We start from the raw sequence: 143,291 nt of genomic DNA, 5'->3' as shown, positions 1-143,291 counted from the left end.
TCACATTACCTGCCTCCTGTTCATAGAGTTATAGCTTATGGTAAACTAAGATGCATCTACTGGTATTTTCAGATCTTCACTAACGCTGACAAGGCTCATGCGGCTCAAGTTCTCAACAGGCTGGGCTTGGAAGACTGTTTTGAAGGCATCATATGCTTTGAAACTCTTAACCCTCATCACCTTGAACCAGTTGATTGCATGACATCAGATGACCAAATGGTCCTCATAGAACGGACACCAGAGGGCAAAGCCAATTCACCAATTCTCTGCAAACCCTCTGTGGAAGCAATTGAAGCTGCTATTCGTATTGCAAATGTTGACCCAAAAAAAACTGTAAGATTGGATGCTTGGTTAAACTTGGAAGATCCCATTTTCACTTATTTTCTCGGTCAAGCCTTACTTTACATATTCTTTTGCTTCAAACATTATGGGGATTATTATTATTTTTTTTTTCGCAGATTTTCTTTGATGACAGTGCTCGAAACATAGCAAGTGGGAAGGCAGCAGGACTTCATACAGTCATTGTAAGAGCTCTACAACTACAAAACAAAAACAAACAAAAAAACTAATAGAAATAACTGAACCATCAGAGGAAGGAAACTTGTAGCTCATCATAAATAACTACAAGTTTTAAGCATGACTTGCTGATTGTCTTCACTACCATCAACAAACAAACAAGTTATTTGAACTTTAATTTTGTGAGGTTTTGATACAAGTGGGAAACTTATGGCAGGTGGGAAGTTCAGTACTAGTGCCTGGTGCAGATCATGCATTGAGTAGCATCCATAACATCAAAGAAGCAATACCTGAGATCTGGGAAGGGGAAGGGGGGCAACAACTAGAGCACTTTATAAAGTCAACTGCTGTTGACACAGTGATCCTTGCATAGGTCTTCTACCGACTGTGTCACAGTTTCAGTCACCTTGGAATGCAATCGTCAGTCAATGAAGTTTAGCAGTAATTTGGCAAAAAAAATTGAATTAAGGATCCTTACAACCAACTTATTATACATCTTATAAAACAATAGAGTTCAACTGATACCATATAATTCGTGTAATTGACTCCATGTAGTTCTTTTCTAAAAACATAGTGATAAGTGTGTCTCTGTTTTTAGTCCAAAAGAATACATGTCATGTTTGATGTACCTTCATCTCTAGCTTATATATTCCCATTTGAACTTTTCTCAGCGGAAATGAACAATCTTTCAGATGCATGACTGGTATATTTCATTTCACAGTCAAAATAAGATACATAGTTAAGAACAACTCTGGAATAGACAAACCGGAAAACTGCATTCCACAGTTATACTTTTTGACGAGTAAGAAGGCATTCAGTCCAAAAGCAACTCTCCACAGTTAACAATTCTGCATGGCAAACGAGGGACATCTGACCTGCTTGTCTCTTGGGATTCAAGTTTCCGCAGAACATCCATTCCCTCAATCACATGTCCGAACACCACATGGCGATTGTCCAACCATGGAGTCTACATGATGCACATCCAAAACATTAATTGACAAAGTTCTGAAACAGAACATAACTAACTCAGCTAAACAGGGTACATTTCAGTTAGACTTATTTTCTATGCCTGGAATGAACACAGTGATATAATACTAAAAAACTAATGTTTTTTTCCAATCATTCTAATGTCCTACTTTGACTGGATGTGTAATGATGTAAAAACCAAAAATTGATCCATAAATAAAAGTAAACCTTGAAAACCATTTGTCTCTGTGTGTGTGTGTGTGTGTGTGTGTGTGTGTGTGTGTGTGTGCATATCTCAGTTCTTCTTTCAACTGTTGATGGATCTCATAGATGTTGTATGGGCTTGTTTAAAGATTGATTTGAAATGTTCTGTATGGTTGTTTAGACGAAAACAAAATCAAATCTTCTCAAGAAGATTGCAACCAAACAAAGCAGTTGCACCTATTCAAAAAAAGTCAGTCCTGCCCATAAAGTATAGGAAATATAGAATAAAGCATACTGAGAATTCAAACAAGTCAGAGAAAAGTATTTAGTTAAATATGTGATATACAGAAAAAAAGAATTGCGAAGTTGCAGCAGCCATCTTACCTTCACTGTGCAGATGAAAAACTGGCTCCCATTAGTACCAGGGCCTGCATTAGCCATGCTCAGTACACCAGGGCCAACATGCTTCACTGCAAATAAGTGTTTTTTAATGTTAGTACTGTAAGGGCTTTCATCTAACAATCAAATGCCTCTCAAATGGAAGGATCTCAACTCCAAGTAAAAGTTCTCATTCAAATTGAAAATAGTAATATAAGCTCTATTCTATTTTTCTATGCTCTGTAACAAGAACATACATGCAAAGCTCTCATCTGCAAATGTGGAACCATAGATACTAATTCCCCCTGTTCCCTGCAGCCAGTAAAAACAATTAAATTTGGATAAATTTAGTAACCCATGAGCATCCTATCCTATCTTATTTATTAGAGAGAGAGAGAGAGATCACATCTCCTTCAGTGAAGTCCCCTCCTTGGATCATAAAATCTTTAATGATGCGGTGGAAAGAGCATCCTTTATAACCATATCCTTTCTCTCCTACAAGAACAATAATCAATATTAATACAAAGCAAAGAAGTAGAATAAGAGCTGAGCAGCAATTGGAAAGGGAAGAGAAAAGAAAGAAAGGTTTGCCTGTGCACAAGGCGCGAAAGTTTTCGACAGTTTTAGGAACAACGTCACCAAAGAGGCCCAGTACAAGCCGACCAACAGCTTCACCGCCAATTTCTGTGTCAAAGAAGCACTTGGTTGTTACTTTGGCTTGCAGCTGCTCTACATCCTAAAATCACACAACCACGGGAGAAAATTAACTCTCAGAAACTATTATTTCCATTCGGATTTTGCAAGTAATGCCCGTTTCTATAAGTTGTTTATTTCCTATTTACTGAAACCCTCTAAGCCATCTCAATGCTCGGTGCATTGTTGAAGGAGTGGAGAAGGAGAAGCACTCACATTTGACATAGAGTTGGTGCACATCATTGTTTGATGTTTGACAGAGAATCTGGATGCATAGGGAGGCCTGCGTAGAGTGACCTGCAACCTTGTAGCAGTAGCAGTGGATGTCACATATGGCATGGAACATTGGCTATAACCACCCTGGAACTTGGAAGTGCCCACACATAAAAAATAATTACATTTAGGACAAATTTAAATGAGCAAAGATAGGTAAGGCAGGCCTACTCTCAAAGTCTCAAGCTCAAATCAAATATTTGGGCCGTGGAATTCACCTGGAAATGACGGAAAGGAAGAGAAAGAGTGCTTCTCTGGGTGTGAAAGATTTGCACTGAGACAGCAGATGCAGAGGCCATAGTCATTGTCTTTCGGTTTTGTTCCTTGTGGATAGGAAACTAGGAAAGTCTTTCTACTGTCAACCTGAGCCTGGTAAAGTGGCAGTTGATATCGATTTCTGATATCTCATCTGTCAATTCATTCTTCAAATCCTCCGCCTACACAACCCAGGTACAAAGAAAAGAAAGAAAGAATTTGGTAAATGGGCTGAATTAACCTCGCAAGAAGAGTTTTGAGTGGAGGATACTGGGTTTGGACCCTAAACCCTAAAGTAGACACTGGGCCTCTACCAACCCAAGTCAATGAAGCCCGTACACGTACATATACAATACAATACAATACAATACAAGCACAGAGAGAGAGAGAGAGAGAGGAGTAAACAAAAAACCAAAAACAGAGAAAGAAGATGCGAGTGAGTCAGATAACTGATGATGACTCATTCAGGAGGAGGAGAAAGCATTGGGTAGTCAGATAAGAATGGCTGTGTGTCAGTGAGTGAATGAATGAAAATGCAAAGCGCTAATATTGTCCCTAATTACACTTTGGTCCCTATCCCTTCTCCCACTGCTTCAGCTGCTGCAACTGCGAAGCCCTCTTTCTTACTGCTACTAACAGTAACAAAAGCAAACCCGCCTTCAAAAACCCCAAACCTTGCTGCGAGTGTTTTCTCGTCATCTTTTATAAAACCAAACCATTCCACCGTCTCCCATTCCAGTTGCAGACGTCATGCGCAGTGCTCATCTTCAAACAAGTTCGATTCGGCCTTCTTGTCTCAGGATGACGAGGATGATGATGATGACCAAGCTGTATCGGAGGATGGTAATGGTGACGTAAGCATAAATATGGATGCTGCGGCGGATGATATTGATATTGATATTGATGTAGAGATAGAGAAGACGGGAAACAACTGTCGGAGGATCCGATCGGAAATTGGGATAGGAGCCCCACTCAACACTGTCTGGAATCTCTTGACTGATTATGAGAGATTGGCCGACTTCATTCCGGGACTTGCCGTCTGTAGATTGCTCCATAAGACAGACAACTATGCTCGACTTTTTCAGGTTTGCTCCTTAATTTGCGTTGCGTGCGTCTGTGTCTGTCTTTTTTTCTTGTAATATTTCATGGGGTAGGCTCTCATATTTCACATTTGAAATTTCTAACAGATTGGGCAGCAAAACTTGGCATTTGGGCTGAAATTCAATGCTAAAGGAGTCGTAGATTGTTATGAGACTCCGCTTGAGACCCTTCCTAATTTGGGTCACAAGCGTGATATCGAATTTAACATGGTTGAAGGTGATTTTGAAATCTTTCAAGGAAAATGGTCTCTTCAACAGGTAAATTTCTCTTCTAAACTCTGTCTGTCTAGTGTACTCTATGGTGCAAACAATACAATAGCTTAGACGGAGGTAAATGAGGCCTACACTTTTAAAAGCTTACAGGGTCAAAATGAATGATTGTTGATGCAGCTGAATAGGGAAATATCATGTGACGACTCTTTGATAGAGCAGCAAATGCACACAACTCTTTCCTACTTGGTTGATGTAAAGCCAAAGCTATGGTTGCCCATTCGGCTTGTTGAGGGTAGACTTTGCAAGGAGATAAAAATCAACCTTGCATGCATCCGAGAAGAAGCACTGAAACTAACTCACAGTAACACTATGCACCACACTCGTTAAGTATTGCTATATATGCGCCCTGTTGTTATATTCATTCATCATTACATATTTATTGGAAAGTGATTTGTTGTAATCTTTCTCCAATTGGGTTCCTTGCGCATCTAAAGGAAACCAAGAATTGTATACAACTGTGAATAAGCGTGTACAATCCAATACAAATATATACAGCAGTCTAACCGCATCAAAACCAATGTTAACGAAACTCCAACTTCCTATATGCTACTAACCAATCCACTGTGGCTATGTGTTTGAATTAATATTATTATGCACACTGGTTAAGATATCTGGAACAATTGCATGTTTTCTGTTTCAAGGCGTTGCCATTATCATCGTATTCGAGCTCTTCACGGGCTCATTCGAAGACATAGACCTGCTGTTTACTTAAATGGAAACTAAAATGAGAAACAACAGGATTGATGGTGTGTTTCCCATCTTTACACTCTTCTTTCTAGTTTTGATCCATTGCTTTTTCTTTCTTAACTTTTCCTCGTAATGTTTTGTCCTCCATTCCTTCTAGATATATTAATGGTTTAAAAAAACCATTCTAGGTTGGTCGACCAATTAAACACCAAGCTTTGTCTCTGTCCAAACTTCAAACGCTCAAAAAAGGGACTCCGCCAACTTATTTTGGCTGTTGGTGTTGGGTTCAATGTCCCTACTTAAGTGGATGCTCACTTGGATTCAATGAACTTACTTAATGCATGTGGTGTTCTTTCCACATAGTACATTCATCTGTTGTATGTAAATGGAGAGTTGGATGCATTCTTTGTATGTGCATAGGTTCATTGGAGGTAATGAAAGAGTTTAGTTTCCACAAGGTTTCATGCATTTATTGGGGTGCATTGGTTCGTGATGTGGGTGGATTGTACAATGCATCTATGGCCTTCTCCTTGGCTATATAAAGGGAGGTTTGTTCTGAAATCAAGTGAGTCATTAAGGCATTAACTCAAGTATGAGTGTGATTCACTAGGGAGTTGGATCTGTATCAAGAGTCTGTATAACTCTTTGGAGAATCAAGAGAGTGAATTTCTCTTGGGTGAGAGTGATGTTCACAGGTTTGAGAGATGGTGTACAAGGGGCTTGGGTTTGGGTGCAAAACTCTTGAGCGGTTTATTTCTTGTACTTGTATTTCTCTCATATAGTGAAGGTGGTAACACTCTGTGGGCGTAGGCAAGTTATGTTACCGAACCATGTTAAATTCTTAGTGTGCTCTCTTATTTCACTTGTCGTCATTTTAGCACAATTCATTTATTTTATCTTTCCGTCAGTTTCATTGTGACGAAAGGGATCGCAGTTTCGTCATGGCAGGGGAGCATTACTCTTTCTCATAAGAGAGTGAAGGATGTCCTTGTTCAACTGGGCTTGACTAGAGTGTTGAAGGGTAAGGATGCAAAGCCCGTGAGGATGACGGATGATGAGTGGGAAGACTTGCAGTTGAGGTGTGTCTGTACAATTCGACATTCTATTGCAAGTAATCTTATCAACAACTTTTTTTCTTTTTTTTTGTGTCGAAGAAAGATGATGATTTCATTACAAAAGAAAGCTCCAAAAGGGAGACCAGTACAATCAGTAATAAAATATCCCATGCAAACAGAAACGCATGAAGCAAAGATACCATGCCACAAACTAAACTGATCAAGAGGAAAAGAATATGACAGACAGTCCAAATGCAAGGACGTCTAAAATGATATCTAGACCAGTCGCAACCCACTTAGAATAGGTAAGGGCAGGGAAGGCCGTCCTTACTTAGAATGTGCACAAGAGAGGTGGGGGGTGTCTCTCAACCCAAACTTCCGTACTCCTCCTCGATAGTGCCAGCAACGCAAGATTTTCCGCCGCTTGATTGCCAATCCCATTAGTCCAATTTCATGAACACTCCTCAAATCCCCTTTGTTCCTCACGGATGAGGGTAAGGACGAGATAAAGGTTCCATCTCCCTTTGCCAATATTCCCTTTGACAAATTTAATTAGCTCCAAAGAGTCAGACTCAAAGCATATCTTGCAAATTTGCAACCCTCTAAAAAAGCAACTGACCGCGTCCAACGCAATCTCCGCATGGAAAGTTACAAATTTTGCCCCCATAAAACTCCCCTCAGAGTTGCGGATAATAATGCCAGCCCCCGCACGACAAGAGCCCTGATGCCAAGCAGCGTCGACATTGATTTTGGCAAGAGAAGTGGGAGGAGCAATCCACCTAGCTATTGGAGTTTGATGGTTATTCCCCAAAGTGGGATGAGTAATTTTATGCTTCAATAATAACCGCTCGTTCACTTGGTCCGAGATAGACTTGAGAGCCCTTTGTGGATGGGGGTTGTTGTTGTCAAAGACCGCCCTATTCCTTGTCTTCCATGTAGTCCAGCACGTGAGTGCAATATGATCCAGAACACGGTTTCTCTCCTCCTTGGTGTTAAGGCCCATAGTAACACAATCTCGCAGCCACTGATGCAAAGTGGAGATGATGAAGATTTTGCACCGAGATTGTTGGAGAAGTTGGAAAGGCATTTCTTTGTAAGAACTTAACCACGAAGCTGAATTTAAAGCGAAGTTTATACAAGCTGAAGATGGAGGGTGCGAATCTCATGAAGCTGCATGCGCATTGTCAACATTAGTGAAGACCTGAAAACATTAGTATTAAAAAAAAAGCATTATTATGACCACTGGCAGATCTACAGAGGCGCAAGGAGGTGCAGCTGCACCTCCCCTCGCCGGAACCTTCCTTGGGAATGCCAGAATTTGCCCCTTTGCTAGTGACCACCAATTGTTCGACTAAATGCCTCAAAGACGTTGTTTTGTTTGGTGCTGAGTGAGACCCTGCATATTTACCTTAGATTTTTGGGCTCGATCTCACGAGCATGTAGGAGAAAACGGTTCATCAATCGGAGCTCCACAACCAAAGTTATGAATTTTCGAAGTTTTTCTACAATATGTGAAGTTCAGTTGCAAAGCCACAGTTCGAGGAAGAAGAAGACTCCGCGTCAGCGCTTCTCATTTTGATTTTTTTTAAATGGTCCAATAGCAAGCTGAAATATGTCTATTTCTAATTGGCCTAACTTAAAAAATTCATTAAAAACTCATATGTGTTCCAAAAAATTCACCAAAAATTACCCTGAACTTTTAATCACATGCACTTTTATCTCATGACATCCAAATCACATGTGCTTTTGGTTAGATTAATTGGTATTGACTTTCGTTAGATTAATTATGTAATTGTCATGAATTTTGTTCATATTTGATATGAATTTTGGTAAACTAATTGTGTCACTGACAAGGATTTTGTTCATATTAATTGATATTCCATATAGACTATAATCAATTAGTTATAAACGTAAAACTCTTATTGTTTAAATTATGAATGATGTTCGTTTGGTTTAAATTCTAAGGGCATGTAGTTGTCTAAATTATTTTTTGAATTTTTAGCCTTTTTTTAAGACACTACACAAATGTTAGCACTTGAACCCAGAACCTTACTTGAGTCCTTTGCAAATTTTTAGCCTTTTAAATATTGCACCTCCCCTGAAAAATTCCTGGATCCTCCACTGATTATAACTATGCACGAAGGTACCAAAATTTAAACAAATTTAATGAAATTTCATATTATGTTGCATATGGTATGACCGTACGATATTCAAATTAATGTCGTAAGAAATCACAAGCACCAAGTTGGCGCTTTTACCAAGATTTAGTGGGCTAGTGCGAGATGACTCAACGACTTGATGATTACGTGTCATCGAGGTATTAACCAGTTAGTCCCGAAAAAAAAAAAAAAAAAACGGTATTAACCAGTTTGTCCCAAAAAAATAAAGGTATTAACCAAATTCTTTTCCTATTAATTTTCCAGTGAAACAAACACACTTCAATTGGCGCGTACCTCACCCTAGGGGTGTTTTCGGTGCGGTAACCGCACCGAAACAAAGAAACCGTTTACCGGTCGACTACCTGCGGTTTAGCCAAAATCCAAATCAACGTTGCACCGCACAAAGACGGTTACCGGAGCTGCCGGTTACCGTGGGTAGCTGCGGTATCGGTCGGTTACCAAACCTGGAATAACAAACCTGCAAAAAAAAAAAGTAGAGAAAGAGAGAGAAATAACCTTGATTCATCACAAACACAAAGAAGGAGGGAGAGAGAAATTTAAAAAATAAAACCAAACTTAGTTATTAATCTAAGAACCAGAGAGGAAATAGAGAAAGGAAGGGGGGAGATAGAGATGAGTTAAAGAGAGAGGGGAAGAAGAAGATAAGGAAGAAGGCTCGTGGTTTTTTGTTTTCTTGGGCAGTGAACGGTGAAAGGAAACCTTGGCATTTATTAACAACCATTTAAAATATTAAAAAATCCCATGACAATCAAAAGTTGTTAATATTTAGAATTTAAAATTAATTACATCAACCCCATTTGCCCATTTCCCCACTAGAATATTAAAATATTGTATAGAATATCAAGGGAGGGAGAAGAAAATGTAACGGCAAAGAGAAACATTTCTCTCTCCTTTTTATTTTTACCTTCTTCTTCACTTTTCTTTCCTGCTATCTTTTCTCTCTGTTTCTCATTTTCTTTTTGTTCTGCGTTTCTCTCTTTTCTTTCTTTTTTTCTTTTTCTTCCTCTTTCGTTGCTTCTCTCTTCTCTCTATTTCTCTTCTTCTCCTCTTTTTGGCCTGGCTTGGTGGGGTTTTTGGCCTCCTGTTTCTCAGATTCAAAGGGAAGATGAGGAAAGGAGGAAATTCAGAGACGACTAGGGTTCGAATTTGAAGGGAATGAAATGAAATGAGGGAGAGTCGATCTCAACCTCTAGTTTCTTCGGCCAGGTGTATTAAAAATATATTTTAATATATATATGTATATATATATATCGGTCGGTTGCGGTTGCCGACGGCTTTGGTATCCTGCAACCGCATCCGCATCTGCCGTATTTCGGCTCGGTCGTCCAACCGCAACCGGTCATTGACCAGAAAAGTCAACGGTTTGCCGACCGGAAATATCGATCGGAAATCTCCGGTTTCCGGTATTTGCGGTCCAACCGCACAGCACTACCTCACCCTACCCAGAGCTCATTTTAGAGGAGCATTTTTGCTCGCCACTTTAACAAAATGTGTATCCTCACCACTCTTTAAAAAACTTGACACATGTCCATGGTATAACTATGGTTAGTTATTTAGTTTTAAATCTTTTAAATTATTCAAAACCAAAAAATTAAATAAAAGAAAAACTAAAAATAACATTTTAAAAAAATCTATCTACTTCTCTCTCACCTTTCCCAACCCAACCCCACCCTACCCCAGACTGCATATTCTCTACAACCACCCTTTCAGCAACCCCAGCCACCATTGGCCGGTGTCGCCGCCGTTGTGGCTATTATGCAACAAGTCGTCTATGATTTCTCTGTCCCCAAAAACCCTAACCCTAGTATCGTCGTCAGCCGTTGTGACTTCATGTTCATCGTCATTCGTCTCCGTTTCAACTTCTGATATAGAATCTCATTTATATTTAAGCCGTTGAAGTGCTTGGAATTTGTAAAGTCTCCTCTTATCACTGCTTCTCCTACTCATTTCTCACTGGAGGGTGGGATTTTCCCAGAACTTGCTTTCATTGAGATCTTATTTTCAAGAGTCTCAACTTTAACTAATTAGTTTGAACTTAAGAGTAGTACTAGTGTATTATTGTTGGGGATTTGAGGTGGTGTCTTACAAAAACACTTATGATAGGTTTAAGAAAGATTCATCGTGCCAGACGCGTTGTGGTGGCTGCAGAGAATAGGGAGTCTGGGGTGGGGTTGGGTCGGGAAATGAGAGAGAAGGAGTATCTTTTTTAAATGTTATTTTTTGTTTTTATTTTTTTTAATCTTTTGGTTTTGAATACTTTAAAAGATTTAAAAGTAAATAATTAACCATAGTTATACCATGGACAAGTGTTAAGTTTTTAAAATGATGATGAGGGTACACTTTGTGTTAAAGTGGTGAGCAAAAATGCTTCCCCATTTTAGCCCTTAAAACTTCTCTTGATTTAACAGCGGTTATTCAACTTTCAGCTGATTTTCCAACTTTGAGTGTTATATTTTAAGTATATATAAAGACCATCTCCAACGAAGGATTGAAATGTCGATAATAGCAATGAAATATCGAGAATATTATAGTTTTTGGGCAAAAAGATATTTTGGAACATATCCATGTACTTATCATATAAATATTGATAATATTGTGGAAATTTTGGAGAAATTTCGGCGCCGATAATATCCTTCAATTATCATTAAGATTTGGTCAATATATCGTGATAATATCGAGATATGGACATGGAATAGAAAAAAAATAATGAAGAGGCTTTTACACGCGAGTACCTGGGGATTCGAACCCTTGCCACTTCAATTCTTCATCCAATGCCTTATCCACAACACTACTGATGTCTTTGTTATACGTAAAACCAACATTTTCCTTACTCTTCATATCCTATGCCTTTTGGGATGGAATCGGGCGACTCATGTAAATCATTATAAATAAATAATTATGTTGTGTTTAATCTTTTTTTAAATTAATTATTACATATTTTTTACACTCACAGTATTTATGAGCTCGCTATATAATCCACTTAAATCAATCAAACTCACAATGCAATGCATTTCCTTCCAATTTGTTATGATAAAATAATAGATAATTGACTAAATAAACATCATATGAAGTTTCAATTAAAAATTTCAAGTTTTCTTACAATTTATGTGATTTTTATTTAATTTTTATCAATATCAATAATTTCCCGATAGAACCATATTTCTGAAGAAAAATGCTAGGCTTACCATATTTTTATACCACATTGTGTACCACCTCTCTAATAAACCCCTCTATTAGAGAGGTGGTACACAATGTGGTATAAAAGAGTAATGTTATTTAGACACACAACATTGATCACCTTAGTTGATCATCTTATGTGGCAACTGATGTTTCATGCAATGTCAATTAATTAATGTTGCCATGAGGCTACTTACTAGGGTTTTTTAATTTGTTTTTTAATTGACATTGCGACATTCATTAATTGACTTGGCATGACACATCAATTGCCACATAAGATTGTCAGCTAAGGTGGTCTAAATAGCATTACTCGGTATAAAAATGTGGTAAACCTAACATTACCCATTTCTGAAACCCTCATATTTTAGACCTTGTCTCCAACAACCTCTCACCTACTTCCTCCTCAGCTTCGCCTCAATTTCAAACCCTTTTCTAAATCTCTCTCTTGAGGCTCACAATGAGCGTGACATTGCAGTCGTTCTCACTCTTAAACCCTAACCCTAGTTGTGGCTTGAAGAAGCCGGCTCCGCTGGCCTTGTGTTCATCACCTTCGTCTTCTCTGCGGTTCGATCAATTGACTGGAGCTCGCGGTTTTGGAGCCCTTCCAAAAGGGCTTGGCGGTGCTTCTCTTTCACTGCACCGACGGAGCTTGTGGACTCGACCAATTGTCGTTGTCGCTGCTTCACAAGAGGAATCGATAAATTGAATTTGTGAGTTTTCTTTTGTTTTATGATAGGAATAAGAGTGGTTATTGCATTTGTATAGTGTTTTCATTTGTTTGGGCTGTGGTGGGAGATTGAGGTTAATGTATGTATTTGATTGCGGAATGCTGGTGCTTATGTGGGATTATATAAGTTTTGAATTTTGGCACTTGGAAAACAATTATAATTATGGTGAATATTCTCCGAAATTTGAGTGTGGGAAATTATTTATCATTTATTCTGCTCTTTAAACTGGATGTTTGATCATAGCGTGCCGTTATCATGAAGATTTACATGTTACTCAGTTCTTTTTGAGTTTATCAAAGGCAAATTCTTTATGACCAATTAGATTTTATAGGAAGAGAGTTATATGCATGGTCTGGGGTTGATTTTATCATGACATTGATTTGAATTTTCTTTCTTAGAAGCATCCAGAGATTGGGGTGGAGAATGAAAAGGTTAATGCCTAATTGTAATGTGAAGAATCAGAAGAAGCTTGGAAACAGACTCTAGCGGCTTTCAAAGAATAAGCCTTAAAGATGCAAAGCATCTCGCAGGAAGCATATGCGTTATACTCTAGGAAGGCATTAGTTATTTTGAAAGAAACTTCACAGCAGTTAAAGATATAGGCTTATAAGGCAAGGATTGATTTGAGTGAGATGGTGAAAGATATCAGTGAAGACGGTAAAGAATATATCTCCACAGCTGCAAAGAATTCCCCCGAGCCAGTGAAGGAAATTGTTGAAACAATTAACTCATCAGCTGATGATCTGAATGATGTTTCGAAAGTCCTCGACTTTCATGTTGGGATACCTTATGGTATGTGTAGCCTATTTAATAACCGTGATGCCTATTGTTTTTTCAATAATTAGCTCATGTCCTTGATTCTTTAATAATAATTAGCTCATAAAAAACTATATGACCTCTCTGTTTCAATTAATTTGTACCCCAGTAACATCCTCAAACAAAAACTTTGTGTCCCAGGCCCAATCATCTCCCAGCTGGTGCCGACAAAGATAAGATAAGAGATTAATTGAGGTACGCTCATGCATGCATTGCGTCGTTTAGCTTTACCATGCTGTTGATATATAATAATAATTCAGATTCAAAAACCATGCTTGCTCCATAGTACATGCATTAATTAATTCCATAGAGATAAAAAATGGCTATACCTTAATTCCATAGACTTGAGCAATTAATTCAGAATACGACCACAGAGAATATAGTTTTTTATTTGATATTCTCACCAACTCAGATATGGCGAGCATCATCTCGCACATTCTTCAAATTGGTGGGTGTATATAGACAGTCTCCAGCCCTAACCAATTATTTTGTGCACTTGGTTATAGTCATTCTACTTTACATTAATTTCAAGGTAATCTTTATCTAATATTATGTTGCAGTGCACAAGTACGTTTACGTAGCTAGTTTCTTCGTTTCCTAGCATATATATACAAAGAATTAATTGAAATTATTTTATTGGCATTTTTGCGGTTTCTCTTACGGACTTGCATTGCTTTCATTATACATACTGAAAACAATGACTCTAATTAATTTGCTGATCATTCTTTGGTGCTTCATAATCGGGCAGATAAAGGTCATAAAATATCTGTAAATTAGAAGCTTTGTGCTTCATAATTTGAACCTATATATATCTCTTGAATTTCTTGATTTCTCATTGATCGTTGACTTATTCAACATTCTCTTCTTCTGTGGCCTTATACATCGGTATAGAAGAACAAGGTGTTGTTTGAATATATTATATATGGCTATATATATTTTGATAAATCTGCCAGAGTTTAACTGAGTTATGAGTTTGTTGGAAGTGTTCTTAATTTCCAATATCATTCATATACGCATGTTTGTTGAGATTTTTTTTTGGTCTTATTAAGTAAGAGGGCTAGGATTTCTAAAATTCACTATTCTAAACTTTGTTTCCTTTTATTATTATTTTTCTTTTGTGGATGAAAAAACTTTGTTTCCTTAACTAGCTTTGTGGAACCTTGTTTCAGGTATATTCTTGAAGATGGATGCTGTTGGGAGGTCCGGTGGAGCCAAATCTGACCACTTGCTTTTGGTAAGATACAATGATGCAACTTTAAAAAGGCACTCACTCTCTCTTTTTGTAAACCCTTATGCCAGCCAAGTGTAATGTTTTGATTAACCATATGAAAAATTATAAGCTTTTCTTTAATTTTTTTATTATTTAAATTTTATTGAATTAAAATTTTGACTTTGAATTTTGTAGATTTCTGGATTTAAGTACTAAAAGCATCTCTTCTTTCAGACTTTCACTTGACCAACTATTCACTGTTCTGTTTGGTGGCTTCCCAACATGTCTTACAGATTTGGATGATACTCTTACCCCCTGAGTTCAGGTCTCAACTTGGCATGCCACAAGAACATTGAAGGTATGGCCATAAACTACTATGCTATTGGTTAGGTGATAATATTGTATTTAATTACAAATAACCATTAATAAATTACGAATGAGGTTGGGCAATTTTCATTGTAGAGTTCATGCTTCAGCACTTGCAAATAGAAGAAAGTGAGGTACTGAGGATGTGCTTGGAACTGTACAGGGAATATAGGACAACCATGGCCGGTCTAAAGGTAAAACAGAGCGCTGTCCAATTGACCTTGGAGTTTGTTTTCGATCAATCTTATCTTAGTATCCTACTTCAATATTTATATATATCTGGCTGGAACTTTGATAGTTTCCATCTCTTCATCCAGGCTCTTGGTTGCGAATTTGACAAGGATGAGTTTCCTGCATATGTCCACGGAAGGCTACCCTACTATTCATTGAAGCGCGATCTGGTGTTAAGGAACCTTTTGTTATCGATGCCCCAAAGAAAAATAGGACGTCAATACTAGTTAAAATTGTTCACATGACGTGCCTCCTGTTCATTGTCATAGGTTATGGTACACTAAGGGCTCGTTTGGCCAGAATCACTTATGGGGAAAATCACCTCTCATGTACTTTTCCATATAATCACTTAAGTGATTTTGGGCATAAGCACCTTCTATGTACTTCTCTATAAAATCACTTAAAACCACGTGAAGTGATTCTCCATAGAAGTGATTCTAAGGAGAAGTGATTCTCCATAGAAGCATTCTTTGGCCCATTCAGAATCACTCTCAATCAAGCCCTAAGATGCTTCTATTGTTTTTTCAAATCTTCACTAAAGTTGACATGGTGCATGCAGCTCAAGTTCTCAACAGGCTAGGCTTGGAAAACTGGTTTGAAGGCATCATGTGCTTTGAAACTCTTAACCCTTATCACCTTGAACCAATTGATTTCATGATGGCATCAGATGACCAAGTGGTCATCATAGAACGTACACCAGAGGCTAAAGCCAAGTCACCAATTCTCTACAAACCCTCTTTCGAAGCAATTGCAGTTGTTATTTTTATTGCAAATTTTGATCCATAAAAAACTGTAAGATTGGATGCCTCGCTAAACTTGGAAGATCCCCATTTTTACTTCTTTTCTTGTTCAAGCCTTTACCTATTCTTTTGCTTCAAACATTAGGGAGATTATATGATGGTGATTATTTTTTTCCTGCAGATTTTCTTTGATGAAAGTGCTAGGAAAATAGTAAGTGGGAAGGTGGTAGGACGTCATACAGTCATTGTAAGAGCTCTACAACTGAAAAAAAACTAATAGAAATAACTGAACCATCAGAGGAAGGAAACTTGTAGCTCATCGTGTGTAAAGTAAAGCTTGATTGAGAAAAGAAGGAAAAATGGGGATCTTCCAACTTTCGCGAAGCATCCAATCTTACTGTTTTTTCTGGATCAACATTTGCAATAAGAATAGCGGCTTCAATTGCTTCCACAGAGGGTTTGCAGAGATGGCTTTAGCCTCTGGTGTCTGTTCTATGAGTTTTGGTCATCTGATTCTATCATGCAATCAACTGGTTCAAGGTAATGAGGGTTAAGAGTTTCAAAGCATATGATGCCTTCAAAACAGTCTTCTAAGCCCAACCTATTGAGAACTTTGAGACGCATGCACCTTGTCAGTGGTAGTGAAGATTTGAAAACAGTATTAGAAAAAAAAAACATTATTATGATCATGCACGAAGGTATATTAAATATACATAGAATGTACAACAAATAATGTACCTACATGTATAATAATGTACACAAATTTAAACTAATATCTATTGAAATTTCATATCTTTTGAGGATGATTATGTTGTATATGGTATGATATTCAACTTAATGCGTAAGAAATCACATACCAATAGAACTGTCATTGCCGCCATGGAGACAGGGACAACAACTAAAATTGCAGCCACCCAAAAAAAAAAAAAAACCATAACAAAATGAAAAGAAAAAAAACCAACCAAAAAGCCCTCGATCCAAGCATATTTGGGCAAAATAGGGAATGGGAGAAATGGGGAGGGATGGAAAGAGAGAGAGGACAAGGAAAGAGGCTTGGTTTAAGCATTTTTGCTTTTATTTGCCTTGTAATGTTGCAGACCTAAGAGCTCATAAATTTGAAGAGAGAGAAATGGACGCCAAATGACCCCTATAATTAATGATGCTTTATTTTAATGAAATTTGAAAATTTATCTAATGTTGACATTTTTTTTTTTGTAATTACAAAAGACCTCCCAAACTATAGGGTCATTTACGAGTTCATACCAATTTTTGGGAGACATTTACAATTACATACTCAAAGTAGCAGAAAACCTACAATTTACCAACTCATTAACTGCCTATGTGTACAATTTTTAAAGATTATTTTCGGCATCTCACTGCAGGGGTGTGTTTTGAGAAGTTTCCCACCCAGTACATTACACGTGTCGATGAATTATTGAAAACCCAACCCGAATTCGCTAACAAATCCCCAAATCGAAATAGCCTAGCAAAACCAGTTACATTAATTCAGGGTATGAACTAGTAAATGACCTTATGGTTTGGGAGGTCTTTTGTAGTTAATCCCATCTTTTTAAAAAAATAATAAACAAGCATTTATGCTGAATTAAAAAAGAATTAAAGTATTTATGACTCCCTAGAATGTAAAATTTTTGTTGAAATTTTATAGAAAGTTTAGTTGTGTAGTTAATTTAGATAAATTTCAACTAAAGATAAATAAATTATAACAAAAAAAACTAGGAGCATAAATGTAGATGTTTTAATGAGATAGTTGACTTAGTTCACAAAAGATAACATTTTTTTTTATACAAGCGAAAACGATATTCTATATTAATCTAATCTAAACTACATGAAGAGCGATTCGAAATCATGTGTAGAGTGGGGAGCTATCCACTCTAGCCAACTTGACTAAGTCCATGTTTAGACAAAAGATAACATTTTATAACAAAAGATGAAGTTCAGAAGTATTGAGTGGGCATTAGTGTAATCCAGTAATATTAATTTGAAAAACTTGGTGAAAATGAGGTCAAAGAATTGAAGGGTGTCCCGTGTCCCCACCCATCCAAAAGTCCAAATTCATTGATGAGCATGATGATGGGCCAAGTCACTAGCAGTGTTTATTTATTGACCCCAACAGCACCATTCCAATACACCAAGTCACAAACACCGCCAATCAATCATTCATAACAAAATCGTTTTAAAATAAAGAAAGGGGCCAAACCTCCATTTCCATGTAACAGTCCACGCTTTTCAACGTGAAATTAATTCATTTTTATTTTAACTTTTTGCCCTTTTTCCTTTTATATTTTTAGGAGTTGTTTTTTACCCTCCGAAACCATTTGAAAACCCCAAGAAAAAGAGCCTCCTTGATGAACTAAACTTTGATTCTTCATCATCAAACCGAATCCCAATTTATTTATTTTGAAAAATCTACCTTTTTTGTTGTTGTTAAATTTAGTTTTCAACAAACATTTTCTCTGCCCCAATTTCACTCATTTTGTTGCTCTGTAGACTATATGTGTGTCTCCCTCTCTCTCTCTCCACATCCATTTGCCGGAACACATTCGATCCCTCGATAGAATATCTCTGACTTTGATTTTCCTTTCTTGATTCTCAGCAATCTCTTACTCATAGAAGAAGAAAAAGGCTTAGCTTTTGAAATTTGAACAGCTAGTTGCATATGCGAGTACGATTCAATCAGTCTGAGCTCTGCTCCGTATTTGGATATGGATTATTCCAAATGGGTTTATGTCTGCGTTTGTATACGATGTATTCCTTTCACTGTCCTCGGCGCTGCTAGATCTGTCTGCCTTTGTGCTCGATCCACTGCTTTATTGATGCTTTAACAAGCTCTTCACGAGGTCAGATCATGGAATTTCACACTCTCTACTTGTTACTTTCTCCTCTAACTCACTCACTCACTCACTCTAGTTCTCATTTACTCACTGTGAATTGAAAGTGATGCACTGACCAAAAAGGGGTGGAGTTTATTTTAGTTTTAATTTAATGGACTAAAATGAATTTTAGAAGAGAAAATATTATATGGGCATGGGTGCTTTGGGCTTGGATATTTAATGATTGATGATGCATCATGCATATGGACAGTGACCAGAATACTGTTAAGTTTAAGAAAAGATTATATTCTGATGCTGCAAAGTTACAGTTACAGAGGTGTCAATTCTAAGTAATGGGTAACGGCACCTCTCGTGTTGTGGGATGTTTCGTCCCCTTTAATGGGAAGAGCGGAGTGGATTTAGAGTTTCTGGAGCCACTAGACGAAGGATTAGGCCATTCCTTCTGTTATGTTAGACCATCCATTTTCGAATCTCCTGCCATTACCCCTACAAACTCTGAGAGGTTTACGCTTGATTCCAGCACTCTTGATTCTGAAACTTTAAGTGGCTCCTTTAGACATGACTCCCTAGATGATCCCTCAGCTTTACACAAACCAACTAAGTTATTCCCAGAAACAACATTCAAGACAATCTCAGGGGCTTCTGTCAGTGCTAATGTGTCCACGGCTCGCACTGGCAACCAGACTGCCCTCTTTGCTACTGATGTCCAAGAGCCTGCCGCATCATTTGAGAGCACCTCCTCATTTTCTGCAATTCCATTGCAGCCTGCTCCTCATGGCTCTGGTCCTTTGAATGGCTTTATGTCCGGGCCTCTTGAGAGAGGTTTCGCTTCCGGTCCTTTGGAAAGGGGTAGTGGTTTCATGTCTGGGCCAATCGAGAAGGGTGCAATGTCTGGTCCTATTGATTCTACTGACAAATCTACCTTCTCTGCACCGCTTGCACGCGGTCGTGGAAGACCAGGCTTCCAGCGTCTCATGAGGAGTGTTAGCGGGCCGATGAAAAACACCCTCTCTTGGACCTTCTCAAAACATTCTGTGGGTTCTGGTTGGATGCAACGGTTCTTCTTACACCCAGTGACTCAACTTGCCTGGAATCCTAAGGAGCCAAAGTATCGGCCAGAGACTTCACGAAACTATCTTGAAGGAGGACCGTCTGAAGGGGAGTCTAGAAATACTCACAACTTGCAATGGGCTCACGGAAAGGCTGGTGAAGATAGGGTTCATGTTGTGCTTTCCGAAGAACAAGGGTGGTTGTTCATTGGGATATACGATGGATTTAGTGGGCCAGATGCACCAGATTTTCTGATGAGCAAGCTCTATAGAGCTATTGACAAAGAACTCGAGGGGTTGCTTTGGTATTATGAAGATAAATCTCCAAATGATCCATTAAAGCCTGAACCTCTTAAAACTGGAAATTCCAAGGCTGGTTCAGTGTCCAGCAAGGAAGTTCTTTCAAATCTTGCTTCAAGCCAAGAAATTTCTAGTAGTTTAATAGAACCATGCAATCCAGGAATTGTCAAGGGTCTGTCATCTAGGTCTGAAATAGTTGAGGAAAACAATGAAGTTAGGATGAGTATTGAACAGCATTTACCTAATTCAGAACAAGACAGCATCTCGGGCACTGCTTCTGTTTCAGTTCCAGCTGGAAATTTAACTGGTCAAGGCAGAAAAAGCATGCGGCTTTATGAGCTGCTTCAGATGGAACCTTGGGATGGAAAAGATTATGTGTCACCGTTAGAGCTTGATAAGCATAGAAATGGTACATGGGATTGCCAGCCAGGTCTAGATGCTTTGGATACGCAAGATGAAAATTCAAAGTATAGCTTTTTGAATACAAAGGGAGATGGCTCTGGCCATCGTGGTGAAGACCCCACTACTTCAGGAGGAGGTGGAGGTGGAGGTGCTGGTGTTGAATCCAGTCATCAAGATGGCATAGATGTTCTTTCTGTTTCAGGACAGAGGCAGGGTGCGAGAAAGAGTTCAATGAGCTCAAAGATTAGGAAAATGTACAGAAAGCAGAAGTCGTTGCGTAAGAAACTATTTCCTTGGAGTTATGATTGGCACAGAGAAGAGGCTTGCGTCGATGATAAAATGGGAGAGCCTTTGGGACCTATTAGGAGATGCAAATCAGGAATTGTTGATCATGCAGCAGTTTTAAGAGCAATGTCTCGAGCACTTGAATGGACTGAAGAGGCTTATATGGAAATGGTGGAAAAGGCTCTTGACAAAAACGCAGAACTTGCTTTGATGGGATCATGTGTTTTAGTGATGTTAATGAAGGATCAAGATGTGTATGTCATGAACCTTGGTGATAGCCGTGTAGTTTTGGCACAAGAAAGACCAAATGATCGCCATCCTAATCCAAATCTTGGAAAGGATGATGTGTGGCATAGGAATAAATCCAGAGAGTCGTTAGTCCGTATGGAGCTGGACAGGATATCAGAGGAGTCTCCGGTACATAATCAGAATGGTCAAGTTAACAAGATTAATAAAAACAGAGAGATATCCATATGCAGATTAAAGATGAGGGCAGTTCAGCTTTCCACTGATCACAGCACAAGTGTTGAGGAGGTGTGTTTTTCATTTTTTGAGTTATTTGATCTGGTTATTCTTTCGTCTTGTTATCAAGGTTTACTTCGTATTGGTTAGATGTTATTCATTCTTTCAGTCATTCATCATTAGCTGAACATAATCATAAACAATGCTTTGCATATTTGCTCATGTATGCAAGCATGTGCATGTGCACCTGCATCTGAATCTCCCACCTACAGTGGTTTACTCTGCAATGCATGTGTTTTTGTTGGGTGTGTGCATTTTCTGTGTGCTCCAATAATTAAGAAAATCAAACCCAACCTTATAGTGAAAACCCAACTAGAAAGCCTAGCCTTGCTGCAGGTCTCTTGATTGTATGCCTATCATTCTTTTGATTTAAGTATGTATTTCATACTTAAGCTGCACTGATTATGGACTTTTAGAAAACTAACTAGTACTTTTCATTAATTGTTATGCACTTAAATCAGGATAGTACAAGAGAAGGTAATTGGATATTGTCAGCATGCAATTGAAGAATAATCTTGTATTCTTGACTTCTGCAGGAAGTTTTCAGGATAAAGGCAGAACATCCTGATGACAACCAAGCCATATTAAATGATCGAGTAAAGGGGCAATTAAAGGTTACCAGAGCATTTGGTGCTGGGTTTTTGAAGAAGGTCAGTTCAGCTGGTAACTTTTACCTACAAAAGATCATCTTAAAAAAATACTCAAGTTTGCATAATTTTTTTTTTCTTGTATCACTAAACTTTGTATGAATTTATTTGTTTTTTAAAATTATATAGGCATGAAAACGGGTACAGATCCACCTTTTACAAATGTGTATGTGTTTCTGTATCATACAAGTTTTCTTTCATAAACAGACTTCTAGTATACAATTGCAGAATCTTGATTAGATGCCAAAGAATAAAAAATGAAATGCAAAATGTGGAAACGCAATGTATAATTTTTACAAAAGAGGGAAAATCCTGAATGTACTTTTAACAATTTGAGCAATTACAATGTATCAGGCTGGAATGTCATAAATGTCTGCTGTGAGCATTTTGTTTCTACTGTTCTTTAAAGTACATCTTATTCTAATCAAATTCTTTATTTCTGTGGTACATATCCATGCAAGTGCGTGCGCACACACCCACACACACAGAGAGCACACCTTGTCTCTCTCATGGAAAGTTTTGTCCCAAAATCTATTAAATAGTAGCTGTTTTCTGGTGGATGAAGTTACATTGAAATAACAAAGAATTGATAAGTAGAAGTGACTATGAAGAAAATAGAAAAAGACAATTTTTTTCCTATATATTATATTATATGATTGACTGTTATTTTATTTATTTATTCCTTTCATGATTTGGTTTTATCATCCTTCAATGTGCTAAGACTCTTGGACATAATTTTCTTTTTGTTTCCAGTGGTAGTTGCTGAAATCATTTCATGCATTGGAGGCATAACTGTTGGACCAATATAGAATGTTTACATGCAGATTTTATGGCATGAACTAGTAGAAGTAAATGAACTTAAGATAGAACATCCCTTAACAATAATGGAAATGCATTTATGGCGTGTTTACTTGGAATGGGTATTAGTTTATTGCAATTGCAAGTAAAATAAAATAGTGTACTCAAATAAATTGCTGTAAAAAAGGAGTGAAGAATCAAGAAACTTGGTGAAATTTTTGGCTTTTCAAAGTGAACGGGAGAACCCCTATTATTTTGCTGAAGATAAAAAATTTCTAGCAACTTTTTGGAGAAATTGCAGACATGAGCTATTTTGACCATCATTCGCTTGTAAAATATAAATTTCCCGAAATTGTTCAAATTTCAAGCAAAATCTCCACCAATTTCGGAGAAATTTCCCTTTTTTTCAAGAATTAAAAAAAATACTGAAAAAGAAGAAGTAGAAAGAGAAGGTCCTTGTCTTTTGGGAAGCTGTCCCTTATTGACATGCTATTGTAACCAGTGTTGTGAAAAGCGTTTTTGAGGCGTGCCTCAATGCACACGTCATGGCGAGGCATCATCCGGTCTCCTCAAAGCACAGCTTGTTTAGAAGATTTCATGTTTGGCATACATGATGGAGGCTAGGCAGTGCGAGGTGCACACAATCTGCAACTGAGGTGGCCTGAGGTTGCCGTTCTGAGTATATGGCCTGGGATGCTTTTAATGAAACAATGTGTTTTGCTAAAGGCTCATTTACTTGAATTGAGATGGTGTCATTTTGTTCATGAAGGTTGGGTCTTGGACAAAAGGGATGTTGTTTGTCATTTAAACCCTTTTAATCCCCACCCAATAGGACTTAGCCCCAAATCAGACTTGCGGAAGCTTAAATGTCCTCCCAAAAGACCTGAACCAGCTTGCCAAATTCCTATCTCCAGTTTAAGCCTCCTGCATCCCTCAGTCTCTTTCTCTTTGGCACTATGAATAAGACTAGATGAGCTTGAATATTGTATGTCTAATTAAATATTTTATGTATGGACATTAATTGTGATGCTGGAATGGGAACTAAAACTTATTGATTATTATATACATTTTAATTTAAATAACTTATGCTTGAGAGGCTTATGCCTCACCTTGCAGGACCAGCAATGCCTCGTTTCTATGTTTTTCCTTTTACAATATTGATTGCAACATCCTCAAACTTCACTCTTGTGAGCTCTCCCTATATATGTTTATATAATATATTATAGAAGTGCAAGTGCAAAATATCTGCTAGTCTCCAAAACAAATTCAGAATTCAGAAGGAAAATTGAAATGTATGCATTGTGCTCAAGGGGTTCTTAAAATTAGACCCAATATTGTCTACGTTTGTAATGAGCCCTATTTTGTGCATTGCCTATGTGATTGCCTTTTACCCTATAATAGGTTTACACTGGACCTTAAGAGATGATTCCTTCCATGCATTTCCTAGGGCACTCAGCATTGCTTGAATTATTGCTTTATCTACCTTAAACTTGTCGAAATAAGTGTATGCAAATTATATATTTTCTATATTGATATAAATGCTTAGGTATGACTGATTAAAACATTGTCTATAACGTATGTTGGTTGCAGCCAACATGTAATGAAGCTCTGCTAGAGATGTTTCGAGTTGATTATGTGGGAATTGCACCTTACGTTAGCTGCATTCCTTTTGTTCTTCACCATCGACTTTCGTCAAGTGACCGATTTTTGGTACTGTCCTCTGATGGACTCTACCAATACTTCAGCAATGAAGAGGTGGTTGCCCATGTCACATGGTTCATGGAAAATGTCCCGGAAGGTGATCCTGCACAATATCTCATTGCAGAGCTTCTCTTCCGTGCTGCGAAAAAGAATGGTTAGTCCTTTAAATTTATTTTCACTGATGACTAGGGTCTCAATGGAAACTTACATGGGATGACTCTTATCCCAAAGAAGATATGAACAGAAAAACAGAAAGAAAAAAAAAGTAGAGAGCAAGATGATATGTAATGCGAGTGGCACATGGATTGCTTGGAAATACATTCATTTGTAACTCCTTCCTTGCCTTCTTGCCGCATATGGTGGTTGGCTACTTGGCTGCTGCAGTGATATAGTTTTTACAGTTTTTTGGGTAAGGTCAAATGTAGAGCAACTCAAAATGCTTTTTGGCTGCTTCTGTGAGAATGTGGAGGTGAAAATGTCCCACATTGAAAAGTTAGAAAACCTTGCAAGGGCTTATAAGGTGTTGGTCTACTCCCCCCATTGCCAATTGGTTTTAGGATGGAACCTCAACTTCCTTCATGGTATCAGAGCGGGTTTCCCACGTGTGAAAGCCAAACTGCCACACGTGCTCCACGTCACCCAAAATATGTTGTCCATGTGTTAGGCTTGAAAATTTGCTACATGTTGTCGTCTGTTGTTGAATTCAGTCATATCATGCAGATCATGAGTTAAACTTCACAACTGGAAATTAATATTACTGTGCTATCCAAAAATTTTGTGCACATTTTTCGCTTGGTCCTTTTTCAATCTAAGCTTAGTTAATTTGCTTTTGATTTGCCTAATTCTGGAAGAATTATGTTAGTATTGTACATAATTATATTTATTATAGCTTCCCGTTGATTGTTGCAGGAATGGATTTTTATGAATTGCTTGATATTCCTCAAGGAGATCGACGGAAATACCATGATGATGTTTCTGTTATGGTAGTTTCACTGGAGGGAAGAATTTGGAGATCATCTGGATAAGTATCTCACTGGCAATTTTTTAGTTACCATTTCAAACATTTGTATATTGCTCAACATTGTAACAATTTTTGGGCAAAGTATTAAGTCATTTTGGAAAGAATCAGAGTCTTGATGTATTCTGTTATAGAAGCTTTTCTTTCTTTTCTTCTTTCATCTCTGTTAAATATTGGTGTGCAGAAGTCCGAATGAATTATCCTGCTGCGAAAGTCTTTTGGTTGCATCAGGAAATATGTTTATTGTTTTCTTAGGAAGTGGTTAATTTGTCTAGTCACCTCCGCACCCATGCGTGCGATGTCATCCTGGAAATTATAAATATCAAGTGAGATTCTAAGTTGTAAAGTGAATAAATAATTGAAAGTAATAAAAATAAAGTTAGAAACTTGGACAATAAACAAACACGAATTAGAGTGAGAGCAAGAGTGGTATGGTAGGAGAGCCATCCCTCTCAATTCCGAGTCCACCTCCCACCCCCCTTGGACTGGAAGCTCTTTCAGATTTGGTGAAACATTCTCTCTTTCAGATTTGAAGTCTCTTCTATACCTGACTAAACCTACTCTGCCTTGCTAGCTATCTTATCACGTTACAATCTCTCACCTAACCTAACCCCAACGGGGCACGGCCATCTGAGCTCATGGCTCCTCATTTGCTGGATTTGAAATGGCTTTCTTTGTATTTAAGTTAAAAACCTACCATATGTAGTTCTTGCTTAAATTGTACAGCAATCGCCCTCATCTTAATTTCTACCAGATCAACCAAACTTTGAATAATCCTTAGCTCTCTTCCTCCATTATAAAATATATTTAGCATGAGGCTATATATATATATATATATATATACTTTAATGAATTTGTTTCACAAGTGATATTTATCGTTGTGTTCTTGGATCAATTAAGCAATGGCTGCCAACTTTGTTGTATATCTAGCCATCTTCACATTCACTGCTGCGTTCTCCGGTGCACTTGCATCAGACCCGGACTTGCTTCAAGATGTCTGCGTGGCTCTACCATCTTCTTCAGGTATGAATCGTACATACTCTATTCTATGTATACACTAGCTATAATTAATATTCTTTGGAAACATTCGTAATTACTTGCTACGGCCGGCGTACGTACACCCCTCCCTCACACACAATCACAAGTGACAGGACTGAAACATAAACATATATATATATATATATATATATATATATATATATATATATATATATATATTAATGTTGTGTTGATTGATGATGGATGTAATTAATGTAATTATATATTTTGCATGCATGATTGTACGTACGTAGGGGGGGTAAAAGTGAACGGGTTTGCATGCAAGGATGATGCAAATGTGACTGCAGCTGATTTCTTCTTCGACGGCCTTGCGAAGCCAGGGCTGATCAACAACTCAGTGGGCTCTATCGTAACTGCAGCCAATGTGGAAAAGGTTCCAGGCCTCAACACACTGGGCGTGTCCCTGTCGCGCATCGACTACGCACCTGGTGGACTTAACCCACCTCACACCCACTCGCGTGCCACTGAGATGGTATTTGTGCTGGACGGCGAATTGGATGTGGGATTCATCACTACAGCCAACAAGCTGGTTTCCAAGACCATCAACAAAGGCGAGATCTTTGTGTTTCCGAGGGGTCTCGTTCACTTCCAGAAGAACAACGGGGACAAGGCCGCTGCTGTAATTGCTGCCTTCAACAGCCAATTGCCTGGTACTCAATCCATCCCTGCAGCATTGTTCACGGCAACACCTCCTGTTCCTGACGAGGTCTTGACCAAAGCCTTCCAGCTTGGTACCAAGGAGATTGACAAGATCAAATCCAAGCTTGCTCCAAAGAATTAATTAAAAATACAATATTTTATTTTTATATATAGTTAATTCTTCACTCCACGCTGCCACCGATTTCCATTCATTTTTCTATTTTTCTTTCCTCCTCCCTCTATCATTGCTTCAAATTCAAACTTTTAATTTCGGTCGATGTCCCGATATGTCTGTTGGGAATTTGATTTTTGATCAACTTTACTTTAGAATTAATGTATGAGTGCTACTGAATGAACCCTAAAATTAACTGAGTACACTCTACTACCAAAGCATTTATTGAATTACTAATTTACCCTAATACAAAATAACCAAAAAGGATAAATTGAATTATGAAACAAATGTAGTTTTAATAAGTGCACCCTACTCACTATATTCAACTTTAATCCATGTTTGGATTAATCACAGAGCTGGAACTTTTTTGGTGAACCTCATGGTTCGCGTTTTGGTTTATGATGGGCTCCCTAGCCCTCCTTTGTAATCTGTCCTTTCTTGGGTTTATTTCTTTCACAGCACTATGTTTTGTTTTGTGTGAAATTTTCTCAGGTTTTGTCTGGGGTGGAGTCTCTCCCCTCGGTCTGTTTTGTATTTCCTCTTTTTTGGAGGTTGAATGAAGGAAGTATTATCGAAAAAAAAAAATGGGGCTTTAATATGAATATGGAAAATAAAATAGTCAACTTTGATCAAAGTATTGAATAATTGAATACCCAAAGGCGTAAGTTTCGGGATGAGCCCACATTAGATTCTACTTTTCGAATGACTGAAAAAAAATAATCACAAAATAGGCTACATGAATACGGGATAAATCAAATAGTAGAGAACAAATCTAGGTTCCTTCATTATTATTTACAATGTGTAAAAATTTAGGTTTTTAATTTGGCAAAAAGTCATTTATGGTCCGTCACTACAACAAACACATGCCTTTTTAATGACACAATTTTAATGATGAGTCTAAAATACGCGTCATTAAGTTATGTCATCCATGATGCGTTTTATATGAGTGTCATTGAATATAGTTTATGACACACATACCATGACACTCGGATTAACATGTCATTAAAAATATCTTCACCGGGGTAGATGTCACAGATGCTATTTTACCTTTAGAGGACGCATGTGACCATTTAAGGTTTTATAGTTTAACGGTGCATTATAAACGTCATTGAATTTTGGAAATTCGACCCTTGTATTAGTTTTCCACTTTGGTCCTTATAGTTTCAATTTTGGCAATTTGACTCTTATAGTTTGATATCCTTACAATTTTAGGACACATTGCTTATTTTGTCCAAAACCGTATAAAATTATTCCCAAAATAATCGGCCACATCAGTGACATGTTCATATTCATTCACAAAATTGGAAGGAAATTTGGACTTGTTCTTGACTTGCAAGGATGTCAAACTACATGGGGCAAATTGTTATCATTGAAACTACTGGGACCAAAGTGAAAAATCCAAAAAACTATAGGGACCAAAAGTGATGTTGTTTTGTTTTCTAATAATGTATTAGAATCCCTTTATAAAAAATGTTATTGAAGAGGATCCAAGTTAGCGCCTAATAATGTGTTTTGCCTTCGCATGTGTCCCGCATTGAAAGAAACAATACGTGAATCTCTCCACCAAGTTAAATATTTATGGCTATTTACATTTTCTGCCCTTTATAAATGACTTATTTATACTGATACCCATTTTCAAATTGTCTCATAAAATCACTTTTGTTAACACTTCATCCAAAAATGGTTGACATTATAAAACATTATCAAAATGACAAATTTACACTCGTGGTTAATTACAAAGACACCCGTTGATATTTATCATGTTTTCACACAACCCATTGAGTTTTATTATTTATTCACATAATTTTAGAAATCATAGTAATAAGGTTTTGAGATAATTTCATATAACTCCTCAATTGACATTCCTTGGACCCTGCTAGGCTAATTGAGGTTGTTGCAGGGTTACGAGCCATGTGACATATGTTTGATCCAAACTTCTAGTCGATAGAACTATGAATTCATAGTTTATAGGAAAAAGGGAACAAGAGGAATTTTAAGACAATTAGAGAAACAAAAGGAAGAAACTAAGGAACTACTCTAAGTTTTGCTTTGAGAATTGCTTGATTCATTTCAATGAATAACTTGTGTATTTGTACAAGGTTTGGTTGCTAAAATTAACTAAAATAAAATAGTAAATTATTTTAAGCCATAAAGAATGAATTACCTAAAATCTCACCCATTTAAAACCATTAACTTTTTATGGTTTACAACAATTCATTATGAACCATTAGTTTTTATGGTTTTAAATAATTTAATAATATAATATAATTAATTATAATTATATTATATTACGTTTATTTTTGTTCGTAGATCCTCTTGGATCATGGCTCCCCCATTTAAGATGTTTGAGTTCTTGGTCAAGCTAAATTGTGAGATGAGGAAACTCTGTTATTGCCTTGTCTTGAATATACCACTTCAACTTGCTAGGAAGTTGACTTTTTCTACAAATACGGAAATACTCATACTTTCCATGTTGGGTCTCACTAACCTTCTGTTCCAAGATACAATCTTTCTACAAAGGATCTTCTCGTTCAATCTTTAAGTCATCAACTGATGGAAGGCGTGTGTCTTCGTCGGGATCATCGTCAAGTAGAGATGGCTCAAAAAGTTTAAGATTCTCGACATTGATGACCGAGTACATATGCATGTATGGTGATAATTGAAGTCGAAAGGCATTATCACCAATTTGTTTGATGATCTTGAAACGTCCATAACAAATAGGCTTTAGTTTCTTGCCTTCACCGGTTAGCCGCTTCTTTCCAAGGTGTAACCATACTAGGTCACCTTCTTTGAAATTACATGGCACACGATGCTTATCATGGCGAGCTTTATATCGTTGCTGAGAACGTTTCAGTTGTGCCTCCACTTTAGTATGAATCTTTCTGACTCGTTCGAGAAATTTCTGTTAGAAATATGCCCTTAAAGCCAACTAATTATGTAATGGTTAGAGTTAATGACATCTTTTATAAAAGACATATTATGTTATCAATGGGCAAGAAATGTTGTTTTATACATTAAATCATCCTATATTATCTTTCAATATGTAGAACAACCATAGTCCAAGGAATACACGAGTGGATATGAGAGCTATGTAATGAGATTGCATACATGGAGACTTCTCATCATCCTTAAATCCTGAATATGTTCTTGGTCATAGGAATATTCATTGGGCGTCAATATTCCGCAAAGACCAGTACACACAGTATCGTCTTTATATGTAGGAAATGACAAGGTCTCAAGTCATTAAGTGTGGAGACACATCGATATGTGTGTAGGTGCTTGTAGAAGAACAAGTACACTGAACGCGATCCTACACATGAGTTACAACATGGAAGTCTTTACTGACATGTCAAGCTGGAACTCATAAATTGCAATGGTGCAAACTAATCCTTAGACCTGAGGCATCATAGATGTTTTGTGGCTATGTTGTTAATCTTTGAGGGAACTATACGGTCATGTTGAATTAGGCATAGCTTAAAGGTGCTCATTAGGATTCTCAATAGAGTCATGGAAGCAAATGAATGCACAAAAAGGAATCTCTACTCTCAGTAAAGGAGAGAGAATACTCCAAGATATGATTGTTCAAATCTCTGCGCAGAGTAGTGGATAAAACTTGAAAGAAGAAGTCTTCAAATCTTACAAGGATAATCATATAAAAGGAATGATTCACATTATGATATTGACAATCGGATTCCATGATCTAATAATGTGAATAAGGAGTATTGACATAAGAGAATGATTCAATTGCACGGTCATTCCAATTTGAATAGGTTCTTTCACAACGTCTCATTGAGCTCAGATAACCGTGACTTGCTTCTAGGCGACAACCATGGTTTGTGGATGTCCTAAAAGGTTTCAATTAACCTTTATTAATAGGAAGAATTAAATTGTGAAATTTAATTCGTATATCATCTTTAAGGAGTTAAGTCAACCCACTACCTTGCTAAAGGGAACCTACGGATCTGCACACCCAAAGAATGTGATTAGAGGTACAAATGAGGAGACACAAGTCAATGGTTGATAATCAAATGTCAAAGTCAACGGTAAAAATTCAACATATTGACCGGAGCAATTGACCAAAGTCAAATAGTTTGACTGGGTCAATTAAGTAAGACTATAATTATAATTTAATAGTTAAATTATAATTAAAAAGATTAATTATGAAATTAATATTGACATATAGAAATATTGGATTGGGCTTTTAAATATGATTTAAAAGGAAAGGGACAAAATGACATAAGATGACATGACCCATGGACCAAATGGAGCCCCAAATACCCACCCAATTGTCTTTTGTGTTGTCCTATATAAGCTAAGTGTTGGAGAAAACCTAGCTAGGGTTTTTAGTTTTCCTACTTTGGTTGATTAGTGATCATCTTTGTATCTCATCTTACATAAACAAAAAATTGGTCCAATCACGAAGTAGACTAGCATCCATACTTCTTGATTGCCTTCTCTTCATCTCTAGGAGCATTTGGTGTGGTGAGATAGAGGACTCCAATCTCGGAGCCTTAAGGTGAATGAGTCAAAAATAAGAGAAAGAAAAGGCATTTCCAACAAACATTCTTGAGAAATCAAGAAAAGGTCATCAAGGGTAAAGATCTATTCCCTTTTTTCTTTTTCTATTTGTGTTGAAAGAGACTAGGCTAAGATACTTGGTTTAAAATTAAAAAGGTTTAGCTCAACTAGTATAAACAAAATGAATCCACCATTTATAATGTTTTTATTGTATAGGTTGTGGCTAAAGTTCATTTCCTAAGCATTAGATGCATGTTTCCTTCAAAATCTGTGCTCGAGTATGTTCTTCTTCTTCTTTCCCACTTAATGGCTGGTCACTTATAGTGAATGCTAAATCAAAAGGACTCTGGGGTAAATAACCCAAACAAACCTCAAATGGAGATTTGAGTGTGGAGCCATGAATTGCTCGGTTAAAAGCAAACTGCAAGTAAGGGAGACTTTCATTCCAAGTCTTCGGATGCTTGGAATTGTAACCCCTCAACAAGTGTACCATAGTCCGATTTACGACCTCCGTTTGCCCATCTGTCTATGGATGAAATGCAGTGCTTCTTTTCAATCTAGTATCCATCATTCCCCAAAACGACCTCCAAAAATGGCCTAAGAATCGACTGTCTCTATTAGAAATAATCGATGTAGGTAAGCCAAAATGCTTCCAAACATATTGGAAAAATAACTTTGCAGCTCCTTCTCCAATAACGGTCTTTGCATGGAATGAGAATCACGATCTTATTGAAACGATCTACCACCACAAACATGTAGTCATTTCCAGACTTGGTTTTAGGCAATCCACCTAAGAAATCCATCGAGATACTCTCCCAAGGTTGGCTAGGTACTAGCAATGGAAGATACAGTCCTAACTTCCTGTTAGAAGGCTTCGATGTGTTGCATAGAACACAACCTCGAATGTATCGTGAAACATTGAGATGCATTTTTGGCCAATAAACATAGTGACGAAGATTCAATAGTCTTCTCAACTCCAAAATGTCCTGCTACTTTGGAAATATGAGACTCACGAATCCACTGCAATTTGTCTTCCATCTTCTGGAATGCACAATTGTGTTCCTTTGTACATTAGTCCATCATTCAATTGGAACTCACTAGTCTTTCCTTGTTGCAGCTTGGCATAGGCTGTGTTGAAATCAGCATCTATGTTATACCCTTTAGCATATTCAGAAGGAACAATGGGTTGGATTTGCATAGCCACCAGCAATGCGGAACTAATTGGTGTAGGTGGTTTAGATAACATATCTGCCAACATATTAGTTGCTCCATTCTTGTACTTTATCACAATATTGAGTTGTTGTAGGTAAGACATCCATTTCATATGGCGAGCTTGCTGACTTAGACTGTGTAGTTAAAAACTAAAGAGGTTTATGATCTGAGTGAACTATGACTTCTTTTCCCAACAAGTAAGCTCTCTAATGCTTCACTGCTTGATGCATTGCATACAGCTCCTTGTCATAAGTTGAATAGTTTAATACTAGTTAACTAAACATCTCAGAATGGTATGCAACTAGTTTCCCATCCTGAAATAATATGGCTCCCATGGCAGAGTTCGATGCATCTGCTTCCACTTCAAATGGTTTCTGCAGATTCGGTAATGCTAGTACTGGGGCCTCTATAATCTTTCATTTTAACAACTGGAAAGATTTTTCATGGTTTCTCAACTATTCAAACTTTTTTATTGGCATTTGTAAGAGAATGTGAGGGTGCTGTAATTTGAGAAATCACATGTACTTTCTCTAGGTCCATTTTCAGTTCTCCTGCACCAACAATGAATCCCAGGTATACAAGGTGTTGTTTCCCAAATTAACACTTCTTACCGTTTAACTGTAACTGATTTGTTCGTAGAACCTCCAAAATTGAGCAATATGATGAAGATGGTCCTCCCACGTGACACTAAATATGAGAATGTCATCTAAGTATACAATGACGAAGTCGTCAATGAAAGGGCGGAGTACCTCATTCATCAATCGCATGAAGGTAGCTAAATCATTACATAACCCAAATGGCTTGACTAACCACTCGAAGAGTCCCTGCTTTGTCTTGAAAGTAGTCTTGCAAGTGTCTTCTTCATGGATGCAAACTTAGTGATAGCCAGATTTGAGATCTAGCTTCGTAAAGTAACGAGCACCATGTAATTGATCTAACAAGTCATCAATCCTCGGTAATGGATACCGATTCTTGATCGTTATTTTGTTGAGTGCCCTATAATCTACACACATACGCCAGCCTCCGTCTTTCTTAGGCACAAGGAACACTGACGAAGCACATGGTGAGCAGTTAGGTTTGATGACTCCTTGTTTAAGAAGTCCTTGAATTTGCTTCTTGATCTCGTCAAATTCCGTCGGAGAAGTACAATACAAACCCAAGTTTGGTAGAGGTGAATCTCCTAACAACTGGATATCATGCTCCACAGCTCTCCTTGGTGGCAAACCATGCACATCTTGAAATAAGTCCTTGAACTTCTCCTGCAATTTCCCTATGTTTGAGCATTGCGTAGGAGATAAAGACAAAGTAGACAATGTCACATCTCCAGAACTCTGATTTTGTGGTCGAATCATCAACAAAACGTATTGCCCACATGAATTGACTAACCTCTTGGCTAGGTTTGCTGTCAGCAAATTATCTATAGCTTGAGGCTTGCAAGCGTTGATGTGGAACTTCTTCCCATCCTTCACAAGTCGATACTTGCGAAGCCTCCGATAGTGAATGGCATTTTGGTCCCATAAATATGGATTGCCTAATATGACTTGGCAAACGTCCAAAGGAACCACCTCACATGTCACCTCATCGATATATCGATTGGTGATAGCAAATTTGAAGGTAAATTGCTTCATGATCTGTAAGTCAACGTCCTTCTGAATCCATCCCAGCGGTACGGCTTAGGACGTGGTGTGGTGTCTAAACCCACTTTTCTTACTAAAGCCTCTGAAATCAGGTTTTTCTGACTTCTAGGGTCAATGATAGGTTGTACAATACTTTGCTTCACTTGAATATTCATATAAAACAACTCTTCATGGTTGTACGTGTCTTCAGTATCTATTGGTCTTGTCATAAGGGTAAGTGTAACATCAGGTTGCTTCAACTCTGGAAGCTCTTATGCCTGTTGTGCAGTTAAGGTGGCTTTTCTGTCATTTCTCCCATGGTTGTTTTTCTCGCGCTTTGGCCGCCACTCAGGATGGAGTATCCAACACTTGTCTTTGGCATGTCTGCTGGTTTGACAGTGATCACAGTAGACCTTCTGTGTCTGACCTTCCTTGCTCTGCTTCCCCTTTTTCAGCCAGTCAATTTTGTTGACAGGTTTTGATCTGTCATCCTTTTTGTCAGTTCTTTTATTTTTCGCCTCAATGGCGATGGCCTTCATAGTAGCTTCTTCAATAGTATCTACAGTGAACAATTTTAGTTCTTTCCGTATGTAGTCGGCAAGACCTCTAGTATACTTCATGAAAACATCATAGTCATCGACGTCGATGTCCAAAACCGTAGCTTAGTTGTGGAAGTCTGTTGTATACTCTTGTACAGGCTGCCCAAATCTTTGTCTGAAGTGTTGCCACTTATACCATCTTTCATCTTCATAGACAATTGATAGAATTTTTTTCTCAAAAGCATCTTGAAGTTCTTCCAAGTCAATTCTAAGACATCATACCGTCTCCACTAGGACTTCCACCATGTAAGGGCATGGGTTGAAAGTTTCAAACTCGCAAATTTTATCTTTTGCACATTAGAATACTTATAAATTGTGAAATAAGTTTCTAATGTGTCTATCCATTTATCTAGCTTTTCAGGATCAACATCTCCTTTATATATAGGGATATCAACCTTAAAATCAGTTTTTAAGGTATTAATAGAATTTTTGTTGTCACATGATTCAGCTTCCTTTTTCATTGGATGAGCTTGTGTGTCGTCTTCATCTTCGCTATCCTTAACAATCTTTTTCTTGAGCTTTTGATCAAGCTCATATGAAGTTGATGGATGTGAAGGTTTTCTAGTCTTCAAACTCTCCACGAGTTTAAGGATTGCTGCAGACAAGTTTTCAACTTGTTGCTCAAGCTTAGTGATGTGATCGCCATCACTAGATGTATCTTGTTTGTTTTCTCTAGTCATAATGTATCTCTTGGATCTTGGCTTTCGGTGTACGAGCAAAGGACCTAAAAGTTCTTCTCCAGAAGCTTTGCGTTGGTTGCGAGTTAAGACCATAAACCACCGTCACCCTCTCGGATCTAGTGCTCTGATACCACTTTATCCAAAACTTCTAGTCGATAGAACTATGAATTCCTAATTTATAGGAAAAAGGGAACGAGAGGAATTTTAAGACAATTAGAGAAACAAAAGGAAGAAACTAAGGAACTACTTTGAGTTCTTTCAGAATTGCTTAATTCATTTCAATGATAACTTACGTACTTATACAAGGTTTGGTTGCTAAAATTAACTAAACTAAAGTAGTAAACTATTTTAAGCCATAGAGAATGAATTGCCTAAAATCTCACCCATTTAAAACCATTAACTTTTTATGGTTTATAACAATTCGTTATGAACCATTAGTTTTTGTGGTTTTAAATAATTTAATAATATAATTAATTATAATTATATTATAGGGTTATTCGTAGCACTGGTCCTTCAATTATACTCGAAGTTACATTTTGGTCACTCAACTCAAATATTAGTTGCAGGGGTCACTCAATTGGGTGTTGTGTTGCACCATTAGTCCCTACCATCAAGTCTGTGACTTTTTCTGTTTAAAATGATGACGTGACAAGCATCCCTTAGATTATTGATGGGCAAATGTGACTTTTCAGTTAGGATTATTTGTAGCAATGATCCCTCAACTATACTCGGAGTTACATTTTGGTCACTCAACTCCAAAAAATAGTTACAGAGGTCACTCAATTAGGTGTTGTGTTGCACCATTAGTCCCTATCGTTAGAGAGACTTAACGGTATGGACTAATAGTGCAACACGACACCCAATTGAGTGACCTCTGCAACTAATATTTGAGTGGAGTGACCAAAATGTAACTCCGAGTATAGTTGATGGACCATTGCTACAAATAATCTTATATTATATTACGTTTATTTTTGTTAGTAGATCTTCCTGAATAATGTCTTATTGGGCTTGACTTGGGCTGATCTCCTTAGCCCAAGGTGGTCCGGCTGGCGTAGACCTCTCGGTTTCCCTTTCATTTCATTAAGGGCATTTCCATCATTCTTGACATAAGAAGTCCACATGATGTGCTCTGAGTTGATGTGCGAAATTCCACATCTATGTGTAGTCCATATGATAAAAATAGGATCCATTTTGCCGTGTAACCATTTAGTGAAACAAAGTCATCCATGGAAGAGCTCATATGTAGGTTTTCATGAATTTATTTATGAGTTTTTTAATTTTCTTTTTGTAGTACAAACGATTAGGGAAAGGAGTTTACACAAATATTCGTTGAATGCTTAGAGGTTTCAAATCTCTTCCCACATAAATGGAGGTGAAAGAACTCAACCAATTGAGCTATACTTCACTGACAATTATAAGTTTGTAAGGTATTCAAAGATTGGGTGTCAATTTAAAACAAGCGGAAAGTTTTTATGTAAATTATATAATCTTTCTTCCATCCTTTTTTAAAGTTCTATTCCAGGGTAAAGCGGAAAGTTTAAGTGACGAAACTTTTGAGAGAGCATTTTGTGGGGTTCGTATAGAATTTCCCTTGGCAAAAGTAAGCAAAATACAGAAGAAAAGCTCAAAGCAAGCAAAAACAACGGAGTCGCGTGGGTAGCAGGTGAGATTTAGAGCCTAGGGTTCAGAAAATTAGAATCTAGTAACAACGGTATCGAGTCCCTAAATTGAATTTGAATTTGGTGGTAAGACCGAATAGAATGCAGTCGCAGCAGCAGAAGATGAAGATGAAGAAGAATTTCAGAAAAAGAAGCGCGCCCGCTGAGGATAACCAAGATTGTGAAAAAATCAGTGACCAAGAAGATGAAGAAGAAGAAGAGAGGAGGTAGGTACCTTCCGACGTTGTTTTTGTATTAATTTCGTTTTTAATTTTTTGGATTTTATAAAACGGAAAGATAGAAAAAGTGCTATAATTTTGCTGAAATAGAAATAATGAGCAGAAGGATATTCAGGGTAGACTGATAATCATATTAGGGCTTTCTGTATTTTCTTAAATTTTGTATTGTAATTTGAAAATAAAGAATGTAATCTATGAAGTATGAATGTGTAGATTGGCGCTGGAGGAGGTGAAATTCCTGCAAAAGCAGAGGGAGAGGAAGTCTGGGATTCCTGCCTTAACTAGTAATGGTGCGACGCAGAATATTCCTAGTACCACAAATAACAACAATAGTAACAATAATACTAACCTTGATAAGAACAAGAGAGGAAGCGATGGCACTCATTCTCCTAGTAATAAGCATGGTGAAGGCGGTGGCGGAGATGGAGACAAAGATGATTTAGTCCTTCAAGATACCTTTGCTCAGGAAACTGCCGTCATGGTTGAAGATCCCAATATGTAATGTCCTTTTCTTTTGCTGTTTATATTGCTCTTGCTTTTGAATTTTGCCTCCATATAAACAATATTTACATTAGTGTAGAATGGGACTATTGTATTACCTAACATGATTAAGGCTTCCTATGTTGATTATTTGAAAGGTTGAAATATGTTGAACAAGAACTAGCAAAGAAGAGGGGCAGGAAAATTGATGCTTCAGATCAAGTTGAAAATGATTTAAAGCGTGCTGAAGATGAGTTATACAAGATACCTGACCATCTTAAAGTGAGTCACTCAGCACTCTAGTTTTATTTTCTAAAATGCTTCTATGTGAGTACATCAGACCTATCTAGACCTACGACTCTTTTTAGTGTTGCTCACCCAACTTATTCATTTCATCCTTAAAGCCCTTTCACTGCATCAACTTCTTTTAACTTGGGCCATTTCCTGCCAGGTGAAAAGGCGAAACTCAGAAGAAAGCTCCACTCAGTGGACTACTGGGATTGCCGAGGTTCAGCTTCCTATTGAGTAAAGCCCTTTTCTACTCTTAATTTATTACACTATATGTTATGTGAATGTTCTTGTTTGAAATTAGTTGTAGAGCACTTTTTCTACGCAATTCTTCATCCTTCTTAACGAAAGTGAGCATAGATGGTCACAAGGTTATGCCTTAGTTTTTGAATCTGCAGTGATAGCATGAGAGCAGAATCCTTGCATGTAATCTCATGGATGCATGATTTATATGATAATTTATCCTATACTATAAGTTTTTACTTGCCTTTTAATTGTTATGTTTTATTATTTCTAATGATTGCAGATACAAGTTAAGAAATATTGAGGAAACTGAGGCTGCCAAGAAGTTTTTGCAGGAGAAGCGGCTCATTGGGCAGACAAAATCAGAATTTAGCATCCCCTCAAGTTACAGTGCTGATTATTTCCAGCGTGGCAGGGATTATGCTGAAAAACTTAGAAGAGGTTGGTTAGTTTTCTTTCTTGATTCCATTGAATAATATGAGTAGATTACCTAGTTGACTTCACACCAAACTGGTAAGTCAAGGGCTATGCTAGTCACAAAATCTTTTTTTTTATTTAAATACAAGCGATAGTTTAAACTATAAGGGGAGGGGGGTTTCTCGCACACACTAACAACAAACATGAAACTTACTAACAACAAACATGGAACTTACAGAACATCCTGAGCTTTACAAAGATAGAAGTGCACAGGATGATGGTGGTGTTTCCAGACAAAATGATACTGGTACAGAAGCAGCAGGGCAGAGGCAAGCTGCAACAGATCAGTTCATGCTTGAGCGCTTCCGCAAACGAGAGCGTCACCGTGTCATGCGGAGGTAACGCTGCTCCAACAACAGTAAAATGCCTAGAATGGAATTTAGGCTAATAAAAAAGGAGTCAAGAATGGTTTCTGCACTCATTATGCCATACAACATGTGAAAATATGCTGTTTGTTGCAGTGTGTCACAAAGCTCATTTTGTTGCAAAAGCATCGTCCTAACTAGTTTTTGATGTAATATCTAACATTCTTTAGTCGACTTTGCGTGCTCAAAAGCTTGGCCTGTCTGATGACAGAGCTGAATGTGGATGGTCTTTCCTGGAAGCATACTTGCAATTTCTGTTTAGTTTGTTTCCATCACCCGAGGGAGCAGACCAAATGCAAGCTTTAAGAGCTTCAAATGTTCTGGCTGCATCCTCTTAATTGTCTAACTAGATATGTTTGGTTTGTCTTAAGAAATACCTTGAAATTTTTTAAGGTGTATGATTGTTAAAGTAATCACGCTCGATATAATGCAATCAAACAGTTTTGATTTCAAGTGTAGGTGTGATGGTTATGAAATTGATCAATATGTGAATTTGAACAGGTGGAAAATTTTCAAATTCATTTGGTTGCGAATAAATTGAAAGAGTTATCAAGACTTATATTGCTATGACTTACTAGATTTATCAGTCTGAAGGAGTTTTGACATGAAAAACGTAACATGCATTGATTAATGTCGTAGTTTAGGGAAAATTTAGCAAATACTACCTGAACTTTACCCATTTCGACACTTGACCGCCTGAACGTCATTTTGTGACAATTTATCACCTGAACGTCATAGCGGTTAGAGTTCTGTCAAAAAGAGTCTCGTGAGTCCCATGACTACTATTTTATTTCACATTGCCACAAACAGTTTTTTTATGCTAGATTACCGCCAGCAAAATTTTTTTGGGTATCAAATTAGGCCTTGGTCAAATGCAAGCTTTGGGAAAATAATTTAAAAAACCCGTCTTTCAATTCTTTTATTTATTTATTTATCAAAATAATCTTGGCAATTTTAAATAGCATTTTATGGGCTTTCAACAACTAACTTTACTCCTAAGAAAGCATTGTAGAGCTAAAGCCCATAAAATTATATAATAGCACTCCAAGGTCTTAAATATCGATATTATCCCCGATATTATCCCGATAATATCTGATTTTTGGGGGGCAGATATTTTAGCAACTAACCATGGTGTTATTGTCATAATATCGATATTATCCCGATATTATCCCGATAATATCGGGGAGATAACTTCAACATTTTTATGAATGATTTGGGCAATATATCGAGATATTATCGATAATATCCCGATACAAAACCCAAAAAATACATGAATTTTTTTGAAAAGTCTCCCCTATTGGGCAGAGGGATTCGAACCCCTCCCATTTTACTCATTCAACACCTTAACCATCATATCACTTATGTTTTTGTGAAGTCAAGAAGATAACTCGTAGAGAAAGAGGCAAGGGGACTTTGTCAAGTCAAGAAAATTACTCGTTATCTATAACTTCGAACTATGTTGAAGTAGGAAGTAGTAATTATGGTTATACTCATAACCAATCATTTCCCTACCCTTCATATCCCATTCCTGTTGGGATGGAATCAAGCGACTCATGGAAAGAATCCGAGACTCAATCTTCAAATGATTTTGCTTATCGACAACGTCAACCAATCTCGGATCCATATGGGTGGCATGTTAACAATTACATGCAAAACTATTTTGGGGATTTATCATTTGATGACTACTCTTCAAAATATACTTACTCTACACATAGAGATGAAGAAGATAGTGAAAATTTTGAACCTCATAGGAACTCTATGTGGTACTAAGTCACTCATGTATCTTACCATGCAATGTATAAAGTGTAAAATATTGTAGTAATTCATTATATATAAATGATTATGGCGTGTTTAATCTTCTTTCATTAATTACTACATATTTTCTACACTTACAGTGTTTGCCAGCTCGCTATATAATCAACTTAAATCAGTTAAATCCATCATGCAATGCATTTCCTTCCAATTTTTTGTGATAAACTAATAAATAATTGACTAAATAAACATCCTGCAAAGTTTCAATAAAAATTTCCAAGTTTTTCTTATAATTTCCTTGATTTTTATTCAATTTTTACCGATACCGATAATATCCCGATATTTCCTTCGATATTTCTGTGTTTTTGGACTTCCGATATTTTCGATACCACCAATATTTTAGAACTTGTAGCACTCTATGGGCTGACGGGAGTATACGGATTCTTCATAGTTACTAAACTCTTCTCCTAGGAAAGCATGAAAATAATAACGTATATTGTTCCAAAGCAAAGGAAAATTTCGATTTGGTATAACATTTTCTTCACTCCTGAATGCCTTTATCCAATAGTAAGAACACATGATGTGCTTGAAAGCAATAGAAAATTTTGATTTGGTGTGAATTTCTTCACTCCAATAGTTCAATTCCTTTCATGTCATATAACAGGGGCCTCTGGACACGAGACATGTCGAGCTACTCAGTTTGTAAGGGCATAATAAAAAAACAACCTCGCAAGTCTGAATTTTGTCCAACATCCAGAGCTTTGGGCTTACGACCCAAAAAATAAAATTATACACATGAGAAATGCACTCTTATTACGATTGCATACTACTTGTATGGGTTTTTTTTGTTGGAATCTGAGTTTCATTAAATAGAAGGTCAAGGCTAGATTACATCAAAATGAACTCAAATAATTGAGTTCACACCAGATATAACACAGACAGACATAGAGCCCACTACAATAATAAAACTAACAAAATGCATAACGCACACATAAAGGCATTAAGTCCACATAACGACAAAAAGCCCACATAACGACAAAAAGCCCACAAACTGCAAAAGCCCACAAAACACAACACAACACAATATTAGGAGACCCTAACACAAATAATAGATATGCGCGCACAATCCAATAGATAAAGCCACATGCCATGCAACCAAAGCAAGCCGACAACACCAAAGAGAAACCAATAACCAACAGAAGATAGTGGCGAGCAAGCCACCCAAGCTAGACCTAGGAGTAGAGCTACCACAATCCAAGCAGTAAGTGCTATTTGCACTTTTAAGGGCATCCCAAACTCCATAAGTGCCACTGAGGAGAGAATGGTTGAGACCAAACGATGAGATGCAACCTCCAACAATGAAAGAATGCATTGTAGAAACCTGTAAACAATACCCGAAAAAAACAAAAAACAAAACGGAAGCCTTCACGGCCTAAAAGAGTAACGAGTTAAATTAATTATATAAAAAAAAAGGAAAGAAATAAAAAACAAAGAAAAGAAAACAGCTCTGCAAAAACAAACCCCAAAATGGTGGAAGAGAAAGGAAAATGAAGGAAAATGGGGGGAAGGGGGAGGAAAAGGAGAGGGACTAGAATGTCTTAAAAATGAAAGGAAAGGAGATTGAGGAAGGAGGAAAAGAAGGGCAGAAAACCTGAAGAAAAAACAAAGGGAGATGAAAAAGAAAGATGGAGAAAGAGGGAGGAGGGGGTGGGGGAGAAAGTGGGAAACCCCAAGAAGCGGCGCCTGAAGAAGGGTAGAGCTAGGGTTGAGAGAAAGAAAGTGAAAAATTCATGAGAGAGTCTAATAATAAAAGACGAGGCAATAAAAGAACTAATTCAGATGACAAGACATGACCTGATTTTTTTCCACTGTAGGAGTTTTTTTTTTTTCTTTTACATTGGGAGAGAGGGAGAGGAAAACCATAACTGGCAACGTATTGCCAACTGTACATAAATTTATTTTACAAGCATTGCTAATGAGATCATTTATCGATCCTAAGGTTATTACATAAATGTCCTAGTTCAGGCCTTGCATCCATCCATGATGCGAATTTTATCTCAGCTGCAGAAGTGCAGTAGAGGTAAGACCTAAATGTGATAAGGAAAAAGTACCGCCTGCAGATGGAAAAAGGAGATGGTTAGATATAACAGAAAAATGAATTATAATTGTGAAGTTAAAAATTAATGCTTGCTGAACATATCCCTTGTAAAAAAAAAAAAATTGTTTGTGCAATCAATGCAGTACAAATGCATGTTTTATTTATGTATTTCAAGGAGTGGGTTTCAACCATCTGATGTAGTCGAGAGTCAATACAACACAAGCAAATATAGACACACACACAGAGCTTTCATTATGACGCACCAATACGTGCAGTAAATCCATCTACTTTTTCATTTATATAACGCACATAGTTTTTCCCTTTTTTTTTCTCAACATATCAAATATATGCACGATTCAGAGAAGAACAGTTTCCATAATTAAATGAACTGGAGGGAAAACAAAAAACGAGAAGGAAGCTAACTCCACTATTGCACCAAAGCAACACAACACCAGGTCACATGCTACAGAGTCTAACCACCGACCAAAGAAAGAAAGGCTTTATACTGTTCATTCCTAACATAAAATTAGGAGATCAAAAAAGAGTTTTTCTCCTCTAGTGATATATGGAATATTAGAGAATAACTAGCCACATCCTACTGTTGGAATTGGTTTAAGTAAGATGAGAGCATATACAGGCACACGGTAACATGAAAGCAAACATACACTCATAAATAAATAAATAAATAAATAAAGACAGAGACTTCAACGGTTCAACCTACCACAGCTTTTACAAAATCATATGGACACAGCCTCTAAATTGGAAACCTACAGACATGTACATGATAATCCTATGTGGCATGGACACGAGCGAACACAATAATGAAGAGACGGAGCTTGAACTAAGGAGCAGCTTCAGAGTTAGACAGAGGTAACAGTCCAATGAGAGGTATGTACGTTCCAAAGAGGACAATTCTTCTTGTGAGGGACATTGGATTTGGGGAAAAGTGGGATTGTAGTTGCTGCTGTGGTTCATTTTCATTTGGATAATTGATTGAGGTGACTAAGGATGACTTGGTTTTGCTAAAAATCAGTCGTCTAGTGGTGGTTGCAGAATAGGTGCTGGCACAGCTACAACCAAGGATTAAAGTGTTGATACCGGTAATGGGTTCAGAAACTTCGGTGGGTTAAGAAACTTCAGTGGATTAAAATGTCGATACCAGTAATGGATTAAAATGTCCATACCGGTGATGTCGATTCCGTTCTTCCTCTTCTTCTTTTTCAATTGTTTTACACAGCAATGGGTTCAGAAACTTCGGTGGGTTTACACTGAAATCCACCGAAATTTCAGTCAAAATCAACTGAAATTCACAGATATTGTGGTGACATGCTGATGTTTTGTCAACAATACTGAAACTTCCAAGCTTTCTATGAAGTTAAGGGCAACACGGGTGAAATTTCGGCAATTCCACCAATATTTAAAACCTTGGCTACAACAGAGGTAACACCTGCAAGCCTTCAGGCCAGTCTTTAGCTTCGTCTCACATCCTGGCAGCTTTGCCACCAGACGTGGTGGGCATGAAAGGGCCTGGATAAGGATAGAGATGTGATATTGATGATGCTCATTTTCTTTTCATTGAACATTGTCATCTAATAGTGGATTTGGGCTTTGAATTTTGAATTTTGAGCATGATTTGGTTCCGGTTTGGCTGGTGTTTTGGAGCTCAAAAACAAAGGAGCTGTAACTGCTCTGGAGTATGGGGATTTTCTATGTTAACCTCTGCTTCTTCATCACCAAAGAAAAATTGAAGATGATCTTCTGTAAAAGGTTAAACGAAAAAGACTCTCCACATCATTCAACTTAACCAAACAGGAGTAATCTGGGTTAATGAGCCTGGACTTATTAGTAGTTTGCTGAAGTAGAGATGTCTATGTAATTACATGAAGTAGCAAGCAGGCTAAAGTATTTTACTCAGAAAGTAGTTGACTGTGAGCCTGTGAACCATCTAAGAAAATTTCCTCAATATACAACAATTTGAACTCATGCATTGATGATATCTAATAGAGGTCAGCTAACAAATTAGGCCCCGCTAAGCAAATAAAATAGAGTTAACACAAGAAACTTAGGAAGTGCTTTAAGAGTTAAATTGTTGACGAACATAAAAACTACCTTAATGCTTTGATACCCATGTCCATGAGGTATGCTTGATGCTCATCATCATCATCATGGAACTTCTCGAGTTCCTTACTATAATAAAGAATATCGTCTCGTAGATGCCCCGCCCCTGCACACCTTTTAATTGAAGACCAAAGTGAGAAACATCAACAATAAGAGCTAATTACTACTACCACCTGAAGTTATGTTTAAAGACGATCAACTCCCCACAAAATGTAAAACAAGCAAAAACGGTGCAGTTACACAATTACTCAAATAAAACGCAATTCATCAAGCACGGATGTATTCTTTCTCCTTAAGTCCACATGAGGAACACACAAAATTACACGGCCAACAGCACAATTTAATGCTTCTATGCTACTGTTGGCCAGACCTGCTTTTACATTTTAATACATTACCTGATGCTTAGACAAGTATGCAGTACCATAAGGAGATAAGTTCGACATGGACTTTCTAAGATATAAAATACCTTTCAATAACTATGTCAACATCTGCTTTGCTCTTGGGACCGTACACAAGAACTCTCGTAAGGCTTAGTATGTCTCGGTAGTCACCCATCCTACGAACTTCTTCATCAGAAGCTCGAGAAGGCAAGTCCTCTTCAGTTGTATACGATGGATTCGTTCTAAACAGTAGTTGTGGGTCCTTTGATACAAAGTTAGCTTCTGCACCAAATCTAATACAAATAATAGCCATTGCATAAGCAACTCCTCCAAACCCCGTGTGTGATACAAAAAGGTAACACCCTGCAGAGCTATAGGCAAAAAGTTAATTCTATTGAATTACATAATTTACTACATTAGAAATAAATTAAAAAATTGAACGCCAAAGCAAGGCTCACAGAAACCAGCTTCTTACAAAACTCATAAACTACAATAGTGCTCTGATATCAAAATACGCCAACATAATACCAAAGAACGTCAATAGTAAAAAATAAATAAAAATTGCAAGTATATTCAGATGACAGAAATGGTCTATCACTATATGACCTTTGACTGTTCTTATTATTATTATTTTTAAACTAAAAAAAAAACCTCCCTTATCCTCGTTTGTGGTATCATGTTGAGGAACAGGCCCTTAAGCATGCAACTTTGTTTTCTCAATGAAGGGCAATATAATTTTCCCAGTGCAATTTGGTTTACTGAAACAAATAATGGTGAATCAAGAGTACTTTTCTTAACAGCGGCAAATGAGTTTAGTTTGCATTAATAATTTTTATATCTCAAATTTTCATTGTTTAGTATAAGTTTTCTTAGTTTAGACAAATTTTTCATTTCGTGGTATTGCTATTTACTGATGGGATGCATACCAGTTACGGATACTTACTCATCTATACGGTATTGAATTGCATCCACATCAGAAGCTAAAGCCTCTCTTTCTCTAGTTAATGGTATTCTTCTGTATGTAATATTATAACCCTCATCTTTCAGGGCAGCATAAACTTCAGCTGGTGTCTTCACATCATCTGCAAAGATATTTTCCAAGTATCCAATGACACTGGACTGATTCAATGCTGGGCTATATTCTTCACGATGTAAAAGCATACGGCCACCAGACCGTCTGACCTCAGATAGTATATCTTCTTTTAGTCGTGCTTCCATGTGTTCCACCTGCATATGATTGCAAGAATTTTAATTTTGAGATCATATTTAGCCTAATGACTTATATTAAAAATAAAAAATAAAAAACATACCACTGGGCCTGTGATTCCCACATGCTTGAGTGTATCAACAGGTTTGTTTAGCTCCCGTAAGACAAATGGTGTGCTATTAATGTAAACAACTGCTTCTTCTCTCAGATCAGTTAAAATCACTTTCTGAGCAGCAGATCCTTCTGCTTTGGGCTTGGCACCTAAATATGCTAGCATCTCTTTGGCACCAGGAATTGTTGGCGTAGCCATGCTGTACACAGGATATCCATCCACCTGGTTCAAATAAAAATTTTAGGGTTAAAAGTGGCAAATTCTCTTTGCACTGTAAAAGTTACCTTCTCAGTATAGCCACACTAAGGCTGTTACATAAAAAAAATATTTATTTATATTATTTTTTAAAATGTGGGCCTGCTTATAATAAAAAACAGCTTGATTCAGACAATAACTCCCAGTGCCAGAGACAGCCTTTTAACAGATCTTCAGGCATAGACTGTAGCCTTTACGGAAAAACCATTGTGCATTATTTAGTGCTTGCGTGGTAGTACTCTTGGCTGCACCCAACACTTTGCATCAGATACATTTACATAATTAAGCATGCTTTTATCTTATATTTATGATCTTCCATATTATAGCGTCTCATTCATATCCATGTATCTCCTAGTTCATGCATGCATTCAGCTAGGATTCATATATCATCCAAGAGTGACATTTATGTAGCATTTATGCATTCATGTATCAACTAGCTATATAAGGGCGACTTCTTCTACCCTTAGTCAATCATTCTAAATTTCGATTATAATCTATCCCAAAGATCTTTCTTTGAGAGTGTTATTTCTCCTTGTGGATTTAAGGCATTTTCCTGGTAGAAAACGAAGATTTTCTTCTAGTTTTCGCTTCTGTTCTGCATCAGGTAATTCCTAGACCTTTCCAGAAAGACCCCTTAAACTTCCCATACATCATTAGCAACAACTAGCCCCGATATAACATTAATAACAGCTAGACAGACCCTATATACTCCCGGTGGGGTATTAATAACCAAAAGACAGGCTCCGCATACATAATTAATAACAATGGCACTTGAACATAATTACTACTTAGTACTTAGTAAAGTTGTCCAGGCATCTCTCAATAGATATAGTAATATGTATTTACTTCATCAATCCCTACCCCTTGGAAGAAATTAGTCTTCGAGTCAAGTGCTGACGTCCAATCTCATCTTTTGTGCCATCATTGTATGGATACAAATCTGAGACGATGAATATGTGATCAATTCCCAAACGCCAACGTAAATCAACTCTAAATGCATTTTCTCCATTTTTCTTGATGATGTGGTTCTGTCCATATTTTTGCTAAATTCATAATAAGAGCCAACAGGAAATCGCCCCCTCCTTAACTAAACCATTCGCTTTTTCAGAAACTCTGGACACTCCTTTTCTTATCTGCATAGGCCTTGTATTTGGCATTTGAATCTTCAATCTTCAGCCAGCTTTGACCCAAATCGAAGCAATGATTCGGTTGCCTCCCATATACATTTTCAAAGGGGCTTTTGCCGGTAGTTCAATTCTAGAATAATTATATGCAAATTCAGCTTGTCAAACGTCTTCCCATTGTTTTGGGTTCTGTGCTGGTACTGATTTCAATTCCTATTTTCCTTCCTTTACGAGCAACACAGAAGCAGCCCCATTATGTTCAAGTTCAGTTAAAACTGTCAAGATGTCAAGCAAGGATGTACTTCGTTCTTCTTGGACTCAGGAAAGTCATCTTCCTTCATCGGAGCTAGGACCACCTTAACTTCATTCTTAAAAAAGGCATAAATATTCTTTTCACGATGGTGAACAGTCTTATTATCAAATTTCCATGGCCTCCCTAATTCTTCCATGTCCACCACATCACATAAAACTTTGTGTGATTAAATATTTCCAATGGAAAAGGGAACAAGAAATTGTTGTGTCATCTTAACCTCTCCTCCCTTTTTGAACAAAGCTATATGGTAAGGTCTTGGATGTTGCTGAACCTAAAGATTCAGTTTTGTCACCATTTCTCTAGATACCAGATTTTAGCTACTTCCTCCATCACTGATAACAGTACAAAACCTCCCATTAGAGGAGCCTAGATTTCCAAAGGGAAATCAAGTAAAGCCTTTAGGAACTTTAAGAAACTGATAATCTTTCAGGTAAAATATTTCTAGGCTAACTTTTTTTCTCACCACTGGACTAGACCCTTTTATAATACGAAAAAGACCACCCCCTGACTCGCTTCACCTCAATATAAATATTCAAACATATATGTTAGTGCAAAATCAACCAACTGCATCAAAGAGAAAGCAGCTGTCCTCCAGACAACTCTATCGCCAAATGAAGTAATCCTGTTAAATGCATTTTATACAGTTGATTTGCAGCCTTATCCAATTGCATGGCAGACTCACTTACCCCTACTTAATCAAGCGGGAAGAAATGCAAGCATACCTTATAAACATGTGGTGCACCATGAATTTGTATGTGGCTAGAAGTCCTCTGACCTGGAAAGAAATACATTTTAAGTATAGATCCTTTCCCCAAAACAGAACCGCTTCGGGCCTTGACAATGGCCTCCATGACAGCATCTCCATGTTGAGACTCATGCGGTGCTCTCAACTCCTCCTGAGTTCCAAAACCAAAATGTGAAAGCAATTATATAATCCATCCCAAAACAAGAAGGAAATGTTTACTAAGCTCTTAGAGTCTCTAAATTGCCCAGCCAAAAGGAAAAATAAAGGGAAATAGAAAAAGAAAAATCTCTAAGTCAACAAGTAGAAGGGATTTACAGGGACAGTAAAAAATCGTCCAGGCCTTAATCTTATGCTCCATTTCATTGCTTGAACTTCTGGTCTCTGATGCAACCAATTCTTAAATGTCATCCTAGATTCTCCTTGCCCACAAAATCCATCAAATGCTTCACTTCCTAAGTATGCTGCAAAAGCAATTAAACGGAAGTAGCGCTCCAAGTACTCAGCGCCACGATTCAATGCCACCCTCCTTACCCTTGGCTCAACATGTTGTTGATTGAATACCTTTCTATATTGCAGAACGGCTTGGCGTATGTTCTGTAGAGCAGAACATCTATCAATTATAGCATCTAAGGCTTCTCGGCATTCCACCCCATTATCAAATAATCTTGTTATTTTCCACAACAAGAGGATGTCATTCATGCCAAATACACGGCCTTGATCCTTTTCATTTCTTACAGCTGTAACACTGGAGGTTGATGCAGCACTATTACCTCCTGATTCTTCACCACTTGAGCTACCACCATCCACCTCTTCAAGGGTAATATTGTCAACCAGGATTTTGATAGGTCTCCCATGGTCAATTCGAAGTTTCAAAAGGCAAGCAATTACAGTACCTGTGGTTGTCCTTCCTCTGCCCATCTGTGAATATTAAGAGAAAACAAAAAAGAACAGAGGAAGTTCAGGGGAAAGAAACGAATACAAGGGAAAAGAAAAATACATTAGATTTATCCAGAGAAATCATTGTCTGTATACAGAAAAAAAGGAAGGAAAATAATTAAATGTCAACCTGGCAATTGAAAACAAAAGCAGTGTCCTTGGATGCAGAAGCAATATTAATAGCCAACGTGTCGAAGTCAGAACTTTTGGGAGCTTTACCATCAGTGATGGGCACACGCGCATACTTTATGGGAAAACCATCTGTCTCCAAACCTTTAAAAACCTCAAGTGGGGTCTGAATGGCCTCAGAATTTACATGTTCCCAAGCATCAAATATTTGCCCATCATCTGTTTCATGAATAACCATTATAGCACCCCCATAGTGCTCAGCTTCTCGCAGTATATCTTCTTTCAGTCGAGCTTCCATCCTCTCCACTCTCTCACGATCGATACCCTGAAAGAAGAAATCGTGGTTTCATATTTTTCTTTTGGACAGGAAACATATATACTTTTGTTTCTCAAAAGTGAAAGATCATGGTTTCATTATAACCTAGTCCACTACCAACAGAAAAAGAAAATCCAAGCCAAATGTATGAACCATGACAGTTGTAATCATGTCTTGGACTGTATCCTTGTAGGATCCTAGATGCCATGCCATGCCATGCCATGCCATGCCATGTTCATGCTATGAGACCTTTCTGCTTGAAACTCCAAAAGTGCCTCAATTGAGGTATGTATTCTGTTTGGGTTATGAGAAAGGGACAAAATCCTTTTCCATTGCAGTAGAAACTCTCAGTATCCACAGTGCCAGCTGTAAAGATATTTGTCTTGACACGCTTCAACAAAATTAAATTTATGGACATCAAGCTGCACTGGTGCCATACACACTGAACATTGAGTGACAAGTTTTGTCATAAGTTCTCTCTATTTCTAATAGAAAGTATGACTTAAAGATTAGATGGACGGAACAAATGCTTTTTATCTAGAGGTGGGAGGTTTACTTCTGTTAAATAACTTGCTGCTGTATCTTGTTCTTTAATGTAACCAACGGCAATAGACTAAACTAGCAAATATTAGAAAACTTAGACACACAAGAATTATACTGGTTCGGCAGAACTTTTGCCTACGTCCAGTTGTGATTTCTCTAGGTAGAGAAATCACCGCTCCTTTGATTAATAATAGAGATTACAGAACTTTTGCAAACCCTAGAACTAATCTCAAAACTCTTGGCTATCTCTGGCTGTTTTCTCTCTCTCAAAATAAGCCTTGCCACACCCTATTTATAGATATAGAGTTGGCTTACATGTCCTAAGGCTGATTGAATTCATATTCCTAAGTGGATTAGGAAATTACACTTATCCAAAACCAAATAGGCTTCTAGAAATCCAAACCTGAATTGAATAAGGAAAACTGAAATTCTTTCCTAATCCCTCTAGGACAAGAATACCTCTAATTTTCCTAAAACAATCCTAAACTAACTAGGGCATATTTGACGAGCCAAAATCCTAACAATCTCCACCTTGGTGAGTCAAACCAAGTCTTGATCGTTGCACCCCAGAGTATCTTTGAACCTCTTTGAAGCAGCTCTGGAAATCTTCAAGAGTTTTCACCTTGGCAATCTTCTTCTTGCCTCATTGCACCTCAAGTGAGGAGGTGCTCCACTTTAATCAATCAACGAGATTGATCAAGTTCAAGCAAGTTCAAGCAATGCTTGAAGCTTGAACTTCTTGACCGGCACTATCTTTGTAAGGAAATCTGCGGCATTGTCATCCGTATGAACCTTTTCAATCCAAATCTCCTTAGACTCCACCCAATTTCTGATTCTGTGATATCTTGCTTCAATGTGCTTTGATCTTCCAGAAAATACTTGATTCTTTGCCAAGTAAATGGCACTTTGACTATCACACTTCAGCTTCACACAATCTTGGGTGATTCCCATTTGACTTATCAAGCCATTAAGCCAAATTGCTTCCTTTCCAGCTTCGGCCAATGCAATATACTCTGCCTCTGTGGTCGACAAAGCTGTAATTGGTTGCATTAGTGCCCTCCAATTGATTGGTCCTCCTGCTTATGTAAACACATAACCAGAAGTTGACCTTCTCTTGTCCAAGTCCCCTGCATAATCGGCATCTACATATCCCAACACCCCCGCATTTTCCTTTTGCTTCTCAAACATAATCCTTCGTCGCCAAGAACCCTTCAAATAACGCAAAATCCACTTGACTGCATCCCAATGTTGCTTTCTTGGATTTGCCATGTATCTGGAAACAACACTGATTGCTTGAGCTATGTCGGGACGTGCACATACCATTGCATGCATAAGGCAGCCCATTGCATTAGCATAAGGCACTTTCTCCATTACTTGCTGCTCTTCCTCAGACTTAGGACACTATTACCCACTTAACTTGAAGGGAGCTGCCAAAGGAGTCGAAACTACCTTTGCTTCTTGCATGTTGAACTTCTCAAGAACCTTCTGAATATACTTGGCTTGTGATATCCAGATCCTTCCAGCAGTCCTATCTCTCTGAATTTCCATGCCAAGGATCTTCTGTGCTGCACCTAGATCCTTCATGTCGAACTCCTTGCTCAACATCTTCTTCAAGTCTTGAATTCTAGACTTGTCTTGACAAGCGATTAGCACGTCATCCACATATAGCAATAGCAATATGATCATCCCATCTTGGAACACATGATAGTACACACAACAGTCATATAAACATCTTCTAAAATTGATTTTCAGCATGAAGTAATCGAACCTCTTGTACCACTGTCTTGGAGACTGTTTCAGGCCATACAGGGACTTCCTTAGCTGACATACTAGGTTCTCTTTCCCATATTCAACAAATCCTTCTGGTTGAGCCATGAAAATTGTCTCCTCTAGATCCCCATGAAGAAACGCTGTCTTCACATCCATCTGCTCAATCTCCATGTCACGCTGTCTTCACATCCATCTTGCTCAATTTGCTCCACCTGAGCTTCTTCATCTGAACTGATTAACGGAATCTTTGTTGCTTCAATTTCAGCATCATCTTTCTTCTCCCTACTGCTCTCGACTTTATTTAGAGGCATGGTTGTCTCATCAAAGACAACGTCTCGGCTGACAACCTTTTTCCTATTGTTGATATCTCAAAGCTTGAAGCCCTTCACTCCTTTCTCAAAACCTAAGAATATGCAATGTGTAGACTTTGGTTTGAGCTTGGACCTTTCATCACTTGGATATGTGCGTAAGCACTACAGCCGAACACCCTGAGCTTGGAATAGTCTACCGGCTTCTCAGACCATACCTCTTCTGCACTTAAAACCGAGAACTGTAGATGGTGATCTGTTAATCAAATAACTTGCATGATTAACAGCCTCTGCCCAAAAACTATCAGGCAATCCTGCATCAAATCTCATGTTCCTCTCTCTCTCCATGAGAGTTTGGTTCATCCTCTCAGCAGCTCCATTTTGTTGCGGATTCTTTTTTACTGTGAAGTGCCTTATGATGCCTTCCTGCTTGCAGTAATCGGTAAACTCATTACTTGTATATTCACCTCCATTGTCACTTCTCAAGTACTTGATTTTTCTTCCAGTTTGATTCTCGGTTTCTGTTTTCCATTCCTTGAACTTTGCAAAAACCTCGGATTTCTGCTTCATGAAATAAACCCAAACCTTCCTAGAAAAATCATCCATGAAAGTAACAAAATACCTGGCTCCACCATTTGATTTGGTTGGTGCAGGGCCCCAAACATCTGCGTGAATATAGCTGAGTTGCTCCTTGCTTCGGTTATCTGCACTGCTACTCGCGAATGATACCTTCCTTTGCTTTCCAAGAACACAATATTCACAAAAGTCCAGTTTGCAAGATGACACGCCTTCCAACAGGCCTTGCTTGTGTAATTCTTGCAACCCTTTCTGGCTTATGTGCCCGAGCCTATGATGCCAGAGTTCAGTCTTGTCTTCTATACCTTGATTTACAGAAACCGCTGCTCCCCCGACTATAGTGGTCCCAGTTAACTTATATAGCTTATTGGGTTATAGGTCACCCCGCATTACCACCAGTGATCTTTTGGCTACCCTGAGTCTTCCCTTTTTAGACTCGTACCCATAGCCGGCCTCATCTAAAGTACCCAAGGAAATCAAATTCTTTCTTAGTCTAGGGACATACCTAACGTTCCCCAAAGCTCGTATCATCCCATCAAACATTCTGATTCGAACAGTGCCGATTCCTTTTACAGGACATGCAGAATCATCCCCCATTAAAACTTCCCCGCTACTGACTTCTTTGTAAGTATCGAACCATTCTCTTACAGCACACATATGAAAAGTGCATCCGGTATCCAAAATCTAATTTGTGAAAGCCTTGGAGCCTGATGTTACTGAAAGAAGCTCTCCGTCACTCTCATGCTCGGTGACTGCACTAGCTGAACCTGAGCTTCCTTCCATCTTGGCTTTCTTCTCTTTCCAAATCTTGCAGTTCCTCTTCCAATGATCGGCTGAACCACATACGAAGCAACCTTCTTTTCCTTTTTCTTCTTGGATTTTGACCTACCTCTGTTGCTTGTTTTCTCTTCCTTGATCTTTTCCCGCCCCCTCTCTGTGCCTTTGGCATAAAGGCCTTGAGAACTTTAAGTTATATCATCTAGTTTAGCATATGACTGAAGAGCTTGAATTACGTCTTCAAGCTTGAGGGACTTCTTTCCAAACATTAGAGTTGTTCGAAAGTGCTTGAAAGACGAAGGTAGAGACCTCAGCAAGATGATAGCCATATCATCATCTTTGTAAGTTTCTTCGACCTTTTGAAGATTAGTTATGCAATTCTGGAACCTGCATACATGATCTTCAATATAACCTCCTTCCAGTCGAAGTCCGAATAGTTCATCCTTTAGAAAAAGTTTATTGGACACAGTTTTGCCCATATAAACATTCTCCAACTTTGTCCATGCTTCATGGGCAGTCATCTTTTCAGTGATGTGTGACCGAACTGATCTTGTGAGATGGATCTCGATGGAACTCTTGGCCTTCTTGAGAACCTTAGTCCATGCTGCGTCTGTCATGCTTGTCGGCTTCTCACCGTTGAGTGCATCATCCAAATCTTGTTGTATCAGTACGTTCTTCATCATCCTTTGCCAATCCGTGAAGTCATCCTTGTCGTCAAAAGGTTTTAACACGGGTCCTAGATTCGCATTCATCTTCCCTTTAGACATCATAGAACCCCTTGAACCAGGCTCTTGATACCAATTGTTAAATAACTTGCTGCTGGATCTTGTTCTTTAATGTAACCAATGGCAATAGACTAAACTAGCAAATATTAGAAAACTTAGGCACACAAGAATTATACTGGTTCGGCAGAACTTTTGCCTACGTCCAGTTGTGATTTCTTTAGGTAGAGAAATCACCGCTCCTTTGATTAATAATAGAGATTACAGAACTTTTGCAAACTTTAGAACTAATATCAAAACTCTTGGCTGTCTCTGGCTGTTTTCTCTCTCTCAAAATAAGCCTTGCCACATCCTATTTATAGATATAGAGTTGGCTTACATGTCCTAAGGCTGATTGAATTCCTATTCCTAAGTGGATTAGGAAATTACACTTATCCAAAACCAAATAGACTTCTAGAAATCCAAACCTGAATTGAATAAGGAAAACTGAAATTCTTTCATAATCCCTCTAGGACAAGAATACCTCTAATTTTCCTAAAACAATCCTAAACTAACTAGGACATATTTGACGAGCCAAAATCCTAACAACTTTTGTGCAAACAGAATTGGAAAGTCTACTGACATACTAAAAGAATCGAGAAGCTTCTGAGAGATGTTTTACTGGAGGGCCGAGAAGGGAAAAAGAGTACATGGTAGACTGGGTATAGGTTTAAGGGCTTAGAGTTTAGGGAAAAAGAGTATATGGTCTAGATGCCAGTGGGTGGGAGTTAATTGTTGTCTTAACAGGAACCTGTCGAAGCCTTGGAAGTATACGTAACAGGCTCAAAACTCAGTTTTGTGGTGAGAAATGGGGAGTGGATCAGATTCTAGCAAGATAAATGAGTGGGGAATTTTCCTTTCTGTTTATCATTCCCCCGTCTTGATGTGATAGAGCTAGCTTTTGATAGTTTGGCCTAGATTGTGGCTATCCATGTGCTAGCTGTTTTTGTGGTATTGTGGAGTGCTAGCTGTTTTTTGTGTAGTTTGGGTAGGAGAGAAATAGATCTTTTTTGATGTACAGTGCGGATGATGAAGAGAGCTCTTCGGAAAAGGTGAGGTTCTCCCGTCTTTAGGGACGTCTCATTTTTTTGGGGGACCATGTGTTTTTGAGTTTCTTAAATAAAATTTTGTTTATCATAAAAAATAAATAAAACAACAAAAGAAAAAGATTGAGCAGGCACAGCCATCCTGCAAGAGAGACTCCGCTGTTGAACTTCGTTATGCATGTACAGTGTTCATATATATAAGATAATATTCTCTTACGTTTCCATAAGATGCTTATGTTTTCAAACAATGAGGTTGCCTCACACACTTTTTGAAATAATGAACCTAATCAATGGTCCAGATTCACAATATAGCAACACAAGCCTCTTCTGTTGCCAAAATATCTCACAAGAGAATAAATCTGAATATAATATATGCAAGCCTTTTGACAATTTGAACATGATTGAGTTTTTTATGTAATCTAACTTAAATACCATAAGGAAATGCTCTCAAATACCACTATTACTGTAGCAAATTTTTTTATGTAATCGACAGAATATTGATACTTTATCGATTTTATATTAAGACTATTTGGGACTGTTTTCTATCAAAATTATGGGACAATATCGACAACACTTGGAGATGAACGATATAATGGGACTATTTGCTACAGTAATATGCTATTTGAGAACTTAGCTACAGTCATAGTGATATTTGAGAGCATTCCCTATACTGTAAGGAGCAAAATGTACTCTTCCACGGTATTTCTGGTATGACCAGACAACTGAGTGTAAAGCAGCATGCAAAGTGTCTAATGGTTATATTCGACTTCAAGCAACAAGTACTCTTCCCTTATTTAATTTGAAGAAACATTATATAGATATGACATGCAAGGTAAAAAATAAGAAAAATTACCGTGTATTCAAGCATATTTTTGTATGGTCGTTCAACCTCACGGAGTACAAACGGTTTTCCATTGATGTAAATCACAGGTTCTTCTCTCATATTATGCCAAAACACTGGTCGACCATCTTTGGAGCTACCAATCTTTTGGATGACAGATCGTATACCATCAATTGTTGGATTTGCGACTCCATAAACTGGAAATCCAGGGACCTCCCGAAAATTAGGGGCACCATCCACTCTTTCTGGTAAATTTTGGTTTTGACAACCAGGACAGTGGTCACTTTTCAAAACTGTTTGGCTACCAAGAACCTCGCCCTTTCTCAAGGCCGCAACTACACCCATCTCATAAGGCCGGCCATCAGCAGATTCAGCAATCTTCTTCAAAGATGGTTTCAAACTTGCATATCCAAGTGCACCCATTGGATCTCTTCTCAGCAGCCTACAACAAAGGAACAATTTAAGCAAATGAACATAGCCAGATGGAATCAAGATAACTTAGCTATGTTCTATTTCTTTCATGAATTGGACAAAAAATCACGAAGAGAGATTCATAGTTATATATTCATGTCATTATGCCAAGAGCTAAAAAATTACTAACCAAGTATGCACTTAAACAATGCAGCCTGTCAGCTCATTATATGAATTTGGACTCATCCCAACTTGTGGTGCATGTATACTTCCTTGGGTCAGAATCATACATGTATACTCCTCTCACCTTATGTATCAGTGCCACAGAATTGAACTTTTTCGGGTCAGACAAGGCCTCAAGGTTTGGGCCAATCTAAAGAAAAAGTTAAAGAGGCAGGACCCTTTCCGTGATTTTAAAAAGTTGAACCTTCTAACAATTAAGGACAATTAGTCCAAAGAGAGCACTATGCTACTGATCATATTGCAAGGCAACAAAGCCTCAATTGACTAACATGGTGAACAAGGCTTCTAAATCTTTTTCTTTCCTGCCTTTCTGTTTTGGATGCAAGAACATAAAGCTTACTCTGCCATTGACCCAACAGAAAAGTAAATTCCAAATCTTATGGCTCTCTTTTATCCAACAAGAATGAATATCTCCAATTTCTTTAAACTCTATGTGCGTCTTTGCTTTCTAACAAGAGTCCGGGGAAGAAGAAAAGAAATAAAAAGCCAAAAGTTGCAGAAGAATATTACATCCTTTTGGGGTTCTATTGAAGGAACAGGACTCTAATGAGGCAAAAGAGGTAAGACCTTTCCATAGGCATTTTTCTGTCCTTAATCAGCCATTCTTTTTTTATGGAAGCGTGGAGTGCTGCAGGAAAGAGATGGGTTACATTAAAATGGTTGGGTTCCAAGATAGTGCTCAAAGGCTCAAGTCAACGTCCATGGAAAGACATTTCCCAAGGCATTATTAACTCCTTTTATTTTCACTATTGTTTTGTGGTGAGAAACAAGGAAACAGTAAAAATAATTGGAATAGAGCTCCACTGGGTAAACACCTTTGTGTTCTGCTTTTCCTTGTCTATATATAGACTGTCAAATATCATAATCTTCCCATAGCTAGATTCTGTGTAAAGTCATTTCTTCTTTTCGGCAGGACTTTGGTTTCTACAGAAATTAAACGATTCCCAAGTTGGGAAGTTGTCTTAATTATTTTCTTGTTAGAAAAAATTTCTTTTATAATAAGAAAACTTGGAAGTTAGAGCCTTCATGGTATTTTCTTGTAATCTTAAGCAAAGACATCTTTTTGAGTTGTACTTGTATTTACTTGTTCCTTCACAGATTGTGGATTCTGTATCCGCTCTATGGTCAACAATCGGAACGAAAAACAATTTGATTACTACAATGCCATTTTACAAAAGAAAATATATTTTCCATAGAAGAGTAAAAAATCCTCCAAATTTAAAACAAAATGATATGTTAGATGGCTATTTGGTAAAAAGAAAACTCAAACTATTTAATGAATTAATAGTACCCAAAAAAAAAACTATTGAAACAAAATTATTTTAGAAACTGATAAACTGATATTTGTAAACATGTTTTAAAAATATTTGATAAGGTGTACACTGAAAGGGCTCTCAAAGTTTTTTTATTTTTGGGTGAACTCAAAATTAAAATTACAAATCCAACCAAAAGAAAAAGGAAAAACAACCCATCCACCCAACCCCTCTCTTCCCTGACCATCGACAGAACGCAGCCACTCCAACCAAAGCCCCTCCATAGATACTTAATGACTCCTGATTTGGTTATTGTTAATAAGGAATCTTGAATAAAAACTTTTAAAAATACTGTTTGGATTAATGAACTAAAGTCCGAAGTGGGCCCCAAAAAGTATCTCCATTTTTGCCAAAAAATGGGGGGGTCCATCCCTGGACGGGCCCTGTATATAAATTCGTTAGCATCCTATGAGTATCAATCAATCGCTATTTGACACTGTCAAATGCCATATTGTTAATCTTTGAAATATTATGCCCGTTATAAGAACTACCCAAGTCAAATGTTTAAAATCTATCACATACAAAGTAACAGTTTCGGTGTCACCACAGCCCTGTCTCTAAGTGTCATCTCATTTGTACCTTGGAAAACGAGAATTAAAGGGAAACAAGAAGATGAAATTTGGAAGCTCTTTACGAAGAAAAAAAAAAGGAATACAAAAAACTCAAATGCTAAACCTTTCATTTTTACCTGCGAATAATGCTATACAGTTCTGGCCTAGCTTTCATCCAGTCAGCAAAACTGCTATAACCAACGGAACTAGAGCGGAGGGCTGCTCTCTCTGAATGAATGTACACGGCAAAGCATATAAGAAAGTAGTATCGTTCCAAATACTCCACAAAAAATGAAAGTGACGCCTCCCTTTTCATCTCATCTGGTTGGCGCAGAATACTATTGCGATAAGTGGCAATTGCTTCACGTAAGTTCTGTACTTGGATTCAATAGAAACATTTTTACTGAGATCAAAATTCTATGATAAAACATGAAAAATTTACCTTAGATTATACAGAGCAATAAAATCATACATTAAAAAACGGAAAACAAACAAATCCAAAGTTTGACATGCCATACCATAAAGTTAAAGCAATGAGTAAAAACTATACCTGCATAGAGGCGCACTTGTCAATAACTTTATCCACTTGTCTTTTGCCTTCAACACCACCCTAAAGACATCTTGTTGATTAACAAAATACTCGAGAATACATTAACTGTTCTACTATAACAATAACCAACAAAAGAAGAAATCAAATACCTCTAATACTCGAATCAAGCTTCTTATGACTGCATATTCTCCTCTACGAATCGCATCTTCTGAGTTTGGAAAATTGTCAGTGACAATTGCACTGGAGTCAGAAACTTTCCCAATTGAATTGGTTCTTGGAATACCTATTTCATTTGAAGATAATATAAAATTAAGAAATCCTTTAAAAACAGAACCAACCGCACATGTAAACCAATAAAGGACTTGATCTAAATTAAATAAAAACAATGATTCTAAACATTCCAGGGACTCTTACAAAAATCCATCATAAAATGCAGAAAATAGTTTATTTTTTAAATGGAGGACTCTGCTAACTTTCGGTATTATCTCAGGATTGAAGATTTTTATTTTTATTGAAATGAGAAACTTTTATTGCACAAAACAAAGCAAAAATACAGGAACAGAACAGGGGTGGCCAAGGTGGCCACACAAGCCCCAAAACAAAGAACACCACCTAAACAGCCTATCACATTACAAAACTACCGCTTTCCCATCCAAATAAATGAAAACTGAAGTTAATATCCTTAAATACTGAAGAAGTTGATGCCCACAATGATGCCCAAAAACGAACCTGGTCCCAAAGCTGGTCGATCTCGTCACCCTTATCATCATAAAAAATTCTCTTATTCCTCTCCATCCACACCACCCAAAACACAGCCATCATAGCACAACTACCCAGCACCATCCTCAGGATTGAAGATTAATAGAGGCAAGTGTTCAATGACGGGGATAAATGCACGGAAAGATATGAAGTATTTGGGTTCATTGCTCAGAACCAATAAAAAAGCAATTAGCCTTTGGTATCTTGTTGTGGTACAGGTAGAGAAGAGGCTAGAATCCAATCGGTTTTAAGCAGTGTACCCATATACTTTCGCTTTTCAAGATTCCCAGTAATGAGACGAAGAGATTATTAGATAATGTTTTGTGGGAGGTGGTGGAAGAGGCAAAGTGGTGTTACCAATACACTCTTTTTTTTTTTTTTTAAAGAAACATAATTTTATTAAAGTAAGAATTCTAATTACAAAGAGTGGATAAGGAATCCACAATCTAGGATAGAACAAGTAAAAACAAGAAATTACAAGGATGTAAAATAGAACATGCTCACTGAGCAAAAATTTTAATCTCACTTTACAGCTGCTAACAAATCCAACATAATAGAAGAATGAGCATAATCCTTAAAATCAGCCGAAACCAATGCCCATAAAGCTGCCCAGAACCTCACTCTATCCCAAAAATCATTTACCCACACGACCTTGTAATCCTCAAAGATTATTCTATTGCGCTCCAACCAAATGTTCCAGAAAACTGCCAACAACAAACAACCCCCATAATGTTTTGGCTTTCTTCTCCCTTCCCAAAGCCACAAACTTTGTACTCAGAAGCTCAAAGCATCCTTTTAGAATAACCCAGCTAGCTTTAATCTCCCTAAACAGTTTTCCACCACAATTGTAAAGAATAAGGGCGGTGTAGAAAGACATGATCCACACTTTCCTCATCAGATTTACATACATAAGGCACACCATTGAGCAGATAAACAAATAAAAGGCCTTCTCTTTTGAACTTGATCGCAAGTGTTAACCTTCCCAAAAGCCACCTGCCATGCTAGAATTTCTACCTTTAGAGGTGCTTTTGAATTCCAAATCTGAGAATAGGGTGTGAATTCCTGCAAGTTTCCTCTGTTGGAAAGGAATGTACTTCTTCAACCAATGACTTAAGTTGCGCACAGCTCACTACTAAACTCATATTTATCCCGCCTTGGAATTATACTTTCCTTATCCCCTATGGATGTTGCATCTGAGCCCTACATTTAAAACGAAACTGGTGAGCCTGAAAAGCACTCTGAAACAGCACCTAGAGCCTTTCTCCCTGTGTCTACATCACGCTATAGCTAATCAAGTTTGTCCCCTTCAATTTAGTTTCAAATTATTTTGATGTCCATTTAAATAACTGAGTCATCATGGTCCAGGTTGTAGAACTGGCAACGCCTCTAGTTTCCTTAGCATAGATGTACACGAATGGAGAGGCTTACACCAGAACTAACCTTTGCTCTGGTGTTTTATTATTGTCTTCCAATATCAGGAAAAATTATAACTTGAAAGGGGAGGGGTGGAGAGTAGAAGAAGGAGAATATGAGGAAATCGTACATTAGAATAGCACAAATAAAGTCCTTCTAAAAGACATAGAGATTGACCAAGTTTACAAGTTATAGAACAACAAAACTCCTTAGGATGACCAAAAATGAGTCAATTTAGTAGAAGAACTATTTGAGTGAACAGAGTAAGAGGATTACCGGAAGCTCCTATACGGTTGAGGTATATCAAAGTTGCTATCACCATTCCTGTTGTAGTTCGCCCACGTCCCATTTGGCAGTTAAAAATTATTTCTGCATTTATATCAGCTTGAGAAATTTTATGAACCTGAATACAAAGAATAAAGAGTAAATAAAGCACACACATCAGCAAATGTAATTCAGGAAGGTGATAATATTCCATGACCACAATACCACAAAAACACTTCAACTCTAGGAGTGCAGCTCAATTCATGGGTATGCCAAGAACTAACCCACTCCGACCAATTTAGGTTGTTTGTTCAGTTTCTTTGGCCGTTGGGTTGGTCTTGGCTCCCATCTTCTTGGACCCAATTGTATCAGGTCTGGTTCCCAGGTTTTACCTGACCTGATCAGAATTGTGCTACATATGCTGTTCGACAAAGAAATATTGAAACTAACCAAAATATCAAAATCCAGCTCCTTGGGTGATTTTTCATCAGTTATAGGGACACGTTCATAGTCAACAAGGTATCCTTGTACTTGCAATTCCTCGTAAACCTACAAAGTAAGAACCAAAAAGTTATATTGAGAAAACTGGTGGATTACACTTGTTTTCTCATTCCCTATGATAATTGTTCCAATGAGGATACCTCTAGCGGTGTCGTCACAGAATCCCGTGACACTGGTTCCCATTGATCCACCATCTGACCATCTGGTAGTTCGTCAGTGACAAGGATCTTATTCCCATATCTGCTATTTCAGATGTGCAGATAATGTTTAATGTCACAGAAAGCAGGAGTGAGAAAATGTTAAAGATTATGGCGCACAATTTGTAACATAACAAGGGTGAATACAGGGTACCCGAAGGAGATACCTTGCAGCTTCAATTAAAATATCTTCTTTTAATCGGGCTTCCATTTGTTCAAGCCTAGCCCTGTTAATTCCCTGATTGTTTATAAAGACACAATCAATATAAAAGCAAACAGAAAACATAACTTATTAGTAACATGCTGATACGTGTGTAAAGCTACATGAGCATTGCAATACAAATAGCATTGTGCATCTACCATAACTAGCCAACCTCTATCTTACCCCCAACCCCCAAACAATACAACAACAACAAAACTTTAATATTCTCCCAATCAAATCAAATATTAGTATCATAAGAAGATCGCTAAACTACACCATCCTCGAAATTCAAATTAATGTATAGCGAACTAAACTCTTTATAGTATATTAGCTAATCCAAGAAAATGCAGTTATTCATTCTGTACTTTTTAAGTAATTAAGCAAGAATTTAATAATAATATAAAAGATATGCCAAATTTCATAGTAAAGTTACATTAGCAAAGCATACCGTATACTCAAGGTTGGAAAAGGGCCTCTCCACGTCACGCAAAACAAAAGGGCGCCCATTAATATAGACCACCTGTTTGAAGATAAAGAGTAACTTCAGAAAATGCAAATTCTTAAGGATAAAAATATTGGCCACCATATCTCAAGTAAAATTTCAAAATCAGAAGAAGAGATTATGCAAGTCTAAGAGTACATTTATACACCGAACTAAGAAGTGAGACTAGAATATTAGATTAGTCCTATGTTTGGCAACAGCTTGAACTAGATGGCTAATCTAATCCCTAAAGAAAACAAAAACAAAAAAACAAACAGACAGACATACACTCACATACAAGAAAAAAGGCTTAAGTGGGGTTATTTTGACCAAGAGACCAACCGTCTTCAGCAAGACTTCAACTCATTCATACTGGAGTTTCTCTCTACAATTCAACCCTTTCAAGCCCTAGCTTTCTCTAACTCTCAGTGATGCTCTTTGGTGAGGTTAAATAGGACGCTTCTCTCTCTTCTTCCATCCTCTATACATTTCTTTCTAGTCTGAAAATTTTGTATTACTTTTTTATTTTTTCTTACTATTTCTTTAAGCTGGATATGCATGTTTGGTTTATTTCTTGTATGAAAGCTTGCTAAGGATGTTTGGATGATTTTGGTTGCTTTTGGTTGGGAATTGGCTTACATTTTTTTTGGGTATTTTGCCAGTATTCTGTTGGGTTTTCTGTTCTACTGGGAGCCTGGATTCATGAGGTCCAAGAGTCTATGCAGCTTAATTAAATATTTTTCTAAAAGGTTGAATTTACAGGTCTTTTTAATAGGAATAGGACCATTCATTGACAATAATAAATAGTACAAAGTTAGTGAAGACGCATCAAGACACATTATTGCAGGAACACATAACAGCTGCCTTCCAATCTGATACAATAACAGAGGAAGATAGCTTCCTAAATGCTTAAGATACAGATGCCACAAAGAAGACCGGAAGTGCACCATAACACATAAACACTCCCCCTCCTCGCCAAGAGCATCTCAAAAACTCTCCTATTCTTTTCAATCCTTAAAACCCAGAAAATTGTCAGCACAACGCATCTCCCAGGAACTACACCCCTTTCCTTTCCACCAAAAAAATTAAGTTTCTCAATTAATAAAGCCCTGCACAACTTCGGAATAGACCAACATAAGCCTGTCCCCTTAATTAACTTGACTTCGACTGAGTTAAAAGTTTCGTGGTATTGCCTACATTAGGCAGGCATAACAATTATGACTTAGGTTCGTGGTCATGATTGTGTGTCGTTTTCTTTATGTCAGGAGCTATGTTGCACCTGCAGTTATAATCATATTTCTTTTGAAACGAAAAGTACATAAAAGAAAAGAACATTTATCCAACAATATACTTTTCTCCAACAATATCCATCTAGCTTAAGAAACCAAAACTAATCACGACACTGTAGCTTTCCAATCTTCAAAATAGGAGATACAGAAGAAAAAAAGCTGACTCGAACTTCACCTTCTCCCACACCACCTCCACTTCCATCGCCCTAACATCTTCAAAGATCTTCTGATTCCCTGCTGACTAAACACCCAAATAAGGGCTATTTGTTATCCAAACTATCAAATTCTGATGTCGCATTCAGAGTTATTACCCATTACTATCTATGTTGTAAACGCTAAGCATTGAATATCCATTATCTAGATTGAAGCTCATGTAAATTATTTCTTTAGTTGTATAATTTAAAGATTTAAGATGTTTTGCCTAGTGTTGATGTCAAACCCGTAACAGGTACTATAAGTCAATTGGTATGTTGTTCTGCTGCTGATTAAAGAGGAGACAAGCAATATGTGCAATTGGTCATCGGTTTAACTGTGGATTCCCACACTGTAGGAGGAGCAGAGGTAACTGAGTGTCCTCACTCATTCCTTATGTTGATGGAAGTGCAATTTGAGAAATTTTGTATAATGGCCCAAAACTTTTATTTCTTGTATTGATTGATGCTTGTAAAGTATTTACTATTTTGGATATGAACACAAATCTATCTATTGCTTACGGCATATGCATTCTTATCTTGGAGTGGTAATTAATTCATTTGCTTGTAATGAATTGAATTTATTGTGATTTAATTTGTGGGATTTGCACTCTCCCATCTTTCAACCTCCAAAACTGATATTAAAATAATCACAGTTCAGTTTGAAAATGCACCAAACACAAAACAGTACTATATAGGTTATCAACTTTACTAGCCCGACACTGCACCAAGAGTTGTATTGTACTTAGTTTCTACTCGCCAGATGGACCTCTCTAAGTCTTTAACCTCTAATTAACATGATATGTGGAAAAATTAATGGATAATCTATTTACTCTAATGATTTTTTTTAAGACTCTAAGAATATATATAATAAAATTATCTAGTCTCTGTATGCTTACTGCTTAAGTACCAATGCTCCTTTTTTTTACCCTGGAACGGATGGAATGCTTGACTTATCTTAATACTAACCCGTTTCCCCACCCCCCCCTACACCACCTGGGCTCACCTTAATGCCAATTGGTTTTAAATCCTTAAAGATACACTTAAAATTACTATGTAGCTCTCACTCCCTATATTGTCAAATTGTCAACAAAAACAAAACGACAACATATTAGAGCTATAATTGTCCAGAATAACTATGAATACTGCAGCATCAAATAAGACTTCATGTGAATAATGCTATACAGTTCTGGCCTAGCTTTAACCCTGTCAGCTGAACTATGTCAAAAGGGTTGGCCTCTGTGAGCGACCACAGCCCCTCAGACCCCTTTCCTTATAAATCTAATGCCTTTAACCCCATTCCATACATACTTCAAAATCTATAACGAACATCCTTTTTTAGCCCCAAAAAAAAATTCAACAAAATCCCTGATTCAAGTCCTAAAAATTTCTCCATACCAAATCATCCTCCAAACAACCTAAATACTTAAATTAGCCATTGCTCAGAATTCCTGCAAAAGTCCAAATCAAACCATTAACCCCAAGCTTTGTACCATCCTTTACACGTCATCTCCACATTCTTTCTTCAAGGATTGCCCACCTCATAAGAATCGCTGCAGAGGAATGCACAGTCTACCAAAACTATCTTACGTATCATCAGTCAATTTGTACTTGATTGTTTGGCACAATTTGTACTTGACACTCCATCCATGGCAGGAAAAGCAACAAATCACACAGAACACACCAATTGGCATATTGGGCAACATTGATTACTAAAATAGGCAGGATTCAGTGAGAGGATGCAAGTTAAGTGCTATTACTTGATTGTTAGTGATGCAGAATGCGTAGGACCTAAATTGAATAGTTTCCTAATTTATTTGTTAGTTTCCTAGATTCTCTAGTTTTCCAAATTCTAGTAGGATTTCTAAATTTCCTATTTTATTTGGGTTAGGATTTCTGTTTTAGCAAGGGATTTTTATCCTATTATCTCTAGATTTTAGTTTGCTATAAATACCCCATGTAGTTCATTAAAATTCAGATTTGGGTATTGAATAAACCCTCTCTTAAAACTCTCTGATTTCTGTCTTTTCTTCTCAGTTCTCTGAATTCTGTCTTTTCTTTCATCCCTTCCATCTATCTTTTCTTCTCATCGATCCCCTATATTCTTCTTGGTTCTACTGTTTCGAGTGTTTAATCGTACCCCTAGGGGCTGTGCTACATCAGTTAGGCACCATTTTATTTTATTTTTTGAAACCCAGAACTCCACTTTGTCAGCTTTGCTGATGCAGCTTCCAAACTGGGGCCCACCGCCAAACCCTACAATCTTTGGGGGCACATAACACAAGCAAATTGCTTGATAGGTACCTTGATGAGTGTCGAACCCCTGACCACATCGGGGGGCCCAACTAGTCCCAACACCACTGGACTCACAACTCATTGGTGATTGTTAGGCACGATATCATCATAAAACTAGCAGTTGAACTAATTAGCTTTTTGATTGTCAATAGCTCTGCATGTAATTTATAGCTTAGGTTTCTTGTTTATACAATAATTTTCAATTATTAATTCCCAAAATTGCATCTAGTTCCAAACTTGGGCTACAGCAGTGTTTGAGATTCCTGAAATTGCAGGCCCCTTCCCTTATAAATGAGTAAAAATGCTGTTTTTGATACAAGAATAATTTAACGTTTCTATTATTGACAATCAGAAAGACCATAGACATTTTACAGCTTATATATGATGCTAGTTGATAGCACCAATGTATGGTGCAAATTTCCAGTACAGGAAGGAAAGAAATCAAATAGGGACAGGTAGAAAGAGCCTGATAACATATTAACTTACCGGCTCCTCGCGAAGGTTAATCCAAAGAACTTGTGTTCGCCTCCCATCAATTTGTTGAGCTCCAATATGGTTTAGAACATTCTGGATTCCATCGACTGTTGGAATGGCAACACCGTGAACATGTAGCGAATCAGCCTATTAAAAACATCAAACAATGAAAGATAATGAGCTGGGAAATGACGTGAGAGAGTGATTTACAGAATTTTCCATGTAAAACTCAAGTTGCATTAACACATATGCATTTAAGATGCAGCAATGAAAATATGTGAACCTGATTAAGGATGGATTTAAATACCAGAGAACATCAAGATTGATAACAAAGTCTGACGATTATATATATGTCAAGTGAAGTTGTAAATTGGTTCACTAAAAGTAACCATAGAGTGGTAAATCCCCTTTTCACTGGTCAATCTAACAAAACTGTGTTCTCTAAATGTAATGAAATAAAATCACTAGCAAAAGATAGACATGCACAGAAAAACAAGCAACACTTAATAGGTTATTGCTATATTGGTTAACTTTGCACGGGATAGTGTTACTGATAAATGACGTGTAAATAGAAGCAGGCATGGCAAGTGGCAAGAGAAAAGGGGCAAGACAAAAAGTAGGAAAAGAATGCATATGATGGAGCAATGTCAGAAAGAAAGAGCCACAGTACTACCTGACGGTAATTGGGAGCGCCATCGATCTGGGGAGACAAGCGTTTGTTCTGGCAGCCTGGGAAGTGGTCGCTCTTGAGAATGGTCTTCTTGCCCAGTACTGATCCTCCTCTTAGCTTCATCACCTGCTCCGGCTCCTTGGGTATCGACATGGCTCATTTATATTTATTTGCTCTAGTTGTTGTTTTATAAATATATATATATATATATATATAAATATATAGATAATTCCGCGCTACTCAAGTCTCAAAACACGCAAGCAACCGATTTCTTCTATAAAAAAATCTCTCACTGTCTCTCATCTACTAGGACTGTACTGTTGATTGATTAAAAACTATAGTAATCTAGTTAGTCGTCGGTGAAAAATTGCCCTCGTCACACCACACCACTGGACCACACCCACCAAGCAAAGGCAAGCAAGGGAGATGATAACGGTGTGATTGGATGTGAGTCTATCTATAATTTGGAAAGAAATTAGAAAAAAAAAAAAAAAAAAAAAAAGGAAGAAAACCCAAAAACCAAAGAAATCTGATACTAGGGTAGGTGGATTCTTAATTACCTCTAATTCTCAATCTCATCCATTCCACTGCCAATTAATATTTATCTATCTTTCTCTCCTCACTAAAACGCAAAAGCCCTTTTTGCCTTTGTGCCTTTGTGCCTTTGTGCCTTTGTGCCTTTGTGCGAGGGTTCAGGGATGACGATGTTCTTAACTTCTAAATAAGCCTTCTGTTCTGTGCGTCAGTGAAGTGGGGCAAAGATTCGCCGAGGCCCCTTCTCCACCTCAATCCTGAGTCCTGACACAAAACGTGAAAAGCGTGTTTTTTTCTTGTGATAATTGATTAATTTCCTTTCACAACCCAAATAATATATAATATATATTAAATTTCTTTTCCTTTTTTTCTTTAGGGTGGTGATTTTCCCACTTTCCTTTTATCCACCTACACTCCTTTTTGTTTTTTAATATTTTTTACTATAAGATAAAATGGAGTGTAAGTGAACAAAAGAGGAGTGAGAACATACAATTATAAAAACAATGGAGTATAAGTGGATAAAAAGAGAGTGGGAAAAGCAGTACCTTTTCTTTTTACATGTATTTATTTATATTTTTCTTCTCATTTCAATTCCTAAATAGCACCACGTATGGGTATGGCTTACGTTTTAGATTTCAAAAAAGAAAACGGCTCTCTATTCTCCTTTCCTTTTTCATTGTTGGCTTGCACCAAGGGAGGGTTGATCATGTTCATGTACATGTTACATTCCCAAAGGACCGGAATGGTGCCTTCAAAGATGAGGGGATGATGAGATGTGAGGCCCCTCACCCTTGAAGGTTGAAATTAGTTTTTGGTTGTTGTTGGACATGTTTTGACACAAATTCTTTCATTGGTTTATCCACGAAAACTTTGTTAGGATTTCTCATTCCTCTAAATGATAAAGTCAGTGTATTTGCCACGATATTGCATGTAGCAACCCACCCACATCACCGCACATTACCGCTATTCCAACATTTCGATAGAGAATGTGCACGAAAGGGAAAGATGAGAACATGAGTTGAGAACTAGCATATGTACCTAGCTTCTTTTGTAAATCTTATCCTCTTGGCAAGAGTTCTAGGTTACCTTTCACAATTACTCAAGCTTCTAAACATTTGTATCTTTTGCATTCCGATGTTTGGGGACCATGTCCGACATCTTCTATTCTTGGATATAAATACTATACTTTGTTAATGGATGAGTGCACTAAATTTGCTTGGTTATATCCTATGCGATGCAATTATGAGGTGTAAGATATCTTCCTCATTTATAAAGCTAAGGTATAGCACTTACTGGATTCTAAGATTAATATCGTTAGGACTAATTGTGCTGGAGAGTATCTTAGTTCACAATTTCAGCAGTTTCTTGTTCGGGAAGGCATCTCTCATCAAATAAGTTGCCCTCACGAAATGCATGAAATGCTAAAATAGCAGAATTATCGTACAAATCCCCAATACTCAAATGATCACTGAAGGTCCCCTGGCAGCCCAATTGTTCCCGACATGCATTCCTTAACAACCCCACAAGACCAGTGGCCCCCAAAGTCAAAATACTTCCCCGAGAAACACACCACTCAAAAAGAGAACATCAAACAGACATAAAGAAATGTGTGAAGAGAAGTAAGTACTTACCAGAGGCATGAAGATGAAGTCGGGGCAAAGAACAATTGGAGAAACTGGGCAAAGAACTGCTCCACCAAGAAAACACCCTTAGGACGAAAGTGAACACCCTTGGGAAGCAAAAGGTCCTATTTATACGGGGAAGTAAAAAGCCGTCACAACCGTGGATGAAACAATGTAGGCCACATGGCTAAATAGAAGGGCGGAGTTGAGGAATGAAGAGACGCTTCAAACAATTGTGCCTCAAACGATGCGCCCCCGTCATCATTACAGCGTTCCGCAACCAAACGATGCATCGTTTACTCCACTTCGCTTCCCACATGGCGTAAAGAGGAAAAAAATATACATATGAGAGATATGTTATCCACTAACTAGTTAGATCGAGTGAAGGGCACGAGCGACCCCAACAAGTCATGAGTTCCTCGTCGACCGGATACTTGGGGGTCTAAAAAATAAAAATAAAAGAGAGAGGAAAGTCAAAAAGGCTCTTATAAGCATAGGCCAAGTTCATCACGACCAAAGAAGTGCATGACCAGGAAAACTGCTCAAGGACTTGGGTTGGGGGGGCTTTGTTGGTGCCAAATATAAATGGGGTCCACCCAAAAGAGCCTAAGGGACCAAGGCCCAAACTACTTGAGGAAGTGGCTGGACCTTGTCAATATGTCTAAGACCATCCTTCACCAAGGTCGCTCATGCCCAAAACAATGACCATACGATTGTGGCCCAACAAACCACCCAGGAGTCCCAACCCAAGAGATCTAGAAGTGCTAGAAGTGGGGCCCATGATGTCAGGCACCCACCATCCATCCAAGGGAAAGGGAACACACGCCAAGCACCCATCATCCATCCAATCCAAAGATGCCACGTAATCAATGACCCAACAATCCCACATCAAAAAAGGACAGAAAGAAGGTGCATTATTCCCAATATAAAAATAGGTACTTTCTACCCAAAAGAGGTAACTAATTAAGATCCCTTCCATACTTAAGTATTGTACTTTTTCAATCCTCCTTAGCGGGAAAGAGATGAAAGCCATTGTCCACCATGTTGCATTCCTAAGAGGACACAAATTAATGTGCAAACAACCAATTAAAAATACCCGCAAGTGCACGGATCTATCGAAGTATAGATTATGTAAGTACGGGGTCGATCCCACGAAGAACTTGTCGGCTTCCTATAAGTTCTAATTTGAGTACGTAAAGAACACTTAATTGACACACCACAAATGCAAAATGGAAACTAAAAATGAGTAAAGAAGTGTAAAAGAAATGAAACAATACAAGAAAACTAGAGAAAAACACAAACAGCACTTTCTATCACCCTTTTATCACCATTTGGACAGATTCGTTTTTCTATTTTTCCAGTTTCGACCTCTGTCCAGTGTTTTGCCTATAACTTTCCAACCGTTTATCCAAATTTCACGTTCTTTATACGGTTGGAATCAGCACAGAAAATGGAAGAACACAACGCGGACCAAAAGTCCAAAACAGTTACTAAAATAAACAGAATTCAGTAAACAAGACACACAACGTATCAAACACACAACTCACACACACATTGGGGGGGAGGGGTTTTGGTTTGGTTCAAGTGACCTATTTCTATTGCATGAAAGTAAATGGACTTTGAATTTAAATGAGAATAGCAGAGATGAATTATCAAATTGTGAAATTAAAATGTAACAAACACTAGGGTTTCGGAATCCACCCTAAACAATTCTACCAAAGTTCATGAATACTCAAGTGATGAACTCTAAATGTGTTGATGAAGATGTTCGCAATCAAGACCATGGGTCGTGGCTCAAGACGCATTGATTCTCTCTAATATACGTAAAGTGCATGGTTCGTGCTACAATACTTGTGCCCTCCCCATAACCGAACCTAGGTATGGTTCGTACTTCGATTCAATTACAAGGAGAACCCATTAAGTTCAAAGAGAATATGAACATCACAAGAATCCTAATAGAATGGTGTTTACATTAGGTATTCAAGAAACCAATTCACATGGATGATTCTTACTTCATCCATTTATTGCTTAGGATAACATGAAGATACACATAATCCCAACAATCTCAAGAAGCATGCTTTCAAAGATGGCCAACCAAGGAAAAACACACATCAAGGATAGATTAATTTGGTGAATTGGAATTCATCAACAATATCTAGAAATTCATACACTCAAGTATCAAAACAATAAGGTAATCATGTTTAGGGCTTCAACCTAAGCCCTAGCTATGGAGTTTAGTTGCTCATACTTATTCCAAATACAAATTCAAAATAAAATTAGAAAGAGTTTACAGATTTTGAGAAAATGATGAAAGCTTCAAGGTCATCAATGGTGGAAGCCTTCTTCTCCACTTTGCTTGGCTGCACCTTGGCTTCTCCTAGCTCCAAACTCTCCAAAATCTGCTCTCAATGTGTAGAATCATAGAATGAATTGGCTACCCACGTTCAAAACCTCTCCCAAAATCTGATTGCACTTTCCTTTCCATTGCCCATCAATTTCCAGCTCACAAATATAATATAAAACTCATACTTTCCTTAAAGCCTTTGCCCTTGTCCCCTTGCCATGATGAAGCTTTGTCCTCACAAAGATGCCAAAAGCTTCAGAAAATATCTCATTTACAAAGGTAATTCCTTGTTACCAAGAGTTATGGTAACAAGAAATTAAGATGACACAAAGGAGGTAAAAGCTGGCCAAATCCGGATTTCCAGAGCTGTGGTAACATTCTGGATTGGTTGGATAGGCAATACTTGTCCAATGGAGCTCAAATTTGGATATGTTGTAGTTAACATCCATTGGAACAAGTCTCATGAAGATCATGACCTCATCCGAGCACCAGAGCATGTTGATCCCAGGCCAAGAAGTTGACCTACGAAAATGAACAAAAACAGAATTTATAACTAATAATGCACTTTTAGCTCATTTTCATCACAACCAAGGTAAAATCTAAGAAAACACAAAAAAGAAGTAAAAAGCTATAAAATGTCAAGAACTAACTCAAAATAGTGGGTGAATAACATGAAAAATCATGTGTAAAAAATGAACCGAACAAACTTCCCAAACTTATCTTTTGCTAGTCCTCGAGCAAAACAGAAACTAAAACAAGACTCGAAACAAACTTTCCGAACACTTTCCAAAGAGAGAGCGACTCATGCAAACGACTCAAAAGTTTTCACAAGAAAAACTCAGTTTAGACATTATTCACAAGGCAGCAAAGTTCAGAACACAACATGTTCAAAGTGTAGTAGTGTGATGGCCAAATGGAACTCATTCTCCAATTTCAGTTTTCACACAACTTCAAAAATCATACCAAGCACAAATGTAACTTCAAATCTCACAAAAGTTGTCCTCTCACAAATGAATCACTCGGAAGAGGGGTACAATGCATCACTCAATAGTAAATATGAGAATAGAGTTAAACCATACGGGACTTAACTCACAATTGGCAAGATGAAAAACATGCATGAATATGATCTCAAGAAGGATGCCAAACACTTAAAAGCAGAATGTGTACAATTCAACCACATGACATTTAGGATCAATTTAGGTCTTTATTATAGGTTGTAATGGGGCTAAGGGTGTAAGGTGAGTGAGAAATGAAGGATATGGATACAACAAAGTCCAAGGAACTCACAATGTAAGAGCATATAATCGTTGACTAAAAGACTTTGAAACATCACGCTTGAGATTTTCATTCATGTTTTTTTAGGTGATCAAATAGACCACAAAGCCTTATACCTCCACTAATTATGATTCACACTCCTTCCTTCCATTCGAACAACCAAGAAACATGAAATTGAATTTGAAACCATTGCCACCACAACTTTTCTCTTTTCTTTCACCCTTTGAGTGAAGTACTCTTCCTTTTTTTTTTTTTTTTTTTTTTTTTGAAATGTAATAACAAACTTCCCAAACTTAGCATGAAAAACACATCTAAATTAAAGCTCACGAGTTCCTTAGAAAGGTAAATTCTTGTTTTTCAGGCTAAGGCTAGAAGTAAAAATTGGTTACTTGAAAGAAAAGGCATACATATAGGCTCAAGGTGGTTAACAATGGAAAATCATGCTTACGCATGCATAGGGTTAGCTTGAAAGGCACAAACGGTCCAAAGAGGGCCTTAATATCATTTCTCAAATGTCATGTAATCAAATTGCACAATAATGAATGTCTTTTAAGTGCTCAACCAAGTCAATGAATAATGAGATCAAACAACAACTCGGATGACAAGAAAAAAAAAGAATACGTGTATAACACTCATGAATTGAAGCAAAAGGCTCAAAGCTCACATTATTTATGGTTATACAAGTCTAATTCATGCTTGATACAATTCTTTGGATCATGCAAGTCCCTCAACTGGAGAATTATGAAACAAATGGCAAGTGCATAGAGGGTTTCAAACATATCATGCTAGAACGATGCCATTTAGTGAATAACAAATTTTTTATTTTTTATTTTTTATTTATTTTTTTTTTTAATACAAAATTTTCAATCAAGTCATGTAAACATTCATCACAATCTCATCATATATGTCCGGAAAGTGACTTGAAAACAAAAAGACTCAAAACAGAAAAGAAAACAAAATAAAATAAAGTAAGAATTTAAGTGAAACGAAAAAGACTTGCTATCCCTTCCCAAACTTAGAAATAAACATTGTCCTCAATGTTAAAGAATTTAGGCATCAACAATGTTATAACAAGAAATAAAGGGAATAAATCAAGTAAATACAAGAACACACAAGAAAAACAATTACAACACAGTTGCAAAACAAAACAAAACAAAATAACACCAAACAAAACCAAACAGTAAGCCCTAACAATAGCCCTACGCACGCAGAAATCCAACCCAAAGAAACGCACAAACCAAAATGAAAGCCCAACCCAAACGAAAGCCCAAAAGCGAAGAGAGTAATAAGACAAAGAAACCAAGTCAGAAGCACAAAGAGCGAGAACTCAGAAAAATAGAAAAAATGGGCCCCGATGTCTCGGCACCTGTGAGTCACAGGATACAAAGTGAGAGACGTGTCGACAAGCAGAGGTCTCTCTCACGGTCCCAAGCCAGAATTATTGGCTTCATAGGAAGGCGTGACGACTTTCGTTTCTCAAAAGCTCTGAAAGGCGGAACTGTAATTAAAGGGGTTGGGGACCAAGTGAGGTGACCTAAGGGGATAGGCCGTAAGGGCCGCGCAAAACGCAGAAGCGCAGTGTCTAGGGTTACAAAGAAACTAACTCTATAAAAGAAGAAGAGAAAGAGTTGGGGAAAAACACACAAACGTAGAAACACACAACAGAGAAAAGAAAGAACAAAAGAAAAGAAAGTTCAAATGGCTTCTTCCTACCCATTCTCGTTGGATCTCAACCTAGCTCCACCGACTCAGACTCGGGGCCAAGCAGTGGCACCAGTGTGGATGCCCTACTTTGCCTCTGCACGGGGGCACGTGACAGTGAATGACTCGATACTGCTGGACAACGATGTTGCCCTTGGAGTTGCTAGAAATCTAGTGACTCCCAAGGATATACGGGTGCTGGGATCAAGGGATGACAACCAGGTCGTGAGCGATGCTCTGGCACTAAGCGTGCAAAGCACTGCAACAGTCGCAAGTGTGGGTCATCGCCTACTTGCGAAGTCCCATGAGGTGGAGGTGCTAAGAGGTCAGTTGGCGGCAGAGCGAAGTATGGTTGAAGAGTGCCAGAGTATTATTAAAAGTTTAAAAACAGAAAGGGCAAGGATACTAGAGGTGAATCGACACCAGCTGGAGGCGTTGCGGGAAGAGAACAAAAATCTCTCAAAGATGGTAAGTGTTTATGCCCATGACATGAGAAAGCAGCTGGAGGACATAGACCGACCGGGTAAACGCAAGAAAACAGATCGCGAGAGTAGGTACGCTCAAGCTAAGAGTGCGATCTTTGGGAGCTCGAGTGATGAGCCCCAAGAGGCTGTGCGTGAAGCCCCGGAAGAGGATAGCCATAGGGCTAAACTCAAAGGTCCAATGGTCGAGAAACCAAGCACTGTGAAAGAATAATTGCTAATGTATTAGTGGTGTGCCTGGTTGTCTTTGCCCTTTCCTTGTATTTGTTTTTTTTTTTTGTTTTTTTTTGTTTTTTTTTGTTTTTGTTTTTAATTTTTAAATTTCTCGTTTCCGGAAATAAAAGAAAAGAAAGTTGCAAAAGACAAAGAAGAAAAACAAAACGCACTTCCCAAACCAGAATAAAAGGAATGCGACAAACGAAAAAGACACAAATCACACTTCCCCAACTGAAATAAAACAAAAACGACAAACTAAAAAGAAATCAAAACATAATGCACCAGAAAACAGGGAGGAAAAGAAAGCAAAGCGAAAGTAGAAATGCTTCCCCTTTTAACTGGACACAACCGCAAATTGCGCAGGAAATGCAAAGTGGTGTCGGCTCCCTTATGAGCATATGTCTATTTAAACCATTTCTCGGTTGAAAGAAGGAGCATCCTGTATTTCAACCTGCAAACTCAAGAAAAACCATCAAAAAGCCCAGACAGAAAAATCAATGGCATCCCCAGATATGCTTGTTGATGACCTTAATCTTGAGTTGTCGCTTGCACCACCAAATGCCCAGATACGGGCTCCTCCAAACCCTATCTTCCCAAACTCCTCATACCACCATGGCTCGGCCTCAAACTTCTCTGAGGCGGTGCCGTGTAGGGCAGTACTGCCGGAAGGCATGACTGTCAGCAGACTTACAGTTGCAGATCATCTGCATGTGGCGCAGAGGTCTGACAGGATGGCAGTGGACGAGTCCCACAATCTAACCGTGCTCAACGCGGTCTCGGCCACAAATTTGGGCATGCGCCTACTGGCGAGAACACGAGAGTGCGGGGCACTGAGTGAGGAGGTGGCGGCCCTGAAAGCTCTGGTGGCGGACCTGCAGAAGCGGCTCTACAGTGCCAACCAGCATGTAGAGATGCTGCAAAAAAGGAATGATGATCATGTAGAGCTGCTGCAGATTCTACAAGCAAGAACAGATAGAGGCAATTAGCAGAAGCCTCAGGTGGTGCAAAATGCAACAATGAACATGTGATTGAGAAATTTATGTTTTTTTTTTTTTTTTTTTTTTTTTTTTTTTCAAGTTTGTGTTTGGAATCACATGTATGGAATGAAATAAGCATTTGAGCCAAAGTTCAGTGTGTGCAATCATGAAGCAATCTACTTCCCAAACTTAACAACAAAATAGAAACACAAACAAGTAAAGGAAAGTAAAAGTAAGAAAAACAAAGAGAAACAACAAGAAAATCGAAATTACCTTGGTTGGAGATTGAAATCCTAACTCAAAAGGAAAATAAATAAATAAAGTAAAATAAAAGTAAGTTTGAGTCTAGAGAAACTCCACTTTGAAGCGATTAGGACGAAAACAAACTTCTTCTATTCACCTTGGGTTGCCTCCCAAGAAGCGCTAAGTTTAAAGTCTTTTGCCGGACTTCCAACATACTTGGGTCACTTGGGGGGTTTTGGCTCAATCGCCTCCTTGTGCCGAACATGAAGTTTCTTCAAATCCCTTTGCCATCTAATCAACCCATTTCGTATTCTTTTCTTTTTATGCACATGAGTAGGTTTCAAAAGCAATTTTAAGCGCTCTTCAATACGTGGATTAGATGGAGGAGGCACATATTTAGGGTCGGGTGGCCTTCTCATTTGAGTAGAAGGAGTGACATTGAACATATGATTGGTGCTTGGAACATGGATGTTCAGCTTGTCTTCCTTTAGTACTTCAAAAACAGAATATGGCATTAGATTAATTGAAGCACCGAAATCAATTAAAGGTTCCTCAAACAATTTATCACCAACTATACAAGGAATTGTGAAACTTCCTGGATCTTGCAAATTGGGAGGAAGCTTCCTTTGCAAAACAGCAGAAACCTCTTCCGTTAATGCAACAGTTTCGCATTCCTTGAGCTTGTTTGCATCCAAGGAAGGAATATTGACTTGCACTTGCTTGAAAGTTTCCAATATGTCCTTGGCATGTTGATTTTTCCTAGAACTCATCAACCTGTGAGGAAAAGGAGCATGTAAGATATCTTCATCAGTAGGTTCACGACTTACCTTCTCCTTTCTTGCCCTTCTTGCAAGTTCATGCTTTGGGATCCATTCGGATGAAGAAGCTGCTTGTTTATCTTTCTCTTTGTTGCTTCCATCCTTTTCTTTAGGCTCAGTCACTTGTTCAACCTGCATGTCATCAACATTGTGAATCAAATTTTTAGAACCATCAATTTCACCAATTACCTTACCAGTTCTCAAGGTAACTGCTTGAACATGCTCATGCCCGGTTGGTATCACTGTTTGGTTAGGCATCATCCCAACTTCCCTTTTACTCAAAGCTATAGCAATTTGCCCCACTTGATTTTCTAGATTGGCAATGGCCTTATTCATTTTCTGCATGTGGGTATCATTCCTCTGCATGTGAGTGTCATTCCTCTGCATGATGAAATTATCTGTGTTTCTAACCATTGAAGCAACAATTTCTTCCAAAGTTGGTCCTTGAGGTGGTTGATGAGATTGACTAAGTGGTGGTGGAGTATAATATTGGGGTTGACCATAAGGTGGACAAGTATTATGTTGGCCTTGATATGGTTGATATGACCCTTGTTGAAAATTTGGATTGTCGGTCCACCAGAAGTTTGAATGATTTCTCCAATCCGGATTGTATGTTTGTCGGAAATATTCATTCATAGGCAACTCATTATGAAATGAGCCAAAAACATTTGCTTCCTCCATCACAAATTTATTGGAGTATTCTTACATAGTAAGTTCCACAATTTCAGTTGCGGCTGCCATTGGAGATGGTGGAGGTGACTCCTCGGATGTTCCTATAAGAAAAAGAAACAAAAACAAATCAAGATAAAATGAAACAACAATCAATAAACAAAAATAAAACTAAGTACTCTAAACATACTCAAACAAAACAGATAAGCAACCGTGCCAGTTCCCCGGCAACGGCGCCAAAAATTGTTGCATTCCTAAGAGGACACAAATTAATGTGCAAACAACCAATTAAAAATACCCGCAAGTGCACGGATCTATCGAAGTATAGATTATGTAAGTACGGGGTCGATCCCACGAAGAACTTGTCGGCTTCCTATAAGTTCTAATTTGAGTACGTAAAGAACACTTAATTGACACACCACAAATGCAAAATGGAAACTAAAAATGAGTAAAGAAGTGTAAAAGAAATGAAACAATACAAGAAAACTAGAGAAAAACACAAACAGCACTTTCTATCACCCTTTTATCACCATTTGGACAGATTCGTTTTTCTATTTTTCCAGTTTCGACCTCTGTCCAGTGTTTTGCCTATAACTTTCCAACCGTTTATCCAAATTTCACGTTCTTTATACGGTTGGAATCAGCACAGAAAATGGAAGAACACAACGCGGACCAAAAGTCCAAAACAGTTACTAAAATAAACAGAATTCAGTAAACAAGACACACAACGTATCAAACACACAACTCACACACACATTGGGGGGGAGGGGTTTTGGTTTGGTTCAAGTGACCTATTTCTATTGCATGAAAATAAATGGACTTTGAATTTAAATGAGAATAGCAGAGATGAATTATCAAATTGTGAAATTAAAATGTAACAAACACTAGGGTTTCGGAATCCACCCTAAACAATTCTACCAAAGTTCATGAATACTCAAGTGATGAACTCTAAATGTGTTGATGAAGATGTTCGCAATCAAGACCATGGGTCGTGGCTCAAGACGCATTGATTCTCTCTAATATACGTAAAGTGCATGGTTCGTGCTACAATACTTGTGCCCTCCCCATAACCGAACCTAGGTATGGTTCGTACTTCGATTCAATTACAAGGAGAACCCATTAAGTTCAAAGAGAATATGAACATCACAAGAATCCTAATAGCATGGTGTTTACATTAGGTATTCAAGAAACCAATTCACATGGATGATTCTTACTTCATCCATTTATTGCTTAGGATAACATGAAGATACACATAATCCCAACAATCTCAAGAAGCATGCTTTCAAAGATGGCCAACCAAGGAAAAACACACATCAAGGATAGATTAATTTGGTGAATTGGAATTCATCAACAATATCTAGAAATTCATACACTCAAGTATCAAAACAATAAGGTAATCATGTTTAGGGCTTCAACCTAAGCCCTAGCTATGGAGTTTAGTTGCTCATACTTATTCCAAATACAAATTCAAAATAAAATTAGAAAGAGTTTACAGATTTTGAGAAAATGATGAAAGCTTCAAGGTCATCAATGGTGGAAGCCTTCTTCTCCACTTTGCTTGGCTGCACCTTGGCTTCTCCTAGCTCCAAACTCTCCAAAATCTGCTCTCAATGTGTAGAATCATAGAATGAATTGGCTACCCACGTTCAAAACCTCTCCCAAAATCTGATTGCACTTTCCTTTCCATTGCCCATCAATTTCCAGCTCACAAATATAATATAAAACTCATACTTTCCTTAAAGCCTTTGCCCTTGTCCCCTTGCCATGATGAAGCTTTGTCCTCACAAAGATGCCAAAAGCTTCAGAAAATATCTCATTTACAAAGGTAATTCCTTGTTACCAAGAGTTATGGTAACAAGAAATTAAGATGACACAAAGGAGGTAAAAGCTGGCCAAATCCGGATTTCCAGAGCTGTGGTAACATTCTGGATTGGTTGGATAGGCAATACTTGTCCAATGGAGCTCAAATTTGGATATGTTGTAGTTAACATCCATTGGAACAAGTCTCATGAAGATCATGACCTCATCCGAGCACCAGAGCATGTTGATCCCAGGCCAAGAAGTTGACCTACGAAAATGAACAAAAACAGAATTTATAACTAATAATGCACTTTTAGCTCATTTTCATCACAACCAAGGTAAAATCTAAGAAAACACAAAAAAGAAGTAAAAAGCTATAAAATGTCAAGAACTAACTCAAAATAGTGGGTGAATAACATGAAAAATCATGTGTAAAAAATGAACCGAACACACCACACTCAGCCGCCTTGAGTACAAGAAGAAGAAGACTTACAGAAGTGTACTCTTCAAAACCCAGAAGTTCACCCTTTGATTGGTGATCATGTTAGATTTCTTTATATGCGTGTTCATGATCTTTCGCACAATCTGAAATACATAAAGACATACCTGACGCCATCTTTCTTGAGCACACGACTTCTGAACTCATTTAACTGCAGCAACAACAATCCCAGCAAGAACAGGAATGACTCAAGACTTCTGCTCTCTCTCAGATCTGTTTTAGCTCTCTCTTTATGATGAGATTAGAGTTAGAGAACGTGTCTGATGAGAGCAAGGCTTTAAGCTTATATAGGGTTAGGTCAAGTCTTCTCTACTCATCACCGAGGGCCGACTTGACTAATCTTCCAAGCCCACCAAAACGGTTAACGCAAAAAGGAAATAAATAGGACCCTTTAATAGGCTTCAAAACCTTTCCTTATTCCACAAGGTTTTGAGCCTCAAGGTATAACTTAATTTAAACTCTTATCAAAACCTGATATAACTTAGTATCTAGTGCACCGATCTAAATAGGAAACATAATAGATCACGCATCAACAACTTCCAGTGAAGGATCTTTGTTCTCTTCACTATTTTCTGGGTTTGGAGGTTCACATGTCTTCTACTACTCTTTTGCTCTGTAAGTACATTTATGATCCTCTGCTCAAAGTTGATACGGTTTGCCAAACATTATTCTACACCTATTGGTTTGGCTAAGCTTACTCCAGATCATGTTCTCAAAGATCCAGTTCCACACTGATCTCTGGTAGGTGCTCTGCCGTATATTACTTGGACAAGACCTGAGATAGCCTTTGATGTTTGTCAGCTTTCCCAGTTTATGCACACTCCAGAGAACAACATTTTGAAGCAGCAAATAAACTTCTTAGATATATCGAAGGCACCATCAATCAAGGTCTTTCGTTTACCCTCGGATCTCCCCTCGGATCTCTTCAATTGCAAGGTTTCGATGATGTTGATTGGGACAATCTTAACCATGAGACAGATTTTAGTACAATGGGCAAGATTAGTAGTTACATAACCGATTATGTTTAGCTTTAGTTACTCTTCATTACACGTGTAATTATTGTAATGGTTGATTACAGCCTATATCTCCTGTACTAATTCTGTCAATAATGAGAAAATCATCACAATAACGCCAACATGAGGAGCCAAACATCCCGCCAAATATTCGTGGAGGCGCTATTCATAATCTGCTTTCTAGCATTTCTTAAGTTTGTATGCCACGACTGGTTGAGTAGTTCACGAATACCTGCTGAGCACTTGGAACAAATGAATTCATTAATTAAGACCAACAAGTTGTTGGTAAAAAAGATTTGAGTTTTACTTTCCAGCTAGAAAAGATGGTTCTTTCGTTCATTAAATTGGAAAATACAATCTCACAACCTATTAGTTGCGAAGATTATACACAATCGTAAGCTAGCAAATCTCAGTTTGCATACACCCTTGCAATAGCAAGGGACAAATACTGTGAGATCAACAGATTATGTAAAGGACGCATGGCGGTGAGATGTCCACATTGCTGCCCCATGATGCATTTATTTATAACATGAAACAGCGCTCCCTATCAAGACCAGTATCAACTATAATAGTGGTATACTTATAACAGTGTTTCACACTCGCACACTTTGTAGTTGGTTCATACTAGATATAGAAAGATCCATCTCAAACCGAAACATCACCCACAACAGCATCCACACTCTCAACTTCCCTTATAAAATTTTTCGATGAAGGCAAACCAGCAACCACACCCTCTTCAATTCCACACTCGTTTGTTCCTCTTTTGATCATGAAGTAACCATCCTGCATACCATTCAGAATTAATTTGTGCTTCAGGGTGTGACAAGGCACAAACATATGTTATCTATTAACTATTTAAAAATAATAATTAATGGAAACATACGTCACCCCAGCTTCTGTTCCACTGATTTGCGAGAAGCTGAAACACAAGAGTAAATGGTTAACAAGTAGTCTCAGAAAAATTCTGTGGTTGCACAAAACTCCAGCGTATCAACATACCCAATAGTCCTCCCCAGCATCGGTTGTCCCCCACCCAATTAGCTTAACAGCATGACCTCCCAATACATCACCTTTAATATGTCTGTAAACTCCTGATTTATAGTGTGCAAAATCCTGTAAATAGTTACAACAATATAAGAAATGGATCAAAGTCTATTCTGCGTTTAAAATGTCATTGTCTTGCAACTAGTCATCAAAGTTACTAATACATATCATTGGCACTTTGCATGTCATTTGACAGAAAAACCAACTAATATGTGGTATCACATATGCACACAACATATAGTGTATGAGTTTATCCTAAATAAAGTTTATGTTAAAGGGTGCTCAAGAAATTGACAGCAAAGATAAGGCTTCTTAAAATGGGCATATAATTGTTTATGCAAAGTGATCACGCTATCTTTAAATGTAGTTGCTTGAATCTGCTTGCGCTGAAAGTAAGTACAGTTGTGGTGCTCATTACATTGTCATGGTCAGCTCACATATACCACCAACTAGTGAAAATAGAGGAATTTCAGGGCTCTACGAAGAAAGCTTTAACCATATAGGTGATACCACACCCCCCTCCCTATTAGGATTTTGGCTCGTCAAATATGTCCTAGTTGGTTTAGGATTGTTTTAGGAAAATTAGAGGCATTCTTGTCCTAGAGGGATTAGGAAAGAATTTCAGTTTTCCTTATTCAATTTAGGTTTGGATTTCTAGAAGTCTATTTGGATTTGGATAAATGTAATTTCCTAATCCACTTAGAAATAGGAATTCAATCAGCCTTGGGACATGTAAGCCAACTCTATATCTATAAATGGGGTGCGGCAAGGCTTATTTTACGAGAGGGAGACAGCCAAGAGTTTTGAGATTAGTTCTAGAGTTTGCAAAAGTTCTGTAATCTCTATTATTAATCAAAGGAGCGGTGATTTCTCTACCTAGAGAAATCACAACTGGACGTAGGCAAAAGTTCTGCCGAACCAGTATAATTCTTGTGTGTTTCTAAGTTTCCTAATATTTGCTAATTTAGTCTATTGCCGTTGGTTACATTAAAGAACAAGATCCAGCGTGCGGGTTATTTAACATTTGGTATCAGAGCCAGGTTCAAGGGGTTCTACAATGTCTAAAGGGGAGATGAATGCGGATCTAGGACCTGTGTTAAAACCTTTTGACGGCAAGGATGACTTCACGGACTGGCAAAGGATGATGAAGAACGTACTGATACAGCAAGATTTGGATGATGCACTCGATGGTGAGAAGCCGGCAAGCATGACAGATGCAGCATGGACTAAGGTTCTCAAGAAGGCTAAGAGTTCCATCGAGATCCATCTCACAAGATCAGTTCGGTCACACATCACCGAAAAGATGACTGCCCATGAACCATGGGAAAATTTGGGGAATGTTTATATGGGCAAAACTGTGTCCAATAAACTTTTTCTTAAGGATATACTATTCGGACTTTGACTAGAAGAAGGAGGTGATATTGAAGATCACGTATGCAGGTTCCAGAATTGCATAACTAATCTTCACAAGGTCGAAGAAACTTACAAAGATGATGATATGGCTATCATCCTGCTAAGGTCTCTACCCTCGTCTTTCAAGCACTTTCGAACAACTCTAATGTTTGGAAAAGAGTCCCTGAAGCTTGAAGACGTAATTCAAGCTCTTCAGTCATATGCTAAACTAGATGATATAACTGAAAGCTCTAAAGGCCTTTATGCCAAAGGCACAGAGATGGGGCAGGAAAAGATAAAGGAAGAGAAAACAAGCAACAGAGGTAGGTCAAAATCCAAGAAGAAAAAGGAAAAGAAGGAAGGTTGTTTCGTATGTGGTTCAGCCGATCATTGGAAGAGGAACTGCAAGATTTGGAAAGAGAAGAAAGCCAAGATGGAAGGAAGCTCAGGTTCAGCTAGTGTAGTCACCGAGCATGAGAGTGACGGGGAGCTTCTTTTAGTAACATCAGGCTCCAAGGCTTTCACAAATTGGATTTTGGATATCGGATGCACTTTTCGTATGTGTGTAGTAAGAGAATGGTTCGATACTTACAAAGAAGTCAGTAGCGGGGAAGTTTTAATGGGTGACGATTCTTTATGTCCTGTAAAAGGAATCAGCACTGTTCGAATTAGAATGTTTGATGGGATGATACGAGCTTTGGGGAATGTTAGATATGTCCCTAGACTAAGAAAGAATTTGATTTCCTTGGGTACTTTAGATGAGGCCGGCTATGGGTATGAATCTAAAAAGGGAAGACTCAGGGTAGCCAAAGGATCACTAGTGGTAATGCGTGGTGACCTACAACCCAATAAGCTATATAAGTTAATTGGGACCACTATAGTCGAGGAAGCAGCTATTTCTATAAATCAAGGTATAGAAGACAAGACTGAACTCTGGCATCATAGGCTTGGGCACATAAGCCAGAAAGGGTTGCAAGAATTACACAAGCAAGGCCTGTTGGAAGGCGTGTCATCTTGCAAAATGGACTTTTGTGAATATTGTGTTCTTGTAAAGCAAAGGTATCATTCGCGAGTAGCAGTGCAGATAACCGAAGTAAGGAGCAACTCAGTTATATTCACTCAGATGTTTGGGGCCCTGCACCAACCAAATCAAATGGTGGAGCCAGGTATTTTCTTACTTTCATGGATGATTTTTCTATGAAGGTTTGGGTTTATTTCATGAAGCAGAAATCCGAGGTTTTTGCAAAGTTCAAGGAATGAAAAACAGAAACCGAGAATCAAACTGGAAGAAAGATCAAGTACCTGAGAAGTGACAATGGAGATGAATATACAAGTAATGAGTTTACCGATTACTGCAAGCAGGAAGGCATCATAAGGCACTTCACAGTAAAGAAGAATCCCCAACAAAATGGAGTTGCTGAGAGGATGAACCGAACTCTCATGGAGAGAGAGAGGAGCATGTGATTTCATGCAGGATTGCCTGATGGTTTTGAGGAAGAAGAAGAGCATCAGCATCGTTCACCAGTTAGGAATCAGGTGGAGCAAGAACAAGGGCAGTTTGAAGGCACTCTAATTCACCAGACATCCCAAAGGGTTCGAACTCCAACCAACAATCCACCTGCATTCCAGAGATGCATAGCACTGGACAAACCTAATCGGAACAAGAAGAAACTTGACAAGTTTGGGTTTGACCAAGACGAAGTTAATTATGCTCTCAACATTAGTCAAGGAGATCCAACTACTTATCGAGAAGCTATAGCAAGTGATGAGCGAGATAGTTGGATGAGTGCTATGACAGAAGAAATGAAGTCTCTTTACAAGAACTCTGTTTGGGAGTTGGTTCCTACGCCCAAAGACAGAAAGCTAGTTGGATGCAAGTGGGTATTTAGGAAAAAGGAAGGACTACATGAACAAGATGCCGTGAGATTCAAAGCAAGGCTCGTGGCTAAAGGGTACTCACAAAAGGAAGGGGTGGATTATGATGAGATCTTTTCACTCGTAGTCAAGCATACTTCTCTCAGATTGCTTTTAGAAATGGCAACTCAGCATGACATGGAGATTGAGCATATGGATGTGAAGACAGTGTTTCTTCATAGGGATCTAGAGGAGACAATTTTCATGGCTCAACCAGAAGGGTTTGTTGAATATGGGAAAGAGAACCTATTTGTCAGCTAAGGAAGTCCCTGTAGGGTCTGAAACAGTCTCCAAGACAGTGGTACAAGAGGTTCAATTACTTCATGCTGAAAATCAATTTTAGAAGATGTTTATATGACTGTTGCGTGTACTATCATGTGTTCCAAGATGGGATGATCATATTGCTATTGCTATATGTGGATGACATGCTAATCGCTTGTCAAGACAAGTCTAGAATTCAAGACTTGAAGAAGATGTTGAGCAAGGAGTTCGACATGTAGGATCTAGGTGCAGCACAGAAGATCCTTGGCATGGAAATTCAGAAAGATAGGACCGCTGGAAGGATCTGGATATCACAAGCCAAGTATATTCAGAAGGTTCTTGAGAAGTTCAACATGCAAGAAGCAAAAGTAGTTTCGACTCTTTTGGCAGCTCACTTCAAGTTAAGTGGGCAACGGTGTCCTAAGTCCGAGGAAGAGCAACAAGTAATGGAGAAGGTGCCTTATGCTAATGTCGTGGGCTGCCTTGTGTATGCAATGGTATGCACCCGTCCCGACATAGCTCAAGCAATCAGTGTCGTTTCCAGATACACGACAAATCCAGGAAAGCAACATTGGGATGCAATCAAGTGGATTTTGCATTATTTGACGGGTTCTTGGTGACAAAGGATTATGGTTGAGAAGCAAAAAGAAAATGCAGGGGTGTTGGGATATGTAGATGCCGATTATGTAGGGGACTTGGACAAGAGAAGGTCAACTTCTGGTTTTGTGTTTACATGCGTAGGAGGACCAATTAGTTGGAGGGCACTACTGCAACCAATTACAGCTTTGTCGACCACAAAGACAGTATATATTGCATTGGCCAAAGCTGGAAAGGAAGCAATTTGGCTTAATGGCTTGGTAAGTCAAATGGGAATCACCCAAGATTGTGTGAAGCTGATGTGTGATAGTCAAAGTGCCATTCACTTGGCAAAGAATCAAGTTTTTGCTGGAAGATCAAAGCACATTGAAGCAAGATATCATAGAATTAGAAATTGGGTGGAGTCCAAGGAGATTTGGATTGAAAAGATTCATACGGATGACAATGCCGTAGATTTCCTTACAAAGATAGTGCCGGTCAAGAAGTTCAAGCATTGCTTGAACTTGATCAATCTCATTGATTGATTAAAGTGGAGGACCTACTCACTTGAGGTGCAATGAGGCAAGAAGAAGATTGCCAAGGTGAAAACTCTTGAAGATTTCCAGAGCTGCTTCAAGGAGGTTCAAAGATACTCTGGGGTGCAACGATCAAGACTTGGTTTGACTCACCAAGGTGGAGATTGTTAGGATTTTGGCTCGTCAAATATGTCCTGGTTGGTTTAGGATTGTTTTAGGAAAATTAGAGGTATTCTTGTCCTAGAGGGATTAGGAAAGAATTTTAGTTTTCCTTATTCAATTTAGGTTTGGATTTCTAGAAGTCTATTTGGATTTGGATAAGTGTAATTTCCTAATCTACTTAGAAATAGGAATTCAATCAGCCTTGGGACATGTAAGCCAACTCTATATCTATAAATAGGGTGCGGCAAGGCTTATTTTATGAGAGGGAAAAACGGCCAGAGACAGCCAAGAGTTTTGAGATTAGTTCTAGGGTTTGCAAAAGTTCTGTAATCTCTATTATTAATCAAAGGAGCGGTGAATTCTCTACCTAGAGAAATCACAACTGGACGTAGGCAAAAGTTCTGTCGAACCAGTATAATTCTTGTGTGTTTCTAAGTTTCCTAATATTTGCTAGTTTAGTCTATTGCCGTTGGTTACATTAAAGAACAAGATCTAGCGTGCGGGTTATTTAACACACCCCTCCTCTTCCCCCAAACCCATTCTTTTTTTAAAAAAAATATGAATGAGAATTGTGAGAGAGTATGCTTGAAAATGCAATTTGATGATTTCAAGTTTGCCTGGCCGGCAATATATTAGCAGTTTAGGACTCCGCGCAGATAGATAAACATACGAAGAGGAGGGCAAATAAGATTTTATAGTTTTTCTCATATATTGCAAATTGAAAAGAAAAAGAAGAGAGCCACATCCTCATAAGTTGCAGTACATTCAATTATGAAACAAGAAATTACCTCGTAAACAGTGAAGGCAACCTCAACCGGTCCATTACTATAAACCTCTGCCATGATACTGTGGGAATCAGAATTGATTCTATATGCACTGATACTATAACGCTTTGAATTCTTCCATAGCAGGTTTTTATCTGCACACTTTTTAACACACTTTGGAGTAGGATATGCGGGCTCACACCCAGGGTGTGAACAGCCAGTTGAATCGAAGTATGGGTCACACTGCCAGATGGAATACTTGTCAGGACTTCGTGCAGTATTTAAAAGGTATGATTTTTATGAACCAAACGAAAAAAAACCCTCAAATTTTATATGAAACAGTACTAGCGCGGAAGAAAATGGACAGACTTACACACAAACCCATTGGGTTTAGGTAAACACAGGGACGTCTCTCTTATTTTTTGTTATTAAATTGAGCTCCCTGGTTAGGATGATGAACTAAGAAATTATTCCTAAGTTGAAAGAAATAATTGCAATTCATGAGCACTGACAATCATTCTAACATTGGAGGAAGACTACGCTTTTAGGGCCGGGTTGGAAATGGTTCTTAAGTTGCAAGAAGGCTTGCAGTGCTAAGGTAAGCACTAGATATCATTCCAACATTGAAAGTAAACTTTGCATTTCGGTGAGGATTAAGATTGGTACTGATGGAGAGACTAACAATGGAATCCACAGGCTTTGGGTAAATACAGGGACCTCTCTTGTTTTCTATACTTAAGTTGACCTCCCTGGTTAGGGTTAGCTAACAAATTATTCCTACGTTGCAAGAAAGACTGTAAATTCTAAGGTGAGCTGTGAAAATCATTCTAACAATGGAGGAAGACTGCTTTTGGGGCAAGGGTTGGGGTCACTCTTATGTTGCAAGAAGGCTTGCAATTCTAAGGTGAGCACTATGATATCCTTTCAACATTAAAGGTAGACTTGATTTTGTGTAAAGGTTAAGATGCGAAGGTAACAATGTTTTTGTTTGAAAACCTTTTTCTATTATTGTTTCTGGATATCACTGGCACCCTCCTCCCCCTCCCCCAATCCGCCAAAATTCACACAATAAAAAAGAGAGAGAAGCTGTGTTTAATATATTTAAACAAGGACTTGGTACCTCTTCAGTGACAACAGCATGAAGAGAGAGAGAGAGAGAGAGAGAGAGAGAATTTGTGTTAATATGCTTAACAACAAGAACTAGCTACCTCTTCAGTGACAACACCGTGGTGGACAAAGTATCGCCAAGCATAAATTGGATACCCCCCATCACAACCATCTCCACACATGAAACCACAACACGCTAAGAGATCATTAACAGAAAGTGATATGTTCTGCAATAAAGCATAGAGGATTAAATTTTAAAAAAAGAAAACAAAATATATAAAGGGAAGATGTACATTAATGGAATGAGAAACAGTGAATTTGTTATCAATGAATTTCAGTTACCATGCCAAAATGGATGCAAAAACGGTCTGATAGTGCTTCAACAGCAGCAAAAGCCCAACAAGAGCCACAGTGACCCTATATTTCCAAAAAGCAAACTTTCCATGAATTTCCGGAATTAATTTATTGGACAAGATATCATGTAGACGTATGCAAAAATTATTACCTGATCTTCATTAAAGAAATTGATCCAGCATTTGACATACAAATGAGAAAGCATTAGCACCTTCTGTCTTTTAAATCAAAGAAACACTGAATAACAACATATAAATGAAAAGTAGCAGGTAACCTAGAATTCTTCCAATGGTGTTGCACTGAGGCCAAGCTGTTCTTGCATCAAAATTAGTTGGCAACTTCAAAGATTTTGGATGAGTTAAAATAGGAAAACTCTGCAAATCCTTTCGAGGTGTTGGTTTAACTCCCAGAAGGTGCATAAACTGGCTAACCTGTGCAATGAAAAGGAAATCTTGGGACCCAGGAGGAATATGAAAAACCAATTTATGCATTTCTATGGCAATAAAAGGGCAGGAAAGTCCTTTAAACTTGACCATAAGAAGACCCTTCCGGTTGAAGACTCACAGTGTAATTGGAGAATCGGGGATTCATGGCAGCTTCCCATCCAGCCATGGGGTTTTCATTTATCTGCTTAATGATTGAGTCCTGCTTGGCCATGACAAGAGTCAAAAGGATAATAGTATATTCTTTCACAATTAATATTGGAATGGAATTCTCAGTTATTATTCCCTCCCCACTGTGTATGTGTGCTAACTACTTCCATTGCAATGACTTACTGACCATATACAGCGAGCAAAAGGGAATACCTGAAGAATACGAGAATTAAGCTTACTCTTGGTAACTGGTTTGGCTGCAATAAACTGTGGAGATGATCAACCGTTAGTTTTCTTTCTGGTCAGCAACCATTAGGTTCAATAATGACTTTTAAAATGAACGTAGAGAAAACAAGTTATCCAACCAATTGACATAAACACAGAAGAAGATTAAATTGGCCTCACTACTGATTTTAGACATTAACACACACAAGCAGCAGGGAAGAGAATTTCCATTGCCCAACTGAGTATATGAGGTTCTAGGAAGCTCTACCCTAAAAATCAAATCCCTTGCCCACATGCTATAGTAGCTAGTATATTTACAATGAAGAATAGCATTTGACGTTTTTGTCAACTCTCTCACTTCATCAGTTAGTTGATCTTTATGTATTACTCATAGTATGCATAATAAACTTATTTGAGGGATCGCTCAAGTGAAGCGCTCTCTCTCTCTATATATATATATATATGAGAAATCTTAGTTTCCATAGGATCAGTCATTGGATTGTTTTGCAAGAGTGCATAAAGGGGAATCATTACGTTATTCAAGTCGCTACCTCAGGTCATAATTACGCAATCGGCCCAGTTTGAGACTGAACAAAACAGAGCAATTTGGATCCGATGCACTAAATCCCATTTCATATTGCCCATATCAATCAGAGACTCAGACTCAGTAAACATGAATTCATCATATAATTTCAAAGGGAAACTGAGAATAGCAAGAAAATGAAAGAAAAGAGCTCTGCAAATTGAAATCAGTTAAAAGATTCAAGGTAAGCTAAGAATACAAAAGAGATCGGATAGGAAACAAATAAAACTAAGGAAGGGGACAACACGGAAAGCAAAGGGAAAATAAAAAGGCTTAGAGTTCACGAGCCTGTGGGTGAAAGCTGGAAATGGCCCCTAAAAGCAACAGCAAAGTCGCAAAATATAGCTGCTGAATTGTAGCCATCTTCCTCCCGTTCATCTATCAAGCTTATCAATATTACGACTGAAGATGACTCCCGATAAACAAATGGCTTTTCTCGCTTCTACCTTTTATATTAATATATTATTGGTTGTTGGTCCAAACTCGTGGAAAGAATAAAATAATAAGTAATTGAAAAAAAATATGGCTCTGAAGTCTGAAGAGAAGATAAAGAAACTGACGGAAAATGATAGGAAAGGGAACTGAGAGAAGTAATCACTATTGGCGGGACAAATATTGTTGCACAACAACAGCACGACTTTGCATTGATTTTTGTGTAAACGATTATGGACCACGGAATCCTCCGCCAGTTTGAATTTCGCAATTGGTTGGGGTTCGGGTACACTGCCGATAGGGTGCTTTTATTAGCCTAAATTCATTTTTTAGTTAAAATTTAGTTAAAAATACATGAAAGTTATTTTAGGAACTCTCTATAAAATTTGAACTCTAATCATATTTTCTAGTTTAGTTATTTTTTAATTCAATATGATTGGTTTATCTTTATAAAATTTTGAAGATAAGATGGGTGAGAAAATATGACAAGGGGTAGAAATAATAACAAAAAAACAAAATTAAAAATTAGTTAATATTAATTAAAAGTTTAAACTATACATAAAACAAAACATCATTAAATTATAGTGAGTCACTAGCAGTCCTTTCTCTCTCCTCAGATTTAGGAGCTTCTAGAGGTCTTCTTATTTTAGGAGGTGGATATAAAGCATGGTTGAAGTTGTATTTTTCTAATTTCTCCCTAAAATTTGTCTAATAAGGTGGTTTAGGAAGCCCAATATGGATGCTTTTATATCAATGGTCTCTGAATTTTCCCTCATTTTATTTTTTATCCACAAATTCCAATAATAGTATTTGTCATCCTCAAATAGTCTCTTACATTATTTTCATGGGATTTTTGTACAAATGTCACTTGAACTTATACATCTGTTTCAATTGGTCACGTTTAAGAAAAATTTAAGCAAAATGTCACCTTAAGTTTTCAAAATCTATGATTTGTCACAAGACTTTAACATCATCCAATTTTCCATCCATTTTGAAGGGTATTTTAGTCTTTCCAATATGTAAACCCTCTTATATATATATATATATATATATATTAAATATAAAGTTATGTAAACCCTCTTGCTTGGAAAGACTAAAATACCCTTCAAAATGGATGGAAAATTAGATGATGTTAAAGTCAGGTGACAAATCATGAATTTTGAAAACTTGACATTTTGCTTAAATTTTTCTTTAAGGTGACAAATTAAAACTGATGTATAAGTTTAGGTGACATTTCTACAAATATCCCTATTTTCATTAACTCCGATAAACTTTCTGTTAAATTAAAGAGTAAACTTGGAAACTCATCCATGTGTGATTTTACTAATTTCAACTAAAAAACAAAAACAGACGCCTAGGAATCAAGGCACCCATTGCATCTTCAGCAATAGTCGCTTCAACATTAGATCAGCCGCCTAGGAATCAACCATTTAATCTTTTATGTCATTGGGGAAAATGAGACCTGCAATAGGAGAAAAACTTCCTTGTCATAGGGATGTCACTCTCAGCATTCTACCTAAGTGTCCCAAACCACTAAAATCATGATAGCTGGCATCCAACTTAAAAATATTATCTGCACTTCTGTTTTATATTTTGAGAGGATTTTTGCACCTAGGATGGAGGTGACAGGCGAACATGGGGCATGGATGGAATTAGAAGTGTCAAATGGACTGGCCGACTTGACACGACACGACACGAGCACAGCTCGTTTAAATAAGGCCTGGCACGACATGACCCGTATCTTTGGGCCGTGTCGGGATGAGGTAATTTGGTCTAATAGGTAGGCCGACCCAATCCAAACGAGCTGACCCGTTTAAAACCCATTTATTAAATTATACTTGTTTTAGAGAAAAATAATACATTATATTATTACATTTATATCTTAAATTCATTTTTTTTCTTTAAGAATATATATTAAAATTTAATATTTTCTTTATATATAAAATAATGATTTTGTTTTTCAAGTTTCAATTTTTAAAACTCAAACAATAATCCAACCATTTTTCTATTTAAATGTACTTTAAATAAAGTTATTGACCTCTTTTTCTTAGTAATTTAATCACATTAATAGGACAACCCTTTGAGAACTTTAGGGTACATATTATTAGTATGTACATAATTATAAAAGAGATTTAAATGAAGTAGTAAAAAAAATTACAAAAAAAATACAATACATAAGTCACATTTGATGTGGGCCCATATCAACCTGTTTAGTGGTTTGACATGAGCACGACCCGAACCCACAGCCACGACACAAGCACGGGGGCTCGAGCTGTGGGTCAAGCCGAAATTGATGATTTTCCTAAATAATTGGGCTCGACATGACTCGTTTATTAAATGGGCCAACTCTAAATGGGCTAGGCCGATACTGCACAACCCGTTTGACACCTCTAGATGGAATGATAATTTAAACTACAAGAAGAAGAGGGTCTTCACACACACACACACACACACACACTAGCAAGGTGTCATGAGAATTTGAACCTCTGGTCTAGTGTCAATTTGCTTTGCAATCTAGAAAGACGTCCTATTTCAAATCCCCCTCCCCTAGTTGGAAGAAAATTCTTCGAAAATGTATTATGCATCTGACTTTAAACTTTAAAGTGAGTTTACAATTTTAAACGCGCAAAGATTAATCCTTCATCCTGAAGGCATTTCTTGTGTCAATTCAATTCTAGAAAGGGTAGATTTACTATTATACCCAATATAGGAGCCCAAATTATAAAAAAACCTATATAAAATGGACTTTAGAAACACACCCAAAGCCCATTTACAACATAACCAAAAGGTTTTTAACTTCTTTTAAATTACAAAACTACCATTGATTTCATAAAACAAACCCAACCCTAAAACCTCATAAAAAAAAACCCAAAACATTCAATAGGGCATCAAAGAAATTTAATAATCAAAATTAAATTCAATAGAGTCAGCTATCATTTTTTGAATTTAAAGTCGGCTGTCATTTTTTGAGTTTGTTTATAGAAATTAAATGGTGTAGGGTTTATCTATATTATTAGTGTTAAGAATGGGTATATTACTAAATATCTCCTTCAGGAATCCCTTGGCAATTATAAGCAATGCTCAAACCAAAAGAACCACCAATTTTTTTTTTCTAGTTTTGCTGTGTTGAACTTGAACCTACGCTGATGATAATGTCTATGAGAACGCATCCATGTCATTACCCTCAAACCAATGTTTATGCATGATCTGACTTGAGAATTGTCTAGCAAAGTTAGCTGTTGGAGTAGGTTTTTTAAGACAAAAATGACATTTCAGAGTGCACGTATATCATTTTCTTGCACAATTAAAAAAGAAGAAGCAACAATTAGTACTTGAAACAAGTAATTGCCAGCTGATAAATTCTACTTGAGAGGCTTCATACCCTGCACAAGTCAGAGAAAAGTTCAACGTCTGTATTACTGGCACCACAGATTAACATCCAGAAAATTTCCAAGAAAAATTTAATGAAACCCAACTTAAAATAGTAAATGATGCATTTGAACAAAAAATTTGTTGGGAAGGGTCAAAAAATATAAAATCTTGGATCTTGAGTGCTCTAACATAACAACGGGTATTTTTGAGTGTCATGCTGGATTTAACATGTGCTCAACGACACCCAATATCAGTTTTATTTATATTTTATTATTATGACTTGTTCTTGGGGTATGCAAACCATCTTCAATATGATAAAAAACAACAAAGAAAATGATAATAGCCTGAGAGTGCATTCCAACGTCTATAATTTGCACTTATTAGCCATGTTGTTTGTAGTTAATATTAAGTTTTATTATATTTTTTATTAATGTATGAAAAATGAAAAGAGGAAAACTACTGAAGCTCACATGCAATGCAAGAAAGAAAGGAAAAATTAAATTTGTTCCTGCTAGGGCTTGAAGGCGATTGAAAACTATAAACGGGCACCTTAGGACTACTGACGCTCTGTTTTCTGCTTATGGCTGTCATTTTCTTATTCTAGGGTTTAGTTTCTTTGTCATAGAGAACTAACTCCCTAGCTATGCCAAGAGAATGAGTAATTTGTTTATCAAAGAAATGTGTCCTTATAGTCCCCTTGTATTAGTGTGTGTGTGTGTGCATGGGGTGGGGAGGGTGTTCGTGGGTGTAATTATTCATAGGCTACTACTTTCCAGAATAGTAGAAAATAATTTCGAATGCAGTAAATAGTTGTCATCCAGAAGTCAAAAGCTACAATAGGAAACCAAAGCAATACTTCCTATTGTGGCCATTAGAAGTTGTACCTTAGAAAACCTTAGTTCATTGACTGCCAGTCGGAGAGAATCATTTGAGAGTATTAACCGTGACAGGGCACCTGTGCTTAACCTGCATTATTTATAAAAGACAAACAGGATGGGTTGATTAACGATTCGAACAATTAGCAAGAAAGCTATCACACAGACGAATTTATTGTTTAGACATAATAAACTTTTTTTTCTTACTGGGCTGATGTTTGTGCACAATAAACAAAAAGTTTCCATGTCCCATGTAAGTAAGTGAACCATCAAACAGAGTCATCTTTCCGTTTATCTTTATTTGGTCCTTTCTCCAGTGGATGTTCATTCTAACTGGCAGATGGTAGTTATTTATATTTAAAAAGTGGAAAAATTTGCTATTGATGATAACTTAATTAGGCCATTCTTTGAACCCATTAGAATTTCCTTGGGGCATGTAGATGGTGTCTCCATACAAATTCACTACTCAATCTAAAGATGGAGCCAACTGGAAAAGGATGGGAGTTGCAGATAGTTGTTAGAAGATAACATTGCTAACGTGCCTAATTACAAAGAAAAGTGTAGAGAATATTTGTAATTGTTTACCCCAGAAACTTGGCTGCCTCTGAGACAGAACCCTCAACTGCAAAAATGAGATCCAACAGAGCTTGCATTCCCTGCAAAGGAGAGTAGCTAGTGTTAGGATCGTTACAAAGCCAAATGACTTAAATCAAAGATAATTACATACCAAAATGAACTTAGGATTATTGGGTCCAATTTGGGGACCACAATCTGATCCTCTAATGGTAGACTTTGGGGGAAGAATTTGAAGAAGCTCTTGAGGAGGGGAATAAGCATCAAGATCCAGTGTGTTCCTGACTAGACCAGACTAGCTCAAGACAAGAGTAAATAATCATTTGATAATTGAGGATGTGGAAATTAAAAGAAGATTGAAATGGAGTGAACACACCTTTTAGAGCTATAAGAGCGCGAAGGCGAGCCAAGGCTGAGGCACGATTCATGTGTTGGGATCGGTCCTCCACAGCCTAAATTGGAATTCAATTAATTGAATATTGAGCATATAGAGCGTTTAGAGCATTTAGAAGCAAAGAAGGAGACCTGCGCAGTAAGTCCGGTGGGGAGGTGCTTGAGGCGTACGGCAGACTCTCGCTTGTTACGGTGCTGACCCCCTGGGCCCGACGCCTTGAAAGTGTCCATTTGGCACTGACTCATCAGCTCTTGGTCCGTAGATGCCAGATATCCCTTTCCGCTATTCGTATTACTTGCGGCACCAATGCTGCTCCCGTACTTAGAGCACCGTATGAAGAAGGAGGCGTCGCTTTTCTTGTCTTCCAGTAATTGTGGTGGCTGTTGCGTCCACCTCCAGTTGCTTAAGCATTTTCTTCTTATTTTCACAGCTATGGCTGGAGACGGAGGTGGACATGATGCTTGAAATATAGCAGGCTTAGCAGCTGCGCCACTGCTTCTTCTTGAAACTCCAACTACTCTAACCCATGAATTTGAATATGATAATTTCCACCATAACTGCGCCACGGCCATTCTCCCTCTATACGAAATATAGTGATTCCCGCCGCAAATCGTCAAACACCAAATACCCTAAACCCTAAATCCTAAGTATTGTAACCCTGCCTGAACCATATTCTCAATTACCACCTTCACTTTCCTTTTCGAGATTTGTCACCGAATTATATATATATAGTTTGAGAAGGCTTAATTGCTACAGTGCATCCTGAAATATTAGTTAATTCTCATTTTGCCTCCTTAAAGTTAAAGTGACATATTTTGCCCCATTGACCGATGTGTTGTATCTCACTTTGCCCATCACCGTCAAGTCTGTTAAAAATTCTGTTAAAAATGCTGATGTGGCACCAATAGGACCCACTATTTGACTAAACTAAGTGCCATGTGTGAAGAAAAAAAATTAAAAATTAAAATTGTCTTTTAAAAGTTATGGATTTAGGGCTTTGACCTCACCCATCCCCCACCAATATTCCTTCTCTTAATAAATTAGGTGTATATGAATATTTAAATATAACAAATTTCAAAAAACAAAAAATAAAAAGGGAGTTTCACTAAAATACCCAAAATAGGGGCTGAAATTATAAAAATACCCAACACCCAAAACACTTTATAAACATACCCAAAACTCATCATTACACACACTCAAAACCCATTTATAAACATACCCAAAACCCATCATTACACACATACCCAAAATCCATTTTGGGTATGTTTCTATGTTTAAATAGTGCTTGGGTATTTTTATAAATACATGTCTAGGATTGGGTATTTTTATAAATATCTAAAATAAAAAACCCATCATCCCCAAGCCACCCTTCCCAGATTTCTTCTCCCTCATTCTCCCTCTCTCTCTCTCTCTCTCTCCCTTTCCTTTCTCTATGATCTCCCTCTCCCCTCTGTATTTTCTTCTCCCCAACAACCTAGACAACCCCTAGCATCAGTGGCAACACATGCCCCACTCCACCCCCAGCCAAACCCAACCCACCCCTCTCTCTGCAAATTCAAAAACCAGCAAATTGAAAGAAAAAAAATTCATTGTTTTTGTTGTTTTGTACTCGAAGGTCTGCAACCAAATTTGATGGCTTCTGAATTCAGCGAGATGGAGATGGTGGGTTGTAGCTGCTGGAGGTCCAACAGAAAAAGAGGCCAGGGCTCATCTGGGTTGTCGACGACTGTGCGGAGGGTTGGGGCTGCTAGGGAGTAAGGGGAGAGAGGTGGGAGATATTGAAGAGGATATTGGTGAGCAAAATTATAGGAATGGAGTTGATATTTCTAGCCAAAAGATTCAGCTTCCCAACCCTCTACCCACTTCGTCATTCGTTGTATCTGTAGATGAATGGCAAACAATACAATCTGGTGGGGATGAGATAGGGAAGTGGTTGTTGAACTCTGATAATATTGACTTTGTTGATCAGATTGGACCCAATTCATATAAGGGAGTTTACAAGGGGAAAAAGGTTGGAATTGAGAAGCTTAAAGGGTGTGACAAGGGAAATTCTTATGACTTTGAGCTCCAAAGAGATCTTTTGGAGCTCATGACATGTGGGAACAAGAACATTTTGTAGTTTTATGTCGTTTGCATTGATGAAAATCATGGGTTGTGCGTTGTGACAAAGTTGATGGAAGGTGGATCAGTGTATGACATGATGCTTAATTCTCATATTTTTTTCCCATAAAATTTACCACTCCTAGCCTTTGAATCAACTAACCCTAGCCATTGTACAGACTGGTATTGCTGAACCGGTTTAGTTCAATTCCTTTATGTTTCAGCAGATCTTTTCCTTCCCATTGAATCCTCAATCTCTAACTTGAATTCTCATATTTTTTCCAATCAAATTGACCACTCCTAGCCTTTGAATCAGCCAACCCTAGCTCATTGTACAGACCGGTATTGCTAAACCGGTTCAGTTCGATTCTTTTATGTTTTAGGCGATCTTTTCCATCCCATTAAATCCTCAATCTCTAATTTGAATTCTCATATTTTTTCCCATCAAATTGACCACTCCAATCCTTTGAATCAACCAACCCTAGCTCATTCTACAGACTGGTATTGCTGAACCGGTTCAGTTCGATTCTTTTATGCTTTAGCAGATCTTTTCCATCCAATTGAATCCACAATCTCTAATTTGAATTCTCAGATCTTTTACCATCAAATTAAATACTCCTAGCCATTGAATCAGCCAACCCTAACTCATGAAATAGACTGGTACAGTTGAACCGGTTCAGTTCCTTTTATTTATGCTTTAGCGGATCTTTTCTATACCCTTAAATCCCCAATCTCTAATTTGAATTCTCTTATGTTTTTCCCATCAAATTGACCACTTCTAGCCTTTGCCTCAGCCAACACTAGCTCACGGTACATGCTGGTATTGTTGAACCGATTCAGTTCGATTATTTTATGTTTGAGAAGATCTTTTATGTCCCCTTGAATCCTCAATCTCTAATTTGAATTCTAATATTTTTTCCCATGAAATTGACCAGTCCTAGCCTTTGAATCAGCCAACCCTAGCTCATTGTACAGATTGGTATTGCTGAACCGGTTCAGTTCGATTTCTTTATGTTTAAGGAGATCTTTTCAGTCCCATTGAATCCTCAATCTCTAAGTTGAATTCTCATATTTTTTCCCATAAAATTGACCACTCCTAGCCTTTGAATCAACCAACCCTAGCTCATTGTACAGACTGGCATTGCTGAATCGGTTCAGTTCGATTCCTTTATGTTTGAGCAGATCTTTTCCATTCCATTGAATCCTCAATTTTTAACTTGAATTCTCATATTTTTTCCCATCAAATTGACCACTCCTAGCCTTTAAATCAGTCAACCCTAGCTCATTGTACAGACTGGTATTGCTGAACCGGTTCAGTTCGATTCCTTTATGTTTTAGGCGATCTTTTCCGTCCCATTAAATCCTAAATCTCTAATTTGAATTCTCATATTTTTTCCCCATCAAATTGACCACTCCAAGCCTTTGAATCAACCAACCCTAGCTCATTCTACAAACTGGTGTTGTTGAACCGGTTCAATTCGATTCTTGTATGTTTTAGCAAATCTTTTCCATCCCCTTGAATTCTCAACCTCTAATTGGAATTCTCATATCTTTTACCATCAAATTAAATACTCTTAGCCATTGAATCAGCCAACCCTAGCTCATGAAACAGACTGGTACAGTTGAACAGGTTCAGTTCTTTTCAGTTGTGCTATAGCAAATCTTTTCTATCCCCTTAAATGCCCAATCTCTAATTTGAATTCTCATACTTTTTCCCATGAAATTGACCACTTCTAGCCTTTGCCTCAGCCAACCCTTGCTCACGGTGCATACTGGTATTGCTGAACCGATTCAGTTCGATTCGTTTATGTTTTAGAAGATCTTTTATGTCCCCTCGAATCCTCAATCTCTAATTTGAATTCCCATATTTTTTCCCACCAAATTGACCACACCTAGCCTGTGAATCAGCCAACCCTGGTTCATTGTACAGATTGGTGTTGCTGAACCGGTTTAGTTCGATTCCTTTATATTTGGGGAGATCTTTTCCATCCCCTTGAATCCTCAATCTCTAATTTGAATTCTCATATTTTTTCCCATCAAATTGAGCACTCATGTCCTTCGAATCAGCCAACCTTAGCTCATGAAACAGACTAGTATAGTTGAACCGGTTCAGTTCGTTTCATTTTTGTTTTTGCAGACCTTTTCCATCCCATTGAATCCCCAATCTCTAACTTGAATTCTCATATTTTTTTTCCATCAAATTGACCACTCATTGTATAGACTGGTATTGCTGAACCGGTTCAGTTTGATTCCTTTATGTTTGAGGAGATCTTTTCCATCCCCCTGAATCCTCAATCTCTAATTTGAATTCTAATATTTTTTCCCATCTGTTGAGGCCCAAAAAATCCACAGTTGGACCCAAATAAATTCCCGGCCCAGTACAACACCTTATTGAGGAAAAACCTGACTTGGAGCACACAAAAGACTGCCATGCACGAGTCACACTCCACGTGCCATGCCAAATAAATAATCCGTCATGCTAGGAATCAAGATTAAGATTATAAAGTGCATTAGCTCTGCAAATCCATGCTAATTATCCCATCAAGCATAATGATTAAAAGCATGCCAAGCGATATGCCATGCCAAGCGACATGTCATGCCAAGCAGGAAATCATTATTACACACCCAATCACGCTACAAGCCTAAGTGGGCCCAAGCCACTCGAATGCCCGGGGCTTGCTTGAGTGGGTTGTGGTATGGATGGTAATAAGTTGTCATAAGGCCCATTGATGGACCGAGAAATGGAGGTTCCGGGTCGCTTGGGAGCCTCGGAACTCAGGCCCATTTCTTAGGCCCAAAAACATGGGTAAGCACAAGAGAGAAAATATCCCAACCAAAATAGCCCACTAAAATTAACCCAAATAGCCCATTACCTTAGATAGCCCACGAAGCCCAAATGTTTGGTGAATTTAGCCCACTTATTGGATAACTTGATTTTTCATATTAAAAAACCCATACAAGCTGAATAAAGGGGATCCAAAGCCCTCAGCACTTGGCTGAAGAGGAGGGCCACAAAGAAGCCAAGGGATCCACACGTGAAGGGCTGCTAGGAGGGAAGGAACAAGTTTTCAAGCAAAGCATCCAAAGAACCAAAAGATATTGGCGCGCAAGGAGCTACCCTTCGAACCAGCATGTATGCCCAGTTCTCTCTCTTTTCAGATCTGACCATGAAAAAGGGAGGGGGAGAGAGGAAGAGGGATATCTGAAAACAGGAATGCTTCATCGAGGCAGCCGCGGGAAAGGGTGCCTTGAGCTCCCAAAATCTCTGATTTTATGCAAAGGAGCAGAGTAGATTTCACCAAAAGAAGATGATTGAAAGGATGAGGAGAGAAAGGAAGGGAAAAACTTGGCAAAATAGGATGGAAATCATTAGGGTTTCTTGGAAGCAAATGACTTCCAGCGGCTATAAATAGGGCCTCTTCTACCCAACGAAAATAATCAACAACCAGAGAGCAAGCTTCCTCTCTTACTTTCAAAACCAACAATTTTCGTGCTTAGTTCATCTATTTCCTCAGTTTTCCTTCTTGCCATGCTGTTCTAACACTTGACAGAGCCTCTGTCAAGCTGCTGGAAAATTACCCAAAACACCCCATACTTCACCACTAGCCATAACCATAAATCTAGGAGCAAGCTTCCTCTCCTACCTGCAAGAACTTAGCAAAATTCGTGCTCTACTCCCCCTCCCCCTCATTTTTCCCCTTCTGGCAGGCTGCTCTAGCATTTGACAGAGTCACTGTCAAGTTGCCGGAAATAATATTCAAGCCACCCATTCCTCTCTTTTTCCTCATTCTCAGCCAAACCTCTTTGCAAACTCTTCATCTCCTACCTTAATATCCCGTCCCCCCCCCCCCCCCCCCCCGAGGAATACTTAGTTTTCTCTTTAGTGCTAAACTCATGACAATTTTGCTCCCATGCCACAAGCTTCTTACGCCAAGCTAGAAAATTTATCTGTAAGTTGTTATTTTCATTGGTGAAGGTAACCAAGAAGTTTCCTAAGGCATCACTACCCTTTCGAGACGTTCTTGGGGCTTGATTTTCGAACTCAGACACAGGGGGATAATTTCATATTTCGCTCCTTACGGCGGCCCAACAAATCTGTAGCTGCCGGAAGAAAAAGACCTCTACACCATCAAATTGACCACTCCTAGCCTTCGAATAAGCCAACCTTAGCTCACAAAATGGACTGGAATTGCTGAACCGGTTCAGTTCGATTCGTTTATGTTTTAGTAGATCTTTTACATCCCATTGAATCCTCAATCTCTAGCATGAATTCTAAATTTTTTCCCATCAAGTTGACCACTCCTAGCCATTGAATCAACCAAACCTAACTCACGAAACAAACTAGTATTGTTGAACCGGTTCAGTTAGATTCCTTTATGTTTTAGCAGATCTTTTCCATCCCATTGAATCCTCAATCTCTAAGTTGAATTCTCATATTTTTTTCCCATAAAATTTATCACTCCTCGCGTTTGAATCAGCCAACCCTAGCTCATTGTACAGACTGGTATTGCCGAACCGGTTCAGCTCGATTCCTTTTTATTTTAGCAGATCTTTTCCATCCCATTGAATCCTCAATCTCTACCTTGAATTCTCATATTTTTTTCCATCAAATTGACCACTCCTAGCCCTTGAATTAGCCAACCATAACTCATTGTACAGATTGGTATTGCTGAACCGGTTCAGTTCGATTCCTTTATGTTTTACGAGATCTTTTCAGTCCCATTGAATCCTAAATCTCAAAGTTGAATTCTTATATTTTTTCCCATAAACTTAACCACTCCTAGCCTTTGAATCAGCCAACCCTAGACATTGTACAGACTGGTATTACTGAACCGGTTCAGTTCGATTCCTTTATGTTTGAGCAGATCTTTTCCATCCCATTGAATCCTCAATATCTAACCTGAATTTTCATATTTTTTCCCATCAAATTGACCACTCCTAGCCTTTGAATCAGCCAGCCCTACCTCGTTGTACATATTGGTATTGCTGAACCGGTTTAGTTTGATTACTTTGTGTTTTAGGAGATCTTTTCCGTCCCATTGAATCCCCAATCTCTAATTTGAATTCTCATATTTTTTCCCATCAAATTGACCACTCCTAGCCTTTGAATCAGCCAGCCCTAGCTCATTCTATAGACTGGTATTGCGGAACCGGTTCAGTTCTTTTCATTTATGCTTTAGCAGATCTTTTCTATCCCCTTAAATCCCCAATCTCTAATTTGAATTCTCATATTTTTTCCCGTCAAATTGACCACTTCTAGCCTTTGCCTCAGGCAACCCTAGTTCACGGTACAGGCTGGTATTGCTGAACTGATTCAGTTCGATTAGTTTATGTTTTAGAAGATCTTTATGTCCCCACGAATCTTCTATTTCTATTTTGAATTATAATATTTTCCCCCCAAAATTGACCACTCCTAGACTTTGAATCAGCCAGCAGTAGCTCATTGTACAGACTGGTATTGCTGAACCGGTTCAGCTCGATTCCTTAATGTTTTAGCAGATCTTTTCAATCCCATTGAATCCTCAAATCTCTAATTTGAATTCTCATATTTTTTCACATCAAATTGACCACTCCTAGCCTTTGAATCAGCAAACCCTAGCTCATTGTACAAACTGGTATTGCCGAACCGGTTCAGTTCGATTCCTTTATGCTTGAGCAGATCTTTTCCATCCCATTGAATCCTCAATATCTAACTAGAATTCTCACATGTTTTCCCATCAAATTGACCACTCTTAGCCTTTGATTCAGCCAACCCTACCTCATTATACATACTGGTATTGCTGAACCGGTTCAGTTCGATTCCTTTGTGTTTTAGGAGATCTTTTCCTTCCCATTGAATCCTCAATCTCTAATTTGAATTCTCTTATTTTTCCCCCCATATTGACCACTCCTAGCCTTTGAATCAGCCAACCCAAACTCATTTTACAGACTGGTATTGCTGAACTGGTTCAGTTCGATTCCTTTGGGTTTTAGCAGATATTTTCCATTCCCATGAATCCTCAATTACTAATTTGAATTCTCATATCTTTTACCATCAAATTAAATACTCCTAGCCAATGAATCAGCCAACTCTAGCTCATGAAAAAGACCTAGTACAGTTGAACCGGTTCAGTTCCTTTCATTTATGCTTTAGAAGATCTTTTCTATCCCCTTAAATCCCCAATCTCTAATTTGAATTCTCATATTTTTTCCCATCAAATTGACCACTTCTAGCCTTTACCTCATCCAACCCTAGCTCACGGTACAAGCTGGTATTGCTGAACCGATTCAGTTCGATTAGTTCATGTTTAAGAAGATCTTTATGTCCCCTTGAATCTTCTATTTCTATTTTGAATTCTAATATTTTCCCCCCAAAATTGACCACTCCTAGACTTTGAATCAGCCAACAATAGCTCATTGTACAGATTGGTATTGCTGAACTGGTTCAGCTCGATTCCTTTATGTTTTAGCAGATCTTTTCAATCCCATTGAATCCTCAATCTCTAACTTGAATTCTCATATTTTTTCACATCAAAGTGACCATTCCTAGCCTTTGAATCAGCAAACCCTAGCTCATTGTACAAACTGGTATTGCCGAACCGGTTCAGTTCGATTCCTTTATGCTTGAGCAGATCTTTTCCATCCCATTGAATCCTCAATATCTAACTAGAATTCTCACATTTTTTCCCATCAAATTGACCACTCCTAGCCTTTGATTCAGCCAACCCTACCTCATTATACATACTGGTACTGCTAAACCGGTTCAGTTTGATTCCTTTGTGTTTTAGGAGATCTTTTCCTTCCCATTGAATCCTCAATCTCTAATTTGAATTCTCATATTTTTCCCCCCATATTGACCACTCCTAGCCTTTGAATCAGCCAACCTAAGCTCATTTTACAGACTGGTATTGCTGAACTGGTTCAGTTCGATTCCTTTGGGTTTTAGCAGATATTTTCCATCCCCATGAATCCTCAATCACTAATTTGAATTCTCATATCTTTTACCATCAAATTAAATACTCCTAGCCAATGAAACAGCCAACTTTAGCTCATGAAAAAGACCTAGTACAGTTGAACCGGTTCAGTTCCTTTCATTTATGCTTTAGAAGATCTTTTCTATCCCCTTAAATCCCCAATCTCTAATTTGAATTCTCATATTTTTTCCCATCAAATTGACCACTTCTAGCCTTTGCCTCATCCAACCCTAGCTCACGGTACATGCTGGTATTGCTGAACTGATTCAGTTCGATTAGTTTACGTTTTAGAAGATCTTTTATGTCCCCACGAATCCTCAATCTCTAACTTGAATTCTAATATTTTTTCCCACAAAATTGACCACTCCTACCCTTTGAATCAGCCAACCCTAGCTCATTGTACAGACTGGTATTGCTGAACAGGTTCAGTTCGATTCCTTTATGTTTGAGCAGATCTTTTCCATCCCATTGAGTCCTCAATCTCTAACTTGAATTCTCATATGTTTTCCCATCAAATTGACCACTCCTAGCCTTTGAATCAACCAACCCTAGCTCATTGTACAGACTGGTATTGCTGAGCCAGTTCAGTTCTATTCCTTTACGTTTTAGGAGATCTTTTCCGTCCCATTGAATCCTCAATATTTAATTTGAATTCTCATATTTTTTCCCATCAAATTGACCACTCCTAGCCTTTGAATCAGCCAACCCTAGCTCATTTTACAGACTGGTATTGCTGAACAGGTTCAGTTCGATTCTTTTATGTTTTAGCAGATCTTTTCCATTCCCTTGAATCCTCAATCTCTAATTTGAATTCTCATATCTTTTACAATCAAATTAAATACCCCTAGCCATTGAATCAGCCAACCCTAGCTCTTGAAACAGATTGGTACAGTTGAACCGGTTCAGTTCCTTTCATTTATGCTTTAGCAGATCTTTTTTATCCCCTTAAATCCCCAATCGATAATTTGAATTCTCATATTTTTTTCCACCAAATTGACCACTTGTATCCTTTGCCTTAGCCAACCCTAGCTCACGGTACATGCTGGTATTGCTGAACCGATTCAGTTCGATTAGTTTATGTTTTAGAAGACCTTTTATGTCCCCTCGAATCCTATATCTCTAATTTGAATTCTAATATTTTTTCCCACAAAATTGACTACTACTAGACTTTGAATCAGCCAACCCTAGCTCATTGTACAGACTGGTATTGCTGAACCGGTTTAGCTCGATACCTTTATGTTTTAGCAGATCTTTTCCATCCTTTGAATCCTCAATCTCTAACTTGAATGCTCATGTTTTTTCGCATCAAATTGACCACTCCAAGCCCTTGAATCAGCCAACCGTAGCTCATTGTACATATTGGTATTGCTGAACTTGTTCAGTTCGATTCCTTTATGTTTAAGGAGATCTTTTCAGTCCCATTGAATCCTCAATCTCTAAGTTGAATTCTCATATTTTTTCCCATAAAATTGATCACTCCTAGCCTTTGAATCAGCCAACCCTAACTCATTGTACATACTGGTATTGCTGAACAGGTTCAGTTCGATTCTTTTATCTTTGAGCAGATATTTTCCATCCCATTGAGTCCTCAATCTCTAACTTGAATTCTCACATTTTTTCCCATCAAATTGAGCACTCCTAGCCCTTGAATCAGCCAACCCTAGCACATTATACATATTGGTATTGCTGAACCGGTTCAATTCGATTCGTTTATGTTTGAGCAGATCTTTTCCATCCCATTGAATCCTCAACATCTAACTTGAATTCTCATATTTTTTCCCATCAAATTGACCACTCCTAGCCTTTGAATCAGCCAACCTTAGCTCATTCTACAGATTGGTATTGCGGAACCAGTTCAGTTCAATTTTTTTATGTTTTAGCAGATCTTTTCCATCCCCTTGAATCCTCAATCTCTAATTTGAATTCTCTTACCTTTTACCATCAAATTAAATACTCATAGGCACTGAATCAGCCAACCCTAGCTCATGAAACAAACTGGTACAGTTGAACAACTTCAGTTTCTTTCATTTATGAATTAGCAAATCTTTTCTTTCCCCTTAAATCCCGAATCTCTAATTTGAATTATATTATTTTTTCCCATCAAATTGACCACTTCTAGCCTTTGCCTCAGCCAACCCTAGCTCACGGTACATGCTGGTATTGCTGAATCGATTCAGTTCGATTAGTTTATGTTTTAGAAGATCTTTTATGTCCCCTTGAATCCTCTGTGTCTATTTTGAATACAAATACTTTTTCCCACAAAGTTGACCACTCCTAGCCTTTGAATCAGCCAACCCTAGCTCATTGTACAGATTGGTATTGCAGAACAGGCTCAGCTCGATTCCTTTATGTTTTAGTAGATCTTGTCCATCCCATTGAATCCTCAATCTGTAATTTGAATTCTCATATTTTTTCCTATCAAATTGACCATTCCTAGCCTTTGAATCGGCCAAGCCTAGCTCATTGTACAGACTGTTATTGCTGAACCGGTTCAGCTTGATTCCTTAAAGTTTTAGCAGATCTTTTCCACCCCATTGAATCCTCAATCTCTAACTTGAATTCTCACGTTTTTTCCCATCAAATTGACCACTCATATCCTTTGAATCAGCCAACCCTAGCTCATTGTACAGACTGGTATTGCTGAACCGGTTCAGTTCGATTCCTTTGTGTTTTAGGAAATCTTTTCCGTCCCATTGAATCCTCAATCTCTAATTTGAATTTTAATATTTTTTCCTACAAAATTGACCACTCCTAGCCTTTGAATCAGCCAACCATAACTCCTTATACATATTGGAATTGCTGAACCGGTTCAGTTCGATTCCTTTATGTTTAAGGAGATCTTTTCAGTCCCGTTGAATCCTCAATCTCTAAGTTGAATTATCATATTTTTTCCCATAAAATGGACCACTCCTAGCCTTTGAATCAGCCAACCCTAGCTCATTGTACAGACTGGTATTGCTGAACAGGTTTAGTTCGATTCCTTTATGTTTGAGCAGATATTTTCCTTCCCATTGAGTCGTCAATCTCTAACTTGAATTCTCATATTTTTTCCCATCAAATTGACCACTCCTAGCCCTTGAATCAGCCAACCCTAGCTCATTGTACAGATTGGTATTGTTGAACCGGTTCAGTTTGATTCCTTTATGTTTAAGGAGATCTTTTCAGTCCCATTGAATCCTCAATCTCTAAGTTGAATTCTCATCTTTTTTCCCATAAAATTGATCACTCCTAGCCTTTAAATCAGCCAACCCTAACTCATTGTACATACTGGTATTGCTGAACAGGTTCAGTTTGATTCCTTTATGTTTGAGCAGATATTTTCCATCCCATTGAGTCCTTAATCTCTAACTTGAATTCTCATATTTTTTCCCATCAAATTGACCACTCCTAGCTCTTGAATCAGCCAACCCTAGCTCATTGTACATATTGGTATTGCTGAACTGGTTCAGTTCGATTCCTTTATGTTTTAGGAGATCTTTTCAGTCCCATTGAATCCTCAATTTGTAACGACCCGGTCCTAAATTAATAGTTAAATATTAAATTCAAGAAAAAGACAATTTTACCCCCGGAATTTAATTAAATGATTGAAGAGTGGACTTTTTATTGGGGGAATATTAAATAATTAAAATAAGAGGAAATAAGTTTAAATGAGGAAAGAAGTGGATATAAATAATCAAATAAAATGATTTGAATTAATTAAGGTTTTTTGGAAATTAAAGTATTATTTAATATTAAAGGGGCAAAAAGGCCATTTTAAGTTTGAGAGGGAATTTGGAAATTCCGATTGGACCGTTGCGTAGAGCACGTCGAGATGAGTCTGTAGACACGTAGTGGGCTCGAATCGGAGTTGTAACGAAGAAATGGCGAGCAAGAATAGGCCAGTGGCAGAACTGTAAATATTTTGAAGTTCAGTTTTTTAAAAACCCAGATTTTTCCTCACTTAGGCAGCTCGACCAGCCGATTTCAAGAAGTGATTTCTCTCTACTCCGACCACCAATTCACCCAAGACCGGTCCCGTTGGAACCACCACACTTCCCTCTTCCAGCCCCAGCCCTTCGCCGCCTCGATCCGCCGCCATAAGCTCTGGAAACAGCCTAGAAACAGGCGGTTGTGGACAGCTTTTTCGTAAACTCTCGGCGGTTCGTTCTCCCTCCTCCGGCCACCGTTTCATGCGAGTGAGGTATGCTTTCTCACATATTTTTCATGATCTAGCTGATGGTTGGGTAGGAATCTATCAATTTTGAGCCTAGGTAGTTCGATTTTCGAAGTGGGTTTCAGCCGGTTTTGGGATCGCGATTTTGGCCACTTCCCGCTACTTTTTGGGGTAGGCCCAAGAAGAAAAGTGGTTCAAAATAGGGTGTTTTACCTAGGGTAGGAGTTTGGGCCGGCGGTTTGGAGATTTCCCAGCCGCCGGAATTTACTATCTACACCCACGCGCTGCCGGCGCGTGAGCGGCGTGTGGGCTAGGTATCGGGGAACACTTTTGGTCCTAGAACGATCCTCATATCCTCACGAGCGCGTAGGAATTTGCGGATTTCAATTTGGATAGCGTTTGAACCCCGAACGGATCTCACCTATTGTGCGATATCCGGGTTCGATACGTTTGAACCGTTGGATCGTAGTCAATTCCATATATGTTGATCTATACATTTCCAGGATCGTATAGGATTCGAAGGATCCTAAAATGGAGTCCCGGATACTCCAGAAATGCCAACCATAGAGCGAGGTTTATAGTAACCGTCTGATTGTACGATCGTGACTAATCCAACTGTCCAATCGAGACCAAAACTTTCGGGACATGTGTCCTAGGCATATTGGAACCTTTAGGGACTCCCGGATTTGTGATAGGAGGTCGTGGGCCCCGCGGGCCCGGTTGACCAAGTTTAGGCGGTTTGACCCCTCGGTTGACCGTGAGTCTTTTGAGGTAGTTATATCCTTTGAGAAGGGTTAGAAGGACCATGTAAACGAGTCCTGACCAGGAGTGAGTGATCTGAATCAATTTACCAGGAAATTGATATAAGGCCAGGAATTAGATTGTAAAATAAAGGAAAGTATTGATATAAGTTTGGGATACGGTTTTTCAAACCCATCACAAGGGTACCCTTTAGTTACTTGAAACAGTGTCATTCATAAATAATGCCCCACGAGTTTCGGGGACGCCTGAACCGTGTGGTGTGAGTATTGCGGCTCGGATAGACGTGGTATCTCCGAGACCTGCGAGCATTGCAGCTCATATTGAAGAGTTATCTCTGAGACCTGCGAGTATTGCGGCTCGGATAGAAGTGGTATCTCCGAGAGTTGCGAGCATTGTGGCTCAGATTGAAGAGTTATCTATGAGACCTGCGAGCATTGCAGCTCAGATTGAAGAGTTATCTCTGAGACCTGCGAGTATTACGGCTCGGATAGAAGTGACATCTCCGAGACCTGCGAGCATTGCGCCTCAGATTGAAGAGTTATCTCTGAGACCTGCGAGTATTGCGGCTCGGATAGAAGTGGTATCTCCGAGACCTGCGAGCATTGCGGCTCAGATTGAAGAGTTATCTCTGAGACCTGCGAGCATTGCGGCTTAGATTGAAGAGTTATCTCTAAGACATGCTAGTATTGCGGCTCGGATAGAAGTGGTATCTCCGAGACCTGCGAGCATTGCGGCTCAGATTGAAGAGTTATCTCTGAGACCTGCGAGTATTGCGGCTCGGATAGAAGTGGTATCTACGAGACCTGCGAGGATGGAATTGACGGAACAGGAATGGGGGTACGCCTAGGTGGAGAGAGTTTCAGTTATGAGATATTCTTAAATTAAAATAAAGGGGGTCAGTGTATGACATATTTATATTCAGTTTATGAATGATACGAATATTTGGAAGAACTACGTATGGCTTGATCCCTCGTTAAGGGTACGTAGGCAGCCTAGAGTTAGTAGGTGCAGCCATGATGTTGAGTGAATAAAAGGTAGTTCGGCTAAGTTAGTATGAAATCTAACTTTGTTATGGGGATGTTCTAAGAAATTGAATTGAATGCTGTTAGCATAAAGTTTTATTCGATTTATTGAGGCCTGAGGCCAGAATGATTTGATGCTTGATTTCTGGATTTAATTCGATACATGCTGGTAGTTGGGTTATATATAAATATATGTGCTTGTTTTACAGGTGGTAATTTTTGGGAAATGTTCAATTTACAAGGGAGACTCTGCCGAATTTTCGGCAGAAGTCGCACTTGATTTTCATTGAATTTTAGTTAGAAATGCAATTTGGTTAATTGTGCCCGGCAACTGCCAAGTGTCGGACACACACAGGGTTTGACTCGGATTCCAAAGTGGAATTTGGGTCGGGTCCTGTCACAATCTCTACGTTGAATCAGCTAACCCTAGCTCATTGTACAGACTGGTATTGCTGAACTGGTTCAGCTCGATTCCTTTATGTTTGAGCAGATCTTTTCCATCCCATTGAGTCCTCAATATCTAACTTGAATTCTCATAATTTTTTTTCCATCAAATTGACCACTTCTAGCCTTTGAATCAGCCAACCCTAGCTCATTGTACAGATTGGGATTGCTTAACCAGTTCAGTTCAATTCTTTTGTGTTTTAGCAGATCTTTTCCATCCCTTTGAATCCTCAATCTCTAATTTGAATTCTCATATCTTTTACCATCAAATGAAATACTCCTAACCACTGAAGCAGCCAACCCTAGCTCATGAAACAGACTGGTACAGTTGAAAAACTTCAGTTCCTTTCATTCATGCTTTAGCAGATCTTTTCTATCCCCTTAAGTCCCGAATCTCCAATTTGAATTCTATTACTTTTTCCAATCAAATGGACCACTTCTAGCCCTTGCCTCAGCCAACCCTAGCTCACGGCACATGCTGGTATTGCTGAACCGATTCAATACGATTAGTTTATGTTTTAGAAGATCTTTTATGTCCCCTTGATTCCTCTATGTCTAATTTGAATTATAATATTTTTTCCCACAAAATTGACCACTCCTAGCCTTTGAATCAGCCAAACCTAGCTCATTGTACAGACTGGTATTGCAGAACCGGTTCAGCTCGATTCCTTTATGTTTAACAGATCTTTTCCATACCATTGAATCCTCAATCTGTAATTTCAATTCCCATATTTTTTCCCTATCAAATTGACCACTTCTAGGCTTTGCCTAAGCAAACCCTAGCTTATTGTACCGACAGGTATAGCGGAACCGGTTCAGTTTGGTTTTTGCAGGTCTTTTCCGTCCCCTTGAATCCTCAATCTCTAATTTGAATCATGATATTTTTTCCCATCAAATTGACCACTTCTAACACTTGTATAAGCCAACCCTAGCTCACTGTACGGACTGGTATAGCTGAACATATCTTTTCTATCCTTTTGAATCCTCAATCTCTACTTTGAATCATGATATTTTTTACCATCAAATTGACCACTTCAAGCACTTGTATCAGCCAACCCAAACTCACTATACGGACTGGGTTAGCTGAACCGGTTCAGTCTTGTTTTTGCAGATCTTTTCTACCCTTTTGATTCCTCAATCTCTAATTTGAATTTTCATCTTTTTTCCAATCAAATTGACCACTCGTAGACTTTGAATCGGCCAACCCTAGCGCACTATACGAACTGTATTAGCTGAACCGGTTTAGTTTCAATTTTGTTGATCTTTTCTACTCTTTTGAATCCTCAATCTCTAATTTGAATTGTGATATTTTTTCCCATCAAATTGACCACTTCTAGCACTTGTATCAGCTAACCCCAGCTCACTGTACGAACTGGGTTAGCTGAACCAGTTCAGTCTTGTTTTTGCAGATCTTTTCTACCCTTTTGAATCCTCAATCTCTAATTTGAATTCTCATCTTTTTCCCAATCAAATTGACCACTCGTAGCCCTTGAATCGGACAACCCTAGCGCATTGTACGGACTAGGTTAACTGAAACGGTTCAGTTTTATTTTTGCAGATCTTTTCTATCATTTTGAATCCTAAATCTCTAATTTGAATCGTGATATTTTTTCCCATCAAATTGACCACTTGTAGCACTTGTATCGGCCAACCCTAGCTCACTGTACTGACTGGGTTAGCTGAACCAGTTCAGTCTTGTTTTTGCAGATCTTTTCTACCCTTTTGAATCCTCAATCTCTAATTTGAATTCTCATCTTTTTCCCAATCAAATTGACCACTCGTAGCCCTTGAATCGGACAACCCTAGCGCATTGTACGGACTAGGTTAACTGAAACGGTTCAGTTTTATTTTTGCAGATCTTTTCTATCATTTTGAATCCTAAATCTCTAATTTGAATCGTGATATTTTTTCCCATCAAATTGACCACTTGTAGCACTTGTATCGGCCAACCCTAGCTCACTGTACGGACTGGGTTAGCTGAACCGGTTCAGTCTTGTTTTTGTAGATCTTTTCTACCCTTTTGAATCCTCAATCTCTAATTTGAATTCTCATCTTTTTCCCAATCAAATTGACCACTCGTAGCCCTGGAATCGGCGAACCCTAGCGTACTGTACGGAGTGGGTTAACTGAAACGGTTCAGTTTTGTTTTCGCAGATCTTTTCTATCCATTTGAATCCTCAATCTCTAATTTGAATCGTGATATTTTTTCCCATCAAATTGACCAGTTCTAGCACCTGTATCAGCCAACCCTAGCTCACTGTACAGACTTGGTTAGCTGAACCGGTTCAGTCTTGTTTTCGCAGATCTTTTCTACCCTTTTGAATCCTCCATCTCTTATTTGAATTCTCATCTTTTTTCAAATCAAATTGAGCACTCGTAGCCTTTGAATCGGCCAACCCCAGTGCACTGTACGGACTGTATTAGCTGAACTTTTTTAGATTTGTTTTTGTAGATCTTTTCAATCCTTTTGAATCCTCAATCTCTAATTTGAATCCTGATATTTTTTCCCATCAAATTGACCACTTCTAGCACTTGTATCAGCCAACCCTAGCTCACTGTACGAACTGATATATCTGAACCGGTTCAGTTTTGTTTCTACTGATCTTTTCTATCCTTTTGAATCCTCAATCTCTAATTTGAATCGTGATATGTTTTCCCATCAAATTGTCCACTTCTAGCACTTGTATCAGCCAATCCTAGCTCACTGTACCGACTGGGTTAGTTGAACCGGTTCAGTCTTGTTTTTGCAGATCCTTTCTACCCTTTTGAATCCTCAACCTCTAATTAGAATTGTCAAATTTTTTCCAATCAAATTGACCACTCGTAGACTTTGAATCGGCCAACCCTAGAGCACTGTACGGACGGTATTAGCTGAATCGATTTAGTTATTTTTTGTAGATGTTTGTGCCTAATAAATCACGGCCATGAACTGACCGAAGGGGCCCCTTTTTCTCGGCCCTAACAGTTGCTCGTGAAACTAAAGCGCGGCGTTTCGCCAAGATGTTTGGCCTTCCTAAAAAGCAAAGGAAAAGTTGCGAAGGCATGATCATCTCGGCCTTGATTATAGGCCGAGGCCGAAGTCGAACAAAATCACGGCTCAAGGTACTAACGTCAGATCATCAAGTGGCAGCAGGGTCCCACGCTTCATTTAATGAAGCAATGCCTCTGTTTATTGCAGCAAACCCACTGGCCACGAATAAGCATTTAATGTACGAGGGAAAGTGAGAAGTGATTGAAGTCAGGATTTGGTGATAGGAATTAGAGTGATTAGACGCAGACATTCTCACAAGAATTCTTGCAGTTTGAGAGATTGGGTCACCAACTATCAGAACAATAAATGCGTCTCAACAGCTAGAAGCGCAGAACCCACGATTAGGGCGGCGGCCGAGATTCACTGGGATTTATGGGGTCACACCACCATGCTTCACGATCCCAAATCTCGATTGGACTACCCACTTGCTCTAATCTGGCTCCACCATTCAGATTTTTAGCCTCGATTACTCCTCCAAGAACTCTTCCTATAAATACAAGGCTCAAGCTACATTCACAGGGTTCAAACACCAAAACAAAAGCCTCCCACGGAGCAAATTATATTTTCCTGTAATGCACTTTAAATATCTTTACTTGCTTTCCTAGGAGTAGTGTTAGTTTGTAAGAAAAATTCATTCATCAATATATCATACGACCCTTGATTTTCAAGGCGCCGAAGCACAATCTCTGTTACTCATTCATTCACCCCATATATCATACGATCGTCGCTCACTGAGCAGCGCGCCGAAGCACCGCCCAAAACCCACCATTTTCACCACCCCTAAACGGCTTTGTAGCTCAGGCCGTGAACCTAACAGCCGAGATCAGTTCCTCTCTCGGCTACAATCGTTTGATTAGAAGATGAGTTCAAACAGGCCCACCACTTGACCATTCTATCCACATCAACATCTCGACACACGGTAGACCGTGCTGGCACGCCCGCGCACAACCGCACCACATCCAAAAGCAGGAAGCCACGTGTCAACGCACATCCCCTCAGCCCGGAACCCCAGGCTGTGAGATTTCCGCAGCCGACAGTAGATCTTTTCTACCCTTTTGAATCCTCAATCTCTAATTTGAATCGTGATATTTTTTCCCATCAAATTGACCACTTCTAGCATTTGTATCAGCCAATCGTAGCTCACTGTACGGACTGGGTTAGCTAAACTGGTTCAATCTTGTTTTTTGATATCTTTTCTACCCTTTTGAATCCTCAATCTCTAATTTGAATTTTCATCTTTTTTCCAATGAAATTGACTACTTGTAGCCTTTGAATCGACCAACCCTAGCGCACTGTACGGACTGTATTAGATGAACTGGTTTAGATTTGTTTTTGTAGATCTTTTCTACCCTCTTGAATCCTCAATCCCTAATTTGAGTCCTGATATTTTTTCCCATCAAATTAACCACTTCTAGCACTTAAATCAGCCAACCCTAGCTCACTGTATGAACTGCTATATCTGAACAGGCCCAGTTTTGTTTTTAAAGATCTTTTCTATCCTTTTGAATTCTGAATCTCTAATTTGAATCGTGATATTTTTCCCCATCAAATAGACCACTTCAAGCACTTGTATCAGCCAACCCTAGCTCACTGTACGGACTGGGTTAGTTGAACCAGTTCAGTCTTGTTTTTGCAGATCTTTTCTACCCTTTCGAATCCTCAATCTCTAATTTGAATTCTCAAATTTTTTCCAATCAGATTGACCACTCGTAGACTTTGAATCGGCCAACCTTAGCGCACTGTACGGACTGTATTTGTTTGTACAATATCTGGCCAAGCACTCCCCAAACACTCCCAAGCCAAAGGGAAGGGAGTCCCACATCGACAAAACACAAGAGGAGGGGACTCTCCCTTCTTTATAAAAGGAGACCTCTCCCCTTCAAGAGAGAGGATGGGGAGTTTGGGCAGGCTACTGGGGCCTCATGGGCTTACCCATGAGCCCACTTAAAAACCCACGGATCATACCAGATCCTCAGCCTTCGGCCTCCAGCCTTCGGCATCGGCCTTCGGCCTTCGGCATCTGCCTTCGGCCTTCGGTATTCTTCCTCTTCTCCTTGAGTCTAAACCTATATGCAATGTATACTCACATTATCGTAATGAGAACATACATCTCCGTGGACGTAGCCCATTATTCGGGTGAACCACGTACATTTGTCTTCTGTATGCATGTTTACCTGCTTATCGAATCCTTTCACATACCGAGGGTCCTCACCTTCAACATTCACCTCATCTTTAAGTTGGTCTATTTACTACCTGTCTAGTTTTAGCGCCAACAGTATTAGCAGAAACGGTTCAGTTTCATTTTTGTAGATCTTTTCTACCCTTTTGAATCCTCAATCTCTAATTCGAATCGTGATATTTTTCCCATCAAATTGACCACTTCTAGCACTTGTATCAGCCAACCCTAGCACACTGTACGGACAGGGTTAGCTGAACCGGTTCAGTCTTGTTTTTGCAGATCTTTTCTACCCTTTTGAATCCTCAATCTCTAATTGGAATTCTTATCTTTTTTCCAATCAAATCAACCACTCGTAGCCTTTGAATCAGCCAAACCTAGCGCACTGTACGCACTGTACGCACTGGGTTAACTGAACCGGTTCAGTTTTATTTTTGCAGATCTTTTCAATCCATTTGAATCCTCAATCTCTAATTTGAATCGTGATATTTTTTACCATCGAATTGACCACTTCTAGCACTTGTATAAGCCAACCCTAGCTCACTGTACGAACTGGTATAGCTAAACCGGTTCGGTTTTGTTTTTCCAGATCTTTTCTACTCTTTTGAATCCTCAGTCTCTAACTTGAATTCCCATCTTTTTTCAAATCAAATTGACCACTCGTTGCCTTTGAGTCGGCCAACCCCAGCGCACTGTACGGACTGTAATAGCTGAACTGGTTTAGATTTGTTTTTGTAGATCTTTTCTACCCTTCTGAATCCTCAATCTCTAATTTGAATCGTGATATTTCTTCCCATCAAATTGACCACTTCTAGCACTTGTATCGGCCAACCCGAGCTCACTGTATGGACTGGGTTAGCTGAACCGGTTCAGTCTTGTTTTTGCAGATCTTTTCTACCCTTTTGAATCCTCAATCTCAAATTTGAATTCTCATCTTTTTCCCAATCAAATTGTCCACTCGTAGCCCTTGAATCGGCAAACCCTAGCGCACTGTACGGACTGGGTTAACTGAAACGGTTCAGTTTTGTTTTTGCAGATCTTTTCTATCCTTTGGAATCCTCAATCTCTAATTTGAATCGTGGTATTTTTTCCCATGAAATTGACCACTTCTAGCCCTTGTATCGGCCAACCCTAGCTCGCTGTACGGACTGGGTTAGCTGAACCGGTTCAGTCTTGTTTTTGCAGATCTTTTCTACCCTTTTGAATCCTCAATCTCTAATTTGAATTCCCATCTTTTTTCAAATCAAACTAACCACTTGTAGCCTTTGAGTCGGCCAACCCTAGCGCACTGTACGGACTCTAATAGCTGAACTGGTTTAGATTTACTTTTGTATACCTTTTCTACCCTTTTGAATCCTCAATCACTAATTTGAATCCTGATATTTTTTCCCATCAAATTGACCACTTCTAGCACTTGTATAAGCCAACCCTAGCTCACTGTACGAACTGGTATAGCTGAATCGGTTCTGTTTTGTTTTTACAGATCTTTTATGTTCGTTTGAATCCTCAATCTCTACTTTGAATTGTGATATTTTTTACCATCAAATTGACCACTTCAAGCACTTGTATCAGCCAACCCAAACTCACTATACGGACTGGGTTAGCTGAACCGGTTCAGTCTTGTTTTTGCAGATCTTTTCTACCCTTTTGATTCCTCATTCTCTAATTTGAATTCAAATCTTTTTTCCAATCAAATTGACCACTCGTAGACTTTGAATCAGCCAACCCTAGCGCACTATACGGACTGTATTAGCTGAAGCGGTTCAGTTTCGTTTTTGTAGATCTTTTTTACCCTTTTGAATCCTCAATCTCTAATTTGAAATGTGATATTTTTTCCCATCAAATTGACCACTTCAAGCACTTGTATCAGCCAACCCAAACTCACTATACAGACTGGGTTAGCTGAACCGGTTCAGTCTTGTTTTTGCAGATCTTTTCTACCCTTTAGATTCCTCAGTCTCTAATTTGAATTCTCATCTTTTTTCCCATCAAATTGACCATTCGTAGACTTTGAATTGGCCAACCCTAGCGCACTATGTGGACAGTATTAGCTGAGGCGGTTCAGTTTCATTTTTGTAGATCTTTTCTACCCTTTTGAATCCTCAATCTCTAATTTAAATCGTGATATTTTTTCCCATCAAATTGACCAGTTGTAGCACTTGTATCCGCAAACCCTAGCGCACTGTACGGACTGGGTTAACTGAAACGGTTCAGTTTTGTTTTTGTAGATCTTTTCTGTCCTTTTGAATCCTCAATCTCTAATTTGAATCGTGATATTTTTTCCCACCAAATTGACCACTTCTTGCACTTGTATCGGGTAACACTAGCTCACTCTACGGACTGGGTCAGCTGAACCGGTTCAGTCTTGTTTTTGCAGATCTTTTCTACCCTTTTGAATCCTCAATCTCTAATTTGAATTCTCATCTTTTTCCTAATCAAATTGACCACTCGTAGCCCTTGAATCGGCAAGCCCTAGCGCACTGTACGGACTTTGTTAACTGAAGTGGCTCAGTTTTATTTTTGTAGATCTTTTCTATCCTTTTGAATCCTCAATCTCTAATTTGAATCGTGATATTTTTTCCCATCAAATTGACCACTTCTAGCACTTGTATCGGCCAACCCTAGTTCGCTGTATGGACTGGGTTAGCTGAACCGGTTCAGTCTTTTTTTTGCAGATCTTTTCTACCCTGTTGAATCCTCAATCTCTAATTTGAATTCTCATATATTTCCCAATCAGATTGACCACTCGTAGCCCTTGAATCGACAAACCCTAGCGCACTGTACGGACTGGGTTAACTGAAACGGTTCAGTTTTGTTTTTGTAGATCTTTTCTATCCTTTTGAATACTCAATCTCTAAGTTGAATCGTGATATTTTTTCCCGTCAAATTGACCACTTCTAGCATTTGTATCGGCCAACCCTAGCTCGCTGAAAGGACTGGGTTAGCTGAACCGGTTCAGTCTTGTTTTTGTAGATCTTCTATACCCTTTTGAATCCAAAATCTCTAATTTGAATCGTGACATTTTTTCCAGTCAAATTGACCACTTCTAGCACTTGTATTTGCCAACCCTAGCTCACTGTACGGACAGGGTTAGTTAAACCGGTTCAGTCTTGTTTATCCAGATCCTTTCAACCATTTTGAATCCTCAACCTCTAATTTGAATTGTCAAATTTTTTCCAATCAAATTGACCACTCGTAGACGTTGAATCGGCCAAACCTAGCGCACTGTACGGACTGTAATAGCTGAACTGGTTTAGATTTGTTTTTGTAGATCTTTTCTGCCCTTTTTAATCCTCAATCACTAATTTGAATCCTGATATTTTTTTCCCATCAAATTGACCACTTCTAGCACTTGTATAAGCCAACCCTAGCTCACTGTACGGACGGTTACAGCTGAACCGGTTTTGTTTTGTTTTAAAAGATCTTTTCTATCTGTTTGAATCCTCAATCTCTACTTTGAATCGTGACATTTTTTGCCATCAAATTGACCACTTCAAGCACTTGTATCAGCCTACCCAAACTCACAATACGGACGGGGTTAGCTGAACCGGTTCAGTCTTGTTTTTGCAGATCTTTTCTACCCTTTTGATTCCTCAATCTCTAATTTGAATTCTCATCTTTTTTCCAATCAAATGGACCACTCGTAGACTTTCAATCGGCCAACCCTAGTGCACAATACGGACTGTATTAGCAGAAGTGGTTCAGTTTCGTTTTTGTAGATCTTTTCTGCCCTTTTGAATCCTCAATCTCTAATTTGAATCGTGATATTTTTTCCCATCAAATTGACCACTTCAAGCACTTTCATCAGCCAACCCAAACTCGCTATACGGACTGGGTTTGCTGAACCGGTTCAGTCTTGTTTTTGCAGATCTTTTCTACCCTTTTGATTCCCCAATCTCTAATTTGAATTCTCATCTTTTTTCCAATCAAATTGACCACTCGTAGACTTTGAATCGGCCAACCCTAGCACAATATACGGACTGTATTAGCTGAAGCGGTTCAGTTTCGTTTTTGTAGATCTTTTCTACCCTTTTGAATCCTCAACCTCTAATTTGAATCGTGATATTTTTTCCCATCAAATTAACCAGTTCTAGCACTTGTATCAGCTAACCCTAGCTCACTGTACGAACAGGGTTAGCTGAACCGGTTTAGTTTCGTTTTTGTTGATCTTTTCTACCCTTTTGAATCCTCAATCTCTAATTTGAATTGTGATATTTTTTCCCATCAAATTGACCAATTCTAGCACTTGTATCAGCTAACCCTAGTGCACTGTTCGGACTGGGTTAACTGAAACGGTTCAATTTTGTTTTTGCAGATCTTTTCTATCCTTTTGAATCCTCAATCTCTAATTTGAATCGTGATATTTTTTCCAATCAAATTGACCACTTCTAGCACTTGTATTGGGCAACCCTAGCTCACTGTACGGACTGGGTTAGCTGAACCGGTTCAGTCCTGTTTTTGCAGATCTTTTCTTCCCTTTTGAATCCTCAATCTCTAATTTGAATTCTTATCTTTTTTCGATTCAAATCGACCACTCGTAGCCTTTGAATCAGCCAACCCTAGCGCACGGTACGCACTGGGTTAACTGAACCGTTTCAGTTGTATTTTTGCTGATCTTTTCTATCCATTTGAATCTTCAATCTCTAATTTGAATCGTGATATTTTTTACCATCGAATTGACCAATTCTAGCACCTGTATCAGCCAACCCTAGCTCAATGTATGGACAGGGTTAGCTGAGCCGGTTCGGTCTTGTTTTTCCAGATCTTTTCTACCTTTTTGAAACCTCAATCTCCAATTTGAATTCCCATCATTTTTCAAATCAAATTGACCACTCGTAGCCTTTGAGTCGGTAAACCGTAGCGCACTGTACGGACTGTAATAGCTGAACTGGTTTAGATTTGTTTTGGTAGATCTTTTCTACCCTTTTGAATCCCCAATCACTAATTTGAACCCTGATATTTTTTCCCATCAAATTGACCACTTCTAGCACTTGTATAAGCCAACCCTAGCTCACTGTACGGACTGGTATAGCTGAACCGGTTCTGTTTTGTTTTTACGGATCTTTTCTATCCGTTTGAATCCTCAATCTCTACTTTGAATCGTGATATTTTTTTTACCATCAAATTGACCACTTCAAGCACTTGTATCAGCCAACCTAAACTCACTATACGGACTGGGTTAGCTGAACCGGTTCAGTCTTGTTTTTGCAGATCTTTTCAACCCTTTTGATTCCTCAATCTCTAATTTGAATTCTCATATTTTTTCCAATCAAATTGACCACTCGTAGACTTTGAATCGTCCAACCCTAGCGCATTATACGGACTGTATTAGCTGAAGCGGTTCAGTTTTGTTTTTTGCAGTTCTTTTCTACCCTTTTGAATCCTCAATCTCTAATTTGAATTCTCATCTTTTTCCCAAACAAATTGACCACTCGTAGCCCTTGAATCGGCAAACCTAAGCGCACTGTACGGACTGGGTTAACTGAAACGGTTTAGTTTTGTTTTTGCAGATCTTTTCTATCCTTTTGAATCCTCAATCTCTAAGTTGAATCGTGATATTTTTTCCCATCAAATTGACCACTTCTAGCACTTGTATCGGGCAACCCTAGCTCACTGTACGGACTGGGTTAGCTGAACCGGTTCAGTTTTTTTTTTTTTGCAGATCTTTTCTACCCTTTTGAATCCTCAATCTCTAATTTGAATTCTCATCTTTTTCCCAATCAAATTGACCACTCGTAGCCCTTGAATCGGCAAACCCAAGTGCACTGTACGGACTAGGTTAACTGAAACGGTTTAGTTTTGTTTTTGCAGATTTTTTCTATCCTTTTGAATCCTCAATCTCTAAGTTGAATCGTGATATTTTTTCCCACCAAATTGACCACTTCTAGCACTTGTACAGGCCAACCCTAGCTCGCTGTACAGACTGGGTTAGCTGAACCGGTTCAGTCTTGTTTTTGCAGAACTTTTCCATCCTTTTGAATCCTCAATCTCTAAGTTGAATCGTGATATTTTTTCCCATCAAATTGACCACTTCTAGCACTTGTATCGGTCAACCCTAGCTCGCTGTACGGACTGGGTTAGTTGAACCGGTTCAGTCTTGTTTTTTCAGATCCTTTCAACCTTTTTGAATCGTCAACCTCTAATTTCAATTGTCAAATTTTTTCCAATGAAATTGACCACTCGTAGACTTTGAATCGGCCAACCCTAGTGTGGGGGTCTTTTGTTACAACAGCTCTAGGTGGACTTGGGCCGCTGTAAAGAGAGAGTGACATTGCCCCTTTGCCTGGGTTCGAGGACTAGGCCCCAAAATATCCCGAAAGAATGCTAATTCTTAGGGAATATTCTGGTCATCTTCAGTGGCTCCTTGCAGGTTTTGATGTATAACAGGTTCTTGAATGATTTTGCTTGATTTTGTTGTATTAGAAGTGCTTTTCTTGAAGTGGAGTATGTGTTGCAGGTAGTGGAGTAGTGCTGGAGAAGATGTTGAAGAAGATAGGTAGTGGAGTAGTGCTGGAGAAGATGTTGAAGAAGATGGAGTTCATGGCAGCTGGGATGGCTTGGGTTTTGTGTGTTTACAGCAATGGGTTTTTTGGAGGATTTTCTTCCGGCGGCTCTTTGGATTTCTACGACATGGCTTGCGTATGAATTGCTCTTGTTTTGGTTAATCTGTGTTTAAGGATTTTGATACTTGAATGCTATTGAAGCATGGTAAGGCTTGTTTCTGGGTTTGGAATGGCTAAGGCTAGGTGATTTCCTGTAGCAATGAGAATATGCTTGCTCATGCTGCCTCCCAAAATGGAGGTTTGCTAGAGTACGGCAGCAAAAGAATGGTTTGCTAATTTCTGGGTTTGGAATGGCTAGAGCTTGGGGTGTTTTGGGGTGAGCACGCAGCAAGGGTATGACAGCAAGAACGGTTGTTGTTTCTGGGTTTGGAATGGCTAAAGCTTGGGTGTTTTTGGGTGTCCCCCCGGTTGTGTCCCCTCTCCTTTGTTCTTCCCCTTTTTATAGGCCTTGGGAGTTCTCCTCTCTATGCATGCATGCTGCTCCAATATCAAGGTGGTTGCGCATGCTACTCTGGCTATGCACCCTTGTCTCCCAGTTGAGATGACAAGGTTTCTTTATTCTATGTAGGTGCCGGGTAGTTGGTTTTAAAAGGAGTTGTTTGTTTGTTCTGGTGTTGGGTGCTTGTTTAGTGTCGTATGGGAGAGGTGATGGACATATGGGTAGGTGTTGGGTGCTGGTGAAGTGACGAATTCATCTCTCTTCTTACCCATTCAGTGGGCTCAAAAAAATGGGCTTGGATTTTGGGGCTCCCAAGCAGCCCAAAATCTCCATTCTTTTGAACCTTTAATGGGCCTCATGGATCCTTGTAACCATCCACACCACAACCCGCTCAGCAAGCCCCGGGCATATATGTGGCTTGGGCCCACTTAAGCTTGTCGGGTGGTTTAGCATAAGAAAATGTATTATTTGCTTGGCATGGCATGTACATTATTTGTATATTTATTTAATGAATTAATTCCCAAAATACCATTTGGGTTAGCATGAGGCAATTATTGTATGTTATATTGGGCTTAAGACATCTTTGGGCTTCTCGTAACATTTTGGGCCTCAACATTAGCCCCCTTGATTATTGGGGCCATGAAAGAGCTTTGAAATGGTCTGAATAATCAATTTCTAGCCCAAAATGAATGGCAGTGGCATGGCATGGCATGGTTGGTTCTTTCCAGTTAATAGTTTCCGAAATCACAGCCAGGTCTTTTCCGGGAAGGTTGGAGGGGTCACAATGGTCCCGCTTAAAACCCAATCTTCTTAGACACCGAAAGTGTCGCCTTGAAGAACTTTCCTAGGCACTGTAATTTTGGAGATCACTGACTGGAGTTACCAAGAGTTGGCTTGACATAGAGGACAATGCTTGGTTGAATTTTCTCTGATGAGCTTAGCTTGCATGATTCATTTGCTTGAGGGACTAGAGATGCTTGATTTAGCATGGTTATGGCTTTTGTATTGCCTTGCATTCTTGACAATGGCTCGTATGCTTGATATTGGCTTGCATGCTTAGAATTGACATCTATGCTTGGCATTGGTGTGTACGCTCGGCTTTTGCTTGTATGCCTGGTATGTTGTGCTTGTGATTTTTGTGAACATGATATAAACTTTCGCTTTGATCACTGCATGATGTGGCTTGGGCTATACCCCCGTTGCAATGGTAGCATGATTTTTCTTCACGATCATGCCACTGATTCTTTACTTCTGCATTTTTGTTGATAATAATTTTTTTTTGATTTTCTGAGTTTCACAATCTGGATTGTTTTTGGTGTTTTGCAGAAATTGCTCAGGATCGCCAAGAATTGCTTCCCCATCTTGTCTGAATTTATGATTATGCCACTGAGTTTGCTTGGAAGGTTGTGAGTTATTTTAGGGGTTAGGAATTAGTTTGGGAAAAAGGGGAACTAATTTGTAATAGCTCTAGGAGTGACTAACAGCATGTTGTTATAGCTCTAAGTGCATGGCTTCCCATCCCAAAGACACTTAATGAAGGTGGCTGGTGTGGCAATATGGGATTGTTAGATGATTCACGCACCAAGAGTGATTAGAATAATTGTAGTGCAATGATGTAGTAGGTTGGTGCGAATACGTAGGAGAGTGGAGTAGAAAAGGTCTTTGAGGAAATACGGACTCAATGTCTCTGCAAGGAAATGCCCACTTAGAAATTCTTTATCTCCAAAGACAGTAATTCACTTAAAAAGGTGGTGGGCATGTTGGTGACTAAGGAGGATGAACAACTTCTCATAAGTGGAGTGCCTTTTCATTTGTTTACTTAAAAGTTAGAACATAGCTCTGCCCTTATGCTCTCTTATGGTTATAAAGCATGAGTATATAATAATAGAAAGGCTTAAGAAGATGGGTCAGAGGCTTATCTCTTTCGGCAGTTTGTAAACTCTCCTTGGGTTTTCCCCAGAGCAATGCAGCAAGGTCCCAAGAATTGTCAGCAATGCTTGCAGCGGATCCGGGAAGCATAAGAAAGGTGTCACTTAGGACTAGCATATCCAAGGCCCCAATATTTATTTTCTTTTATTCTTGCTTTCTATCGCAACCAAGAGAACAAAATGTGAGAGTTTGGCAGGGGCTTGTTTCGTTAGCAAGAGCCTCGTTTGACATGTTGTTGATAGGCTTGAGAGTTATGCTCGATTAAGTAACTAAGCTTGCTTGGCATGTTGCTTATTGTTGGCTTGGAAGCTTGGCATGTGATTTTGCTTAAGTTGATGTGTGTATTGATCCACAAACGCTTGTATTGATGCATTGTGGGTTGAAGGAGAGATACAGGCTTGAGATAGCAGAAGAGAGTTGCGCATTGGCTCCTTGACCGGCTTGGCCTTCAAGTGTGCAAAATTACATTGCCCTTTCACTTTGAAGTTCTTTTACTATTTGCAAGTGGGTGCTCTCTTTTCCTTTCATTTGGCACATGCTTTATTTTCTGATTTTCTCTCCTTCTCCTTTTGCTTCTTCTTCTTCAAGAACCAAACCCGTGGGTACTGTTCAGCAATCCAGAAGTCACTTTTCGGAAGCTCCGATCAGAAAACGTTCTTCATGAAAGTTGTTCATCTGCTTGAGAACTAAAGTCTGTGAAATTTTGAGAATTTTCTGAATTTTCCTGATGCTTCAAAAAGGGTTTGCAGCTTCTGTGTTCATTAATGGCTGGAGAGTTTCTGCACTTGTTTTTAATATCTGCTGCCCTGATGATTATGCTTGCTTTATGAAATTTGCTTGAAATTGTGTTGTTTACAACATATCAAAAAGGGTTTGCAGCTTTTGTGTTCAGTCTTGTTTTTGCAGATCCTTTCTACCCTTTTGAATCCTTATTCTCTAATTTGAATTGTCAAATTTTTTCCAATCAAATTGACCACTCGTAAACTGGGAATCGGCCAACCCTAGCGCATTGTACGTACTGTATTAGCTAAACCGGTTCAGTTATTTTTTGCAGATCCTTTCTACCCTTTTGAATCCTTATTCTCTAATTTGATGTCTCATCTTTTTCCCAGTCAAATTGACCACTCGTAGCCCTTGAATCGGCCAACCCTAGCGCACTGTACGGACTGGGTTAGTTGCAGATCTTTCCGATCCTTTTGAATCCAGAATCTCAAATTTGAATCCTGATGTTTTCTCCCATCAAATTGACCACTTCTAGCACTTGTATCGGCCAACACTAGCTCACGGTACGGACTGGGTTAGATGAACCGGTTCAGTCTTGTTTTTGCTGATCTTTTCTGCCCTTATGAATCCTCAATCTCTAATTTGAATCCTGATATTTTTTCCCATCAAATTGACCACTTCTAGCACCTGTATCAGCCAACCCTAGCCCACTGTACAAACTGAATTAGCTGAACCGGTTTAGTCTTGTTTTTGCAGATCTTTTCTGCCCTTTTGAATCCACAATCTCTAATTTGAATCATGATGTTTTTTCCCATCAAATTGACCACTTCTAGCACCTGTATCAGCCAACCATAGGTCACTGTACGGACTGGGTTAGCTGAACCGGTTCAGTCTTGTTTTTGCTGATCTTTCCTAACTGTTTGAATCCTCAATCTCTAATTTGAATTCCCATATTTTTTCCAATCAAATTGACCACTCGTAGCCTTTGAAACGGCCAACCCTAGCGCACTGTAAGGACTATATTAGCTGAACCGGTTCAGTTTTGATTTTAAAGATCTTTTCTGCCCTTTTGAATCCTCAATCTCTAATTTGAATCCTTATTCTCTAATTTGAATTGTCAAATTTTTTCCAATCAAATTGACCACTCGTAAACTGGGAATCGGCCAACCGTAGCGCATTGTACGTACTGTATTAGCTAAACCGGTTCAGTTATTTTTTGCAGATCCTTTCTACCCTTTTGAATCCTTATTCTCTAATTTGATGTCTCATCTTTTTCCCAGTCAAATTGACCACTCGTAGCCCTTGAATCGGCCAACCCTAGCGCACTGTACGGACTGGGTTAGTTGCAGATCTTTCCGATCCTTTTGAATCCAGAATCTCAAATTTGAATCCTGATGTTTTCTCCCATCAAATTGACCACTTCTAGCACTTGTATCGGCCAACACTAGCTCACGGTACGGACTGGGTTAGATGAACCGGTTCAGTCTTGTTTTTGCTGATCTTTTCTGCCCTTATGAATCCTCAATCTCTAATTTGAATCCTGATATTTTTTCCCATCAAATTGACCACTTCTAGCACCTGTATCAGCCAACCCTAGCCCACTGTACAAACTGAATTAGCTGAACCGGTTTAGTCTTGTTTTTGCAGATCTTTTCTGCCCTTTTGAATCCACAATCTCTAATTTGAATCATGATGTTTTTTCCCATCAAATTGACCACTTCTAGCACCTGTATCAGCCAACCATAGGTCACTGTACGGACTGGGTTAGCTGAACCGGTTCAGTCTTGTTTTTGCTGATCTTTCCTAACTGTTTGAATCCTCAATCTCTAATTTGAATTCCCATATTTTTTCCAATCAAATTGACCACTCGTAGCCTTTGAAACGGCCAACCCTAGCGCACTGTAAGGACTATATTAGCTGAACCGGTTCAGTTTTGATTTTAAAGATCTTTTCTGCCCTTTTGAATCCTCAATCTCTAATTTGAATCCTGATGTTTTCTCCCATCAAATTGACCACTTCTAGCACTTGTATCGGCCAACCCTAACACACAGTACGGACTGGGTAAACTGAACCGGTTCAGTCTTGTTTTTGCTGATCTTTTCTGCCCTTCTGAATCCTCAATCTCTAATTTGAATCCTGATGTTTTTTCCCATCAAATTGACCACTTCTAGCACCTGTATCAGCCAACCCTAGCTCACTGTACGGACTGTGTTAGCTTTACCGGTTCAGTCTTGTTTTTGCTGATCTTTCCTAACTGTTTGAATCCTCAATCTCTAATTTGAATCCTGATGTTTTTTCCCATCAAATTGACCACTTCTAGCACCTGTATCAGCCAACCCTAGCTCACTGTACGGACTGAATTAGCTGAACCGGTTCAGTCTTATTTTTGCAGATCTTTTCTGCCCTTTTGAAACCTCAATCTCTAATATGTATCCTGATGTTTTTTCCCATCAAATTGACCATTCTAGCACTTTTATCAGCCAACCCTAGGTCACTCTACGGACTGGGTTAGCTGAACCGGTGGTCTTGTTTTTGCAGAACGTTTCGGCCCCTTTAAATCCTCAGTCTGTGATTTGAATCCTGGTGTATTTTCCCATCAAATTGAACACTTGTAGCACCTGTATCAGCCAACCCAAGCTCACTGTACGGACTGAATTAGTTGAACCGGTTCAGTTTTGTTTTTAAACATCTTTTCCGCCCTTTTGAATCCTGAATCTCTAATTTGAATCCTGATGTTTTCTCCCATCAAATTGACCACTTCTAGCACTTGTATCGGCCAACCATAGCTCACGGTACGGACTGGGTTAGCTGAACCGGTTCAGTCTTGTTTTTGCTGATCTTTTCTGCCCTTCTAAATCCTCAATCTCTAATTTGAATCCTGGTATTTTTTCCCATGAAATTGACCACTTCTAGCACCTGTATCAGCCAACCCTAGCTCACTGTACGGACTGAATTAGCTGAACCGGTTTAGTCTTGTTTTTGCAGATCTTTTCTGCCCTTTTGAATCCACAATCTCTAATTTGAATCCTGATGTTTTTTCCCATCAAATTGACCACTTCTAGCACCTGTATCAGCCAACCCTAGCTCACTGTACGGACTGGGTTAGCTGAACCGGTTCAGTCTTGTTTTTGTTGATCTTTCCTAACTGTTTGAATCCTCAATCTCTAATTTGAATTCCCATATTTTTTCCAATCAAATTGACCTCTCGTAGCCTTTGAAATGGCCAACCCTAGCGCACTGTAACGACTGTATTTGGTGAACCGGTTCAGTTTTGTTTTTAAAGATCTTTTCTGCCCTTTTGAATCCTGAATCTCTAATTTGAATCCTGATGTTTTCTCCCATCAAATTGAACACTTCTAGCACTTGTATCGGCCAACCCTAGCTCACGGTACGGACTGGGTTAGCTGAACCGGTTCAGTCTTGTTTTTGCTGATCTTTTATGCCCTTCTGAATCCTCAATCTCTAATTTGAATCATGAGATTTTCTCCCATCAAATTGACCACTTCTAGCACCTGTATCAGCCAACCCTTCCTCAATGTACGGACTGAATTAGCTGAACCGGTTTAGTCTTGTTTTTGCAGATCTTTTCTGCCCTTTTGAATCGACAATCTCTAATTTGAATCATGATGTTTTTTCCCATCAAATTGACCACTTCTAGCACCTGTATCAGCCAACCCTAGCTCACTGTACGGACTGAATTAGCTGAACCGGTTTAGTCTTGTTTTTGCAGATCTTTTCTGCCCTTTTGAATCCTGATGTTTTTTCCCATCAAATTGACCACTTCTAGCACCTGTATCAGCCAACCCTAGCTCACTGTACGGACTGGGTTAGCAGAACCGGTTCAGTCTTGTTTTTGTTGATCTTTCCTAACTGCTTGAATCCTCAATCTCTAATTTGAATTCCCATATTTTTTCCAATGAAATTGACCTCTCGTAGCCTTTGAAATGGCCAACCCTAGCGCACTGTAACGACTGTATTTGCTGAACCGGTTCAGTTTTGTTTTTAAAGATCTTTTCTGCCCTTTTCAATCCTGAATCTCTAATTTGAATCCTGATGTTTTCTCCCATCAAATTGACCACTTCTAGCACTTGTATCGGCCAACCCTAGCTCACGGTACGGACTGGGTTAGCTGAACCGATTCAGTCTTGTTTTTGCTGATCTTTTATGCCCTTATTAATCCTCAATCTCTAATTTGAATCATGAGATTTTTTCCCATCAAATTGACCACTTCTAGCACCTGTATCAGCCAACCCTACCTCAATGTACGGACTGAATTAGCTGAACCGGTTTAGTCTTGTTTTTGCAGATCTTTTCTGCCCTTTTGAATCGACAATCTCTAATTTGAATCATGATGTTTTTTCCCATCAAATTGACCACTTCTAGCACCTGTATCAGCCAACCCTACCTCAATGTACGGACTGAATTAGCTGAACCGGTTTAGTCTTGTTTTTGCAGATCTTTTCTGCCCTTTTGAATCGACAATCTCTAATTTGAATCATGATGTTTTTTCCCATCAAATTGACCACTTCTAGCACCTGTATCAGCCAACCCTAGCTCACTGTACGGACTGAATTAGCTGAACCGGTTTAGTCTTGTTTTTGCAAATCTTTTCTGCCCTTTTGAATCCACAATCTCTAATTTGAATCCGGATGTTTTTTCCCATCAAATTGACCACTTCTAGCACCTGTATCAGCCAACCCTAGCTCACTGTACGGATTGGGTTAGCTGAACCGGTTCAGTCTTGTTTTTGTTGATCTTTCCTAACTGTTTGAATCCTCAATCTCTAATTTGAATTCCCATATTTTTTCCAATCAAATTGACCTCTCGTAGCCTTTGAAATGGCCAACCCTAGCGCACTGTAACGACTGTATTTGCTGAACCGGTTCAGTTTTGTTTTTAAAGATCTTTTCTGCCCTTTTGAATCCTGAATCTCTAATTTGAATCCTGATGTTTTCTCCCATCAAATTGACCACTTCTAGCACTTGTATCGGCCAACCCTTGCTCACGGTACGGACTGGGTTAGCTGAACCGGTTCAGTCTTGTTTTTGCTGATCTTTTATGCCCTTCTGAATCCTCAATCTCTAATTTGAATCCTGAGATTTTTTCCCATCAAATTGACCACTTCTAGCACCTGTATCAGCCAACCCTACCTCAATGTACGGACTGAATTAGCTGAACCGGTTTAGTCTTGTTTTTGCAGATCTTTTCTGCCCTTTTGAATCGACAATCTCTAATTTGAATCATGATGTTTTTTCCCATCAAATTGACCACTTCTAGCACCTGTATCAGCCAACCCTAGCTCAATGTACGGACTGGGTTAGATGAACCGGTTCAGTCTTGTTTTTGCTGATCTTTCCTAATTGTTTGAATCCTCAATCTCTAATTTGAATTCCCATATTATTTCCAATCAAATTGTCCACTCGTAGCCTTTGAAACGGCCAACCCTAGCGCACTGTAAGGACTGTATTAGCTGAACCGGTTCAGTTTTGTTTTTAAAGTTCTTTTCTGCCCTTTCGAATCCTCAATCTCAAATTTGAATCCTGATGTTTTCTCCCATCAAATTGACCACTTCTAGCACTTGTATCGGCCAACCCTAGCTCACGGTACGGACTGCGTTAGCTGAACTGGTTCGGTCTTGTTTTTGCTGATCTTTTCTACCATTCTGAATCCTCAATCTGTAATTTGAATCCTGATGTTTTTTCCCATCAAATTGACCACTTCTAGCACCTGTATCGGCCAACCCAAGGTCACTCTACGGACTGGGTTAGCGGAACCGGTGTAGTCTTGTTTTTGCAGAACGTTTCGGCCCCTTTGACTCCTCAATCTCTGATTGGAATCCTGATGTATTTTCCCATCAAATTGACCACTTGTAGCACCTGTATCAGCCAACCGAAGCTCACTGTACGGACTGAATTAGCTGAACCGGTTCAGTTTTGTTTTTTTAAACATCTTTTCCGCCCTTTTGAATCCTAAATCTCTAATTTGAATCCTGATGTTTTCTCCCATCAAATTGACCACTTCTAGCACTTGTATCGGCCAACCCTAGCTCACGGTACGGACTGGGTTAGCTGAACCGGTTCAGTCCTGTTTTTGCTGATCTTTTCTGCCCTTCTAAATCCCCAATCTCTAATTTGAATCCTGGTTTTTTTTCCCATCAAATTGACCACTTCTAGCACCTGTATCAGCCAACCCTAGCTCACTGTACGGACTGAATTAGCTGAACCGGTTCAGTCTTCTTTTCGCAGATCTTTTCTGCCCTTTTGAATCCACAATCTCTAATTTGAATCCTGATGTTTTTTCCCATCAAATTGACCACTTCTATCACCTGTATCAGCCAACCCTAGCTCACAGTACGGACTGGGTTAGCTGAACCGGTTCAGTCTTGTTTTTGTTGATCTTTACTAACTCTTTGAATCCTCAATCTCTAATTTGAATTCCCATATTTTTTCCAATCAAATTGACCACTCGTAGCCTTTGAAACGGCCAACCCTAGCCCACTGTAAGGACTGTATTAGCTGAACCGGTTCAGTTTTGTTTCTAAACATCTTTTCTACCCTTTTGAATCCTGAATCTCTAATGTGAATCCTGATGTTTTCTCCCATTAAATTGACCACTTCTAGCGATTGTATCGGCCAACCCTAGCTCACTGTACGGACTGGGTTAGCTGAACCGGTTCAGTCTTGTTTTTGCAGATCTTTTCTGCCCTTTTGAATCCTCAATCTCTAATTTGAATCCTGTTGTTTTTTCCCATCAAATTGACCAGTTCTAGCACTTTTATCAGCCAACCCTAGCTCACTCTACGGACTGGGTTAGCGTTACCGGTTCAGTCTTGTTTTTGCTGATCTTTCCTAACTGTTTGAATCCTCAATCTCTAATTTGAATTCCCATATTTTTTCCAATCAAATTGACCACTCGTAGCCTTTGAAACGGCCAACCCTAGCGCACGGTAAGGACTGTATTAGCTGAACCGGTTCAGTTTTGTTTTTAAAGATCTTTTCTGCCCTTTTGAATCCTCAATCTCTAATTTGAATCCTGTTGTTTTCTCCCATCAAATTGACCACTTCTAGCACTTGTATCGGCCAACCCTAGCGCCCGGTACGGACTGGGTTAGCTGAACCGCTTCAGTCTTGTTTTTGCAGATCTTTTCTGCCCATTTGAATCCACAATCTCTAATTTGAATCCTGATTTTTTTTCCCATCTAATTGACCACTTCTAGTACCTGTATCAGCCAACCCTAGCTAACTCTACGGACTGGGTTAGGTTTACCGGTTCAGTCTTGTTTTTGCTGATCTTTCCTAACTGTTTGAATCCTCAATCTCTAATTTGAAACCTGATGTTTTTTCCCATCAAATTGACCACTTCTAGCACCTGTATCAGCTAACCCTAGCTCAATGTACGGACTGAATTAGATGAACTGGTTCAGTCTTGTTTTTGCAGATCTTTTCTGCCCTTTTGAATTCAAAATATCTAATTTGAATCTTGATGTTTTTTCCCATCAAATTGACCAGTTCTAGCACTTTTATTAGCCAACCCTAGCTCACTCTACGGACTGGGTTAGATGAACCGGTGTAGTCTTGTTTTTGCAAAAGTTTTCTGCCCCTTTGAATCCCCAATCTCTAATTTGAATCCGGTTGTTTTCTCTCATCAAATTGACAACTTGTAGCACTTGTATCAGCCAACCCTAGCTCACTGTACGGACTGAATTAGCAGAACCGGTTTAGTCTTGTTTTTGCAGATCTTTTCTACCCTTTTGTATCCGCAATCTCTCATTTGAATCCTGATGTTTTTTCCCATCAAATTAACCACTTCCAGCACCTGTATTAGCCAACCCTAGCTCACTGTACGGACTAGGTTAGCTGAACCGGTTCAATCTTCTTTTTGTTGATCTTTTAACTTTTTGAATCCTCAATCTCTAATTTGAATTCCCACATTTTTTCCAATCAAATTGACCACTCGTAGCCTTTGAAATGGCCAACCCTAGCGCACTGTAAGGACTGTATTAGCTGAACCGGTTCAGTCTTGTTTTTGAAGATCTTTTCTGCCCTTTTGAATCCTCAATCTCTAATTTGAATCTTGATGTTTTCTCCCTTCAAATTGACCACTTCTAGCACTTGTATCGGCCAACCCTAGCTCACGGTACGGATTGGGTTAGCTGAACCGGTTCAGTCTTGTTTTTGCAGATCTTTTCTGCCCTTTTGAATCCTCAATCTCTAATTTGAATACTTATGTTTTTTCCCATCAAATTGACTAGTTCTAGCACCTGTATCAGCCAACCCTAGCTCACTGTACGGACTGGGTTAGCTGAACCGGTTCAGTCTTGTTTTTGCTGATCTTTCCTAACTGTTTGAATCCTCAATCTCTAACTTGAATCCTTATGTTTTTTCCCATCAAATTGACCAGTTGTAGCAACTGTATCAGCCAACCCAAGCTCACTGTACGGACTGAATTAGCTGAACCGGTTCAGTTTTGTTTTTAAACATCTTTTCCGCCCTTTTGAATCCTGAATCTCTAATTTGAATCCTGATGTTTTCTCCCATCAAATTGACCACTTCTAGCACTTGTATCGGCCAACCCTAGATCACGGTACGGACTGGGTTAGCTGAACCGGTTCAGTCTTGTTTTTGCTGATCTTTTTTGCCCTTCTAAATCCTCAATCTCTAATTTGAATCCTGGTATTTTTTCCCATCAAATTGACCACTTCTAGCACCTGTATCAGCCAACCCTAGCTCACTGTACGGACTGAACTAGCTGAACCGGTTTAGTCTTGTATTTGTAGATCTTTTCTGCCCTTTTGAATCCACAATCTCTAATTTGAATCCTGAGGTTTTTTCCCCTCAAATTGACCACTTCTAGCACCTGTATCAGCCAACCCTAGCTCACTTTACGGACTGGGTTAGCTGAACCGGTTCAGTCTTGTTTTTGCTGATCTTTCCTAACTGTTTGAATCCACAAGCTCTAATTTGAATTCCCCTATTTTTTCCAATCAAATTGACCTCTCGTAGCCTTTGAAATGGCCAACCCTAGCGCACTGTAAGGACTGTATTTGCAGAACCGGTTCAGTTTTGTTTTTAAAGATCTTTTCTGCCCTTTTAAATCCTGAATCTCTAATTTGAATCCTGATGTTTTCTACCATCAAATTGACCACTTCTGGCACTTGTATTGGCCAACCCTAGCTCACTGTACGGACTGGGTTAGTTGAACCGGTTCAGTCTTGTTTTTGCAGATATCTCTGCCCTTTTGAATCCTCAACCTCTGATTTGAATCCTGATGTTTTTTCCCATCAAATTGACCACTTCTATCACCTGTATCAGCCAACCCTAGCTCACAGTACGGACTGGGTGAGCTGAACCGGTTCAGTGTTGTTTTTGCTAATCTTTCCTAATTCTTTGAATCCTCAATCTCTAATTTGAATTCCCATATTTTTTCCAATCAAATTGACCACTCGTAGCCTTTGAAACGGCCAACCCTAGCCCACTGTAAGGACAGTATTAGCTGAACCGGTTCAGTTTTGTTTTTAAACATCTTTTCTGCCCCTTTGATTCCTGAATCTCTAATTTGAATCCTGATGTTTTCTCCCATTAAATTGACCACTTCTAGCACTTGTATCGGCCAACCCTAGCTCACTGTCGGGACTGGGTTAGTTGAACCGGTTCAGTCTTGTTTTTGCAGATCTTTTCTGCCCTTTTGAATCCTCAATCTCTAATTTGAATCCTGTTGTTTTTTCCCATCAAATTTACTAGTTCTAGCACCTGTGTCAGCCAACCCTAGGTCACTGTACGGACTGGGTTAGCTTTACCGGTTCAGTCTTATTTTTGCTGATCTTTCCTAACTGTTTGAATCCTCAATCTCTAATTTGAATCCTGATGTTTTTTCCCATCAAATTGACCACTTCTAGCACCTGTATCAGCCAACCCTAGCTCACTGTACGGACTGGGTTAGCTGAACCGCTTCAGTCTTGTATTTGCTGATCTTTTCTGCCCTTCTGAATCCTCAATCTCTAATTTGAATCCTGATGTTTTTTCCCATCAAATTGACCACTTCTAGCACCTGTATCAGCCAATCCTAGCTCACTGTACGGACTGAATTAGCTGAACCGGTTCAGTCTTGTTTTTGCAGATCTTTTCTGCCCTTCTGAATCCTCAATCTCTAATTTGAATCCTGATGTTTTTTCCCATCGAATTGACCAGTTCAAGCACCTGTATCAGCCAACCCTAGCTCACTGTACGGACTGGGTTAGCTTTACCGGTTCAGTCTTGTTTTTGCTGATCTTTCCTAACTGTTTGAATCCTCAATCTCTAATTTGAATCCTGATGTTTTTTCCCATCAAATTGACCACTTCTAGCACCTGTATCAGCCAACCCTAGCTCACTGTACGAACTGAATTAGGTGAACCGGTTTAGTCTTGTTTTTGCAGATCTTGTCTACCCTTTTGAATCCGCAATCTCTAATTTGAATCCTGATGTTTTCTCCCATCAAATTGACCACTTCTAGCACTTGTATCGGCCAACCCTAGCTCACTGTACGGACTGAATTAGCTGAACCGGTTTAGTCTTGTTTTTGCAGATCTTTTCTGCCCTTTTGAATACTCAATCTCTGATTTGAATCCTGATGTTTTTTCCCATCAAGTTGACCACTTGTAGCACCTGTATCAGCCAACCCTAGCTCACTGTACGGACTGAATTAGCTGAACCGGTTCAGTCTTGTTTTTGCAAATCCTTTCTGCCCTTTTGAATCTGCAATCTCTAATTTGAATCCTGATGTTTTTTCCCATCAAATTGACCACTTCTAGCACCTGTATAAGCCAACCCTAGCTCACTGTACGGACTGAATTAGCTGAACCGGTTCAGTCTTGTTTTTGCAGATCTTTTCTGCCCTTTTGAATCCTCAATCCCTAATTTGAATCCTGATGTTTTCTCCCATCAAATTGACCACTTCTAGCACTTGTATCGGGGAACCCTAGCTCACTGTACGGACTAGGTTAGCTGAACAGTTTCAGTCTTGTTTTTGCAGATCTTTTCTGCCCTTTTTAATCCTCAATCTCTGATTTGAATCCTGATGTTTTTTCCCATCAAATTGACCACTTGTAGCACTTGTCTCAGCCTACCCTAGCTCACTGTACGGACTGAATTAGCTGAACCGGTTTAGTCTTGTTTTTGCAGATCTTTTCTGCCCTTTTGAATCTGCAATCTCTAATTTGAATCCTGATGTTTTTTCCCATCAAATTGACCACTTCTAGCACGTGTATTAGCCAACCCTAGCTCACTGTACGGATTGGGTTAGCTGAACCGGTTCAGTCTTATTTTTACTGATCTTTTCTAACTTTTTGAATCCTCAATCTCTAATTTGAATTCCCATATTTTTTCCAATCAAATTGACCACTCGTAGCCTTTGAAACGGCCAACCCTAGCGCACTGGAAGGACTGTATTAGCTGAACCGGTTCAGCTTTGTTTTTAAAAATCTTTTCTGCCTTTTTGAATCCTCAATCTCTACTTTCAATCCTGATGTTTTCTCCCATCAAATTGACCACTTCTAGCACTTGTATCGGCCGACCCTAACTCACGGTACGGACTGGGATAGCTGAACCGGTTCAGTCTTCTTTTTGCAGATCTTTTCTGCCCTTCGGAATCTTCAATCTCTAATTTGAATCCTGATGTTTTTTCCCATCAAATTGACCAGTTCTAGCACCTGTATCAGCCCACCCTAGCACACTATATGGACTAGGTGAGCTTTACCGGTTCAGTCTTGTTTTTGCTGATCTTTCCTAACTGTTTGAATCCTCAATCTCTAATTTGAATCCTGGTGTTTTTTCCCATGAAATTGACCACTTCTAACACCTGTATCAGCCAACCCTAGCTCACAGTACGGACTGGGTTAGCTTTACCGGTTCAGTCTTGTTTTTGCTGATCTTTCCTAACTGTTTGAATCCTCAATCTCTAATTTTAATCCTGATGTGTTTTCCCATGAAATTGACCACTTCTAGCACCTGTATCAGCCAACCCTAGCTCACTGTATTGACTGGGTTAGCTTTACCGGTTCAGTCTTGTTTTTGCTGATCTTTCCAAACTGTTTGAATCCTCAATCTCTAATTTGAATCCTGATGTTTTTTCCCATCAAATTTAGCACCTGTATCAGCCAACCCTAGCTCACTGTACGGACTGGGTTAGCTGAACCGGTTCAGTCTTGTTTTTGCAGATCTTTTCTGCCCTTTTGAATCCACAATCTCTAATTTGAATCGTGATGTTTTTTCCCATGAAATTGACCAGTTCTAGCACCTGTATCAGCCCACCCTAGCTCACTGTATGGACTGGGTTAGCTTTTCCGGTTCAGTCTGGTTTTTCCTGATCTTTCCTAACTGTTTGAATCCTCAATCTCTAATTTGAATCCTGATATTTTTTCCCATCAAATTGACCACTTCTAGCACCTTTATCGGCCAACCCTAGCTCACTGTACGGACTGGGTTACCTTTACCGGTTCAGTCTTGTTTTTGTTGATCTTTCCTAACTGTTTGAATCCTCAATCTCTGATTTGAGTCCTGATGTTTTTTCCCATCAAATTGACCACTTGTAGCACTTGTATCAGCCAACCCTAGCTGACTGTACGGACTGAATTAGCTGAACCGGTTTAGGCATGTTTTTGTAGATATTTTCTGCCCTTTTGAATCCTCAATCTCTGATTTGAATCCTGATGTTTTCTCCCATCAAATTGACAACTTCTAGCACCTGTAGCAGCCAACCCTAGCTCACTGTACGGACTGGGTTAGCTTTACCTGTTCAGTCTTGTTTTTGCTGATCTTTCCTAACTGTTTGAATCCTCAATCTCTGATTTGAATCCTGATGTTTTTTACCATCAAATTGACCACTTGTAGCACTTGTATCAGCCAACCCTAGCTCACTGTACGGACTGAATTAGCTGAACCGGTTTAGTCTTGTTTTTGCAGATCTTTTCTGCCCTTCTGAATCCGCAATCTCTAATTTTAATCCTGATGTTTTTTCCCATCAAATTGACCACTTCTAGCACCTGTATTAGCCAACCCTAGTTCACTGTACGGACAGGGTTAGCTGAACCAGTTCATTCTTGTTTTTGCTTCTCTTCTCTGCCCTTTGGAATCCTCAATCTCTAATTTGAATCCTGATGTTTTCTCCCATCAAATTGACCACTTCTAGCACATGTATCAGCCAACCCTAGCTCACTGTACGGACTGGGTTAGCTGAACCGGTTCAGTCCTGTTTTTGCAGATCTTTTCTGCCCTTTCGAATCCTCAATCTCTAATTTGAATCTTGATGTTTTCTCCCATCTAATTGACAACTTCTAGCACCTGTATCAGCCAACCCTAGGTCACTGTACGGATTGGGTTAGCTGAACCGGTTTAGTCTTGTTTTTGCTGATCTTGTCTGCCCTTTCGAATCCCCAATCTCTAATTTGAATCCTGATGTTTTTTCCCATCTAATTAACCACTTCTAGCACCTGTATTAGCCAACCCTAGCTCACTGTACGGACTAGGTTAGCTGAACCGGTTCAGTCTTCTTTTTGCTGATCTTTTCTAACTTTTTGAATCCTCAATCTCTAATTTGAATTCCCATATTTTTTCCAATCAAATTGACCACTTGTATCCTTTGAAACGGCCAACCCTAGCTCACTGTATGGACTGGGTTAGCTGAACCGGTTCAGTCCTGTTTTTGCAGATCTTTTCTGCCCTTTCGAATCCTCAATCTCTAATTTGAATCTTGATGTTTTCTCCCATCAAATTGACAACTTCTAGCACCTGTATCAGCCAACCCTAGCTCACTGTATTGACTGGGTTAGCTTTACCGGTTCAGTCTTGTTTTTGCTGATCTTTCCAAACTGTTTGAATCCTCAATCTCTAATTTGAATCCTGATGTTTTTTCCCATCAAATTTAGCACCTGTATCAGCCAACCCTAGCTCACTGTACGGACTGGGTTAGCTGAACCGGTTCAGTCTTGTTTTTGCAGATCTTTTCTGCCCTTTTGAATCCTCAATCTCTGATTTGAATCCTGATGTTTTTTCCCATCAAATTGACCACTTCTAGCTCCTGTATCAGCCAACCC

The 143,291-nt window shown here is 38.6% G+C and overlaps 9 protein-coding genes and 1 long non-coding RNA gene across 19 annotated transcripts in view; 6 read left to right on the top strand and 4 right to left on the bottom strand.

The window, feature by feature from the left end:
• Positions 1–1,200, top strand: part of LOC110755755 (Haloacid dehalogenase-like hydrolase (HAD) superfamily protein) — a 3,401-nt gene extending 2,201 nt beyond the window's left edge. For all 4 annotated transcript variants that reach the window (XM_088250055.1, XM_088250054.1, XM_021957025.2 and 1 more), the window contains 3 exons: positions 73–333; positions 459–524; positions 734–1,200. In XM_088250055.1, coding sequence (XP_088106181.1) covers positions 73–333; positions 459–524; positions 734–889 — 483 coding nt within the window. In that variant the 3' untranslated portion in view covers positions 890–1,200. The remainder of the gene's footprint in view (positions 1–72; positions 334–458; positions 525–733) is intronic.
• A 2-nt stretch (positions 1,201–1,202) lies between these two features.
• On the bottom strand, positions 1,203–3,521 carry ROC4 (rotamase CYP 4). Of its 2 annotated transcripts, none has more exons than XM_021957027.2 (7): positions 3,249–3,521; positions 2,974–3,123; positions 2,656–2,800; positions 2,471–2,559; positions 2,322–2,376; positions 2,071–2,156; positions 1,203–1,483 (listed from the first exon to the last, which is right to left on the bottom strand). In XM_021957027.2, exons 1-7 carry the CDS (start codon positions 3,333–3,335, stop codon positions 1,331–1,333), a joined length of 765 nt encoding a protein of 254 aa, XP_021812719.1. In that variant the 5' UTR covers positions 3,336–3,521; the 3' UTR covers positions 1,203–1,330. The 2 variants fall into 2 exon arrangements, with proteins under 2 accessions (XP_021812719.1, XP_021812720.1); XM_021957028.2 differs by having other exon boundaries at positions 2,974–3,117.
• Positions 3,522–3,665: 144 nt separating this feature from the next.
• LOC110755754 (Polyketide cyclase / dehydrase and lipid transport protein) lies at positions 3,666–5,172 on the top strand. The gene is made up of 3 exons (XM_021957021.2): positions 3,666–4,370; positions 4,473–4,643; positions 4,776–5,172. The coding sequence occupies exons 1-3, from the start codon at positions 3,813–3,815 to the stop codon at positions 4,983–4,985; spliced, it is 939 nt and encodes a 312-aa protein (XP_021812713.1). The 5' UTR covers positions 3,666–3,812; the 3' UTR covers positions 4,986–5,172.
• Positions 5,173–12,119: 6,947 nt separating this feature from the next.
• LOC148295391 (uncharacterized) lies at positions 12,120–16,654 on the top strand. 5 transcript variants are annotated; one of them, XR_015834287.1, is made up of 8 exons: positions 12,120–12,467; positions 12,884–13,277; positions 13,443–13,496; positions 14,471–14,535; positions 14,805–14,869; positions 14,974–15,071; positions 15,195–15,900; positions 16,030–16,654. It is a non-coding gene; the product is annotated as an uncharacterized LOC148295391 (long non-coding RNA). The 5 variants fall into 5 exon arrangements; XR_015834289.1 differs by having other exon boundaries at positions 12,887–13,277; positions 15,195–16,654; XR_015834286.1 differs by having other exon boundaries at positions 15,195–16,654.
• A 2,232-nt stretch (positions 16,655–18,886) lies between these two features.
• On the top strand, positions 18,887–25,577 carry POL (Protein phosphatase 2C family protein). Its single transcript, XM_021956951.2, has 4 exons — positions 18,887–21,270; positions 21,795–21,908; positions 24,294–24,558; positions 25,314–25,577. Exons 1-4 carry the CDS (start codon positions 19,033–19,035, stop codon positions 25,427–25,429), a joined length of 2,733 nt encoding a protein of 910 aa, XP_021812643.1. The 5' UTR covers positions 18,887–19,032; the 3' UTR covers positions 25,430–25,577.
• A 671-nt stretch (positions 25,578–26,248) lies between these two features.
• LOC110755751 (germin-like protein subfamily 2 member 4) lies at positions 26,249–27,305 on the top strand. The gene is made up of 2 exons (XM_021957016.2): positions 26,249–26,445; positions 26,715–27,305. The coding sequence occupies exons 1-2, from the start codon at positions 26,325–26,327 to the stop codon at positions 27,260–27,262; spliced, it is 669 nt and encodes a 222-aa protein (XP_021812708.1). The 5' UTR covers positions 26,249–26,324; the 3' UTR covers positions 27,263–27,305.
• Positions 27,306–37,419: 10,114 nt separating this feature from the next.
• LOC110755675 (integrator complex subunit-like protein) lies at positions 37,420–40,120 on the top strand. Its single transcript, XM_021956910.2, has 7 exons — positions 37,420–37,580; positions 37,668–37,802; positions 38,028–38,312; positions 38,453–38,576; positions 38,746–38,819; positions 39,109–39,266; positions 39,481–40,120. Exons 2-7 carry the CDS (start codon positions 37,678–37,680, stop codon positions 39,642–39,644), a joined length of 930 nt encoding a protein of 309 aa, XP_021812602.1. The 5' UTR covers positions 37,420–37,580; positions 37,668–37,677; the 3' UTR covers positions 39,645–40,120.
• A 3,098-nt stretch (positions 40,121–43,218) lies between these two features.
• On the bottom strand, positions 43,219–70,410 carry LOC110764563 (metal ion-binding protein). 2 transcript variants are annotated; one of them, XM_088251064.1, is made up of 19 exons: positions 69,582–70,410; positions 68,921–69,055; positions 64,627–64,698; positions 64,144–64,214; positions 63,920–64,019; positions 63,729–63,827; positions 63,291–63,417; positions 60,992–61,125; positions 60,843–60,902; positions 60,430–60,665; positions 57,787–58,216; positions 50,838–51,161; positions 50,087–50,689; positions 49,749–49,922; positions 47,326–47,556; positions 46,959–47,242; positions 46,102–46,386; positions 45,627–45,749; positions 43,219–43,533 (listed from the first exon to the last, which is right to left on the bottom strand). In XM_088251064.1, exons 1-19 carry the CDS (start codon positions 69,729–69,731, stop codon positions 43,401–43,403), a joined length of 3,771 nt encoding a protein of 1,256 aa, XP_088107190.1. In that variant the 5' UTR covers positions 69,732–70,410; the 3' UTR covers positions 43,219–43,400. The 2 variants fall into 2 exon arrangements, with proteins under 2 accessions (XP_088107190.1, XP_088107191.1); XM_088251065.1 differs by lacking the exons at positions 43,219–43,533; positions 45,627–45,749 and having other exon boundaries at positions 46,175–46,378.
• Positions 70,411–84,072: 13,662 nt separating this feature from the next.
• LOC110764573 (cathepsin B-like protease 3) lies at positions 84,073–93,881 on the bottom strand. Its single transcript, XM_021967576.2, has 11 exons — positions 93,571–93,881; positions 92,688–92,741; positions 92,446–92,526; positions 92,156–92,312; positions 92,033–92,037; positions 91,870–91,944; positions 91,629–91,754; positions 90,445–90,663; positions 84,771–84,884; positions 84,655–84,690; positions 84,073–84,554 (listed from the first exon to the last, which is right to left on the bottom strand). The coding sequence occupies exons 1-11, from the start codon at positions 93,658–93,660 to the stop codon at positions 84,417–84,419; spliced, it is 1,095 nt and encodes a 364-aa protein (XP_021823268.1). The 5' UTR covers positions 93,661–93,881; the 3' UTR covers positions 84,073–84,416.
• A 2,988-nt stretch (positions 93,882–96,869) lies between these two features.
• Positions 96,870–99,636, bottom strand: LOC110764559 (Class I peptide chain release factor). The gene is made up of 6 exons (XM_021967556.2): positions 99,060–99,636; positions 98,911–98,986; positions 98,689–98,819; positions 98,547–98,617; positions 97,971–98,052; positions 96,870–97,097 (listed from the first exon to the last, which is right to left on the bottom strand). Exons 1-6 carry the CDS (start codon positions 99,498–99,500, stop codon positions 97,077–97,079), a joined length of 822 nt encoding a protein of 273 aa, XP_021823248.1. The 5' UTR covers positions 99,501–99,636; the 3' UTR covers positions 96,870–97,076.
• Positions 99,637–143,291: the final 43,655 nt, after the last annotated feature.

The sequence above is a fragment of the Prunus avium genome, chromosome 3 (genome assembly GCF_965620075.1).
Source record: "Prunus avium chromosome 3, drPruAviu1.hap1.1, whole genome shotgun sequence".
In the NCBI taxonomy this organism is placed as follows: Eukaryota; Viridiplantae; Streptophyta; class Magnoliopsida; order Rosales; family Rosaceae; genus Prunus; species Prunus avium.
This window is presented reverse-complemented; position numbering and strand designations above follow the sequence as displayed.

What these genes read in the sequence shown, in the direction of transcription:
- ROC4 (XM_021957027.2), bottom strand. Translation starts at nt 3,335, where the DNA reads ATGACTATGGCCTCTGCATCTGCTGTCTCAGTGCAAATCTTTCACACC. An exon ending in TGCAGATGAGAGCTTTGCAT is followed by an intron (nt 2,157 to 2,321) that starts GTATGTTCTTGT and finishes ACTTATTTGCAG; the next exon opens with TGAAGCATGTTGGCCCTGGT. An exon ending in TTTTCATCTGCACAGTGAAG is followed by an intron (nt 1,484 to 2,070) that starts GTAAGATGGCTG and finishes TGCATCATGTAG; the next exon opens with ACTCCATGGTTGGACAATCG.
- LOC110764559 (XM_021967556.2), bottom strand. Translation starts at nt 99,500, where the DNA reads ATGGCCGTGGCGCAGTTATGGTGGAAATTATCATATTCAAATTCATGG. An exon ending in ATAATCCTAAGTTCATTTTG is followed by an intron (nt 98,618 to 98,688) that starts GTATGTAATTAT and finishes TCTCCTTTGCAG; the next exon opens with GGAATGCAAGCTCTGTTGGA. An exon ending in ATGAACTAAGGTTTTCTAAG is followed by an intron (nt 97,098 to 97,970) that starts GTACAACTTCTA and finishes TGACTTGTGCAG; the next exon opens with GGTATGAAGCCTCTCAAGTA.
- LOC110755754 (XM_021957021.2), top strand. Translation starts at nt 3,813, where the DNA reads ATGAAAATGCAAAGCGCTAATATTGTCCCTAATTACACTTTGGTCCCT. An exon ending in ACTATGCTCGACTTTTTCAG is followed by an intron (nt 4,371 to 4,472) that starts GTTTGCTCCTTA and finishes AATTTCTAACAG; the next exon opens with ATTGGGCAGCAAAACTTGGC. An exon ending in GAAAATGGTCTCTTCAACAG is followed by an intron (nt 4,644 to 4,775) that starts GTAAATTTCTCT and finishes TTGTTGATGCAG; the next exon opens with CTGAATAGGGAAATATCATG.
- LOC110755751 (XM_021957016.2), top strand. Translation starts at nt 26,325, where the DNA reads ATGGCTGCCAACTTTGTTGTATATCTAGCCATCTTCACATTCACTGCT. An exon ending in GGCTCTACCATCTTCTTCAG is followed by an intron (nt 26,446 to 26,714) that starts GTATGAATCGTA and finishes GTACGTACGTAG; the next exon opens with GGGGGGTAAAAGTGAACGGG.
- LOC110755675 (XM_021956910.2), top strand. Translation starts at nt 37,678, where the DNA reads ATGCAGTCGCAGCAGCAGAAGATGAAGATGAAGAAGAATTTCAGAAAA. An exon ending in ATGGTTGAAGATCCCAATAT is followed by an intron (nt 38,313 to 38,452) that starts GTAATGTCCTTT and finishes ATTATTTGAAAG; the next exon opens with GTTGAAATATGTTGAACAAG. An exon ending in AGATACCTGACCATCTTAAA is followed by an intron (nt 38,577 to 38,745) that starts GTGAGTCACTCA and finishes ATTTCCTGCCAG; the next exon opens with GTGAAAAGGCGAAACTCAGA.
- POL (XM_021956951.2), top strand. Translation starts at nt 19,033, where the DNA reads ATGGGTAACGGCACCTCTCGTGTTGTGGGATGTTTCGTCCCCTTTAAT. An exon ending in ACAGCACAAGTGTTGAGGAG is followed by an intron (nt 21,271 to 21,794) that starts GTGTGTTTTTCA and finishes TGACTTCTGCAG; the next exon opens with GAAGTTTTCAGGATAAAGGC. An exon ending in CCGTGCTGCGAAAAAGAATG is followed by an intron (nt 24,559 to 25,313) that starts GTTAGTCCTTTA and finishes TGATTGTTGCAG; the next exon opens with GAATGGATTTTTATGAATTG.
- LOC110764573 (XM_021967576.2), bottom strand. Translation starts at nt 93,660, where the DNA reads ATGAACGGGAGGAAGATGGCTACAATTCAGCAGCTATATTTTGCGACT. An exon ending in CCCGATTCTCCAATTACACT is followed by an intron (nt 92,313 to 92,445) that starts GTGAGTCTTCAA and finishes TTCATTGCACAG; the next exon opens with GTTAGCCAGTTTATGCACCT. An exon ending in ACGGTGTTGTCACTGAAGAG is followed by an intron (nt 90,664 to 91,628) that starts GTAGCTAGTTCT and finishes TCCATCTGGCAG; the next exon opens with TGTGACCCATACTTCGATTC.
- LOC110764563 (XM_088251064.1), bottom strand. Translation starts at nt 69,731, where the DNA reads ATGTCGATACCCAAGGAGCCGGAGCAGGTGATGAAGCTAAGAGGAGGA. An exon ending in AGCTGGATTTTGATATTTTG is followed by an intron (nt 63,418 to 63,728) that starts GTTAGTTTCAAT and finishes CTTTGTATTCAG; the next exon opens with GTTCATAAAATTTCTCAAGC. An exon ending in CTTTTGTTTTCAATTGCCAG is followed by an intron (nt 50,690 to 50,837) that starts GTTGACATTTAA and finishes TAATATTCACAG; the next exon opens with ATGGGCAGAGGAAGGACAAC.